Source organism: Rana temporaria, chromosome 2, assembly GCF_905171775.1.
Source record: "Rana temporaria chromosome 2, aRanTem1.1, whole genome shotgun sequence".
NCBI classification, from domain to species: domain Eukaryota; kingdom Metazoa; phylum Chordata; class Amphibia; order Anura; family Ranidae; genus Rana; species Rana temporaria.
The window spans coordinates 320,542,104-320,686,282 of NC_053490.1; the positions used below are offsets into that span (position 1 = coordinate 320,542,104).

At 45.7% G+C, this 144,179-nt stretch overlaps 1 protein-coding gene and 1 long non-coding RNA gene across 3 annotated transcripts; both read left to right on the plus strand.

Moving 5' to 3' along the window:
* Positions 1-11,341: 11,341 nt before the first annotated feature.
* On the plus strand, positions 11,342-19,358 carry LOC120927043. The gene is made up of 3 exons (XR_005747021.1): positions 11,342-11,480; positions 15,630-15,716; positions 18,660-19,358. It is a non-coding gene; the product is annotated as an uncharacterized LOC120927043 (long non-coding RNA).
* A 23,075-nt stretch (positions 19,359-42,433) lies between these two features.
* On the plus strand, positions 42,434-86,589 carry LOC120927044 (catalase-like). 2 transcript variants are annotated; one of them, XM_040337470.1, is made up of 3 exons: positions 42,434-42,598; positions 59,249-59,420; positions 86,121-86,589. In XM_040337470.1, exons 1-3 carry the CDS (start codon positions 42,572-42,574, stop codon positions 86,321-86,323), a joined length of 402 nt encoding a protein of 133 aa, XP_040193404.1. In that variant the 5' UTR covers positions 42,434-42,571; the 3' UTR covers positions 86,324-86,589. The 2 variants fall into 2 exon arrangements, with proteins under 2 accessions (XP_040193404.1, XP_040193406.1); XM_040337472.1 differs by lacking the exon at positions 86,121-86,589 and adding an exon at positions 85,800-86,114 and having other exon boundaries at positions 42,437-42,598.
* Positions 86,590-144,179: the final 57,590 nt, after the last annotated feature.

Sequence of the window (144,179 nt, forward strand, 5' to 3'; positions counted from 1 at the left end):
TGATTCGGGGATGGAGTCCGGAAGGAAGGACGGATGGTAGCCGTAGTTGGCACCAGCGGCGCGCGCAACAGCGCTGGCCTGCCGAGAAGCAAAGGAAAACGGGACTGCCCGGGATTGGTGCCCTGACACATTTGTCCGCTGGAAACTGTCCGATCCACCGGACAATTGTCCGGTCGGCCGTACACATGACCGAACAGGTCTGCTGAAACTGGTCCGTCGGACCAGTTTCAGCGGACATGTTCGGTCGTGTGTACAGGGCCTAGGTGAAAATGTCCAAATTGGGCCTAATTAGCCATTTTCTCTCCCCGCTGTCTCGTAACTTGTTAGTGTTACAAGGTCTCAGGTGTTCATGGGGAGCAGGTGTGTTAAATTTGGTGTTATCGCTCTCACTCTCTCATACTGGTCACTGGAACGTCAACATGGTAAAGAAGTCTGAGGATCTAAAAAAAATAATTGTTGCTCTACATAAAGATGGCCTAGGCTATAAGAAGATTGCCAAGGCACTATGTCAGCTATAGTGCGCAGGCGCCATGCACAGCTGATCATCAATTCAGATGTTTGGGGGCTTTCGGCGGCTCGGTGCTGCGCAAGCGCTGTGCATGCGCAGTACCGGGTGGGCATTATTCGACAGGGGGCATTTATTGACAAGACACTGGCACTGAGGAGCTACAGGTCATTGAGGGAACCATGAATGCCAACATGTACTGTGAAATACTGAAGCAGGGCATGATCCCCCTCCCTTTCAGAGACTGGGCCACAGGGCAGCATTCCAACATAACTACCCCAAACACACCTCCAAGGCAATCATTGATTTGTTGCAAAGTATAATTTCTTCAGTGTTGTAATATAAAAAGATATAATAAAATATTTTAAAAAATGTGAGGGGTGTACTCACTTTTGTGAGATACTGTATTTGTCCCAGGTTCATGCTGTTTGCTTTTGTGTTTGTGCTCTGTAGTGAGCCTGTTTGGGCTCAATGAGGGTTAACGAGCTCAGGAGTAAGGATGACCCGAACCCCCCTGTTCGGTTCGCATCAGAACTTGCGAACACACCAAATAATGTTCTTGTGAACTTTAGAACCCCGTTAAAGTCTATGGGACTCGAACATTTGAAATCTAAAGTGTTAATTTTAAAGGCTAATATGCAAGTTATTGTCCTAAAAAGTGTTTGGGGACCTGGGTCCTGTCCCAGGAAACATGTATCAATGCAAAAAAAGTTTTAAAAACGGTCGTATTTTCAAGAGCAGTGAATTTAATAATGCTAAAAGTGAAACAATAAAAGTGTAATATTACTTTAAATTTCGTACCTAGGGGGGGGTGTAAAGTCAGCATGTGAAAAAGCGCATGTTTCCCGTACATAGAACTGTCCCTGCACAAAGTGTAATTTCTGAAAGAAAAAAAGGCATTTAAAACCGGCTTTGCGGCTCTAATGAATTGTTGGCTCTGGCAATTACAGAGATGATTCATTCATAAAAAATAAAAATAAAAAAGCTGGGGGTCCCCCCAAATTCCATTAACAGGCCCTTCAGGTCTGATATGGATATTAAGGGGAACCCCACCGTCAATTTAAAAAAAAAATGACGTGGGGTTCCCCCCAAATATCCATACCAGACCCTTCAGGTCTGGTGTGGATTTTAAGGGGAATCCACCCCAAATTTAAAAAAAAATGGCGTGGAGTTCCCCCAAAAATCCACACCAGACCCTTATCCGAGCACGTTAACCTGGCCGGCCGCAGAAAAGAGGGGGGGACAGAGTGCGCCCCCCCTCTCCTGAACCGCACCAGGCCACATGCCCTCAACATGGGGAGGAAGTTCATGGGAGGAGCAAGGAGTTCAAAGATTCAACAGCAATCAAGACACAAAGCAGGGTTGTCCAATGGATCAGATAGGTTTGTCCAGCAGATCAGGCAGGGAGTTGTCCAGCATCCCAGATAGCTCAGTGGGAAGAGTCAACGCCAAACACTAAAGCGGTCCCAGGTTCAAGCCCAGGTCCTGACAGCTGCTGAGGTAATGAGGTATGATGTAGGAGGTATTGGGCTGTAGGGATGAGCCGAACACCCCCCCCCCCCGTTCTGATCGCACCAGAACCTGCGAACAGACCAAAAGTTTGTGTGAAATTTAGAACCCTGTTAAAGTCTATAGGGACTCGAACGTTTGAAATCTAAAGTGCTAATTTTAAACGCTAATATGCCAGTTATTGTCCTAAAAAGTGTATGGGGACCCGGGTCCTGCCCCAGGGAACATGTATCAATGCAAAAAAACTTTTAAAACGGGCCGTTTTTTTGGGAGCAGTGATTTTAATAATGCCTGAAGGGTCTGGAATGGATATTTGGGGGGAACACCACGTCATTTTTTTTTATTTGACGTGGGGTTCCCCTAAATATCCATACCAGACCTGAAGGGCCTGATAATTGAATTTGGGGGGACCCCCACGCATTTTTTTTATTTTATGAATGACTTTTCTCTGTATTGCCGGGAGCTGACAATTCATTATAGCCGCCAGTGATTTTAAATGATTTTTTTTTCCTTCAGAAATAACACTTTGTGCAGGGACAGTTCTAAGCACAGGAAACAAGCGCTACTTTACAGGCATACTATACACCCCCTCCCCCAGGTACGAAATTTAAAGGAATATTTCACTTTTATTGTTTCACTTTAAGCATTCTTAAAATCACTGCTCCCGAATTTTTTTTAGTTTTTAAAACTTTTTTTGCATTGATCCATGTCCCCTGGGGCAGGACCTAGGTCCCCATACACTTTTTATGACAATAACTTGCATATTAGCCTTTAAAATTAGCACTTTAGATTTCAAACGTTCGAGTCCCTATAGACTTTAACAGGGTTCTAAAGTTCACACAAACTTTTGGCCTGTTCTCAGGTTCTGGTGCGAACCAAATGGGGGGGGGGGGTGTTCGGCTCATCCCTAGTTGGAATGTTAATCCTAATGTGCATATTTTTTGTATATAGCCATATGGAGGAGCCTAACCCCTGTATGGAACCAAAGATTAGTGGTGAGCCTTCTGTTTAGTTTGTGATACCAGAATTTGAACTTTTTATTGAGTTTTGCTGAATTAAACTGTCTTTGTTTAACTGTGATTCAAATACTGTAACTGTTCTGCTTTCACAAAACTGGCTGGCGGTCATTCCTTAGCTACTCAAGAACAACATTGTCTCTGGACAGCCGCACTCTGAACAAATTATAGCCTTTATTAAAAGAAGGACAGCACTACAAGTCACAGCAAAATAAAACCCGACTTCTGACGTGTTTCGCACTGAAACTAGCACTAGTGTGGCTGTCCAGAGACAATTTTGTTCCTGCTTTGCTAAGTGCATTGCCTGCACCTGAGTTGTCTGCAGCGGAGGATATCTCTGGGTCATCTGGGTTCCCACCTGGAGTGGCTACTCCCTTTTCCATTCCTTAGCTACCCCAGAACACATTTGGTGGCGGATGTGGGGCAGAGTGTAGCCGCTAAGGCCTAGTAATGATGTGGAGGCATTTATGGCTACCTTTGAGAGAAATAGAGTGGTGGCCCCAAGACCTGTGGGCTGGTATTATTGCTCCTTTGCTCACTGGGGATCCCCAGAAGACCTATTTCGATCTGTAATCTGCTGATGCCAAGGTTTAAAAATGGCTGAAGGTTGAAATCCTGGCCCGGCTTGGGGTGACTCCTGCTATGCAGACCCAAAGGGTACACACTTGGTGGTACCGCCTGGACTGTCCTCCAAGGACACAAATGCATGACCTGAGTCAGCTAGTCGAGGTGTTGACGAGTCCCCAGATGGTGGAGCAGGAGGTGTTAGACCGGTACCTGAGGTGGCTGCCAAATGACCTTCAGCGCTGGGTGAGTAATGGAGACCCAAGATATCAGATGAACTAGTGGAAATGGTTGAGAGATACTCTGTGGTGGAGGATCTACTTGGACCTGTCAAACCTTGAGGACCTTTGCTAGTGAGGAGAGCCAAGTAATCCATAAACCAGGGAGTCAGCACTCAGGAGAGTCAAGAAGCAACCACCTAAGTGTCCTAGAGCTCTGCTTCCACATGAAGGAATGAGGGCGTGTGGTGCTGGCGGTGTCACTCCTGAAGCCATATTCGGACCTAATGTCCACAGCAGGAGGAATCTATGGAGTGTGGTGCTCTATGGAGGATGTCCTTTTATGGTCTGTGCTGCCCACATAGAGTTGACTGAGGGGGTGGTTTGAATGGGACCTTTGGGTCAACCAGCTTTACGCCTGAGCACTGTATGATAATACTTTGGGTATCAGGGTAGCTGGGTCCGGTAGCAAGAACCCTGAGGGTGGTGTGCATACATGGGGATACCTAGGAATACCCACTGGTATTAGTGACAATCACCATGGCCTGTGGAATAATTGTCCAGGAGGTTGGGATAATATGTGACCTCCTCTTTAATTTTATTATTTTGTATTTTTTGAGCTTTGGGAGTCAAGGACTACCGGGATAGCCAGATTGCTCTGTTCCCTTTAGGGGACTGGACGCCAACACTTCAGAGGACACAGATAGAGTTGCATCTGAGGCAGGGGGTCCATCAGCTAAGGAGGCCCCATGGGGGACACACCCTTGTGCAGACCATGGCTGGGTTGAACATAGAGGAAGCCCCCCTCTGTTATGTCTGAGGAAGTTTATGTTATGTCTGAGGAAGAAAGCTCCTCTATTCTTGCCCACCCTGATCTTGAGGTGTCACGGGGTACATTTTTTTTGCCCAAAATAGAGATCCCATATTGAAAAATGCCTGGGAACAAGTTACCATAGTTAATGGGGTGTCACAAGTACCTGAGGACAGAAAAAGGTTTCCCCACTTTGTGGTTGTTGGTGAGCTGCTATACTGGGTTACAGAGATTAGGGGAGAAGTGGTTGACCAGTTACTGGTTCCCAAGCCTTTCAGATGCATGGTGCTTGACCTAGCCCACAATGATGCATTGGGGATCACCTGGGGGGCTAAAAAGATTGAGGCACAAATAACAGACTGGTTCTACTGGACGGGAGTGACAGCAGAGGCGCGATGTTATTGCAGTTTATGTTGCACCTGCCAGCTGACCGCACCAATGCTCCACTTGAGAAGCCCATTGGTTCTGTTGCCCATTATCAAGGTACAATTTGAACGGATTAGAATGGATTCGGTTGTCCCTTTGGTGATAACAGCTTGAGGCCACCAATGCATCATCGTGGTACTCAATTATGCCACTAGGTAGCCAGAAGCAGTTCCACTAAAGCAGGCTACTTCAAAAGCAATTTCCAGGGAATTGTTTAGAATGTTTTCTGGGACAGGATTTCTTAAGGAGAGATCTTGACAGACCAGTGCACCCCATTCATGTACTGGGTGATGACAGATCTATGCAAGATGTTTCAAATCAAACAGCTCTGCACATCTGTCTATTATTCACAGACAAATGGACTGGTACAGCAGTTCAATAAAACTCTCAAATCAATGATTAAAAGGGTTGTGCAACAAGATGGCAAAAACTGGAACTGTCTACTCCCAGCACTAGTGTTTGCTATTAGGGAAGTGCCTCAGGCATCCACAGGATTTTTCCAGTTTGAATTGGTGTACGGGCAAAGACCACAGGGACTGCTTGTCTAAGTGAAGGAAACATGGGAAAGTGAGTTGTCTCCTCATAAGACAATTGTAGAACATATAACTCAGATGAGAGAGAGAATTGCTAAGGAGATGCCTCTGGTGGTCAAGGAACACATGCAAAAAGCACAGGAGACACAAAGAAGGGTGTACAACCAGCAGTGGTGGGACAAGGTATTTCAGTGCCCAGGGCGGGGATGCCAAAATGCGCCCCCCCCCCCCCCCGCAGAGCAGGGGGTGGAGCTAGAAGCAGCATAAAAAAACATATGTAATGGTTGCGGTGTGCACCATTATTTCTATTTAAATTTGTGATTGGTCATCACAATGATCACAAAGTACACCGCTTTGCTTTGATGGGGTTCGCAGCCAATAATGAGTAACTTGGCTGCCCGAGGGTGATTTCTGAAGATTATAAATGATGCGCTAGAACGAACTAAACCTGATCTTGGTCTTGCTCAAAAACCTCTTTCGATGTATGGGCAGCTCTGATCATTGTATTCTGACAGTGGAGGAGTCCTGCTGTCAGAGTACTAAAGCAAAGAAGGGGGATTCCTCCATCCATCTTGTTTGAGTGAAGGCAGGAATCTGTTCAGCCTGCTGGAAAAAAATAGCGTGTACTAGTACTTGTACTCATGTAAATGCTTCGATACCTAAAAACAATATTTTGCAGTGTGATTTGAGCTCATACATAATGAATGGGTTCATATCATACTGCAAAGAATTGCATGTGATATGAACAGGAATACGGTGCGATTCCTGTCCGAATCCCATGCCTTGTCATAGTGACTTCAGCCTGGGTTCACACAGGAGTGGTGCAGGAAATCGCACTGCATTCCTGTTCAAATCACATGCGATTCTTTGCAGTATGATATGAACCCATTAATTTTGTATAGGCTCATATCTCGCCACAAAAGGTATCAGTTACTGGTATCAGTGAGTACTTGAGCACAAGTATTGGTACTCGTAATTGCCAGTGCAAAACAGGTATTGGCGCAGCCCCAGTGTGTACCCATCTTTAGACAATGTGTCCGGGTCTTTAATGGACTCAAAGACAAAGCTCCTAGGAAAAAACAAATCTGCAAAGATGAGAATAAAGATAACAGGGAAAACATGAAAACATTTGTCATTGTTATTACTCATGCACAAGAACACTATTCTGTAGGTGAGCATACACTATACAATCTGATTGTACAATCTCTACGCAATCTCTGTTAGATTTACCAAAATATTGTAATATATGGACAAACCTAAACAATTAATTTAACTAGTATCCAATCAGTCAGGCCTTTGTACTACATAGTTGGTGGTAGATCCAAAAGATATTGTACAATAAGATTGTATAGTGTATTGTAAGCTGGAGGCTGCCCATAAATGAATCCGTATATATATATTTTTAATCAGTCTATGTCCGATCACAGAAAACTGAGCAGATCCCCCCCATCCACACAACTAAGGTGGTGCAGACATGTGTGTCCTGTGCAGAGCTCTCTTTTATCAGCAAGGGGATGTACAGACATTGTGTGCATCCCTGTGCCAGCGTATCATTCACTTCTATTGGGACCTGCACCTGTATGTCATGTTAGGATACGGTGGCTGTGTCCATGCAGCCTCATGTCCCAGTAGATAAGAATGGGGTACTGGCATGGGGATACACACAACACCTATGCAGTTAGTTTTGCACAGAGTGACCCTGATCGCCGTCAACGCCGCTCGCGGCTCCTTCTCGCATCGGAAAATCCCCTAGGAGAAGCACTCTCCCTGGGGGTTTACCAAGCGTGCGCGCTCCTGAGTCCAGCATTTGCGTGCATAAACACAGAGTGCCAGACTCGGCCCCACCCCCGGCGTCCGCATCATTGGATTTGATTGACAGCAGCAGGAGCCAATGGCTGCGCTGCTATCAATCTATCCAATGAAGAGCCGAGACCCCCGGCTAGAGAGCGTTTGCGTGTCTCCGGGACGGGAACAAACGGGCTCAGGTCAGTAAAACACGGGGCTGGGGGCTGGTCAGTGACAAAAGTTTTTTCACCTTAATGCATCCTATAAAAAACATGAAGGTTTACAGCCCCTTTAACAGTGATATGAAGCATGAAAGTATGTTAGTTACCTGTTTGCTGAATAGTGAGTGGCAGCCCAGCAGCACAGAGACATCAGTCAGCTTGGCTGATCAGCTAGAGAGGAGGGGGTCCAAGGAAAAGGACACAGGAGGAGGGGGCACTACAAAGAGGAGGAATGGGCTCCAAGAGAGAGATAACATTTAGGAGATTAGGGGGGCAGAGCTGGTGATGTCCCTCGGACATCGGGACATTGTGAAAGTGAAAGTAGGAGTGAGGCTGGGTTCACACTACGGTTTTCCCGTCCGTCAGCCGCATACGATTTCAGTATTGAAAACGTACGGGCCCGGACGGGAAAACGTAGAGATAGACAATGCATTGCAAATCGTATGCACTCGGATGCATCCGGGTGCGTACGATTTGCTGGCAAAACGTTTTTTAAACGTACGCAAAACCGTGTTCAACCACGGTTTTGCGGTCGTTTTTAAAACAGTATGGCAACCGCATACGTTTTCCTTTAACATTAATGTTAATGGAAAACGCACATATGTGCGGTGCCATACGTTCCTGTCCGTTTCAGCCGCATACGTTTTTTCATATAAATCGTATGCGGCTGACGGACGGGAAAACCGTAGTGTGAACCCAGCCTTATAGAGATGAGTGGAGAGGGGGGAGAGAAGACGCTGTTTAGGAGAGGGAAAGCACTGATAGCCGATGCTCCACTCTATCACTCACATGTACTGGTATAGTGCACAGTGCAGACAGGAGGCGGGCGCTACGATCGAGCTTACATGTAGGGACAAAGCCGCTTTCTGTCTGCTGTGTTACATTCTGCAGCCTGTTCTGTGGTGGACATGATTGTACCAGGCAAACTGCGCCCTCCTCCTGCACTAAATCATTGCGCTCAGGGCAGCTGCCCGCCCCGCCCCTGCCTAGTACCGGCCCTGCCTGCAGGCACCAGCCATGGTCGGCATTAGTCCTCCCGCAGACACTGGCCCACTAGTCCTCCAGTGGGCATGGGCCATGGGAGGGGGGGGGGGGATTGTCCTCATGCGGACATTCTGGACTCCTCCTGGCCAGAGTCTGGCCCCTCTAAAGTCCGAAGGATAATAAGCGTGCCCTTTTTAAAAAAAAAAGATTTAAGACCCCTGGCTTAGACCAAGCTGACACAAACCAGCTTTTTCTCTTACTAAACAATACGGCTGCTGTGTGTGTGCTTTAATGCACTGTAGTGGCATTAGCAACATACAGTATACAGCGCCTGCAGTACCGGCAACTTCCTGGGATGAAATGGGGCTGAATGCGTCTCTGCCATTCAGGACAAGCCTTGTAATTTAATCAGTCAAAGAAAGCCTTGTATTTATTGTAGTGGAGAGGTGGGTGGATGACATCATGGATGACCACCTCTTCTAGTCAGAGGAAGCCTTGTATGCTTTCCTATTTACAAGGATTCTTCTGATTGGCGGAGAAGCACTCAGTATGACTCTTTATTGCATCATCAGCTGAGAAGTCGCCCATTCTGCTCCTGGAACACTGTGTTGCATACTGTATGTAGATCAATTCTAATACAGGCAGTCCCAGAGTTACGAACGGGCTAGGGACTGTAGGTTTGTTCTTAAAGCAGAGTTCCACCCAAAAGTGGAACTTCCGCTTTAAGCACTCCTCGCCACATTTAGGGGGGGGGGGGGAGTATGGGCTTCGGTAGGAGTGGGACTTTCTGTCCCACTTCCTCTTTCCGCCCAGGGACCACCTCAGCGACTTCTCTTCTCGCCTTAGGCGGCCCCTCCCTTTAGGCGATCTCCAGGGACACGTGACAGGTTCCAGGAGATCGTCTGTCCATTCATAGAGCTCAGCTATGAATGGAGGCACCGGCCGGAGAGGAGCAGAGCTCTGGGTGGCCGTCTGTCTGTTTATTAAAAGTCAGCAGCACTGCTGACTTTTAATAAACACTAAGGGGTAGATCCACATACAACGGCGCATTATTGCGCCGGGCGTAGCGTATCTAAGATACACTACGCCGCTGTAACTTACTTTTTTTTTGGTTTGAATCCTCAACGAATTCGCACCGTAAGTTACGGCGGCGTAGTGTATCTGTTGCGGCGTAAGGGTGCGGAATTCAAATGGAAGTGATGGGGGCGTGTTTTATGTTAATACGTCGTGACCCGACGTAAACAACGTTTTTTTTTTAACTGCGCATGCGCCGCCCCTGGGGGTATCCCAGTGCGCATGCTCGAAATTGAACCGGAACCCGCCAATGCTTACGACGGTGACGTCATTCTACGCAAATTCCTATTCGCGAACGACTTACGCAAACGACGTAAGAAATTCAAAATTGTACGCGGGAAGGACGGCCATACTTAACATTGAGTACGCCTCAGTATAGCAGCTTTAAATATACGCCGGAAAAAGCCGAACGCAAACGACGGAAAAAAATGCGCTGGGCCGACGTACGTTCGTGGATCGCCGTAACGAGCTAATTTGCATACTCGACACGGATTTAGACGGGAACGCCACCTAGCGGCCGCCGAAAAATTGCAGATTAGATCCGACGGCGTACTAAGACGTACGCCTGTCGGATCGATCCCAGATGCCGTCGTATCTTGTTTTGAGGATTCAAAACAAAGATACGATGCAGGAAATTTTAAATTACGCCGGCGTATCCGTAGATACGCCGGCGTAATCCCTTTGTGGAACTGCCCCTAAAAGGCTGGAACTGCCCTGTAAGTCCAATTTGTTCATAAGTCGGAACAGTACCTTTTTTAAGATGTTCTGTCGAAATGTGCCCGCCGTCGAAAAGTGGCCGCGCATGTGCAGAACGACAGACGTCCCGCTGCCTCCCGTTCGTAAGTAGGAGTCGTTCGCAAGTCGGGGACTCCCTGTACACTGCATTTCGGTGTACGCAGCAGCATTGTTTTAGTAATGGAAACCGCTTCTTTGGTTGAGATATCGAAGGCCAGAGCTTCTATCCGCTCTTGATAAGAGAACTGGTGTCCTCCGTCCACTATTACACCCTCACATTCCATAGCCCCTTTAGACCCCACATTTGTTTTTTTCCCCAGTTCTTCTTCTGAACCGAGCACATCCCGCGACATTCCTTCCTGATCACAAGCCTGTGCAATGACTAGAGCCGTAAACTCAGCAGTTTGCTGACGTGCTTGTTTCTACAAAGGCCCATTTATGAAATATAAAGTATAGAGAGAGATAACAGAGGATGACCTTGTTTTTCAGCCTTTAGCAGCTCCAGGTTATTGCCCTAAGTTAGCGGAATTAATTATTATTATTTTTTTCTGCAGTCACACTCATCAGATCATGGGTTTTAGTTTGTTTTGATGGCTTTCTTACCCCCCTTTTTTTTTTTTGTCTTATTTGAAATGAACAGGCTTTAGAAAAATCTAGCATGCATGGTTTTTATATCCACACTCAGCCAGAAGACCAACAAATGTAAAAGTAGACAGAGGAGTAAAAAGAGTATTTTGTTAAAACCGGCCTGGTACACAGTGTGTAACATTAGCAGGGGCGGACTGACCATTGAGGCACTCGGGCACTGCCTCCTAGATTTTAGCTGCCCCGCCTCCTAGCTTGGTGGCTATCTTTAAGCCCGGGGGCCCCATAATCTTCTATTGCCCGGGGGCCCCATGAGTTGTCAGTCCGCCACTGAACATTAGCCTGGTCGTTGGACAAAGTTGCGGTATATCGGTCATGTGATGTGGTTTATGCGATTACTTTGCAGGTCCGGGACTTTTACACCAAAGTGCTGAGTGAAGAAGAGCGCAAGAGGCTCTGTGAGAACATCGCCGGTCACCTGAAGGATGCCCAACTCTTCATCCAGAAAAGAGCTGTGAGTATCGTCTGCAATGGACGGTGTATTAAAGAGCACCTGTCATGCATAGTTCTAATAGATATTTTGTACTTCCTACAACTTTAGCCACTTTTAAAACCGCACGCCGTCATATGACATCCAAAAAGGGTATCTGTTATCCCGGGTGGACATCATATGACGTCCTGTACTTTGTGTGGGGATATGCATCATTCAGATATCATTTTCTTCCGGCGGCGATCCTGCGTACCGTAAGAATGATCATAGCGGCGGTTCCACCGCTTGATTGTTCTTATAGGTGGCGGGAGGGGACACCCCCCCCCCCTCCATCCGGTGCTTCTCCGGGCTCTTCCGTCCCATCGGGGGCCCGGAGAGATGATCGCCGTCCGCCGGATGTGCAGCATAGAGATGACTGGTGACCAGATGGTCACCAGTCATCTCTATTACTGTCGGAGGCCCGGGCGCGATGTGACGACGTCACACTCGGGTACCCGTAAGTAAACAAACCGCAATTGCGGCTAGTAAGAATGAGATCTGTGAATGTCGCCTATGGAGATTTTTAAGTAACGAAGTTTGGCGCCATTCCATGAGTGTGCGCAATTTTAAAGCATGACATGTTAGGTATCCATTTACTCGGCGTAACATCATCTTTCATATTTTACCAAAAAATTGGGCTAACTTTACTGTTTTTTGTTATTTTTTTAATTCATGAAACCATTTTTTTTTTACAAAAAAAAGGGGTTTGAAAAATTATTGCGCAAATACCGTGCAATGACCGCCATTTTATTTCCTAGGGTGTCTGCTAAAAAAACATATATCATTTTTGGGGGTTCTGAGTAATTTTCTAGCAAAAGAATGATGATTTGTACATGTAGGAGAGGAGCGCCAGAATAGGCCCGGGAAGGAGGTGGGTTTTAAAGCCCGGTTTTGAAGTGGTTAAAGAGGAAGTAAACTCAAAAGGCATAATTTTGGACCTATAGGCAAGCCTATAATAAGGCTTACCCTATAGGTACTGTAAATATCTCCTAAACGTACAGTTAAGGAGATATTTGCATTACATGCAGCCAACGTCCTCGGCAACACATGACGTTCCTTCGGATACCTGTGAATGATGGCTCCACCGCGCCTGCACAGGAGTGACGTCATCGCAGCTCCGGCCTGTCACACAGCCGTAGTTTGCGGATCTGGAAGTTAGACTGAGTGAAGATGGACGGTCCCTGGAGGGCTTTGTTTTCAGGTAAGTTTCACATAATATGCTAGTATGTAATGCATACTAGCACATTATGACTTTTGCTTCCAGGTCCAAAAAAAAAAACCAGCGGTTTACAACTGCTTTAAAGTCTAAGTTCACCTTTAGGAGGGAAAAAAATATTAAAAGGCACAAACTTTTGCAGAAAAAACTGAGAAGTGTTTTAACACTTGAAGTGCTGTTTTTTCTGCCTAGTCTCTCCTGAAAGGAAGGATAATAACCCTAAGGTCAATTGCTGCTGTGTCCGTCCATTAACGGAACAGAAAAAATAAATTGCACTTCTTTTCCCCCTACAAGAGCTTGTAAAGCAAGTGGATCATGGGCACTATGTTGGGCTCCTGCAGACTCTCCCTCAAACGTTCTGCCAGTAACTCTGTGCAAGCTTTAAATCAGGTCATTAGTGCTTGGTGGTGCCACTCCAGGCTGGGGTATAGGGCCCCATTGGCACTCAGGACAGTAGGGATGACAGTGTTGGAAAAACAAATCCAGTGAGTAATGAACACTGAAGCATAAGACCGCCACTAGAGCCAATCCTAGTGTGGATGTGTTCATGCCCCGAGGAGCAGCATTGACTGACGCTTTCACATCTGTATGGGCTTTAAAGCAATATAAAAGATAATATATATACACTGTTATTAAAAAAAAAATTAAACATGTTATACTTGCCTGCTCTGTGCAATGGTTTTGCACAGAGAAGCCCGGATCCTCCTCTTCTCTGGTCCAACACGGCGCCCCCACAGTAAGCCGCCTCCAGGCTCAGGGGGCTCCTGTGACATGACGTGGCTCTGTCTCCTGATTGGTTCACTGGCTGTGATTGACAGTAGTGGGGTAGTGGGAGCCAGTGGCTACTGGCAAATGCCAATCGGGAGTGAGAGTCTACAGAAGAGGTGTGTGTGTGTGTGTGTTTTTTTTTTTTTCTTCATGCATAGTATAAAGGTAAAAAAACATTCAGCCTTTACAACCATATTAACCACTTAAGCCCCGGACCAAAATGCTGCCTAAAGACCCAAGGGGTTTTTACAGTTCGGGACTGCGTCGCTTTAACAGACAATTGCGCGGTTGTGCGACGTGGCTCCCAAACAAAATTGGCGTCTTTTTTTCCCCACAAATAGAGCTTTCTTTTGGTGGTATTTGATCACCTCTGCGGTTTTTATTTTTTGCGCTATAAACAAAAATAGAGCGACAATTTTGAAAAAAATGCTATATTTTTTACTTTTTGCTATAATAAATATCCCACAAAAACATATATAACATTTTTTTTCCTCAGTTTAGGCCGATACGTATTGTTCTACCTATTTTTGGTAAAAAAAATCGCAATAATCGTTTATCGGTTGGTTTGCGCAAAATTTATAGTGTTTACAAAATAGGGGATAGTTTTTTTGCATTTTTATTTATTTTATTTTTTTTACTACTAATGGCGGCGATCAGCGATTTTTTTCGTGACTGCGACATTATGGCGGACACTTCGGACAATTTTGACACATTTTTGGGACAATTGTCATTTTCACAGCAAAAAATGCATTTAAATTGCATTCTTTATTGTGAAAATGACAGTTGCAGTTTGGGAGTTAACCACAGGGGGCGCTGTAGGAGTTAGGGTTTACTTTGTGTGTGTTTACTAGTGTAGGGGGGTGTGGCTGTAGGAATGACGTCATCGATCGTGTCTTCCCTATAAAGGGAATGACGCGATCGATGCGCCGACACAGTGAAGCACGGGGAAGCCGTGTTTACACACGGCTCTCCCCGTTCTTCAGCTCCGGGGAGCGATCGCGACGGAGCGGCTATAAACGAATAGCCGCGCCGTCGTCCCGGATCGCTCCTGAAGCCACGGGGACCGCCGCATGTACGGGGGGGGGTCCCGATCGGACCCCCGACCCACGTCAAGCAGAGGACGTATATATACGTGGATGTGCCTGCCTGTGCCATTCTGCTGACGTATATGTACATGAGGCGGTCCTTAAGTGGTTAAGGTAGAAAGCTGCAGGAAGAGTGAATGGACTATGGCGATACTGATCAGACCATTGAGAACTACAAGCTATCTGCTGCGGTGGAGGATGGGACTTGTAGTTTTATTCATTTACATATCCTAAATACAGGTGTAACATGTTCCAAAGGTCAACTTAAAGGGGTTGTAAAGGTAAAATGTTATTTTTATTTTTCCCTAAATAAGCTTCCTTTACCTTAGTGCAGTCCTCCTTCACTTACCTCATCCTTCCATTTTGCTTTTAAATGTCCTTATTTCTTCTGAGAAATTCTCACTTCCTGTTCTGTCTGTAACTCCACATAGTAATGCGAGGCTTTCTCCCTGGTGTGGAGTGTTGTGCTCGCCCCCTCCCTTGGACTACAAGAGAGTCAGGACGCTCTCTACGTTGCAGATAGAGAAAGGAGCTGTGTGTTAGTGGGCATCCTGACTCTCCTGTAGTCCAAGGGAGGGGGCGAGCACGACACTCCACACCAGGGAGAAAGCCTTGCATTACTGTGTGGAGTTACAGACAGAAGAACAGGAAGTGAGGATTTCTCAGAAGAAATAAGGACATTTAAAAGCAAAATGGAAGGATGAGGTAAGTGAAGGAGGACTGCACTAAGGTAAAGGAAGCTATTTAGGGGGGGGAAAGATTATACTTTTACAACCCCTTTGACCTTTTTAAGCCCCTCTGCTTGTATAAATTAAAGCAGACCAATGCTCAAATGTTGTTTAATGAGTTATGCAGTCATGCTGCGACGGATAAATAAAAAGCAGTAGACATCCAGGCTGGTAGCAGCATATTTGGAGAATGAGATGTTCTATCTAGGTGCCAATTTAACGGGGTGATTTTTTTTTTCCCCCTCATCATGTAAGAGTTTAGTGAAGAACCATCATTGGGCTGGAACTCTCATTTTTTTCTTCATTCGGTGATCTGTTAAATTTTTTCTTCTACCAGGTGAAGAATTTCACCGACGTTCACCCCGATTACGGCAACCGTATCCAGGCTCTGCTTGACAAGTACAACGCTGAAGGACACCATAAGGTAATGTGGAGTACTGCTTTTTCCTTCCACTAGGGGGAACCCAAACATTACCAGTACTAAGACATACGAGGTGTGGCGATTTCATTTCCAGAATGGACTGTAAAAAAAGCGTGGTGATCGCACCGTGTCCCAGATTACAATGCAGCCCTAACAGTGCCCATCAGTGAGCCAGTCTGTGCCACCTATCAATGCCGCATATTGGTGCCACCCCATCAGTGCCGCCTCTTCAGTGAAGGAGAAAAGTTACTGACCAACATTTTCTGACACCATCTTTTTTTCTTTTTTCAAAAATGTTGGTCTTTTTGTTTTGTTTTTTTAGCAAAAAAAAAAAAAAAAAACACAGTGATTAAATACCACCAACAGAAAGCTCTATTTGTGGGAAGAAAATGATAAAAACCCACTTTTGAAAAAAATAAATAAAAAAAAACACCTTAACACCTGCAAGACAAAGGCATAATGAGCTAGTATGCATAGCATACTAGCTCATTATGTAATACTCAGGATTGTTGCCGCCCGCTGCGGTGCCCATACACAGCACCGGCCAGCGACATGTCGTCCCGGAGTTACTTTCGGATATCGCGGCTCCGGCACTGCGATTGGCCTGAGCGGGAGCTGCCAGTCACGGCATAACCTCCATTTTAGAAACGGCAGGATCGCCGTTTCTAAAGTGTGCCTGCACTGTTGTCTACGGCGCACGCACCATAGACATCGGCGCACGTGTCTTTAGTAACCGAGGAGGTTTAGGAGATATATTTCCAGGATCTAACAGGTAAGCCTTAATCTAGGCTTACCTGTAGGTAAAAGTGGTTGCACAGGGTATACAAACTAGAGCTGCACGATTAATCGCGGAGAGAATCGCAATCTCGATTCTCCCCGCGGGATGACCCGCGATTCTTCTGTGTCACCGCCGGTTCCACGTAACCAGCGTGGAACACAAATGGCGCCGATATCTGAACCAACGTCAGCAGCCTGCGCCGCTGGATGAATGCCTGGGCTTCTCTCACAGTTCTGTACAACTGTGTGTATCCATGCGCCACCCAATGGTTGCTGGCAGTACTGCTTCTGATGTATAAAGAGACCAGTGATATGTCTATAATGTTAAAGACCATATAACTACTATGAAAAAATCAGAATCAAAGTTTGATTCTGCTGTTTTCATAGGAGTTATATGGTCTTTAACATTATAGACCGATCACTGGTCTGTTTTTTATATATTCATATTTTCAGATAAATCACAGGTTTATTTATTTATTTATTTGGGGGGGTTTCTGGCATTCAGTTTTTGAGAATCGTGATCTTTAGTCTAAGCAAAAGAATCGTGATTCTCATTTTGACCAGAATCGTGCAGCTCTAATACAAACCACTTTTAATTTGGGCACAGTGTTGCATGACCGTGCAATTTTCATATAAATTGACAGCCCTGAAAATTGGCCTGGTCAGGAAGGGGGTGAAAGTACCCGGTATTGAAGTGGTTAAAGACCAGCTCCAAGCAATAACTTGTGTTTAGCACAGGTAATATGCCACTGTGTATGTACAAGCTTCTGTCTCTGGTTATTGCTGGGCTTGAAGGACACATTGATGCCATTCCCTTCGTTTTTCCAACACTCCAGTTACATACGGGATAAAGATCTTACCAGTTCTGCTTTTTCCCTCTACTCAATGGGTCACATGTTGTGTTTTTTTTTTTTTTTTTTCTAAGGGCAGGGAGGACAACTGGTTTGTTAGAGGTCTGAATGAACCATCTACATAATGTAATTGTTTTTTTCTGGGTTAGTAACCCACTATTGTAGCCAGGCAGCTAGCATTTTGAGCTGATCAAAAGCAGCAGCCTGCACAGTTTGGCCCCTTTCACACAGGCAACCCAATTAAGCCTGATCTGCTGAGCAGATGGGTGACTGGTATGCTGTGCAAAGTGGGTGCGGACACATCCCAATCTCTTCAATAGGGTTTGTTTACAATCCGATCCACCAGATGGATGGGGCCCCTCATCTGTTTGCGGCTGGTGTCAGCAGACATGTATCCGCTGCTCCATAGAAGAGACTGGAGGGGCCGATCGGGTCCACCTGAAAAAACTGAGATGCGGACCTGATGTAGAAAAAGGGGCCCAACTCAATGCACAAAATACATTGGCCCGGATTCAGAGAGCAATTGCGCCTGCGTAACCATAGTTACGCAGCGCAATTGCTTGCTTGCGCCGGCGTTACGAATGCTCCTGATTCAGGAACATCGTAACGCCGACTGCAGCCTAAAATCTGCGTGGCATAAGGCTCTTATGCCACGCAGATTTTAGGCTGCATTCTTGCGATGACCGCTAGGGGGCGCTCCCATTGTGCTCAGTGTATAGTATGCAAATTGCATACTAACACCGATTCACAATGTTGCCAGAGCCCTGCGTACGCAAGTTACGTCGTTTCCGTACGGCGTGTTTAGCGTAAGGCTGCCCCTTCTAATAGTAGGGGCAGCCAAGGCTAAAGTATACCCGCCGTTCCCGCGTCGCGAAATTTTAATTTCACGTCGTTTGCGTAAGTGATTCATGAATGGCGCTGGACGCCATTCACGTTCACTTTGAAGCAAATGACGTCTTTGCGACGTCATTTGCCGCAATGCACGTCGGCAAAGTTTCCCGACGTCGCATGCGCTTTACGATCGGCGCGGGAACGCGCCTAATTTAAATGATTCCCGCCCCCTGCGGGATCATTTAAATTGCGCGCGCTTACGCCGGGCAATTTTGCCGGCGCGCCCTCGCAATTTGCGGAGCTACTGCTCCGTGAATCGAGGGCAGCGGCGCAAATTTGCGGGGGCGCAGGGCAAAATTGTTGCCCTGTGCCTCTGTAATTTATGCGCAAATCTTACTGAATCTGGGCCCTTGTCCATTCATTCACATATATTCTTCAAAAAGTTTTATATTTGTAATTGCTAACGACACTTTGTTGTTTTTTACAGAGAGTGATCAAGACCTACACTCAGCATTCTGCGCATGTGACCGCAAATGACAAGGCCAACCTGTAACCGTCCTCATCCTCCGTCTTCTCCTCAATGATCCGTCCACTAATTGTTTTTTTTTTTTTTGTTTTTGTTTTTTAATTATAAAACTTTAAGACCTAAATGATTGTTGTTTTAAAAACAGAGCTACAGAATTCCAAAAATCTTTCTGGTGAAATCGCTAGACTTTTATACTTACCTGCTCTTGGCCTCAGGAACATCCTGCACTTTTATATTTCTGTCTGAACCAATAATCGCACAAAGGCACATATAAACCGAATGATACTGGAAAAAAAAAAATAACCTAATAAGCTATGTTGCATATGTATAATACTAACTTTCTGTCCAAACATTTCCAATAGCTGACAATAACCTCTTACTCTGTGCCTTCAAATGACAGATTCAGCTGATTGCAGTAAAGGTGATGCAAATAATCGCACAGCTCCTACATTACACTGTGAATGTTGTGGGAGTAGCCGACTATCCGGTGGCTAACAAATGTAGTTTATTAAGCCTACGACTAACTCTAGACTAGATTCTAGCAACAAATCTGCTGCATAGTCTACCTGGTTTCTCGTTGTTGGGAGCCAGCTGGCAGCATGCTGCAAATGTGAACTAATTAAGTAATCATTTTGTACAATAAACCTACCTGCAGCTAATCCTTTTTTGTTGAGTTTTTTGTTTTTACCCCTCTTCACACTTACAGGGACGCCAAGACCTGTACACTAGAAGCCCCGCTTCAAAATAGAACGTGGTGCGGGAAACCGGTGATCTCCGCGCGCTTCCTGCACCGCATTCAAATAGCATTGCCCTTGCCATCGGCAGCAGGTCTCGTCCACATCAGTGCCTGACCCGACAAATGCTCTTCTGGAAGAACGGTCAAACATTCCCATAGACACACTCCTAAACCTTTAGGGCCAGATCCACAAAGAACTGCCTGTCTTTAGGCAGGCGTAGCGTATCTCAGATACACTACGCCGCCGTAACTTAGAGCGGGAGGGTTCCTTATCCAGAAAGAATTTGCGCCGTAAGTTACGGCGGCGTAGTGTAAATGTGTCGGCGTAAGGGCGCGAAATTCAAATGACTAAGATGTGGGCGTGTTTTATGTTTATTCATCTTGACCTCACGTAAATGACGTTTTTTTTTGGACGATTTTTCTGTTTTGAATGCAGTCTAAGGGCCAGATCCACAAAGAACTTACGGCGGCGTATCTATTGATACGCCGCGTAAGTTCTACAATGCGCCGTCGTATCTTTATTTTGTATCCACAAAACAAGATACGCCTGAATGTGGGCTAGACTGACGTACGTGTTAGTACGCCGTCGGATCTTAGGTGCATATTTACGCTGGCCGCTAGGTGAAGCTTCCGGTGATTTCCGCGTTGAGTATGCAAATTGGCTAGATACGCCGATCCTCAAATGTACGTCCGCCCGGCGCATTTGTTTACGTAAGGCTTTTTCCGGCGTAAAGTTACCCCTGGCTCTATGAGGCGTATGCAATGTTAAGTATGGACGTCGGGACATCGTCGAATTTTCCGTTGCAAATAGGGCTTTTCGTAAATTACGTTCACGTCGAAAGCATTGACTATTTGTGATGTGATTTTCGAGCATGCGCACTGGGATACCCCCACGGACGGCGCATGCTCGAAAATCACATCACAAATAGTCAATGCTTTCGACGTGAACGTAATTTACGCAAAGCCCTATTCGCGACGGAAAATTCGACGATGTCCCGACGTCCATACTTAACATTGCGTACGCCTCATAGAGCCAGGGGTAACTTTACGCCGGAAAAAGCCTTGCGTAAACAAATGCGCCGGGCGGACGTACGTTTGAGGATCGGCGTATCTAGCTAATTTGCATACTCGACGCGGAAATCAACGGAAGCGCCACCTAGCGGCCAGCGTAAATATGCACCTAAGATCCGACGGCGTACTAACGCGTACGTCAGTCGGATCTAGCCCACATTCAGGCGTATCTTGTTTTGTGGATACAAAACAAAGATACGACGGCGCATTGTAGATACGCCGCCTTATTTTCTTTGGATCTGGCCCTTACCAGATTTCCGAAAAAATAAAAAAAACGAAAATAACATAAACAAATTTTTTGGCAGTGCACATGTCTAATTATTAGTGTAAATATTTCTACAATTAATAATATTACATTAAAATAATAAAACACATTATTACATTGTATTACTATTATATGACTATAAAATATAGTATCATATATGAATAAAAATAGGGAATTCACATAAAATAATATATAATAATAAATAAGGATGTGATGTCATAATAACAGTGTATGTGTGTGTGTATATATATATATATATATGTGTGTGTGTGTGTGTGTGTGTGTGTGTGTGTATATATATATATATGTGTGTGTGTGTGTGTGTGTGTGTGTGTGTGTGTGTGTGTGTGTGTGTGTGTGTGTGTGTGTGTGTGTGTATGTATATATATATATATATATATATATATAAATAAAACTCAACGTGTGTGTGTGTGTATGTATGTTCCAGCATCACGTCCAAACGGCTAAAGATATTAACATGAAACTTGGCACACATGTTACTTATATGTCAGCAACAAACATAGGATAGGTGGTTTAACCCTTACCCACCCCCATTTGCCATGGTCGGGGTTTTTCTTTAAAGTCCCATTCAACTCTATGGGAAATACATGTTACTTCATAACTTCCAAACGGCTGTAGATATTTCCATAACACTTGGTCACATGTTACTTATATGTCCACTTAAATTAGTTCTCCAAGCTAAAACTTTTAACCCCCGCTGTGCCCGGGCTGTAAAACTATACATAATAAACTTTCACTTACCTGCCTACGATCCCCCGTTGTTCCGATATTGCTGCCCGTGCTCCGGTCCCTGTCAGCTTCCTCTTCCTGCGGGTCGGTGACTTCACTCTGCGCTCAGCGGCCGCGGCGGGACATTGCTGCGGCCGCTGATAGGCTGAGCGCACTGTGAGTCACCGACCCGCAGGAAGTGGAAGAGACCGGGACCGGAGAACGGGACGGCGATATCGGAACAACGGGGGATCGTAGGCAGGTAAGTGAAAGTTTATTTTGTATAGTTTTACAGCCCGGGCACAGCGGGGGTTAAAAGTTTTAGCTTGGAGAACTCCTTTAAACTATAGGATAGTTAATTTATCCCTTAACTACCCCCATTTTTGAGGGTCGGGGTTTTTGTTTAAAGTCCCATGCAAATCAATAGGAAATGTATGTTCCCACATAACTTCTGTACGCCTGGAGATATTTCAATAATACCTGGTACACATATTACTTATATGCCAAATAAAAATATATGACACTTAAATTAACCCTTACCTACACCCTTATATAAAAGATGAGTATATTTATATTACTATGATTTTCCTCCCTAAAAGGTTAAGATAGGAAGACCGAGCAACGCCGGGTATTTAGCTAGTATATATATATATATATATATATATATATATATATATATATATATTTCATAGACTCAAACAGCCACTCAGAACACAGATCAGCCAATCACAATGAAGCAGCGGCAAAGGCTGGAAGTTGTTTACATTCACAGACAGGATGTTTTTTCTCAGTGCTGGTCATGTGACCTGCAGTGTAAAAATAGCTGCACACAGAGAAAACCAACATTCTGTTACCATGGTAACATGACCTGCTGTGATGTCACAAAACTCAAAAAATAACTGCCAGAAGCACACAGACCTACTGTGATGTCACACCTGCAGCAAATAAATAGCCTGCAGGGGGGAAATTTGGCACTTGACATTTGGTCTTGACAGGAGAAGCAACTATCTTGCAGAGCTCCTGAGTGATTGGATTTGTATTTCATCACATTATCTCCAGTGATTGGAATTCAGAGTCTATTGATTGATTGGCATTTATTGTCTGTCTATTACTAGTAATTGGCATTTTCTGCCAGTTATTTTCTACAAGCAACAATGAGGAACCAAATCCTTGCTATGTGTGTTACTCTGATACTCTCTTTGGGAGTACAGAGACACATCATCATACAATCCCCAGCGGTCCACATGGATCAGGAGGGGCCCTCAAATGTCATCAGAGGGCCCCCAGAGGTCCATATGGATCAGGAGGAGGGGATTGTGGAACAGCCAGCAGAGATTCCGATGATTTTTAGGATCCTGTACCCATGGGCTGTACCCAGGAATACCATCAGAGGGTCAGAGACCCCAATGGGGGAGGAGCCCAGGATTGTCAGAGGGCCCCCAGAGACCCCCATGGAGGAGAAGAACATGAAGACTGAGCAGCCAGCAGTGATTCCGATGATTTTTAGGATCCTGTACCCATGGGCTGTACCCAGAAATACCATCAAAGAGACCCCAATGGGGGAGGAACCCAGGAATGTCAGAGGGCCCCCAGAGACCCCCATGGAGGAGAAGAACATGAAGAAGACGGAGCAGCCAGCAGAGATTCCGATGATTTTTAGGATCCTGTACCCATGGGCTGTACCCAGAAATACCATCAAAGAGACCCCAATAGGGGAGGAGCCCAGGAATGTCAGAGGGCCCCCAGAGACCCCCATGGAGGAGAAAAACATGAAGAAGACGGAGCAGCCAGCAGAGATTCCGATTATTTTTACGATCCTGTACCCATGGGCTGTACCCAGAAATACCATCAAAGAGACCCCAATGGGGGAGGAGCCCAGGAATGTCAGAGGGCCCCCAGAGACCCCCATGGAGGAGAAAAACATGAAGAGGACGGAGCAGCTAGTGGAGGAAACAGTCAGTGGAACTGAACATGTCCCTCCAGAACCCATCAGCTGGTTTATATTACTGACCCGTCCTCCAGTCTGGTTTAGTTTGGCCGTCCTGATGTGTTTTCTGATTGTGAAATACATCCTGCGCCAATATCACCTGGCCAGAATATTAGGACGTTTTATGATGTTCCAGGAGCTGATCGGATTGATTTATTTACTGATCGATATCTGGAACAGACGGGGGCCAATCTTTGAGAACATAATTCTACCCATCTATATAAATGATGGAGATTGGCACCAGCGGGTGGTCACCGGGCTCTGGTCAGTCTGGTCCAAGGGGTGTGTGGCCCTAGACAACACAGTGCCACCCGTACTTATAGCAATTGTTGCTGAGCACCGGTCAGAATGTATTCTGGGCGTTATCACCATGCTGGTGGTGCTGCTCCTAATATACTTAAAGCCATTCTACCGACTGCGCCGACCAACAAGTAGCAACATCACCCCACCACCGAGCGGCGCCCTTCCACCACCGAGCGGCGCCCTTCCACCAACGAGTGACACCATTTCACCACCGAGTCACGCCCTTCCACCAACGAGTGACACCATTTCACCACCGAGTCACGCCCTTCCACCACCGAGCGGCGCCCTTCCACCAACGAGTGACACCATTTCACCACCGAGTCACGCCCTTCCACCACCGAGTGGCGCCCTTCCACCACCGAGCGGCGCCCTTCCACCACCGAGCGGCGCCCTTCCACCACCGAGTCACGCCCTTCCACCACCGAGTGGCGCCCTTCCACCAACGAGTGACACCATTTCACCACCGAGTCACGCCCTTCCACCAACGAATGACACCATTTCACCACCGAGTCACGCCCTTCCACCACCGAGCGGCGCCCTTCCACCAACGAGTGACAACATTTCACCACCGAGTCACGCCCTTCCACCACCGAGTGGCGCCCTTCCACCACCGAGCGGCGCCCTTCCACCACCAAGCGGCGCCCTTCCACCACCGAGTCACGCCCTTCCACCACCGAGTGGCACCCTTCCACCAACGAGTGACACCATTTCACCACCGAGCGGCACCCTTCCCCCACCGAGTGACACCATTTCACCACCGAGTCACGCCCTTCCACCACCGAGCGGCGCCCTTCCACCACCGAGCGGCGCCCTTCCACCACCGAGCGGCGCCCTTCCACCACCGAGCGGCGCCCTTCCACCACCGAGCGGCACCCTTCCCCCACCGAGCGGCGCCCTTCCACCAACGAGTGACACCATTTCACCACCAAGTCACGCCCTTCCACCAACGAGTGACACCATTTCACCACCGAGTCACGCCCTTCCACCACCGAGTGAAAATGCAGCAAGCGCAATGGAGGAGACAGCCTTTCCCATCCCCCGCGTAGCACCTACCAGGAATAACACTAGGCCATGGAGTGATAGGATCCTTCCAACCGAATACAGGCCCCCAGCAATAAATTCCGGCCTTGGCCCACGATCGAAAACATTAACTGAACATCCCAGCGTCGCACGTCGTAGGGAAAATGAGGCCAGAGCTATGAAAGAGACTGACGTTCCTGTTTCCAGAGTCAAACCTCCTCGAGCTTCCTTTAGTGCTAGGCTAAGCAAGCGTATAAAGAAGTTCAAATCAAAAATAGTGTCCGGGCACAGGAAGATCTTCCCACGAAAGAGTGACATCCCACCGAGTGATGTCATCATTTCACCAACAACTCCAACTCTCACCCCCCTTCTTCCTCCAACCTCCCTTCACCTGGACGTAGAGATGTGGGGGTTCCCCCGATCCCTCTGCCCCCTTTGCCTGAAAGATGAAGGGTGGGGGTACCCCCCATCCCTCATCCCCCTTCGTCGTCAACTCTATTTTCCCCCGGAAGGGCTGTGGGGGTTCCCCGAACTCTTCACCGAGTGAAAATGCAGCAAGCGCAATGGAGGAGACGGCCTTTCCCATCCCCAGGGGGTAGGGGGAGAGGTGGTTGGGGGGTGTAGGAAGAGGGGGGAGAGGGGTGTAAGAAGAGGGGGTAGTGAGAGAGGGGGTGTAGGCATTGGGGGGTAGTGAGAGAGGGGGGTGTAGGCATTGGGGGGTAGTGAGAGAGGGGGGTTTAGGAAGTGGGGGGTAGATAGAGAGGGGGGAGAGGGAGAGAGGAGAGGGGTGTAAGAAGAGGGGGTAGTGACAGAGGGAGAGAGGGGGTGTAGGCATTGGGGGTAGTGAGAGAGGGGGGTGTAGAAATAGGGGGGTAGTGAGAGAGGGGGTGTAGAAATAGGGGGGTAGTGAGAGAGGGGGAGAGGTGGTTGGGGGTGTAGGAAGAGGGGGTAGTGAGAGAGGGGGGAGAGAGAGAAGGAGAGGGGTGTAAGAAGAGGGGGTAGTGACAGAGAGAGAGGGGGTGTAGGCATTGGGGGTTGTGAGAGAGGGGGTGTAGAAATAGGGGGGTAGTGAGAGAGGGGGAGAGGTGGCTGGGGGGTGTAGGAAGAGGGGGTAGTGAGAGAGGGGGAAGAGGGAGAGAGAGAAGGAGAGGGGTGTAAGAAGAGGGGGGTAGTGAGAGAGGGGTGTAGGCATTGGGGGTAGATAGAGATGGAGGATGTAGGAAGATGGGGTAGTGAGAGAGTGGGGAGAGGTGGTGGGGGTGTAGAAAGAGGGGGGTGAGGGGTGTAGCAAGAAGGGGGGTCATGAGAGAGGGGGAGGGAGGTGTAGGAAGTGAGAGAGGGGGGTAGTGAGAGACGGGGTGTAGGCAGTGGGGCAGTGGGGGGGGGGGGGTAGTGACAGAGGGAGAGAGGGGGTGTAGAAATAGGGGGGTAGGGGGAGAGGTGGTTGGGGGGTGTAGGAAGAGGGGGGAGAGGGGTGTAAGAAGAGGGGGTAGTGAGAGAGGGGGTGTAGGCATTGGGGGGTAGTGAGAGAGGGGGGTTTAGGAAGTGGGGGGTAGATAGAGAGGGGGGAGAGGGAGAGAGAAGGAGAAGGGTGTAAGAAGAGGGGGTAGTGACAGAGGGAGAGAGGGAGTGTAGGCATTGGGGATAGTGAGAGAGGGGGTGTAGAAATAGGGGGGTAGTGAGAGAGGGGGAGAGGTGGTTGGGGGGTGTAGGAAGAGGGGGTAGTGAGAGAGGGGGAAGAGGGAGAGAGAGGAGAGGGGTGTAAGAAGAGGGGGTAGTGACAGAGGGAGAGAGGGGGTGTAGGCATTGGGGGTAGTGAGAGAGGGGGTGTAGAAATAGGGGGGTAGTGAGAGAGGGGGAGAGGTGGTTGGGGGGTGTAGGAAGAGGGGGTAGTGAGAGAGGGGGAAGAGGGAGAGAGAGAGAGAAGGAGAGGGGTGTAAGAAGAGGGGGTAGTGAGAGAGGGGGGTAGTGAGAGAGGGGGGTAGGCATTGGGGGTAGATAGAGATGGAGAGAGAAGGAGAGGGGAAGAGGGGGGTAGTGAGAGAGGAGGTGTAGGCATTGGGGGGTAGTGAGAGAAGGGGGTGTAGGAAGTGGGGGGTAGATAGAGAGGGAGAGAGAAGGAGAGGGGTGTAAGAAGAGGGGGTAGTGACAGAGGGAGAGAGGGGGTGTAGGCATTGGGGGTAGTGAGAGAGGGGGTGTAGAAATAGGGGGGTAGTGAGAGAGGGGGAGAGGGGGAGAGAGAGGAGAGGGGTGTAAGAAGAGGGGGTAGTGACAGAGAGAGAGGGGGTGTAGGCATTGGGGGTTGTGAGAGAGGGGGTGTAGAAATAGGGGGGTAGTGAGAGAGGGGGAGAGGTGGCTGGGGGGTGTAGGAAGAGGGGGTAGTGAGAGAGGGGGAAGAGGGAGAGAGAGAAGGAGAGGGGTGTAAGAAGAGGGGGGTAGTGAGAGAGGGGTGTAGGCATTGGGGGTAGATAGAGATGGAGAGAGGAAGAGGGGGGAAGAGGGGGGTAGTGAGAGAGGGGGTGTAGGCATTGGGGGGGGTAGTGAGAGGGGGTGTGGAAAGTGGGGGGGGGGTAGTGAGAGAGGGGGTGTAGAAAGTGGGGGGGGTAATGAGAGAGGGGGTGGAGGATGTAGGAAGATGGGGTAGTAAGAGAGTGGGGAGAGGTGGTGGGGGTGTAGAAAGAGGGGGGTGAGGGGTGTAGCAAGAAGGGGGGTCATGAGAGAGGGGGAGGGAGGTGTAGGAAGTGAGAGAGGGGGGTAGTGAGAGACGGGGTGTAGGCAGTGGGGCAGTGGGGGGGGGGTAGTGACAGAGGGAGAGAGGGGGTGTAGAAATAGGGGGGTAGGGGGAGAGGTGGTTGGGGGGTGTAGGAAGAGGGGGGAGAGGGGTGTAAGAAGAGGGGGTAGTGAGAGAGGGGGTGTAGGCATTGGGGGGTAGTGAGAGAGGGGGGTTTAGGAAGTGGGGGGTAGATAGAGAGGGGGGAGAGGGAGAGAGAAGGAGAAGGGTGTAAGAAGAGGGGGTAGTGACAGAGGGAGAGAGGGGGTGTAGGCATTGGGGGTAGTGAGAGAGGGGGTGTAGAAATAGGGGGGTAGTGAGAGAGGGGGAGAGGTGGTTGGGGGGTGTAGGAAGAGGGGGTAGTGAGAGAGGGGGAAGAGGGAGAGAGAGAGAAGGAGAGGGGTGTAAGAAGAGGGGGTAGATAGAGATGGAGAGAGAAGGAGAGGGGAAGAGGGGGGTAGTGAGAGAGGGGGTGTAGGCATTGGGGGTAGTGAGAGAGGGGGGTGTAGGCATTGGGGGTAGTGAGAGAGGGGGTGTAGAAATAGGGGGGTAGTGAGAGAGGGGGAGAGGTGGTTGGGGGGTGTAGGAAGAGGGGGTAGTGAGAGAGGGGGAAGAGGGAGAGAGAGAGAAGGAGAGGGGTGTAAGAAGAGGGGGTAGATAGAGATGGAGAGAGAAGGAGAGGGGAAGAGGGGGGTAGTGAGAGAGGGGGTGTAGGCATTGGGGGTAGTGAGAGAGAGGGTGTAGGTATTGGGGGTAGTGAGAGAGGGGGGTGTAGGCATTGGGGGTAGTGAGAGAGGGGGTGTAGAAATAGGGGGTAGATAGAGAGGGAGAGAGAAGGAGAGGGGTGTAAGAAGAGGGGGTAGTGACAGAGGGAGAGAGGGGGTGTCGGCATTGGGGGTAGTGAGAGAGGGGGTGTAGAAATAGGGGGTAGTGAAAGAGGGGGAGAGGTGGTTGGGGGGTGTAGGAAGAGGGGGTAGTGAGAGAGGGGGAGAGAGAGGAGAGGGGTGTAAGAAGAGGGGGTAGTGACAGAGAGAGAGGGGGTGTAGGCATTGGGGGTTGTGAGAGAGGGGGTGTAGAAATAGGGGGGTCGTGAGAGAGGGGGAGAGGTGGCTGGGGGGTGTAGGAAGAGGGGGTAGTGAGAGAGGGGGAAGAGGGAGAGAGAGAAGGAGGGGGGTGTAAGAAGAGGGGGGTAGTGAGAGAGGGGTGTAGGCATTGGGGGTAGATAGAGATGGAGAGAGGAAGAGGGGGGAAGAGGGGGGTAGTGAGAGAGGGGGTGTAGGCATTGGGGGGTAGTGAGAGAGGGGTGTAGGCATTGGGGGGGTAGTGAGAGAGGGGGTGTAGAAAGTGGGGGGGTAATGAGAGAGGGGGTGGAGGATGTAGGAAGATGGGGTAGTGAGAGAGTGGGGAGAGGTGGTGGGGGTGTAGAAAGAGGGGGGTGAGGGGTGTAGCAAGAAGGGGGGTCATGAGAGAGGGGGGAGGGAGATGGAGAGGGTGGGTTGATCAGTATATGTGCTATGTCCCACACCATTATACTGTACAGTACATCTCCAACCCACGTGTCTCCTGTCAGAGTGATCTCTCCCCTGTCTGTGTAGAAGACAGGCTGTTACACTCCGGTTCTCAGCTGCTCGTCTGTCCCTCTCCTTCGCCTCCTCGCACCGTCCGTCACATTCAGTAACACTTACCCTGCCAGTGTCCAGGAAGTGTCCTCCTCTTCCCCGGGCTCTCTCGGTCCCTCTCCTCTCAGGCTCAGGAGCCGACCGCTATTTTCGTCCAAAATAGAATTAAGATTAAGAAGTTTAATAAGGGGGGGGGGGCGGCCGCTAGCTTCACTGAACATTAGGCAGCTAGCTTTGCTGTGAAAACTGCTCTGCTGCTGAGGGGAATGTATAATGCTGCAGACTTACCTTTCCTTCATGCTCGGCTCACGGAGGTGCGTCCCTCTGGTCTGCAGAGTGCCGACGTCACTTCCTGACGTCGGCACAGGCACAGAAATATACTGGGTGCCGTGCACGCGCACGGCCTCAAGTCCAAGTCAATCGCGCCGGAAGCTGTGGCGCGATGCGGTCCGCCACAAAGGCATTTTTGTTCTGCCAATGTAGCGCCACATCTGCAATCTCGTGATTGCACAGACGTGGCGCTACTCAATCTGCACTTGCCCGGCGCTCGGACACAGTGCACATAAGGACGTTTTTTCGATTTTTTTTTTTTTTTTTAAAGGGACATGTTTAAATAAAAAATGTTTTTTTTTTAAATTTTTTTTTTTACTGACTTGGGGGAGGGGGAGGCGCCCAGGCGCCCCCTATGGACGGGCCGCCACTGCTTCCAACCGAATACAGGCCCCCAGCAATAAATTCCGGCCTTGGCCCACGATGGAAAACATTAACTGAACATCCCAGCGTCGCACGTCGTAGGGAAAATGAGGCCAGAGCTATGAAAGAGACTGGCGTTCCTGTTTCCAGAGTCAAACCTCCTCGAGCTTCCTTTAGTGCTAGGCTAAGCCAGCGTACAAAGAAGCTCAAATCAAAAATGGTGTCCGGGCAAAGGAAGATCTTCCCACGAAAGAGTGACATCCCACCGAGTGATGTCATCATTTCACCAACAACTCCAACTCTCACCCCCCTTCTTCCTCCAACCTCCCTTCACCTCTTCACCTGGAAGTAGAGGTGTGGGGGTTCCCCCAATACCCCTCCCCCTTCCCCTGAAAGAAGAAGGGTGGGGTTCCCCCCATCCATCATCCCCCTTCGTCGTCCACTCTTCTTTCCCCCGGAAGGGCTGTGGGGGTTCCCCGAACTCTCATCCCCCTTCTTCCTCCAGCCTCCCTTCACCTGGAAGTAGAGGTGTGGGGGTTCCCCCAACCCCTCTCCCCCTGAAAGTAGAAGGGTGGGGTTCCCCCCATCCATCATCCCCCTTCGTCGTCCACTCTACTTTCCCCCGGAAGGGCTGTGGGGGTTCCCCGAACTCTCACCCCCCTTCTTCCTCCAGCCTCCCTTCACCTGGAAGTAGAGGTGTGGGGGTTCCCCCAACCCCTCTCCCCCTGAAAGAAGAAGGGTGGGGTTCCCCCCATCCATCATCCCCCTTCGTCGTCCACTCTTCTTTCCCCCGGAAGGGCTGTGGGGGTTCCCCGAACTCTCACCCCCCTTCTTCCTCCAACCTTCCTGAGTCATAGAATAAACCAACACTTGGTTGGCAATCTCCTGCAATATGAACCTTCCTCCCCCCCCTGTGTCCGGGCACAGGAAGATCTTCCCACGAAAGAGTGACATCCCACCGAGTGATGTCGTCATTCCAACAAGCAAAAGTGCAGAGAGCGCCATGGAGGAGATTGAATTTCCCACTCCCAGCGTCACGCCTCCTAGGGATCCCAGCGATGACATCTCAGAGAATGGCGGTGTCTTCTCAATTCCGAGTTCCCTTATATAATATATTAATTCCCTGACACATCCTCTATTAACTCCCGAACCTCTCCCTTTCCCCTCACTTCTGTTTGATAAAAAACATAACAAAATCGAAAAAAATAAATAAAACATTTTGTAAACATAGATAAAATGTAGCTACCCAAACACAAAATATAAACAGCAAAGCACATTTTCTCTGTATGTTTCTACCTCCTTCTGTCATGCTTAAGATAGATGAACACAGACAGACAACCCAATTAGGAGAGAGTAGATCGCATACACAGATTATAGGATGAGGCCTACTACAAACTAGGGTTGTCCCGATACCGATACCAGTATCGGTATCGGGACCGATACAGAGTATTTGCGGGAGTACTTGTACTCCCGCAAATACCCCCGATGCCTAAATAGAATACTTGGCCGTCGCCGTATATCGCAAATCCGCCGCTGCCGCGTTAATCACCGTGCGGCGAACATTACAGGCACCTTTAGTTTGAATAGCTGTGTAGCTGTCCAATCCCGAGCAAGGGGGCGTGTCCTTTACACGGCGTTGCGGGGAAAACAGCTATTCAAACGAAAGCTGCCTGTAATGTTCGCCGCACGGTGATTAACGCGGCGGCGGCATCATCATTAGGTATGGGGGACATGGCTGCATATGTTTGGGGACATGGCTGGATATATGTTTGGGGACATGGCTGCATATATGGGGGACATGGCTGCATATATGTTGGGGGACATGACTGCATATATGTGGGGGGACATGGCTGCATATATGTGGGGGGACATGGCTGCATATATGTGGGGGGACATGGCTGCATATATGTGGGGGGACATGGCTGCATTTATGTGGGGGGACATGGCTGCATATATGGGGGACATGGCTGCATTTATGTGGGGGGACATGGCTGCATATATGGGGGACATGGCTGCATATATGTGGGGGACATGGCTGCATATATGTGGGGGGACATGGCTGCATATATGTGGGGGGACATGGCTGCATATATGTGGGGGGACATGGCTGCATATATGTGGGGGGACATGGCTGCATATATGTGGGGGGACATGGCTGCATATATGTGGGGGGACATGGCTGCATATATGGGGGGGGACATGGCTGCATTTATGTGGGGGGACATGGCTGCATATATGGGGGACATATCTGCATATATGTGGGGGATATGGCTGCATATATGTGGGGGGACATGGCTGCATATATGTTGGGGGACATGGCTGCATATATGTGGGGGGACATGGCTGCATATATGTGGGGGGACATGGCTGCATATATGTGGGGGGACATGGCTGCATATATGTGGGGGGACATGGCTGCATATATGTGGGGGGACATGGCTGCATATATGTGGGGGGACATGGCTGCATATATGGGGGACATGGCTGCATATATGTGGGGGACATGGCTGCATATGTTTGGGGACATAGCTGCATATGGGGGGGACATGGCTGCATTTGTGGGAGGGACATGGCTGCATTTGTGGGGGGACATGGCTGCATTTGGGGACACATTTAAAAAAAGTATCGGTATTCGGTATCGGCGAGTACATAAAAAAAGTATCGGTACTTGTACTCGGTCCTAAAAAAGTGGTATCGGGACAACCCTAGTACAAACATACACACAACATTAGAAAAAGGATGACTAGCATCCAGTAGGGTAGATTAGTGTAGTTAGTGTAGGTCCTGCCCTAGAAGAGTCTACCTTGCCGTGGTGGGCAGGCTTGGAATCTCTTGGTCAAAAGTGTGTCAGTGATTGGGCGAGAGGATCACTAGATCTTCACTTCTGGCCAATTGATTTTACCAAAGGACTCTTGGTTTATTCAGAGTATTTATAGTTGGAAAAGGAAAAAATGTGTATAGATCCATAATTATACTTTCATAAAACACACAATAAAAATGGTATATTTACATTTGAATTGCTTCCTCTTTTATTTAATCCTTTCATGACCGGGGCTCATTACCACTTGGATGCACAGGACACATTTGCAAGGCTGGAAGGGGCTCTATGGCTACTTCTTCCTCTTGTGGTGTTGGTAGGGATGTGTAATAGGTGTTTATGTATTAACATGTGTCCTAACCATGTATATATGTATGTACTGACAAGCCCCTTATGTGACAGTAGTGACAACAAGGTCCTCTCAATGGAGACATCAGGGATCTTCTAGCTTCACCCCAAAAACAGGATCTACAATTAAATCCTGTACAGAAACATTCCCCTTAACTAGGAAAAGATATCGAGTTCTCAGGGAATTTTTTTTTATACATTTTTATTAAATGTTCTATTCCTACACATTCTCCTCACAAAATATATAGGGAATTCTTTCCTGTTATCCAGGGCTAGAGGATCTGCTTTATTCAGAAGAAGTGTTTTCCTTCCCTCACAATCTATACTTTAGTATTAAGCCTTTCTCTCGTCTCCAATATAATTGTAAAATTCTCAATTTTAAAATCTCTTGCTTCTTACAGTGACTGTAAAGCTTTACAATTTTTCATTAAAACAATAAATGTGTTATACTTATCTGCTCTGCGTAATGATTTTCACAGAGCAGCCCTGATCCTCCTCTTCTCAGGTCCCCCGTCGTCGCTCCTGGCTCCTCCCCTTGCCTGCTATGGGGCACTTGTGCGTGCTCGATCCGGAGCCTCACTGACTTTGGCGATTGTGTAAAAAAACGACTGCACTTGGTGACTATTACGTTTTTACGTTGACAGAATGGCACGGCTGCGCAAATGGGCGTATATACACATGTCCCCTTTAATTTGCCGCCGTGTGGTCACAAGCTCCATGACCGTGTCCGCGGGACCCGTGGACTCGATGTCCGCTGGTGTCCCGCGATCGGGTAAACACAACATCTCCCCGTTCTTCCTAGTGACATGTCACTAATCGTCTGTTCCCTGAGTGAGTGAGTGAAAAACTTGTAAAGCGCAACACATGCGAACTGAATCGCCTCTGGGCGCTGTATCCATTTCATGGGTAAGGAACCCCTTGACCTCAGAAGAGATGGGTTTTAATCTTTCTCCTGAAGGCCAAGTGGTCCGACTCCAGTCAGATGGTGGTTGGTAGGGATGAGCCGAACACCCCCCTGTTCGCATCAGAACTTGCGAACACACCAAATGTTCCTGTGAACTTTATAACCCTGTTAAAGTCTATGGAACTCGAACATATGAAATCTAAAGTGTTAATTTTAAAGGCCAATATGCAAGTTATTGTCCTTAAAAGTGTTTGGGGACCTGGGTCCTGTCCCAGGAAACATGTATCAATGCAAAAAAAAGTTTTAAAAACGGCCGTTTTTTCAGGAGCAGTGCATTTAATAATGCTAAAAGTGAAACAATAAAAGTGTAATATTACTTTAAATTTCGTACCTGGGGGAGTGTAAAGTCAGCATGTGAAAAAGCGCATGTTTCCCGTACATAGAACTGTCCCTGCACAAAGTGTCATTTCTGAAAGAAAAAAAGGCATTTAAAACCGGCTTTGCGGCTCTAATGAATTGTCGGCTCTGGCAATTCAGAGATGATTCATTCATAAAAAAAAAAAAAAAAAAAAAAAAAAAGCCTGGGGGTCCCCCCAAATTCCATAAACAGGCCCTTCAGGTCTGATATGGATATTAAGGGGAACCCCGCCGTCAATTTAAAAAAAAAATGACGTGGGGTTCCCCCCAAATATCCATACCAGACCCTTCAGGTCTGGTGTGGATTTTAAGGGGAACTCCACCCCAAATTTAAAAAAAAAATGGCGTGGAGTTCCCCCAAAAATCCACACCAGACCCTTATCCTAGCACGTTAACCTGGCCGGCCGCAGAAAAGAGGGGGGACAGAGTGCGGCTCCCCCTCTCCTGAACCGCACCAGGCCACATGCCCTCAACATGGGGAGGATGTCCCCATGTTGATGGGGACAAGGGCCTCATCCATACAACCCTTGCCCGGTGGTTGTGGGGGTCTTATCAGAATCTGGAAGACCCCTTTAACAAAGGGGACCCCCAGATCCTGCCCCCCCCTATGTGAATGGGGTACAATGTACCTCTACCATTTCAAGAAGGAAGTGTAAATAGTTAAAAAAAAAAATCCTTTATTAATAAAAAAAAATCCAGCGGTGGTAATCCACTGTCAATGTGGCTCCCTGCTCCAACGTTGTCTTCTATCCAGCGACGGATGATCTCTCCAGCGACGGGTGATCAGCGGTCCGGTCCAGCGATGAGAAGATCCATCCGTCCAGAGCGCAGCAGGCGAGCTCCACTCTCCGCTGGACACAGCCCAGCGGAATGACGCGCTGGAGCTTTGACATTACTTATATAGGGGAAGCGGCCACCCGTCACGTGAACCCGCCCCCTCTGACGCACCCTCGTGCGTCACTGGGAAAGACCGGCACAGTGGCTGCGTTTGGCATGGCACAGTGGCTGCGTTTGATGGCATGGCACAGTGGCTGCATTTGATGGGCACAGTGAGGCTGCAATTGTTTTTGTTTTTTCGTTTGCGCCCCCCCAAAAATTTTGAGCAACAGCCGCCACTGATGGAAACTCAGATAATGCGTTCCAGTGCCACTGCTGGTGTATGCAGTACCGCATGAGGCCAGAGGTGCAGGGCACGGGAGACACTCGGAAACACTAGGAGATGATTGGAGACTGCTCGGAGAACCTCAGTGGCCCGTCCTCCGTGCTGTCCCCTCAGTCCTCCGAGCTGTCCCCCTCCGTCCTCCGTGCTGTCCCCCTCCGTCCTCCGTGCTGTCCCCCTCCGTCCTCCGTGCTGTCCCCCTCCGTCCTCCGTGCTGTCCCCCTCCGTCCTCCGTGCTGTCCCCCTCCGTCCTCCGTGCTGTCCCCCTCCGTCCTCCGTGCTGTCCCCCTCCGTCCTCCGTGCTGTCCCCCTCCGTCCTCCGTGCTGTCCCCCTCCGTCCTCCGTGCTGTCCCCCTCCGTCCTCCGTGCTGTCCCCCTCCATACTCTGTGCTGTCCCCCTCCATACTCTGTGCTGTCCCCCTCCATACTCTGTGCTGTCCCCCTCCGTCCTCCGTGCAGTCCCCCTCCGTCCTCCGTGCTGTCCCCCTCCGTCCTCCGTGCTGTCCCCCTCTGTCCTCCGTGCTGTCCCCCTCCGTCCTCCGTGCTGTCCCCCTCCGTTCTCCTTGCTGTCCCTCTCCGTCCTCCGTGCTGTCCCCCTCCGTCCTCCTTGCTGTCCCCCTCCGTGCTATCCCCCTCCGTCCTCCGTGCTGTCCCCCTCCGTGCTGCTCTCCCCCTCAATCTGTCAGGATAGAGAGCAGAGCCGATATACCCGGCTCCTACCTTTTCAGAATGAACAGAGTCAGTGATCACTGACTCTTTCCATTTACATAAATGAGCATCGTAACCTGTGCTATGAATAATTTTTAAAAATAATAAAAATGTATATAAAAAAACACACTGACAATCCACTCCCCCCCCCTCCTTCCTCCTTGCTGCCCCCCTCCGTGCTCCGTGCTGTCCCCTCTGTGCTGTCCCCCCCTTCTCCGTGCTGTCCCCCTCCGTCCTCCGTGCTGTCCCCCTCTGTGCTGCTCTCCCCCTCAATCTGTCAGGATAGAGAGCGGAGCCGATATACCCGGCTCCTACCTTTTTAGAATGAACATCCACTCCCCCCCCCCTAAAAAAAAGAAGAAAGCACTGTAAAAAAAAGTATCGGTAATCGGTATCGGCGAGTACTTGAAAAAAGTATCGGTACTTGTACTCGGTCTCAAAAAAGTGGTATCAGGACAACCCTACTAAACTCCACAACACTGCCCACTAAACTCCTCTACACTGCCCACTAAACTCCACTACACTGCCCACTAAACTCCACAACACTGCCCACTAAACTCCACAACACTGCCCACCCCACTTACACTACACTGCCCATCCCACTACACTACAATGCCCACTACACTACACACCCCACTTACACTACCCGGCCACCACACTACACTGCCTACCCCACTACACTACCTACCCCACTTACACTAAAATGCCCACCCCACTACCACTGCCCACCCCACTACACTACACACCCCACTTACACTACGCGGCCACCCCACTACACTGCCTACCCCACTTACACTGAAATGCCCACACCACAATGCCTACCCCACTACACTGCCCACCCCACTACACTGCCTACCCCACTTACACTACACTGCCTACCCCACTTACACTACACTGCCTACCCCACTTACACTACACTGCCTACCCCACTTACACTACACTGCCTACCCTACTACACTACAATACATTACACTGCCCACTGCATAACACTGCCCACCCACTACACTGCCTATGCCACTACACTGCCCATCCCACTTACACTACACACCCCACTTACACTACAAAGCCCATTTACACTACAATGCCCACCCCACTACACTACATTACACAGGCGGCGCTTCTGCACCCACTATCTATGGACGCACAGCCACTGCTAGTGGTCTACTTTAAGAAAAGACTGCCAAACTCTAGGGGGGTCAAAAGTCATGACTTTCACATTAATTCATAATGACCGTATTCTGCAAAGAGCACTGGGGCGAGAAGGGTACAAGAATGGGGTGTTTATTGCATTGCTGAGTACTGTAGGTCGTCAATTCTTATGTTTCAGACTAGGTGGCATTAATTGTGTTTAATCATTAACCACAAAACCTTTTATTCTGCAGATTCATTGTGACTTTGTGATACTGGGAGTTCTTTGTGCACAATGACAAATATTGTGTAAATCCACCCCGGCCTGCAATGCTGCTTCCTCCTCTTCAGGAGAGATCCGGGTAAAATGAGGAAGAGGACCTCTTCTGCTTTTCACGTTTGACATCTCTAATAAACGGTTCTCATTTCATTTGCTGCATTTATTAGTAAATAGGATTGCAACCTACATCGGTGGGTTCACATTGCCTTACAAGAACATTCCGTGCACCAGATACCTGCACTGCCCATTACAGTCATGGGGCCAGATTCAGAAAGAAATGCCTAACTTTCGGCGGGCGTATCGCATCTCATATACGCTACGCCGCCGTAACTTAGAGAGGCGAGTACCGTATTCAGAAAGAACTTGCGCCCTTAGTTACGGCGGCGTATCGTAAATGGGCCGGCGTAAGCCTGCGTGATTCAAAGTAGCAAGGCAGTGGGCGTGTTGTATTGTAATGAAGCGTGACCCCATGTAGATGCATGGCCGATCGAACAGCGCATGCGCGCGCATGCTCAGAGTCACGTCGCAAATACTCCCTAAGATACGTCGGCTCAATGCTTTGTCGACGTGTACGTAACATACGCCCAGCCCTATTCACGTACGACTTACGCAAACGACGTAAAATACAACGCTGTTCCGACGTTTCCGACGTCCATACCTTAACATGACTTACCCCTGCTTTATGAGGGGTAAACTTACGCCGGACCGACGCCTTACGTAAACGGTGTAGCTAAATCCGACGGGCGCAAGTACGTTTCTGAATCAGCGTATCTAGCTCATTTGCATATTCTACACGTAAAACTACGGAAGCGCCCCTAGCGGCCAGCGTAAATATGCACCCAAGATACGACGGCGTAAGAGACTTACGTCAGTCGTATCTTGGACAAAATCTGGCGTATCTGATTCTTTGAATCAGGCGCAGAGATACGACGCCTCACATTCGAACTTACGCCGGCGTATCTGGAGATACCCATGTATACCCCAGCCAGGGGGGGCGCCAAAATGAGGTTCATCCCCGCACTTATGCGACCCGACAGTCCCACGATTTGAAGCGATGCCTGTGTAATCTTGAGGTCTATGGACCTCAAGTCACATCAAAGTCGGAACCAAAGTAGTACATGGGGCAATATTCCTCCCACTGATACCAATGATGGGGCACTATTCCTCCCACGCTGTTTCTCTCTCTCTCTCTCTCTCTCTCAGTGACCCCGGAAATCGGGAGTGATGAGTTTTTTTTGTCACTTCTGGTTCCACCTCTTTGTTTACCTGGCCGTTAGCGGCCAGGAAAGCAGCTAATCTGTGTCTGATTGGCTACATTGAAGCTTTGTATAAAACAAATAATAATAATAACAAAAATTCAAAGTATCCCCGTCCCCACGCGCAAATGCAAACGCATACGTTACTCCCGCACGCATATGTAAACAGTGATCGCACCGCACATGTGAGGTATTGTCATGAACATCAGAATGAGAGCAATAATTCTAGCACCAGGCCTCCCCTGTAACTCTAAACTGGTAACCTGTTAAGGCGTTTAACCACTTAAACCCCATATTGCTGGTCAAAGACCAGGCCACTTTTTGCGATTCGGCACTGCGTCGCTTTAACTGACAATTGCGCGGTTGTGCGTCGTGGCTCCCAAACAAAATTGGCGTCCTTTTTTCCCCACAAATAGAGCTTTCTTTTGGTGGTATTTGATCACACTGATAAAACACTGATGGGGACACTCTGGTAAGACACTGACAGGGACACACTGATAGGCACTAATAGGCAGCATTGATAAGCGGCACTGTAGAGCACTGATAGGCGTGTCTCGTCACATTCGGCTCCCTGTCACAGATTACTCTGGAAGTGACGTTCCGTCGCCGCCATCTTGCTACACCCCACACTCCTGCACAGTAATGATATGGTGAGAAGGGGGCAAGCGGACATCTTGTTACACCCACCGGAGTTTAGGATTTCACAGTTATTTTCAACACAAAACGGAGCTTATGTGCTTAAATACAGTATTTGGAAATCCGACAGACTGTTTAGATGTTAAATTTTAAAAGCAGCAGCAAACCTGCTGACCTTACATGGTTGCTAATGTGACAGAACACCTCTGATTTTTTACATTTAAAGCGGTAGTTCACCCTCACTGACATGATTTTTCCATCGAGACAGGCATTGTAGCGCGAGCTACAGTATGCCTGTCCCGATTTTTTTACCCCCGTACTCACTGTGTACTCGTACATTATAGATTTTGGCTCCCGCGGGGAATGGGCGTGCCTATGGAGAGGGAGGATGATTGACGGCCGTCCCTGGCACGTCACTCTCCCCGAAGACAGCCGGAGTAGGTCTCGGCTCTTCACGGCGCCTGCACACAGGCTATGCGCAGGCGCCGTGAAGAGCCAAGCCTATTTCAGCTATTTCCGGAGAAGCGTGACGCGCCAGAGCCGGCCGTCAATCATCCTCCGTCTCCATAGGCACGCCCATTCCCCGAGGGGAGTCGGTATCTTCGATGTACGAGTACAAGGTGAGTACGGGGATAAAAAAATCGGGACAGGCATACTGTAGCTCGCGCTACAATGCCTGATTTTATGGTAGAAGAAAAAAATATATATTTTTTTGCGTTTATAGGGTGAACCCCCGCTTTAACATGAAAACAGTCCGTCGGATTTACAAATACTGTATTTAAGCACATAAGCTCCGTTTTGTGTTGAAAATAACTGTGAAATCTAAAACTCCAGTGGGTGTAACAAGATGTCCGCTTGCCCCCTTCTCACTATCATTACTGTGCAGGAGTGTGGGGTGTAGCAAGATGGCGGCGACGGAACGTCACTTCCGGAGCAATCTGTGATGGGAAGCCGAATGTGAAGAGACAGTGGCATTGATAAGTGGTCCTGATGGGCACTAATAGGCAGCACTGATGGGCACTGATAGGCAACACTGATAAGCGGCACTGATAATCAGGGCATTAATGTATACTGATTGGTGGCACTGAAAGGCAGCACTAATAGGCACCATTGGGGCTGCACTGATCATCAGGACACTGATAATCAGTGGCCCGATTATCAGTGTAGATGTCTCCTTTCACACTTGCCGGTTACCATAGGGTGACCAGACATCCCCGGTTTCAGGGGACAGTCCCCGGATTGAGGACACTGTCCCCAGACCAAGTCTGTCCCCAGTTTTGTTACCGGATTGTATTTGAACAGGGGCTGGGGCAATTTCAAAGACAGTCAGTGCAGAATTAAAAAAAATAATTCTGAATTACACACCCACGCTCTGCCACTCCTATTAGCTTAGGGAGGTGTATTGTTTCCATTATCTGTGCCCCTTTCTGATGATCATGTGCTGGTCGGGGTGGAGGGAATATTTCTTCAGTTTCGGGTGCATGCCCATTCAGCTCCGCTCACATGTTCTTCTGCCTTGGCTCAAGTCCCGGCCTGCTGCCTGCCTGCTTATCTCCTTGTCTTCCCTGGTGGAGTGATCTTCCTCCGCTCCCCATCCAGTAGTAGCCGGGCCTGGAGAGTAAAACTTGACAGGCTGTGAGGCAGGCGGTTGCGGCGATGGGCAGAGAGTCGCTGATTGCTGCCATTACTAGTAAAAAAAAAAATATGTCCCCGGATTTCATTTTAAAAATCTGGTCACCTTAAAGGAGTTCTCTAAGCTAAAACTTTTAACCCCCGCTGTGCCCGGGCTGTAAAACTATACAAAATAAACTTTCACTTACCTGCCTACGATCCCCCGTTGTTCCGATATCGCCGTCCCGTTCTCCGGTCCCGGTCTCTTCCACTTCCTGGGGGTCGGTGACTCACAGTGCGCTCAGCCTATCAGCGGCCGCGACGGGACATTGCTGCGGCCTCTGATAGGCTGAGCGCACTGTGAGTCACCGACCCCCAGGAAGTGAAGGAGACCGGGACGGCGATATCGGAACAACGGGGGATCGTAGGCAGGTAAGTGAAGGTTTATTTTGTATAGTTTTACAGCCCGGGCACAGCGGGGGTTAAAAGTTTTAGCTCAGAGAACTCCTTTAAGTTACCAGCTCTGCCTCTCCTCACGCTGTGACAGCATGAGGAAAGTAATGCCGATAACCGGCAAGTGTATTTGCATCATGATCAGCTGTGTTTGGACACAGCTGATCACGTGGTAAAGGGCCGCTGTGATTGCCACTTTACCCCAATCTGTGATCAGCTGTGTCTGAAAGACACAGCAATGACAGAACGAGAGGAGTGGGCGTGCGCTTCTGGGAGGATGTCAATAGACGCCGTCCCTAAACTGGACGACCGCGCTGTAACCGCAATTCGACTATAGCGCGGTAGTGAAGTAGTTAAACAAACTTAACTGAGATGTCACACAGATGTCTCAAAAGGTTGAATTGCCGGTCACATTGGGTGGGGCACAAAATGCCTTTCACTGTGCTGCGCTGATAAAAAGTACTACATGCAGACCTTTTTCTCAGCGCAGCGTATTGAACTGGGCACATAGGAGACGAGGCATTTTGACTTGTCCATGCGGTAGGACTGCGCTGGAATAGCCGCCCAACTCAGTCCCACCTTATCTGGTGTGAATATACCCTTATAAATGTCCTCTAAACGCATGTAAACAATGAGCCAGTGTGAATGAGGCCTAATTCCTCTCAGAGGAGACCTCTCCTGTGTGTAAATAACTTAAACGCAGGTGCGTTCTTGTGAATGTAAACATTCATAAAATGATTTGTTTTTACACAACATTCTCCCCGCCTGGTGTACAGAGCCGACGTCTTTAGCACACAGAATATTTGGCAATGTGCGGCTGAGAGGAGGGCGTAGAGGAGGAGGAGGAGGAGGACAGGAAGGGCTGGGAGGAGATCATCATATTTTACTCCACTGTACTGAAGAGAAGTTCATACAACCTATAAGTGACAGAGACCTGACTGGATCTCCGAGCGACCGTCACCATGCAACAGCCCAGCGTGCCAGTCCAGGTACCACACACCGCCTCATATTTGCCCTTCTGGCAACCAAATAGGCCTTTGCTAATTTTTTTGTAATGTTCACTTGAAAAATGCCTTCTAGAAATGGTTACCGTAAGCATTCCTGAGGCAAAGTTTTGTTTTTATTTTATTAAATGTCAGCATAGCCATTCTAGGTGCAGTAACCCAGGGCAGCCAGATTTCATCTTAATCCATTTATAGCTCCGAGCAATGCGCGTTACAGTTGTATGGCTGAACTCGCATTGGATTTGCACAAAAAAAAGTGCAGGGACTCCCCCCCCCCCCGCACTAGAATCAGCGTGCATGGATCTTCTGACCTATGTGATCCGATTCCTGTGCGAGTTCACAGTTCGCACTGCGATCTGTGAACTAAACTGGGGGTGTCAATAACTTACATGAGTAAAATGCGCAAAAATCCAAAAACAGCAGAAAATTCTCAGTAGTATATTATACAAAAATAAAAAATATGTCATAAATAAAAATAGTGTACAGGGAAGTGTACAATCAAATGGCATAAAAGAGTCCAAGCTCAGGGGGTATATAAAAGAGAGTCCAAGGACAAATGGAGGAGAGTTGTTGCAGGGGTCACATTTACATTTTTAGGGCTGCCATCATGTGGGGAACAGAAACCATGTTCCAATACGGTGAAAAAAAAAGCAAGGGGAGAGGCGCCTCTAAGGCCACGTACACACGATCGGTCCATCCGATGAGAATGGTCTGATGGACCGTTTTCATCGGTCCAAACCGATCGTGTGTAGGCCCCGTCGGTTAGTTAACCTTCGGTCAAAAAAATAGGAACTTGCTTTAAAATTTAACCGATGGACGCCTAACCGATAGGTCAAAACCGATCGTTAGTACGCACGACCATCGGTTAAAAATCCACGCATGCTCAGAATCAAGTCAACGCATGCTTGGAAGCATTGAACTTTGTTTTTTCAGCACGTCGTTGTGTTTTACGTTACCGCGTTCTGACACGATCGGTTATTTAACCTATGGTGTGTAGGCACATCAGACCATCAGTCAGCTTCATTAGTTAACCGATGAGAACGGTCCTTCGGACCGTTCTCATCGGATGGACTGATCGTGTGTACGAGGCCTAAGTGTAGACGTTTTAAAAACAATTTAATAATCGGGTTAGTACAGGCAACTCACATTTTGCGAGGTAAAAATAGGCATTGTACAGAATCCATGAAGAAAGATCATCAGGTCAGTCTATCTGCTCCTTCTGCTGGGGCGCTGTGCTGCGTGGAAGCATCATTCACCGCTGAGAGATGGTAACAGCCGGCGGCGGTGGGGGAGCTTCAGAGCGAGGCCTGGAGTGTGGTGGATCAGAGCAGTTGAGGGGCAGTGACGTCACTGGCATGCGACGCGTTTCCGAGCGGGCGTACTGCGTGTGTTGCGGCAGTCGCGCTCCTTTGTCAAGCTGTTTAGCTAAACCTAAAACTAAACAGCTTGACAAAGGAGCGTGACTGCCGCAACACACGCAGTACTATGCTTTTTACATGACCTGTGAATCTGTGTGTTCCTAAACGCATCAAACCTGCTGTAAATTCGTATCAGTGTGAATCCAGGTTCAGGCGTTTGTCTGGCGTTTTGCTTTAGGTGACAAAACGCTCAGATGTGAACAGGTGCCATTGAAATGGATCGGATTTTTCTTGTTGGGCGTTTTTTTAGGGCATTTTACGAGTGTTTTACGAGCTAAAAACGCTCAGGTGTGAATGCAGCCTGAATAAAATGGTTAGCATACAGTCCTGTTTTTGCGTTGCTTTGCTTCAAAAATTATACCCCATGTCGCTTTAGTGGTGCTTCAGCCTAGGTTCACACTGCTGCGAATTCAAAATGCGCGATTTTACCGCGATTTCGGCCGCAATTTAATGTAAGTCGCGCCCCGAAATCGCAAAAAGTAGTACAGGAACTACTTTTTGAAATCGCAGATGCGGCGTCGCACTGATTAGGACAGTGCCATTGCCGACAATTGCCGCCGATTTGAGATGCGATTTGACATGTCAAATCGCATCTCAAATCGTTCCAAATCGTACCCAGTGTGAACCAGGGCTTAAAGCGTCTTCAAAGCCTCCATAGAAGTCTATGGCAAAGCTCGTTTGAAGCTCCAATGAAGCCCCACCAAAGTCTCATTGAAGCCCCACCGAAGTCTCATCGAAGTCTCATCGAAGCCCCACCGAAGTCTCATCGAAGCCCCACGGAAGTCTCATCGAAGCCCCACGGAAGTCTCATCGAAGCCCCACGGAAGTCTCATCGAAGCCCCACGGAAGTCTCATCGAAGCCCCACGGAAGTCTCATCGAAGCCCCACGGAAGTCTCATCGAAGCCCCACGGAAGTCTCATCGAAGCCCCACGGAAGTCTCATCGAAGCCCCACGGAAGTCTCATCGAAGCACCAGGCAGAAGCAAGGTGTAAACAGGACTGTAAGCTAACCATTTTATTTAGTGACAAGTGCGTTTGCCTGCACTGGATCGCATGGTACAAAATGGCCATGCGATCCGGGTTGCAGCGCTTTTCTGAAATTGGTGCATGCTTCTGCTGAGATAAAGACTTAGTAATTTATGACGCCACTAGCATCATACCCAAGGAAGTAGCTTTTTCAGATAACGTTTGGCAATGTCTCTTTCATCACACCTCCTCGGGCTGCAGAAAATGATGATATTACGTAAAGCAGAGCAAACAATCCTAGTGATGCACGGCATGCAATGACATTCTCTGCACAGATTGCTTTTTTGATACATGGGGAATAACGGCTTTAAAGAGACCTGATTTTTATTTATTTTTTTCAAAGTCAGCAGCTACAAATACTGCAGCTGCTGACTTTTAAAATAAGGACACTTACCTGTCCGGGGCGCCCGCGATGTCGGCACCCCGAAGCCGATCTGTCCCTCGGCTCTTGGGTGCTACCGCCGCCATCCTCGGTACCTTGCAGCTTCACTTCCTGGTTCCCTACTGCGCTCGCGCAAATCAGGATGGTCCCTGCTGTCTTCTGGGACCTGTATGTCTCCCAAATGACAGCGGGGGGATGGGGACAGAGGAGGCGCCGGACGTGGCGTAGATAGCCGTGGGTAGAGTTGCCACCTCATCCCTTTAAAACTGAACACACTTTAATTATATAGGTTCTGTGGCTGATTAAAGTGGTAATTAAACTCAGTACCTTATCTGCATTAAATTAGCCTTAAAACCTGTGTAATTCATATGTGTTCAGGTTTAAAGGGATGAGGTGGCAACCCCAGCCGCAGGTGGCTCGACTATCTAAGCCCGGAAGTGGGAGCAAATACCTGTATTACACAGGTATCTCTTCCCCCTCCCCTGAAAGGTGCCAATGTGATACCGGAGGGGGGGGGGGGGATTCCAAAAAGCGGAAGTTTCATTTTTGGGTAGAACTCCGCTTTAAGAAATTTTATGCAAATTATTTCCTTGTCTTCCCTTGTGTAGACATTCAAAAAAGCCCTGAAACTTCTGCTAGGTGACACCATCATGGATGTGATGTCAGAAGACTCAGAGCTGTCACTCAAGTGACCCTCTATAGCAGAGGTCTCCAAACTTTTCAGACAAAGGGTCAGTTGACTTTCCTTTAGACTTTAGGGGGGCTGGTTTGTGGCCAGTTGGGGTAGAAAATGCACCAGGCCCCAGCATCAGTGAGAATAAACACAGCCCCAGTGTTGGTGGTCAGGTGGAGAAGTGCCTCATCAATCGTGCCCCACTGTTGTTGTCAGTTGGAGGAATAGTGCCTCATATCATTGGGAGCAAAAGTGCCCCAGGGGCCGAATGAAGGCTAGCAAAGGGCCGCATCCGGCCCTCGGGCCACCGTTGGGGAACCCCTGCTCTATAGCAGCTGTTCACAAAATCTTAGCCTCTGAGGATCCTTAGAAATGATTGTCAGTAATAATTATAAGCTTAAAAAATAAGTAAATAATTATAGCCATTGGAGGTCAGGGGAAAAGATTCTCCCCTCACATTGGTGGCTAATCGAGAAGGGCCCCCTTACATTGGTGGTCATGGTAATGCTCTCTTACATTGGCAGCCAGTAGGATACGGGCCCCCTAATATTGATTGTCGTTGAGAGAAGGACCCTTTAAGGTTGGTGGTCATGATAGTGCTCCCTTACACTGGTAATTGGTATGAGACGGGCACCCTTGGTGGCCAGCATGAAAAGGACTACTTATCTTTGGTGGTTATGCTCCCTTACATTATTTTACAGTTGGAGACAGGACCCCATACTTTGGTGGCCAGTGAGAGAAGGACCTCTTAACCGCTTCAGCCCTGGACCATTTTGCTGGTCAAAGACCAGGCCACTTTTTGCGATTCGGCACTGCGTCGTTTTAACTGACAATTGTGCAGTCATGCGACGTGGCTCCCAAACAAAATTGACATCCTTTTTTTCCCACAAATAGAGCTTTCTTTTGGTGGTATTTGATTACCGCTGCGATTTTTATTTTTTTTGCGCTATAAACAAAAAAAAATGTCAATTTTGAAAAAAAAAAATCTATATTTTTAAATTTTTGCTATAATAAATATCCCCCAACAATATATAAAAAAAAATGTTTTTCCAAAGTTTAGGCCGATACGTATTCTTCTACATATTTTTTTGTAAAAAAAAAATGCAATAAGTGTTTATTGATTGGATTGCGCAAAAGTTATAGCGTCTACAAAATTGGGGATAGTTTTATGGCATTTTTATTAATAATTTTTCTTTACTAGTTATGGTGGCGTTCAGCGATTTTTATCGGGACTGCAAAATTATGGCGGACACATCGGACACTTTTGACACCATTGTCATTTTTACAGCGATCAGTGCTATAAAAATGCACTGATTACTGTAAAAATGACACTAACAGGGAAGGGGTTAACCACTAGGTGGCGCTGCATGGGTTAAGTGTTCCCTAGGAAGTAATTCTTACTGTTAGGGGGCGTGGCTACACGTGACACGTCACTGATGACCGTTCCCGATCACGGGGAACAGTCATCAGTGACAGTTTCACTAGGCAGAATAGGGGAATGCCTTGTTTACAAGCAATTGCTGGGCACAGTGTCGCAATTAATGGGCACACTGGCAGCAATTGATGGGCATACTGGCAGCAATTAATGGGCACACTGGCGGCAATTGATGGGCACACTGGCAGCAATTGATGGGCACAGTAGCAGCAATTGATGGGCACAGTGGCAGCAATTGATGGGCTAAGTGGCAGCAATTGATGGGCACACTGGCAGCAATTGATGGGCACACTGGCAGCAATTGATGGGCACACTGGCAGCAATTGATGGGCACAGTGACAGCAATTGATGGGCACGCTGGCAGCAATTGATGGGCACACTGGCAGCAATTGATGGGCACACTGGCAGCAATTGATGGGTACAATGGCTGCATTTGATGGCACAGTAGCGGCAATTGATGGCACAGTGGCTGCATTTGATGGGCTCAGTGGCTGCGCTTGATGGGCACACTGGCAGCAATTGATGGGCACACTGACAGCAATTGATGGGCACAGTAGCAGCAATTTATGGGCACAGTGTCAGCAATTGATGGGCCCACTGGCAGCAATTGATGGGCACAGTAGTGGCAATTGATGGGCACACTGGCAGCAATTGATGGGCACAGTGGCGGCAATTGATGGGCACACTGGCAGAAATGGATGGGCACACTGGCAGAAATGGATGGGCACACTGGCAGAAATGGATGGGCACAGTGGCAGCAATTGATGGGCACACTGGCAGCAATTGATGGGCACACTGGCAGCAATTGATGGGTACAGTGGCTGCATTTGATGGCACAGTGGCGGCAATTGATGGCACAGTGGCTGCATTTGATGGGTACAGTGGCTGTGTTTAATGGGTACAGTGGCTGCGCTTGATGGGCACACTGGCAGCAATTGATGGGCACACTGGCAGCAATTGATGGGCACACTGGCAGCAATTGATGGGCACACTGGCAGCAATTGATGGGCACACTGGCTGCGTTTGATGGCACAGTGGCTGCGTTTGATGGGCTTAGTGGCTGTGTTTGATGGGCACAGTGGTTGTGTTTGATGGGCACAGTGGTTGTGTTTGATGGGTACAGTGGCTGCGCTTGATGGGCACAGTGGCTGCAATTGATGCAAGTTTGTTTTCGCCCCCCCAAAAATTTTGAGCACCAGCCGCCACTGCTCTGGAGGAACCCGAGGGCTCCACAGAACCCTGCTTGAGAAAGGCAACTCTATAGCATTGTAAATAACAAACAATATTCAGGGCAGATATACAATATAAAGAAGAATAATAATATAGTATTTGGGAGCTACAACAGGTTATGTGGCGAGCTGAATGGAGAGGCAGGGCAGCTGGGCCAGCACAGACAGTAATTAGATAGTCCCAGAAAAGCATAAAACTATGACATGGCAGGAGGGAAGGGGCTTTGCTAGGGAATGGACTCTCTCTCGAATTTTCTAACAAGTTCAGGGGTACATTGCCAGCGTATAAAAACTTTTATGGAAGATAAAATCCCTGCAAGTACGCATATAAAATATTTGATATTTCTGTGATTTTTCCGGCAAGTTTTTAAGCTTGTGACAGGGTCTCTTCAAAGTGCGCCTATTGATTTGCTGTTCATTGTTGTAGGTTCACATTCCTATCATAACTCACACAGGCGGGAACATGTGTTGATACTGTATAGACCTGGATGTGAGTCACAAGTGGTGAAGCTCTGCTGCGCCTGCAGCCTTTCTGTCTAATATCACTGATGGGTTTGATGTGGACGATGCAGACACTTTATCAGCTGTCACTTGGGCTTCTGATGGAGACTGCAAGTGGACATTTCAACACACAGTGACGGCATGGATGGGCCGCTGTTGTCACCATCAGGAAACAGACCTTGAGAAACACCATGCTGTTATCTTTGAAGTACAAGTAGACAGGACATGGCTGCAAAGAAGCTGCAGTAGAGCAGCAGCACTAATATGCAACAAAGGCTGAAAAAATAAACCAATCACTGTATATACTCGAGTATAAGCCGACCCGAATATAAGCCGAGGCACCCAATTTTACCACAAAAAAATGCGAAAACGTATTGGTTTGGATTCAGATAGAGATACGACGGCGTATCTCCTGATACGCCGTCGTATCTCTGAGTTCCGTCCGTCGTATCTATGCGGCCGATTCATAGAATCAGGTTCTGCATAGATCTCCCTAAGATCCGACGGGTGTAAGTGACTTCGTCGGATCTTAGGCTGCAATTCCAGGCCGGCCGCTAGGTGGCGTTTCGTTTTTTGGAATATGCAAATGAGCAGTTCCGCCGATTCAGAAATGAACGCCCGCCCGTCGCTTTTTTTTTTTACGTCGTTTGCGTTCGGCTTTTTCCGGCGGATAGTTACCCCTGCTATATGCGGCGTATCCTATGTTAAGTATGGCCGTCGTTCCCGCGCCGAGTTTTGAAATTTTTACGCCGTTTGCGTAAGTCGTTCGCGAATACGGATGGACGTAATTTACGTACACGTTGAAACCAATGATGTCCTAGCGACGTCATTTGGAACAATGCACGCTGGAAAATTTAGCCGGCGGCGCATGCGCCGTACGATCGGCGCAGGGACGCGCCTGATTTAAATAGTAAACTCCCCTTAGCCGCGGAATTTGAATTCCGCCGGGGGATTTACGATCCGCCGGCGCAACTTTAGAGGCAAGTGCTTTCTGAATACAGCACTTGTTTCCTTGTTTTCCTAAATACAATTTAATGAATAATAAAAAATAAAAAAAAAACATAATATATACCCCATTTACAATGTAAGTTCTGTGTGCATCTGCAAGAGTCATATCATTGGTGGCTGACCAATAGCTGATGAGGAGTGTTGCAGGACCAGTAGGAAACAGGAGCAGATGATGGGGGCATTGGACAGAACCACAACTGGAGTCTGTACCTGTAAGCTCTGGAGAATAGCACACCGGAGCCCCCCACCCCAATGACGAAAAAAGTATAACAAATACTGACCCATGAGGGATATCAAATGCATTAGGTTTGTATGTTCTTGCTGACTGAACATGTGTGTTATGGGTACTGTTTCCTCCAAGGGAATGGACGTACGCTCAAGTAGGTAGATTCACAAAGAGTTAGGCCGGCTTATCAGTAGATAAGCCGACCTAACTCTGAATCTACGCCGGCGTTTGTTTAAGTGTATTCTCAAACAGAGATACACTTAAACAAAGCTAAGATAGGCCGGCTTGCGCCGTTCTATCTTAGCTTGCAATGTTTCTGTTGGCTGCTAGATGGCGCTTCCATTGCGGCCGGCGTAGATTATGTAAATTAGGGGATACGCCGATTCACGAACGTATGCCAGGCCTACACCGTCGCATTACGTAGTTTCCGTAAGGGATAGGCCGCCGAAATGAGGTGGAATAACAATGTGAAGTATGGCCGCCGTTCCCGCTGCGAGGTTCGAATTTTTTACGCCGTTTGCGCAAGTCGTCCGCGAATCGGGATTTACGTCGTTTACGTACACATCGAAATCAATAGGCCCGTACGGCGTACTTAGCCGCAATGCGCACTGGGAAATGTAGTCGCCCGGCACATGCGCAGTGTCCAAAAACGTCAAAAAACATGAGGTCAAGCCTCATTTCAATACAACACGCCCCCCTCCTAGTCATTTGAATTAGGCGCCCTTACGCCCGCTCGTTTGAGGCTAAGCCGCCGTAGATTTGCAGGTAAGTGGTTGGAAAATCACTACTAGCCTAACTAATTTACGGCGGTGTAGCCTAAACAGGCTAGGCTGCGCCGTCCTAAATGTAATCCTATGTACGTGAATCTACCTAAAGGTGTTGAGTATCAGGAACAGTTTGGAGGAACAAGCTGCCCATTTGAGCAATGCAAGTTCTGTGGAGCAATGTAAAGAGATCTGACGTGGTGGTCATCTAGGAGATGGTTGCACCACTTCCCGTTTTACTTTCTGGCAGTTGGGCAAGTTTCTTGATGAAACAGAGTGCGTGTGAGGCCTCGTACACACGACCGAGAATCTCGTCAGGAAAAACCCGTCGTTTTCCCTGACGAGATTCTTGGCAAGAAACTCTTGCCGCCGGAGTGTACTGACTTTCATTTCAAAAGAACCGCGGTTCTCTTGAAAAGACACGGTTACGTCATCGCGTATGACGAGCATGCGCTTGTCACATTCGATGCCCTCGCCGCCATCTTGCTTCACCCTACCTATCCTGTGGAAGCTACCGCGCATGCGCCAAAAGTAATTTCGAGCATGCGCGGGTTTCCACGGCGACAGGTAAGTATACACACTCTCGGGTTTCTCGCCTGGCCGACAAGAATCTCGAAGAGAAAAAAATAGAGCAGGATCTCTTCTTTTCTCGTCGAGATTCTGGCCAGATTTCCAGACGAGAAACCTGAATGTCTCGTACACACGAACGGGAATCTTGGCAAGAAGCAGTTTTCTTGCTGGTTTTTGCCGAGAAACCCGGTCGTGTGTACGAGGCCTAATGGTTCTCCATTTTTTCAGCATAAAATCCTCATTTAACCTCACTAGTAATTCTAATCCAGGTCACCAAGGAAAAAAATGACGGCCTGCTTGGAGCAGACATACTCAACCAGGGTTTGGTGGAATCTAATGGCGCGTACACACGATCGGTCAAACCGATGAGAACGGTCTGATGGACCGTTTTCATCGGACCAAACCGATCGTGTGTGGGCCCCATCGCTTATTTATCCATAGTTTAACCGATGGATACCTACACGTACAACGGCACTATAAAGGGGAAGTTCCATGCGGATGGCGCCACCCTTTGGGCTGCTTTAGCTGATTCCGTGTTAGTAAAAGACGGTTCGCGCTTTTCTGTCTGTTACAGCGTGATGAATGTGCTTACTCCATTACGAACAGTAGTTTTACCAGAACGAGCGCTCCCGTCTCATAACTTCTGCGCATGCGCGTTTTTTTCACGTCGTTAAAGCCCACACACGACCATTTTTTACAACCTTAGAAATGACAACGTTAAAGACGTTGTTAAAAAATAGAGCATGTTCTAAATTTTCAAAGGCCATTTTTAGATTGTGAAAAATGCTCTGAAGCCCACACACCATCGTTTTTAATGACATAAAAAAAAAACGTTATTTTTTAGAACCCGAAAAACGGTCGTGTGTACGCGGCATAAGTCTAAACAGTCTATTAAAACTGATCATTTGATCTACTCAATTGTGATTCTTTATCATACACTCTGATATTTGTTCTTGTTCAATATTTGTATCATAAAAAATGCAAGTAAAAGAGGGAAAAAGGATTGAAAGAGTAGAACTCTCTCAAAGAATGATAGGACTTTGTGGGCACAAAATGAGGCAAGGATAATTAGCAAAAACATTTTTTTTATTACAAAACGTTAAAATCTTACATGTAATCTGCCAAATGGCAACACCCTCTACTGGACAAGGTCAACAAGTACCCAAATAACGAGACATGGAGGCATGGATCCTTAAATAATTATTGGAATGTCCATAGATGTTGAATGAAAAACTGTATAGTATCAGATGGTTGGGTCCATGAGCGCCTCCATGCTAGTCTGTCAACACAATTCGCATTAAATTTCTTCCTCAGGACAAAGATGGGTAGGGTAGATGAGTAGCACCTACCAATCTTTGTCCTGAGGAAGCAATTTAATGCGAAATGCGTTGACACACTAGCATGGAGGAGCTCATGGACCTATACGGTTTTCATTATACATCTATGGACTTTCCAATAATTATTTAAAGGGGTGGTTCCCCCTAAACAAAATTCTAACAATACATTCGAAGACTGATTACACTGCGGGTAGGCTGGCTTTTTTATTTTATTTTTCGTACATACCTCGATATCGCCGTTTCATCCCTCGGCTTCCGGGTATGAGTCTTGCTGGACCTAATTGATTGACGTTCCTCCGACCGGCGCATACTGCGCGTCACGACTTTCCGACAGAAGCCGAACGTCATTGCGCAGGCGCCGTATAGGGTCGGCTTCTTTCGGAAAGTCGTGACGTCAAGTATGCGTCGGCCGGAGGAACGTCAATCAACTAGGAATGCCCAGCCCCACAAGACTCATACCCGGAAGCCGAGGGATGAAACGGCGATATCGAGGTATGTACGAAAAAAAAAAAAAAAAAAGCAGTCTTCCGAATGTATTGTTAGAATTTTTTTTAGGGGGAACCTCCACTTTAAGGATCCATGCCTCCATATTTCCTTATCTGGACACTTGTTGACCTTCTCCAGTAGAAGGTGTTGTCGTTTGTCAATTTTTTAACATTTTGTAATAATAATATTTTTTATGCTAATTATCCTTGCCTCATGTTGTGCCCACAAAGTTCTACCATTTTTGAGAGAGTTATACTCAAAAGAAGATGAGATATAAAGAAAAAAAACGTATTACGTAAACCCCAAGTACGAACCAATGAGGTGGTAACAAGAAGAGGGAGAGGAGAAAAGATAAAAGTAAAGGAGAGGACACTCTGATATTTGTTCATTCGATCAGAAGTGATTGACAACGTTTTTTTCCTGACGGAATTCCCGGCCGTGTGTACAGGGCTTAAAGCGGTGGTTCACCCTGCTGAACAACATTTCAGCATACAATTCGGCATCGTAGCGCGAGCTACAGTATGCCGGTCTTACATTTTTTATCCCCGTACTCACTGTTTAATCGTACCTAGACGATTCCGTCTGCCGCGGGGAATGGGCGTTCCTAGCAAGAGGGAGGGTGATTGACGGCCGACTCTGGCACGTCACGCTCCCCGAAGTCAGCCGGAGTAGGTCTCGGCTCTTCACAGCGCCTGCGCACAGGCTATGCGCAGGCGCCGTAAAGAGCCAAGCCTATTTGGGCTATTTCCGGAGAAGCGTGGCGTGCCAGAGCCGGCCGTCAATCACTTTCCGTCTGGATTGGAACGCCCATTCGCCGTGGGCAGTCGGAATCGTCTAGGTAGGATTAAACAGTGAGTACGGGGATAAAAAATGTAAGACCGGCATACTGTAGCTCGCGCTACGATGCCGAATTTTATGCTAGAATAAATTTTTTTTTTTTTTTTGTTTTTTTTTAATAGGGTGAACCCCCGCTTTAAGGGTAGACTAGAACACCCACGTGCGCACATATGCACCATACAAGCAAGCCTTTGGGATTATAAAGACAGATTTGTAATGAGTTGCTTTGGGTTTTGCAACCCTCCTATCCAGGTGCTATGGGTGACTAACTGCGGACACTCAGCAGTAATAAGCTTTGTGTATTTTTCTAGGAGCCCGTGACTACCAGGAGATTTCAGAAGCTGTTCATTAGCCACACAGGTGCCACGGGTGAGCAGCTACTGAACCAGGTTAGGAGCCACTAATATGAAATCACCAAGCATGGGCTTTATATCTGGACACACAAGCCATTTTCTAATCTACTGTGAATACAAAATTACATTTCCATTTCAATCTACAGCTGATTATGATTTTCTGTACCTTTCAAATGTCTCAATTCTGTAATCATGGAAGAAATACTCAGAGTTCTCACCCCCCTACTCCTGTAATGCTGGCCATACACTATACGAAAAATAGGCCGAAATTCAGTCATTTAGAAAGTTCGTTCGTTTTTTGGCCAGTTAACCGGTTAAGCCCCGGACCTTTAGGCAGCTAAATGCCCAAGCCAGGTTTTGTGATTCGGCACTGCGTCGCTTTAACAGACAATTGCGCGGTCGTGCGACGTGGCTCCCAAACAAAATTGGCGTCCTTTTTTCCCCACAAATAGAGCTTTCTTTTGGTGGTATTTGATCACCTCTGCGGTTTTTATTTTTTGCGCTATAAACTAAATATAAATAGAGCGTCAATTTTGAAAAAAATGCAATATTTTTTACTTTTTGCTGTAATAAATATCCCCCCAAAAACATATATAACATTTTTTTTCCCTCAGTTTAGGCCGATACGTATTCTTCTACATATTTTTGGTAAAAAAAATCGCAATAAGCGTTTATTGATTGGTTTGTGCAAATATTATAGCGTTTACAAAATAGGGGATATTTTTATTGCATTTTTATAAAAAAAATTTTTTTTACTACTAATGGCGGCGATCAGCGATTTTTTTTTGTGATTGCAACATTATGGCGGACACCTCTGACAATTTTGACACATTTTTGGGACCATTGTCATTTTCACAGCAAAAAATGCATTTAAATTGCATTGTTTATTGTGAAAATGACAGTTGCAGTTTGGGAGTTAACCACAGGGGGCGCTGAAGGACTTAGGGTTCACCTAGTGTGTGTTTACAACTGTAGGGGGGTGTGGCTGTAGGTCTGACATCATCGATCGATGCAGCCGCCACAGTGAAGCACGGGGAAGCCGTGTTTACATACGGCTCTCCCCGTTCTTCAGCTCCGGGGAGCGATCGCGAGGGGGCGGCTAAATAATAAAAATAAATAAACGAATAGCCGCGCCCTTGTCCCGGATCGCTCCCCGCGGGTTTCCGACCGCCGCATGTACCGGGCGGGGACGTACATGTATGCCCATATGCCTGTACATGCCATTCTGTGGACGTATATGTACATGCGGCGGTCAGCAACCGGTTAATGGGCACAAAATCGATTATCGTTTGGACGTTTTTTGAGCCGAAAAAATGAAAGACAAGTTTGGAATTTTTCTACCGAACGAACGATAATTTGAAAGATTAATATGTTTCCCGTCCGAACTGTCTGCACTAGGTATATGTAAAAAAACAAACAAAACATGTATTTTTTTATGTCCACTGAACGATTTGGCACCATCGTTTGCGCTCACGACCGTATGTTCGTTTTTCGAAAAATGAATTCGGCCGATTTTTCGTATAGCGTAGGGCCAGCATAAAAGGGTCTCACTGCTTTTTCCCAGGAAGTATGCACAAAGATTTGGGTAAAATTGGCACCCCTATTTATTACATTTTTATTGCATTATTGCAAGTATTTCTTTGGTGAAATACTTGTCTTTTTCTTTTTTTCTTCTCTGTAAGTTTGCTTTACAAACCAGAAACTGTTTCTCCCGCTAGTCGCTTGTTCTGAATATGCACATTCCTGGTGTGATCAGTTGTGGGTTGGGCTCTTCTTATACTTCCTTTGTCTTGTTTTATGCAGCTATACAAATGTGCTTATATTCCTTTGTAACACAGACTAAGAGCGTGACAGGTGAGGCCGGTGCTATAATATGGAATAATTAAAAATGTATGTCAAACCTAAAACTTTATTCAAGTATGTTTGCAATTATGTTTCACGGTTTTCTTAAAGTGGAAGTAAACCCTCCTATTGTTTTCAGCCAAGGAAGCTGCCATCTTGGCCTCTGTTTAATCTGCAACTGCCACAATGCTGCACATGTGATCAGTTATGAAACCAGCCATTGGATGGTTTGACAGTTTGATTGAGAGCACAAGCAAATGTGACATCTAGCATTTCCGGCATGCCGGGAATGTTAACTGTTTTTTTAAACTATCAAATAGATGGGTTTACTTCCGCTTTAAGAAATAGTCTTTGTAAAACTGTGTCAAAACTTCTAACCAGGAGATTCCATGTTACATCAAATTGGGCCACCCGTCAGATTTCGTAACAGAAGTGACGTTCTGTCGACACCATCTTGGTACACCCCACAATCAGCCACATTAAGCCTACAGTCTGAAGTCGCCAAGTGGACATCTTTTTACACCCACCGAAATCTTGCATTTCACACTTATTTTTACCACTAAACTGAGCTTATATCATGACATATATAGGTAGATTCAGTAAGAGTTAGGCCGGCTTATCAGTAGAGAAGCCGACCTAACTCAGAATCTACGCCGACCTATGTTTAAGCGTATGCTCAAACAGAGATACGCTTAAACATATCTAAGATAGGACGGCTTGCGCCGTCCTATCTTAGATTGCAATATTTAGGATGGCCGCTAGGTGGCGCTTCCATTGCGGTCGGCGTAGAATATGTAAATCAGTAGATACGCCGATTCACGAACGTACGCCCGGCCGCCGCAGTACTTTTACGCCGTTTCCGTAAGCCATTATCAGGCCTAAAGTTATTCCATCTATTAGATGGAATAGCAATGTTAAAGTATGGCCGCTGTTCCCACTTCGAGATTCGAAATGTTTACGTCGTTTGCATAAGTCGTCCGCGAATATCGATTTACGTAGTTTACGTCCACATCGAAATCAATAGGCCCGTGCGGCGTACTTAGCCACAATGCACACTGGAAAATGTAAAAAACGTAAGGTCAAGCACTATTAACATAAAACATGCCCCCCCTCTAACACATTTGAATTAGGCGCCCTTACGCCCGCCGCTTTAGGCTACGCCGCCGTAACTTAGCAGGCAAGTACATTGTGAATCATGTACTTGCCTCGCTAACTTACGGTGGCGTAGCCTAAATTCCTTAAGCTACACCGCCGCAAAGTTGCGGCAATGTTACTGAATCTACCTATTAGTACTTAGAAGTCCGTGACACTGTTTTGCTGTTGACTTTAAAAAGCAGCGGCAAGCCTGCTGATCTCACATGTTTGCTAATCTGACAGAAGACCGATGCTTTTACAAATAAATAACAAAACATTGTAACAGACTTCTAAATACTGTATTTCACGATATATACTCAGTTTAGTGTGAAATGCAAGATTTCAGTGGGTGCAAAAAAGTCCTCTTGGCGACTTCAGACTGTAGGCTTAGTGTGGCTATGTGCGGGTGTACTAAGATGGCCTTGGCGGAATGTCACTTCCGTTACACGATTTTCATGGGTTGCCTAATCTGACGGAACACCTGCCCTTTGCCGGTTGACAACGCTATACCACTGCCTGGCAAATTAGCAGCAGCGTTGTCAGCCTGCTCCATGAGCAGGGGCGGACTGACAACTCACGGGGCCCCCGGCAACAGAAGATTATGGGGCCCCTGGGCTTACAGATGGCCACCATGCCAGGAGGCAGTGCAGAGGCGGGTCAGCTAAAATCTCGGGATTTTCACATCAAAAGCATGTCGGTTTCGTACATATCATACTGTCCCTTGTTTTACAGAGCCTGGCAACCCTGATGGGGCCCCCTAGTGGCATGGGGCCCTCGGGCAGTGCCCGAGTGACTCAATGGTCAGTCCGCCCCTGTCCATGAGCTTATTTAGTTAGAGTGCCTATCTGATAGGAGAGTCAGGACGCCCACTAACACACAGCTCCTCTCTCTATCTGCAATGTAGAGAGCGTTCTGACTCTCCAGTAGTCCAAGGGAGGGGGCAAGCACGACACTCCACACCAGGGAGAAAGCCTTGCATTACTGTGTGGAGTTACAGACAGAAGAACAGGAAGTGAGGATTTCTCAGAAGAAATAAGGACATTTAAAAGCAAAATGGAAGGATGAGGTAAGTGAAGGAGGACTGCACTAAGGTAAAGGAAGCTATTTAGGAAAAAATTGTACCTTTACAACCCCTTTAAGGAGCTTACAATCTAAGGTCCCTAACTCACATTCATACATACACGAACCAGGGCCAATTTAGTCAGGAGCCAAAAACCCTCAAAGCATTGGGAGGAATATGGGAGGAAAACGGGGGACTTGGAGGAAACCCACACAGGCACAGGGAGAACATGCAAGGCAGGTAGTAGTACAAAATCTTTGAACATATTTTGCAGCATCTAAATTTGAACTTGAACTAATTGGAGATTTTGAAAAGCTGACCTAATGTCCCTTTTTGTTATCAATTTCTCTGTAGGAAAATACTGTCCTCACCACCGGGGCCGGAGTTCCCATTGGTGACAAACTTAACGTCCTTACGGCCGGCCCTCGGGGGCCACTGTTGATGCAGGATGTGGTGTTCATTGATGAGATGGCGCATTTTGGCCGGGAGAGGATCCCTGAGCGAGTGGTACACGCTAAAGGAGCAGGTGAGATATTGTACCACGGACCCTAAGATCAGCCTCTTTATCCCAGTTGTCTGGATTGGAGAGTGTAATGGTCACCACCGTTTACGATATTCCATTCCACCAACCCACGACAGCTTATCTGACACTCCACAATCTAGCAGACACGATCCATCCCATTCCCCAAATAACCGAGACACAAGCTCTAGTTACTGGTTTCAAAATGTATGAATGACTTTAATGGTTCCTTAGCTTTCTTATATACAGTACAGCATGTTAAAGTTAATCACAGGGACAAAGAACTCTCCACCCACACAGCACACAATGGGGGGCTTCAATACACCTTCTCTTAGACAATGACATCCAGTTGAGCTAATCATTAGTCATCCCCCAGACGTCCCTTCTCAGCAATTAGAGGAGGTAATTACTACAGCTTGATAAGTCACATTCCACATACAAAACAGTGTCATTAGCATCACACAATGAAAGGTCTTAGGAGCAGACGTACCTAGTTAGCATCTCAACAGCCTAGGTTAAGCATTTAAGTAGACACTCTTATTGACCGGTTGGGGGTCAGCATGAAATCAAACTGTAATATGTCCAGATCTCCTGCAATACATGAATTATCAGTAATGTCCCATCTCATGTAATTTATAATTAATATTTCCCAGTCACCCTATGCCCAAAAGGGGCACAGGGTGACCCTAGACCCAAGAGTCATTAGTGACGCTGGCACAGGAGTACCCCCCATCCTTCCAAAGTCTCTGGGTGTCACGGCCCATTCTGTTACAGAGAGTGTGGGCATGAAGCTGTATATACAAAGATGCTTGTGTTCTACTACAATACATATGATAGCTATGGGCACAGCTCATATCCAACCCCAAGAAGAAGAGAAGAGGGGCAAATTGGATGCTGTAATAGTAGCTAGTTATATGGGGGACACTACTCACTACCTTTGTTCCTAGGCTAGAAGAGTAGCTTCTTGGAGATACAGTATGTAGTCTGGTTACTCCCCATATAAATTTCAAAAAGTAGCGTTGTAGTAGCCCTAGTGTATTAAACCGGCACAGTTACAATTAGCAGTCTGAAAGGGTAAAGAATTTGTGGGAGGGCGGTAATTAGTGCTGCTGTAATTCTTCCTAGCCTCAATATCTGATAACACTTCCATGATTCTAATATTACTGTATATACTCGAGTATAAGCCGAGGTACCTTATTTTACCACAGAAAAATGGAAAAGCTTATTGACTCGAGTATAAGCCTAGGGTGGGATTGCAGCAGCTACTGTAAGTGGAAAAGAGGGTCAACAATGCCCATTTGCACGCCTCACTGTGCCCATTTGCACGCCTCACTGTGCCCAACCTCACTGTGCCCATTGCAGCCTCACTGTGCTCGAGTCAGTGTACCTGAAATTATTGACAGGCTGCGGGCATCCATTCATTGTTTAAAAGTCACGGTCTCCTCCTGGTCCCTTCCGTGATAGGCGTTTCTCAGCAGACACAGTTCCGCCTATCATGGACGTTCTCTCATCCTCGGACTCAGTTTCCGAGCAGACACTGGGGCAGATCCACGTACCTGCGCGTAATCTTCCGCCAGGCGCAGCGTATCTAAGATACACTACGCCGCCGCAACTTATTTATTTTATGTCGAATCCACAAAGAATTTGCGCCGTAAGTTACGGCGGCGTAGTGTATCTTTGGCGACGTAAGGGCGCGGAATTCAAATGGATATAATGGGGGCGTGTTTTATGTAAATACGTTGTGACCCGACGTAAACAACGTTTTTACTGCGCATGCGCCATCCGTGGGGGTATCCCAGTGCGCATGCTCGAAATGAACCCGGAACAAGCCAATGCTCACGACGGTGATGTCATTCTACGCAAATCCCTATTCGCGAACGACTTACGCAAAAGACGTAAATTTTTTTAAATTGTACGCGGGAACGCCGGCCATACTTGAGTACGCCTCATAACAGCAGCTTTAACTATACGCCGGAAAAAGCCGAACGCAAACGACGTAAAAAAATGCGCCGGCCGGACATACGTTCGTGGATCGCCGTAACTAGCTAATTTACATACTCGACGCGGAATTCGACGGAAACGCCACCTAGCGGCCGCCGAAAAATTGCATCTAAGATCCAACGGCGTACTAAGACCTACGCCTGTCGGATCGATCCCAGATGCCGTCGTATCTTGTTTTGTAGATACAAAACAAAGATACGACGCGGGACATTTAAAATTACGCCGGCGTATCAGTAGATACTGTATCAATCTTTGTTATGTCTCTCTTTGGGTTGGAGATCAAGTAAAGCAGAAGCCCACAGGCTGGCATTTTCAACCAAATCCTTTTCTCTTCCGTTCATGGACGCACACAGCAGCATTGACCTTAGGGTTATGTACCTTCGCTCTAGGAGAGACTAGGCAGAACAAAAAACAGCACTTTAAGTGTTAAAACACTTCTCTCAGTACAGCACCTCCCAGGGGGCGTGTCCCCCGGGTACATCCCACTCTCTGGAAGCATCCAGCCTCAGTTTTAATCTGCCTAGCTTCAGGAGAGCATGGCCTTTCTGGAGCCCATGTGCTCTGGAGATTTTTTTGCGATTTTTTTTCGCCTTTATTTGTTTTTGTTCCTGCATTTTTGGATCCTGGGATTGAAGTTTCCTCCGTTGAGGAACTCTGGTTTGTTTGGGGTGAAGCTTGGTTTTCTGTGTTTTTTCCCATCCCTCAAAATTTTTGACACTGCTTGGGGACGTCCCTAAGGTCAATGCTGCTGTGTCCGTCCATGAACGGAAGAGAAAAGAGGATTTTTGTACTCACCGTAAAATCCATTTCTCTGAGTTCATGGACGGACACAGCACCCACCCCTCTTTTGTTTGTACTGCTTGTCTACGACCTGAGGCTGGATGCTTCCAGAGAGTGGGATGTACCCGGGGACACGCCCCCTGGGAGGTGCTGTACTGAGAGAAGTGTTTTAACACTTAAAGTGCTGTTTTTTGTTCTGCCTAGTCTCTCCTAGAGCGAAGGTATATAACCCTAAGGTCAATGCTGCTGTGTCCGTCCATGAACTCAGAGAAATGGATTTTACGGTGAGTACAAAAATCCTATTTTTACAGGATTGTTTTTTTCATCCAAAAACAAAGCTCATGAGTGTCTTCTGTGGCTCATAGGCAGTCATATGTATAAATTACTTACTCAAAATTGAATGAAAATAATCAAATTCTGCAATGCATAACATGCCAACTTCCTCTACCTTAAGTGCACACCATGGCACGATGGGGTTCTTTAGAATGATAATGTTGAAAAATTTGGACATTTGCAGAAACTACATAGGGGCAGATCCACAGAGAGAGTACGCCGACGTATCTACTGATACGCCGGCGTACTTTCAAATTTCCTGCGTCGTATCTTTAGTTTGAATCCTCAAACCAAGATACAACGGCATCTGGGTTAGATCCGACAGGCGTACGGCTTCGTACGCCTTCGGATCTTAGATGCAATACTTCGGCGTCCGCTGGGTGGAGTTCACGTCGGGTATGCAAATTAGCTATTTCCGACGATCCACGAACGTACGCGCGGCCGTCGCATTCTTTTACGTCGTCTCTAGTTGGCTTTTTCCGGCGTATAGTTAAAGCTGGTGTTTTGCGGTGTATAGTTAGACTTGCCATGTTAAGTATGGCCGTCGTTCCCGCGTTTAATTTGATTTTTTTTTTTGCGCAAGTCGTCCGTGAATCGGGATGGATGTAATTCACGTCTATGTTAAAAAAAATGACGTCCTAGCGACGTCATTTAGCGCAATGCACGGCGGGAAATTTAGGGACGGCGCATGCGCAGTTCATTCGGTGCGGGGACGCGCTTCATTTAAATGAAACACACCCCCTAATCGCCGATTTGAATTCCGCCGCCGTAACTTACGGCGCAAAATCTTTAAGGATTCAAAGATAACACAAGTAAGTTATGGCGCCGTAGCGTATCTCTGATACGCTGCGCCGGGGCAGATCTTTGTGGATCTGCCCCATAGTATTTTACAGGACCCACTAATCTAGAAGGTTGGTTGCAATTCATAGTATGCATGGTTAGTCCTCGAGTAGCCACAACAGGGACATATTTTGAGGATTTCTCATTGGGAACAACAGGCCTGCTAGAAGGAATGAACTCACACGTGTAAGATAAGAGAGAATCTGCTGTATCTGAATTCACCTGTAGTGTACACAATGCCTAGTGTGATGTGTACTCAGGTGCAGAATAATACATAATACATGATTGTGCCACCTTGTGCTTGTTGAGTCCAGACTGGCACCATGCAATATCTCTGTCATTCTGTTTAACCTCTTCCTAGAGTGTGTAATATAATAGATAGCAGGGAACCCTAATCATAATAGATAGAGCAGTTAAATGCTTAGGGCCAGATTCAGGTACATTTACGTTGCTCCCCCGCGGCGTAACGTATCTGATTTACATTACACCGCCGCAGGTTTACAGCGTAAGTGCCTGATTCACAAAGCTCTTACCTCTAAACTTGCGGTGGTGTAACGTAAATCCGCTTGGCGCAAGCATGCCTAATTCAAGTGGGGCGGGCACCATTTAAATTAGGCGCGTTCCCACGCCGAACGTTCTGTGAATGCTCCGTGTTAAAATTTCCCGACGTGCTTTGCGCGAAATTACGGCGCCCCGACGTTTTTTTTGAACTGCGACGTGCGTTATGGCGTTTCGTATTCCCGGACTTCTTACGCAAAAAAAAAAGGCCTCAGAAAGCCTAGAGCCGCCTCTGGATAGTGCCCACATGTTGCCCTACTTTATTTGGCAATCCTGCCCATTTGTGCATAGTGTGCAGAGGGTTAATAAATTATCTGTGCTTTATCATGTCATGCCAAATGAGCGCTTTCACCTCTATATATGCTTAGGAGTTGTGCACAAACCTTTTTATTTCCTTGTACTACCATGGGTAACCCATACCTAAGGAATGGCAGAGAAGTTGGGCCATGAAACCCTGTCAATTTTATTTTTATTTTTTTAAACATAAGTCTATAACCTTTACCTTATGAGTAATAATGTACCCAATTGTATTCTATGTGGCTAAAAAAAAACAAAAAACGAATTTGATAGCATTATTTCCTGTTCAAATAATATGACATATTAAATTATTAAAGTAACAAGTAGCTACAGAGGGCCAGATCCACAAAAACCTGACGTAACTTAAAAAATCCAATTTAAGTTACACTGCCTTAAAGTTTCTACCTAAGTGCCTGATCCACAAAGCACTTATCTAGAAATTTCAGGCTGTGTAACTAAAATTCCGCCGGCGCAAGGCGTTCCTATTCAAATGGGGCGAGTCCCATTTAAATGAGGCGCGCTCCCGCGCCGGCCGTACTGCGCATGCGCGAAGTTACGCTACGCCGAGTTTTGAGGATCGCGACGGCTTAAAGTTGCGTCGGGGAAAAAAAAAAATGACAGCGGCATGCATTCCTGAGGGAGAACTCCATGCCAATTTTCAAAGAAAAAACCGGCATGGGTTCCCCCCCCCCCAGGAGCATACCAGGCCCTTAGGTCTGGCATGGGTTGTAAGGAGACCCCCCCACCCCGAAAAATTGACGTAGGGGGTCCCCCTACAATCCATACCAGACCCGTATCCAAAGCACGCTACCCGGCCGGCCAGGAAGGGAGTGGGGACGAGCGAGCGCCCCCCCCCTCCTGAGCCGTGCCAGGCCGCGTGCCCTCAACATGGGGGGGTTGGGTGCTCTGGGGCAGGGGGGCGCACTGCGGGCCCCCCCACCCCAGAGCACCCTGTCCCCATGTTGATGAGGACAGGACCTCTTCCCGACAACCCTTGCCATTGGTTGTCGGGGTCTGCGGGCGGAGGCTTATCGGAATCTGGGAGTCCCCTTTAATAAGGGGGCCCCCAGATACCGGCCCCCCACCCTAAGTGAATGGATATGGGGTACATCGTACCCCTATCCATTCACCTGGAGGCAAAAAGTAAAAGTTAATAAACACACAACACAAGGCTTTTTAAAATATTTTATTATTCTGCTCCGGACGCCCCCCCTGTCTTCGTTATTAGCTCTTTTACCAGGGGGGGCTTCTTCTTCCACTCTCCGGGGGTCTTCCGCTCTCCGGGGGTCTTCTCCGCTCTCCGGGGGGGTTTCTTCTTCCGCTCTCCGGGGGGGGCTTCTCCGGACTCCGGGGGGCTTCTTCCATCTTCTCCCCTCTTCCGCTGTTGACTCGGCGAACCCCGGTTCTTCTGCAGCTCTCCGGTGCCTTCTTCTTCAGCGCTGGCTGCCTGCTATGTTTGTGTGTTAGCTCGATTTCAAACAGGCAGCCAGCGCGGTCTTCTGTGGCGTCAGGGTCTTCTCTTCCTTTCTTCCGATGTTGCCTCGTCGCCTGTTGTCGCTGTAATGATGGAAGCGCGCCTTGCATCCCATTTATATAGGCATCACCGTCCCATCATGCTCCGGTAGGTACCCACGTGGTGGGTGCCTACCCACGTGCACCCACCACGTGGGTACCTGCCGGAGCATGATGGGACGGTGATGCCTATATAAATGGGATGCAAGGCGCGCTTCCATCATTACAGCGACAACAGGCGACGAGGCAACATCGGAAGAAAGGAAGAGAAGACCCTGACGCCACAGAAGACCGCGCTGGCTGCCTGTTTGAAATCGAGCCAACACACAAACATAGCAGGCAGCCAGCGCTGAAGAAGAAGGCACCGGAGAGCTGCAGAAGAACCGGGGTTCGCCGAGTCAACAGCGGAAGAGGGGAGAAGATGGAAGAAGCCCCCCGGAGTCCGGAGAAGCCCCCCCCGGAGAGCGGAAGAAGAAACCCCCCCCGGAGAGCGGAGAAGACCCCCGGAGAGCGGAAGAAGAAGCCCCCCCTGGTAAAAGAGCTAATAACGAAGACAGGGGGGGCGTCCGGAGCAGAATAATAAAATATTTTAAAAAGCCTTGTGTTGTGTGTTTATTAACTTTTACTTTTTGCCTCCAGGTGAATGGATAGGGGTACGATGTACCCCATATCCATTCACTTAGGGTGGGGGGCCGGTATCTGGGGGCCCCCTTATTAAAGGGGACTCCCAGATTCCGATAAGCCTCCGCCCGCAGACCCCGACAACCAATGGCAAGGGTTGTCGGGAAGAGGTCCTGTCCTCATCAACATGGGGACAGGGTGCTCTGGGGTGGGGGGGCCCGCAGTGCGCCCCCCTGCCCCAGAGCACCCAACCCCCCCATGTTGAGGGCACGCGGCCTGGCACGGCTCAGGAGGGGGGGGGGGGCGCTCGCTCGTCCCCACTCCCTTCCTGGCCGGCCGGGGTAGCGTGCTTTGGATACGGGTCTGGTATAGATTGTAGGGGGACCCCTACGTCGATTTTTCGGCGTAGGGGGGGTCCCCTTACAACCCATACCAGACCTAAGGGCCTGGTATGCTCCTGGGGGGGAACCCATGCCGGTTTTGTTTTTACAAATTGACGTGGAGTTCTCCCTCGGGAAAGCATACCAAATGCCGTCGCTGGAATGGGCCTTTACAAGGTGTGACTAACTTTACACTTTGTAGAACGAGCCCTAATTTTACACTTGCAAAATAACACTTACGGCACAAAAAGGAAGCTAGAAAGCTTTGTGGATCGCCTTAAGTGCTAATTTGCATACTAGCAACGGCATTTCGACTCGAAATGCCCCCAGCGGCGGATGCGGTACTGCATCCTAAGATTCGGCAGTGTAATTCAATTACACATGCCGGATCTTCTGTCTAACTTTGGAAAAAGCCTTTTGAGGATCGTTTCCAAAGTTACACACAGACTGAACAGCAGTTAAGTCGGAGTATCTCTTTTGAGGATAACCCCCAGAGTGCGGAAAAGCCCTAACTTGACTCTGGTTAACCACAACATTTGTTCCCCTGCCAATTCTTTGTCTCCCAGCGAGTAATAACCATTGACTGAAAGTTTATTTCAGAACATAGAACAAGTATGTGAACTGAAATACTGTATACTATCTATCTATCTAATATATATACACTGTGTGTCTATCTATCTATCTATCTATCTATCTATCTATCTATCTATCTATCTATCTATCTATCTATCTATCTATCTATCTATCTATCTATCTATCTATCATAGATAGATAGACACACAGGGCCATATCCTCAAAAGAGAAATGACGGCATATCTACTGATACGCCGTCGTATCCCTGTTTCTATCTTTGGAACTGATCCACAGAATCAGGCCCACAGTATATATATATATATATATATATATATATATATATATATATATATATATATATATATATATCGTGTGAGGGATTAGCTCGTGGGGATCACCTTTTCTGAAATCACAGTCTGTAAGCAGGCACTTTCTTTTAAGTCTGGCGGATGCCAGATTTTATTTATAAACGGTTTGCAGATTAAAATAAACAAAACAGTAAATTAAATCCTTGCCGTCCGGCGCTAAACTAAACAAACAGGATCTCCTCTCTATACAGTGTGGGGCTAGTCCCTGACACCCACAAAACATGCAGTAAAGCAAACCTTTTCAATCCAGCACTCAGCGCTCCCCTCACTCAGGTCCCTTCCTGAGTTTCAAGCCAGAGCCCTGTTGTGCTCTCTTCCTGGACATTTAAAGTCCAGCTGATTGTGGACTCCAGTGGACCCAAACATCCGGACCGGAATCCTAGCCAGGCCCAGAGGCTGTAAAACCCGGAATGGATTCCGGTTCAGTCTCTCATAATAGAACGTATGCGAGGTGAAATGTACCTATGATCATGTATCGCACCTCGCATACTGTCACAATATATATATATATATGAACACCTGATCATCAAAACTACTTAAATAACCAAAAGTATGTGGACACCCCTCCAAAATATTGATTTTACGTGTTTTCTGGGAAATCTTGTGGCAACGGTTTGGGGAGGTCCCTTGTCATTTCTAACATGACTGTGTCCTACGCTTCCTGCCTCGAAGCCAGGTCCATTAAGACATGGGGCCAGATCCACAAATATCGGGCGTAACTTAACTTTTCCCATTTAAGTTACACTGCCGCAAATTGGCCAAGTTAGTTCCCGATCCACAAAGCACTTACCTTGAAATTTGCGGCGGTGTAACTTAAATGTGTCCGGCGCAAGGCGTGCCGAATCTAATGGGGCGAGTCCCATTTAAATTAGGCGCGCTCCCGCGCCGGACGTACTGCGCATGCTCCGTCGGGTAACTTACCCGACGTGCATTGCGCTAACAGACGTCGCTCCGACGTCATTTTCTTAGACGGACGTCTTACGCAAACGACGTAGAGTTTGAATTTTCGACGCGGGAACGATGGCCATACTTCATAGGGCTTAGTCAAATAGGACTCAGCCCTATTTTTACACGGCGTAACTCGACGTAAACTACGTAGATTTAGAGCGACGGGCCCGTCGGAGCGTTCGTGGATCGCCGTAAGTGTTCATTTGCATATTCTACGCCGGCCGCAATGGCCTCGCCACCTAGCGGCCGGCCTAGAATTGCATCCTTAAGATCCGACAGTGTAATTCAATTACACATGTCGGATCTTCTGTCTATCTCTTGGAAACTAATTACTGTATAAATGTGACTGGCATTCAAGGGGTTAACACTAGGGGGTGAGGGAGGGGTTAATATGTATACCTGTATTGTGTTCTAACTGTGGGGGGAAGGGGGGTGACTGGGGGAGGTGACCGATCTATGTCCCTATGTACAAGGGACACAGATCGGTCTCCTCTGTCCCCTGACAGGACGTGGAGCTCTGTGTTTACACACAGAGCTCCACGTCCCTGCTCTGTCGTTACCGATCGCGGGTACCTGGCGGACATCGCGACCGCCAGGCACGCGCATCGGCATCTCGGGGACACGCCGGGCGCACTCGCGCGCCCCCCAGTGGCCGGAGGAATACAGGACGTCAATAGACGTCCTGTTGAATATTCAGAGTCACCGTGAAGCAGTCATTTGACGATGGCCCGGTGCTCAAGTGGTTAATGAGATAAGACCCTGGATGTCTCCCCTGTGCTCCACTGAATGTGATGCGTTGCATATCGCATTGCATTAAAATTTTTCCCGGCCAAGCTGTCCAGTGACACCGATAGACTGACCCAGAAGTGACCTCAAACGCATCGCTTGGTCAGCAACAAGGAGGGGAGGACAGCGCACATGTCTCCGCTTTGCTCCCACCCGTCTGTTGGTTCTGGGCAAGAGGAGCCAGGGATACTGGGGGGGGGGGGGGGGGGGGGGAGATGGAAGATGTGGAGGCAGAAGCAATCACAGACGCCTGAATGTTTCCATCTGACAGGCAGGAGTCTGCTTGTTAGATATACACCCAATCCAAGTAGCTACACATACAATGTACAGACCTGGCAGTGAAAGGGTTAAAGTCTTCGGCCTGTATTCACACTTCAGCGTTTTGATTTGGGGGGGGTGTACGAATGACAAATCGCGGGACTCGCATTTGAGATGGCATTTATTTTGAATGACGCCTCAAAACGCGGTGTGGGTCTGCCACGCGATAAATCTAGGTGCAATCGCGGGAAGCATGTTGCCTAAAAAAAGTTCAAGAGCTCCTTTTGGGCGACATGCTTCCCGGAATGCGGGTTGCCGCACTAGTCGTCCTGCAGGCAGTGGTGGGACAAGGTATTTCAGTGCCCAGGGCGGGGATGCCAAAATGCGCCCCCCCCCCCCCCCCGCAGAGCAGGGGGTGGAGCTAGAAGCAGCATAAAAAAACATATGTAATGGTTGCGGTGTGCACCATTATTTCTATTTAAATTTGTGATTGGTCATCACAATGATCACAAAGTACACCGCTTTGCTTTGATGGGGTTCGCAGCCAATAATGAGTAACTTGGCTGCCCGAGGGTGATTTCTGAAGATTATAAATGATGCGCTAGAACGAACTAAACCTGATCTTGGTCTTGCTCAAAAACCTCTTTCGATGTATGGGCAGCTCTGATCATTGTATTCTGACAGTGGAGGAGTCCTGCTGTCAGAGTACTAAAGCAAAGAAGGGGGATTCCTCCATCCATCTTGTTTGAGTGAAGGCAGGAATCTGTTCAGCCTGCTGGAAAAAAATAGCGTGTACTAGTACTTGTACTCATGTAAATGCTTCGATACCTAAAAACAATATTTTGCAGTGTGATTTGAGCTCATACATAATGAATGGGTTCATATCATACTGCAAAGAATTGCATGCGATATGAACAGGAATACGGTGCGATTCCTGTCCGAATCCCATGCCTTGTCATAGTGACTTCAGCCTGGGTTCACACAGGAGTGGTGCAGGAAATCGCACTGCATTCCTGTTCAAATCACATGCGATTCTTTGCAGTATGATATGAACCCATTAATTTTGTATAGGCTCATATCTCGCCACAAAAGGTATCAGTTACTGGTATCAGTGAGTACTTGAGCACAAGTATTGGTACTCGTAATTGCCAGTGCAAAACAGGTATTGGCGCAGCCCCAGTGTGTACCCATCTTTAGACAATGTGTCCGGGTCTTTAATGGACTCAAAGACAAAGCTCCTAGGAAAAAACAAATCTGCAAAGATGAGAATAAAGATAACAGGGAAAACATGAAAACATTTGTCATTGTTATTACTCATGCACAAGAACACTATTCTGTAGGTGAGTATACACTATACAATCTGATTGTACAATCTCTACGCAATCTCTGTTAGATTTACCAAAATATTGTAATATATGGACAAACCTAAACAATTAATTTAACTAGTATCCAATCAGTCAGGCCTTTGTACTACATAGTTGGTGGTAGATCCAAAAGATATTGTACAATAAGATTGTATAGTGTATTGTAAGCTGGAGGCTGCCCATAAATGAATCCGTATATATATATATTTTTAATCAGTCTATGTCCGATCACAGAAAACTGAGCAGATCCCCCCCATCCACACAACTAAGGTGGTGCAGACATGTGTGTCCTGTGCAGAGCTCTCTTTTATCAGCAAGGGGATGTACAGACATTGTGTGCATCCCTGTGCCAGCGTATCATTCACTTCTATTGGGACCTGCACCTGTATGTCATGTTAGGATACGGTGGCTGTGTCCATGCAGCCTCATGTCCCAGTAGATAAGAATGGGGTACTGGCATGGGGATACACACAACACCTATGCAGTTAGTTTTGCACAGAGTGACCCTGATCGCCGTCAACGCCGCTCGCGGCTCCTTCTCGCATCGGAAAATCCCCTAGGAGAAGCACTCTCCCTGGGGGTTTACCAAGCGTGCGCGCTCCTGAGTCCAGCATTTGCGTGCATAAACACAGAGTGCCAGACTCGGCCCCACCCCCGGCGTCCGCATCATTGGATTTGATTGACAGCAGCAGGAGCCAATGGCTGCGCTGCTATCAATCTATCCAATGAAGAGCCGAGACCCCCGGCTAGAGAGCGTTTGCGTGTCTCCGGGACGGGAACAAACGGGCTCAGGTCAGTAAAACACGGGGCTGGGGGCTGGTCAGTGACAAAAGTTTTTTCACCTTAATGCATCCTATAAAAAACATGAAGGTTTACAGCCCCTTTAACAGTGATATGAAGCATGAAAGTATGTTAGTTACCTGTTTGCTGAATAGTGAGTGGCAGCCCAGCAGCACAGAGACATCAGTCAGCTTGGCTGATCAGCTAGAGAGGAGGGGGTCCAAGGAAAAGGACACAGGAGGAGGGGGCACTACAAAGAGGAGGAATGGGCTCCAAGAGAGAGATAACATTTAGGAGATTAGGGGGGCAGAGCTGGTGATGTCCCTCGGACATCGGGACATTGTGAAAGTGAAAGTAGGAGTGATAGAGATGAGTGGAGAGGGGGGAGAGAAGACGCTGTTTAGGAGAGGGAAAGCACTGATAGCCGATGCTCCACTCTATCACTCACATGTACTGGTATAGTGCACAGTGCAGACAGGGGGCGGGCGCTACGATCGAGCTTACATGCAGGGACAAAGCCGCTCTCTGTCTGCTGTGTTACATTCTGCAGCCTGTTCTGTGGTGGACATGATTGTACCAGGCAAACTGCGCCCTCCTCCTGCACTAAATCATTGCGCTCAGGGCAGCTGCCCGCCCCGCCCTTGCCTAGTACCGGCCCTGACAACCAGTCTGCCAAACTTAGACAGTTCCAGGTTGGGGATCGGGTGGCTGTGCTCATACCTACAGTATAAAGTAAGTTCTTGAGCAGAGGCCCTTTGGGGTGGTAGAAAAGGTCAGGGAGGTTAACTATAAGATACTCCAACCTGGGAAGAGAATGCCCTACCATGTAAATCTCCTGAAGTCTTGGAAGGACCATGAACAGGAAGTTGCCCTGGCTGAGGTCAGGGGAAGACTCGATCCTAGTTTCCACCTCTCTATCCAAGCTGCAAATACAGCAGGTAAATTAGTTCTTACAGAGGAATAGAGAGATCTAAGGACTGCCAGGTCTTACCAGGGTTTTTGAGCATGATATTGTCACTGAACCTAATGTTAAGGTTCAAGTGAAACCCTATGAATCCATAAGGCACATAGGAAAGCAGTGTGCGAAACCCAGAGAAAAATCTGCCTTTTCTACTCCAGATGGCCATTTCCAGTATGTAAAAGAATGCCGTACTGCTTGTATTCCGCCCCAAAGGGTGAAAACCCTGCGCCAAGTGAATAAATATATAGTAGTAAATAAAATAAGCTGCTCCCCTCAAAGAGTGAATGCTCCTAGTGATATGGGAAAAAGATAGGGGGCGCTAATAATTAATAAAAATAACAATGAAAATCATAGGACTGCACTCCTGAAGTCACTAATCCTTATCAAATAAACACATGTGCACAAAACATTATCAAACAACATATGATTAAAAAATATTGTGAAATATCAATTAGTGCAAATAATATTCAGTCCCAATCTTAAGCACAAAAAAATATTATGATAATAAATCAAAGTCCATAAAACACCAAACGTCCATTCCGTGCTTGCTGTGATATACTGATAGAGAAGTGATCCTTCCCCAAACTTGAAAAAACAACAACCCAAAGTGACTGGATAAGTAATCTGCTTACCAAAGCACATTAACTCATTTACTCAAAAAGAAAGTCAATGAGAGCTTATGCAAGATAATGCCTGCTCACATAGGCTGAAATAGAGATATTAAGCGACTTCCTCCTTAAAGGTCTCGGCCGGATATGAAATAACAATGAAAACATCCATAGCGTAATTTCGTTTATTAAAAAATGAGCAAAGATAAAACTTAGCCAAATGGCTACTCACATTTAAAAGTACCTATCCCGGCACTGGGGCTGCTGGCTCTAATTGGTAGTCTGGGGATCTGCCGTGCTCCCACCGCCTCCCACCGCACTCTGTCTGTGGCGTGTGTTCCACCTCACAGGAACCAACAAACAGCAGGGCCGGAAATTACGTACGTAGCATGACCAGGTACTGCTTCGACGTACGTTTCGTAATAACGTCCTCAGGAAGCATACCTGGTCACTCGGGGTCACGATTTAAATAGGAAATGAATGGGAAAAATTTGCATATGCAGCCGCAGTCCCGGAAATCGGCTGTATGTACTGATCACTGGAAATTAATGCATAAAGTGGCTTATGATTGCATCTTACCCTATAAACTTGCAAAATTCTTTCCCTCTACATAACCCCAATACTGGCGCAAATGTGGCTCCATTGGCTCTATGATACATATACTTTGGTACTGCAACTTGGTGCATTCCTACTGGAACCGCATATTTACTTTACTTTCAGAATTTACCTTTTCCCCAATTCCACCCACAGTGGAAATGCCTCAGCTCAAAATTCATGAACTACCTCCACAGGTCAAAACTATTGCTATTCACATATTGATAGCAGCAAAATTAAATGTATTAAAAAGGTGGCATGCTGACCTGGCACCTTACCTTAGTGAAACCATTGATGACCACAACAGATTCTGCACTGTTGACATTTTTTTGCATTAAAGAACTCTACTATGACAAAATACTCCTTGAAATGCAAACTGTGGCTTGCAAACCCTCGCTGCACAGTCTACTGTTTCCATTTCTACCCCCATAATTTGCATGGCTTTGCCATGTACTGTATATATTGTGGAGAGGCGACCCCAGGTCATGTAGTGTATTAGCACCTTCAGCCTGGTTTTTGCAAAGACAGGCATGATTGCACACCTGTAGGCTGGGTTTATATTCCCTTCAGGAAGAGAGCTCAGGGCTCGCACTTGGGAACAGCTCCACCCTGCAGGCAGGAGGCCTGGTCTAGGAGTCAGGAGGGCTTTCAGGTGGAGATGGCTCAACGAGAGAGAGACAGGCGGTCTCTAGGAGTCTAAGGCTGCAGGTGGCAGATGTGGACCACGATCAAGCATTACGAAACTGAGCAAGTAAGCTCCAGGAGGGAGTTTGACTAAGTAAGAGTGAGTGAGCCAGGAGGCTGAAATTCCTGTTATACAATAAAGGTGGAACCCCCTGTGAGGGAAGATTTTCTGTGAAGTTTGTTTTGTTTAAATAAATATGGGCTGCACGCCCTTAACAATACAGTCTGGACTGACCGGTGTTCTTGAAAACGCATACACCACTTGAGCATAATCACCCCGTATCGTCACAATATATTTGCCTGAATTACAAGGTTGCACATGATATTCCTTTTAGCAATTTACTCTCCTTTCTCTCTGATCCTAAACAACAATGATCCAAATTCCTACCCCTTCCCTTTCACTCCCCTGTTCCCTCTTTTTGCTAACCTAATGAATCTCAACAAAACTAAGTCCTTGTTACACCAGCATTGAATTGCTCTACCACCTATGGTTATTGACATGTTCTGCAAACTGTAGTGTATTTAACCACTTAAAGGGTCACTAAAGGAATTTTTTTTAGCTAAATAGCTTCCTTTACCTTACTGCAGTCCTGGTTTCATGTCCTCATTGTTCGTTTTTGCTTTGATGTTGCTGTAATTCCTCTCGGTTCTGGACACTTCCTGGTTGTCTGTTTTCTGATCACCACAGTACTGGGAGATTTCTCACTGTGGTGACTAATCAAGGAGGTGTGATTACTGTGTGTCAGCACCAATCCAGTTTCATTCACAAATCATCACTGCCCTCCATTGGCTCTTTGTCTCTGTACATCAGAGAACTAGGAAACAACTGCAAAAACGAAACTAAACTGTAGGTACATTATATGGTTGGTTTTTATCTATTTTTAATCATTTTTAAAGGGAATCAGTTAACTATTGTGTCTCTATACCCTGTAAACAGTCATTTCAGCTAAAACATTTTTTTCCTTTAGTGACCCTTTAAGCTAGGGTGACCAGACATCCCCTGTTTCCGGGGACAGTCCCCAGATTAAGGACACTGTCTCCGGACCAAGTCTGTCCCCGGTATTGTCCCGGGATTGGATTTGAACAGGGGCTGGGGCAATTTCAAAGACAGTCATTGCAGAATAAAAAAAAAAAAATTCTGAGTTACACACCCGCCTCTTCTACTAGCTTAGGGGGGTGTATTTGTTCCATTATCTGTGCCTCTTTCTGATGATCATGTGCTGGTCGGAGTGGAGGGAATATTTCTTCAGATTCGGGTGCATGCCCATTCAGCTCCGCTCACATGCTCTTCTGCCTTGGCTCAAGTCCCGGCCAGCCGCCTGCCTGCTTATCTTCTTGCCTTCCCTGGCGGAGTGATCTTCCTTCTCTCCCCACCCAGTAGTAGCCGGGACCCGTAGAGTAAGACTTGACAGGCTGTGAGGTGGGCGGCGACGAGCAGAGAGTCGCTGATTGCCACCATTACTAATAAAAAAAATGTCCTAGGATTTCATTTAAAAATTCTGGTCACCTTACTTTAAGCCCCGGACCATTTGTCAGCCTAAGGACCAGAGGTGTTTTACAATTCTGCACTGCGCTGCTTTAACTGGTAATTGCACGGTCATGCAATGTTGTACCTAAACTAAATTTGCCTCCTTTTTTAACCACAAATAGAGCTTTCTTTTGATGGTATTTGATTGCCTCTGCGATTTTTATTTTTTGCAATATAAATGGAAAAATAGACATTTTGGAAAAAAAAAGATATTTTCTGCTTTTTGTTATAAGAAAAATTTAATAAACTCAATTTTAGTCATACATTTAGGCCAAAATTTATTCAGCCACATATCTTTAGTAAAAAAAATGACAATGAGCGTATATTTATTGGTTTGCGCAAAAGTTATAGCGTCTACAAACTATGGTACATTTTCTGGAATTTACACAGCTTTTAATTTATGACTGCCTATCAAATTTCTTGAGGTGCTAAAATGGCAGGGCAGTACAAACCCCCCCCCCCCCCCAAATGACCCCATTTTGGAAAGTAGACACCCCAGGAAAATTGCTGAGAGGCATGTTGAGCCCATTGAATTTTTTTATTTTTTTGTACCAAGTGATTGAATAATGGCAAAAAAATAAATAAAAATTTTGATTTCACTCCTCACTACCTATCACAGTTTCGAAGGCCATAAAATGCCAAAATAGCACCCCCCCCCCCAAAATGACCCCATTTTGGAAAGTAGACACCCCAAGCTATTTGTTGAGAGGCATGTTGAGTCCATGGAATATTTTATATTTTGCCACAAGTTGCGGGAAAAGAACAAACTTTTTTTTTTTTTAACAAAGTTGTCACTAAATGATATATTGCTCACACATGCCATGGGCATATGTAAAATTACACCCCAAAATACATCCTGCTGCTTCTCCTGAGTACGGAGATACCACATGTGTGGGACTTTTTGGGAGCCTAGCTGCGTACGGGACCCCGAAAACCAAGCACCGCCTTCAAGATTTCTAAGGGCATACATTTTGGATTTCACTCCTCACTACCTATCACAGTTTTGAAGGCCATAAAATGCCAAGATGGCACAACCCCCCCCCCAAATGACCCCATTTTGGAAAGTAGACACCCCAAGCTATTAACTGAGAGGCATGTTGAGCCCATTGAATATTACATTTTTTTGTCCCAAGTGATTGAATAAGGACAAAAAAAATTACAAAAAGTTGTCACTAAATGGTATATTACTCACACATGCCATGGTTATATGTGGAATTGCACCCCAAAATAAATGTTGCTGCTTCTCCTGAGTACAGGGAATACCACATGTGTGGGACTTTTTGGAAGCCTAGCCGCGTACGGGTGCCCCAAAAACCAAGCACCGCCTTCAGGATTTCTAAGGGCGCACATTTTTGATTTCACTCCTCACTACCTATCACAGTTTTGAAGGCCATAAAATGCCAAGATAGCACAAAAAAAAACAAATGACCCCATTTTGGAAAGTATACATCCCACGCTATTTGCTGAGAGGCATGGTGAGTATTTTACAGCTCTCATTTGTTTTTGAAAATGAAGAAAGAAAAAAAAAAAAAGGTATTTCTTTTATTTTTTCAATTTTCAAAACTTTGTGCCAAAAAGCGAGATCTGCAAAATACTCACCATACCTCTCAGCAATTAGCTTGGGGTGTCTACTTTCCAAAATGGGGTCATTTGGGGGGGGGGGGTTGTGCCATCTGGGCATTCCATGGCCTCCGAAACTGTGATAGGTAGTGATGAGTAAAATCCCAAATTTATACCCTTAGAAAGCCTGAAGGCGGTGCTTGATTTTTGGGGTCCCGTACGTGGCTAGGCTCCCAAAAAGTCTCACACATGTGGTATCCCCGTACTCAGGAGAAGCAACAGAATGTATTTTGGGGTGTAATTCCACATATGCCCATGGCATGTTTGAGCAATATATCATTTAGTGACAACTTTGTGCAAAAAAAAAAAAAAATTCCCGCAACTTGTGTCAAAATATTAAATATTCCATGGACTCGACATGCCTCTCATAAAATATGTAAGAAGTGAAAAAATGCTCATACCAAAAAAAACCTTAAAAAAGCAGCAAACTCAAAATGTTATACAGCATAAAAGTCAGATGTTTAAAAGATGGGAGTTGCGCTAAAAAATTTATGAATGAGTGACCATATGAAATAAAGATAATTGGGAGGTTGGCGTGCTGACGTCACCGCGTACAGAGGACGTGCCTCGTTTGTTTGTTTGCCGGCCGGCTACAATTTATCCCTGCTGCTTTTAATCATTTTAACTATAAGTGCTCTACTTTTTTTACCGATTAAACCTTGATGGTATTTCACTATGAGAGTTTGCATATTTTTCATGGTTCCTGGTTACCTGACCTCTGGATCAAAATGACCTGCCTGACAAGCGTCTCCTTGCTGTAGATCGTTACACACTGACATGCAAAATTGATCCTTCGAGGGTCGCCTATCTTTGGTAAGGGTCAGTGTGTTCGTTTGGTGGTGGGACCCCAGCCTTACTGCACAGTGTCTGTCAACATTAGCCACTGGGAGTTAGTCTGTGTTTGCCTATCATTCGTTTTTGCACTATTTTGTTTTCTTTTTCCTTTTTTCACTGGGCTGAGTCTACGGAAGTAGGAACCCCTGCATCGCTCCATATAGGATCTATTTGTGGATACAGTATGGATGGCTCTTCTTGATCCTTGGGGATCTATACTTCTGGTAAGGGTCAAGCCTGAATTCTTTCACTTGGATATTGTCCCAACTTTAACCACAGAATTGGATTCACTTTTTAGTGCTTTGGACTTTTTTTGGGAATTTTTTCAAACAAGTTTCCTACTGATTTGTCTATGTACACACATTGAGACTTTATTTTTGTTTTTTTTTGTCACTTTTACGAGCTGTCTTTGGCACAGCTCTTTTTTATCTTTATTTCATATGGTCACTCATTCATAATTTTTTTAGCGCAACTCCCATCTCTCATAAAATAGCTTGGGGTGTCTACTTTCCAAAATGGGGTAATTTGGGGGGGTTTTGAACTGTCCTCGCATTTTATGCACAACATTTAGAAGCTTATATCGCACATCATCCACTCTTCTAACCACTGGAAGACAAAGCACTTTCTGACACTTTTTGTTTACATGAAAGCATATTTTTTTTGGAAGAAAATTACGATGAACCCCCAAACATTCTATATATATATTTTTTAAAGCAAAGGCCCTACAGATTAAAATCTTGGGTGTTGCATTTTTTTTTCACACAGTATTTTTTGGGGAAAAATATACATTTTAAAATTTTAATACACAATATTGGCCAAATTTTTAATAAAATAAAAAAGATGATCTTATGCCCAGTACATGGATACCAAACACGACATGCTTTAAAATTGTGCACAAACACGCAGTGGCGACAAACTACATACATTTTTAAAAGCATTTAAAAGCGTTTACAGGTTACCACATTAGATTTACAGGGGAGGTCTACTGCTAAAATGACTGCCCTCAATCTGACCTTCACGGTGATACCTCACATGTATGGTGCAATTGCTGTTTACATATGACGCCAGACCGACGCTTGCGTTCGCCTTTGCACAAGAGCAGGGGGGGACAGGGGTGCTTCTTTTTATTATTATTATTATTAATTTTGCTTTTTTTTTTAAAAAACTGTTCCTTCCATTTTTTTTTATCACTTGTATTGTTATCTCAGGGAATGTAAATATCAAATATCCCCTTTGATAGCAATAGGTAGTGACAGGTACTCTTAAAAAAATGGGGTCTATTAGATCTTAGATCTTTCCTCTGCCCTCAAAGCATCTGACCACACCAAGCTCGGTGTGATAAAATGCTTTCCCAATTTCCCAATGGTGCTGTTTATATCTTGGGGGGGGGGGGGGTATTGTAAAAGCAGTCTAGAGGCTAATTAGCCACTAGGATTGGTTTTACATGAAATCCAACCACTGGCTGAAAAGAATGATACCAAGATGATACCTAAACCCGCAGGCATCATTCCAGCAACATACCAGTACGTTGCTGGTCCTTGTTGGACATACGTATATGGTCATTTTTTTTCATGCAGCCTGTTGGCTGAACGAAAAAAGAGATTGATCGGTGGGTATGCCCACCATTAGAATACCTCCCTTCATCCACCCACTTCTAATGATGGGGCATACATGCACCATTTATATATGCCGAAGCATGGGGGCATCCTCACGCAAAAGTTATGCCGCGTACACACTGTCGACTTTTCCAAAATCGCTCCTCCGCCCCTGCTGCCCCCATGCTTCGGCATATATGCTCTTTTTTTTTAACTGTGGTTGTGAAATCACCTCCTACAGCATTGGAGTCACGGCTGTATGTATCGTGGGAGAAAACGCTGTTGCTGTCAAGATAAATAAATCTGCGCTTCAACTGAATGGCGTACCTGCTAAACAAATGATGGTTAACATTAAAAAAAGTAACATCACAGTATAACAGTAAGACCTTACCATAACCTACATGCAAATGCCCATAAAAACATAGTAAAAAATAAAACATTTTTTAACGCAACCTGTGCCTATAATATATATATGCCGACGCATGGGAGCATCTTCCCGCAAAAAAGTTATGCCGCATACACACGATCGGACTTTTCCACGGGCAAGCCTTCATCGGAATTTTGACCGTATGTACGCGGCATTAAAAAGTTATGCCACGTACACACAGTCAGACTTTTCCACGGGGAAGCCTCCCTCGGAATTTCGGCCGTATGTACGCGGCATTAGGAGCAAAATCGCTCCTCTGCCCCTGCTGCCCCCATGCTTCGGCATATATGCTCTTTTTTTTAACTGTGGTGGTGAAATCACCTCCTACAGCACTGGAGTCATGGCTTTATGTATCGTGGGAGCAAACGCTGTTGCTGTCAAGATAAATAAATCAGTTGAAGAGCAGTTTAATGGCACACCTGAAAACAAAAAAATGGTTAACAATTAAACACAGTAAACAGTAAAGTATAAAAAAATGCCTGAAAAGCAATCATGATAAAACATAATAACAATAAAACATTGCAGAATAGAATACAGTAAAAATGAGCAGAACAATAGAGAGAGAGAGAACAATAAAACGACAACTATTTTTTTTTGTGTGTGTTTTTTTTACACTTTTTTTTGTAACTGTAACGGTTCGGTTCCAGGTTTGGGTCTCTCAAAATGCGATGGCATCTTGGGAGACTCTGTGTAAGTGTGTACTAGTCTGTGAAATGCCGTACCCTACGCTAAAACTTCACTAATGTGTTGTAGCGTTCAAAACATTCACCAATGCAACAATCAGGAGAGCGAGGACAATAATAACGGGTGCCACGTCTATATCTGCGCTTGCTACAGACACGACATCTTCTTTTGGGGGCTCGTTGGGTAGGGGTACATATCTCGAGGACATACGGAAAATGCCTCTCATGCAGCCAGCTTACTGCATTTGGTTGGGAATGGTGAGGTGCAAAACCACCTGGATACAGGAGTTCTGTGACGATCTTTCCTGGAAGTCAAGGAAGGATAAAGTCTATCCTGAAGCTCTGTATAGCACATGAGCGTTCAGCAAAGCCAATTTAAATAAGTAAACAGACACTTTTTTGTACCAGCGTCTTGCCTTTACGCACAACTAGATATGGTGCCAACAACTGGGACTCATCAACGCAGACAACTTAATGGGGAGTATACAAGGCTGCAAAATGTTGCAAAAGGCTGCAAAATGTTTATTGAAGTGGTATATGAGGGGCCGAATTTTGTAGAGCCGATCAAATTCAACGTTCGTTGAAGTGGTTTATGAGGGGCCAAATTTTCTAGAGCCGATCAAATTCATGGTCTCTACGAGGACGACAAAGTTCATTGTCATTGAAGTGCATGAACTGCAATATCTGCTTGTATCATTTCCTGGACATGGAGGCACAGAACACGGGCATATGGTCAATTGGGCGTGTGGATCAATACGACCGCAACTTCGGGAATTTATGTATGCCCATGTTGAGGGAAAGGACCAGAAAGGTCTTAAATTCGGAAACCGTAATTGGTTTTCAATCTCTGGCAAGGGAAGGCAACTGGGGATTAGCGGCGATAAATTGACCAGCATATAAATTAGTTTGGTCCACAATAGATCTATAGAGATCTTCCGTGAAAAACCGCGAATAAAAATCAAGTGGTGTAAAATCAGCTGTTTCCACCTGAATACCGGGTTGGCCAATGAATGGGGGAAGAACGGGTTCTGCAGAAGTGGTGGGCACCCAATCAGGATTGGCAAATTCTGCAGGAAGGACACTATGGACATGATGGGCCTGCCTTTGTCTTCTTCTTGGTGGCAGCGGGACACTACTTGTGCTTATAAAAAATGGTACTACAGCGCTACTATGTGAAAAAATTACAAGTGGAAAAACCAAAACAGAAATAAAAAAATTATAAAAGCTGTGTATCTAAAAGGTGAACCAAACCAAGATATAAATGAAAAAATATTGATAGCGCTAATATCAACTAGTGTAGGTGCAAGTACAGCATGTGCTATTAAACAGTGATAATTCAAATAAAACACACTAATAAACTTCTATCACAAAAATGGCAGTGAATCCACAATGGGTTAATGGAAAAAAGTCCCATAAGAAGACCTGCAAGCAATCAGCCAGCTTTTCCCTTTCACTGCTTCAGATAGAAAAAAACAGACCTTCAATAGATCAAGCCAGCCAGATACTCCGGGATCGCTCCAGAAACATATGCAAGAAAAAAGAGAGGACAAACCTCCTAGTGCAATACTGTAAAACAAGGAGAGGGGACAGGGACTACACCAACGATGTATGCACTCACGAATCCCCGAATAACACAGGCTCATGTTCATGTTGCCGCTCAGTGCGATGGTCTCCTCACTCGGATCCCGTCACATACGCTCCTCCCCCCCACTACTTGTGCTTGCCACCTCGTCAGCTTGAACTGCACTTATGGGACTCACCACGTCACCAGGTGTTATTGCAGTGCTGGATGTACGTCCAGGGTGTACTAGGCCGCTGGTGCTTGCCAGTTAACCAGAAGGAATAGCGGCGCTAGTACTGGCTCTCTGCTCCATAGGAGGGACCTGCCGTTCTTGCACCTCAACAACAGCAGAATGGGGTCGGGTACGCCTGACCTTAGCAGGGACCTCACCTTCGTCGCTAGAGCTATCTGTCATGGAGCCGCTGTCGTTTACGGGATCATATTCTGAGCCTGAATCTGACAGATGTGTGACCTCCTCTTCACTATATGTCATGCTCAGAAACTCGTAGGCCTCTTTACTAGTGTACCTTCGATTTGCCATTTTGGGCTCTAAATTTTGTGGTAAACTAGTAAGGATTCACAGGTAAAAAAGCACCTGACTGATTCAAACGCTACCAAAAAAAAATGTTAGCGATTGCAGGGATCAGGCCTGACTCTGCGAACGCTGCTGTAAAGGCTTACCTTGAGTGGAGTCCATTTTGCAGGTTTGTATGCTCATATGTAACGCTCCTGGGTATGAGTTTAGTTATGATTTAATTGGATCTCAGCTGCGGAGGTTTCTCAGGGTTAAACCACTACTTCACTCTCTTGTATGGTCAAAGAGTTAGGGTTTAGTTCATCACAACCTCTTTAGAGAATCAACTTAATCATGAATGCTTATTAATTCATAAGCTATGTATAAGCAGATGTAAATACTTAGGAATAAAGTTCTTAAATGGCTGTTTAGGTAATTAGCTAGGCTGTGACTTGTAAGCAGGCCGGATTAATGCATGAGTCTATGGCAATGATATAAGTAATGAAAAACCGATAGCAATAACTTGCAGTACTCAGATAAGTAACCAGGAAAGTTCTGACAAGCAATGTAATGTTCAGCAAGCCAAGTCTTATAGGTAAGCAAAAACAGACGGATCACAGTATGACTGTATATGGTATTATGTGTAAGATACTTGCGGTTCTGAAGACCATTCCAGGTGACGGCAGGAGTACAGCAAATCCAGGGTACGTAAGCCAAAGGGTCAGAAGCCGGGGTCAGTCTTGTAGATGAAGTCAATCACAGGAACCGTTGGCACAGACAGGACAAGCAGAGTACAATGAACTGACACCTGCCTCATAGTGAGGCAGGGCTTTATACCCTGGTTGATTAGGAAACCTGCCTCAGCTGGACCAGGATAAACAGGTGCAGATTGCAGGGAGATTCAAAGACAGGCAATCAGCACATAGTTCAGAACCAGGCTTTGATGGACAGCAAGCAGAATATGAACTTGAGAAGTGGCTCAAAAGGCAAAGATCTGGAGCAGTGAAGGAGAAGTCCTGGGTTCAATCCCACCCAGAGCCACTTGGGGCGTGACCACGCCTTGCTGTCTGTTTGGCACGATAGCGATCGTGACAGCTGCAGTTACGTGTTTAGTGTTTAGTAAGTCACAGTATCACCCACCGGGCGATCAGGGGGTTAAACCTTTATTGGTTATATACAGCGGTTGCCCTAAAGCTATAAACATGCAACAAGAACAATGCTTTTTCTCTTATAGAGCAAAAAATAAAAAATCCAGCAGTGATTAAATACCACCAAAAGAAAGCTCTATTTGTGGGAAAAAAAGGGCGAAAATATTATACAGTATGGGCAAAGTGTTGCATGACTGAGTAATTGTCATTCAAATTGTGAGAGCACCGAAAGCTGAAAATTGGTCTGGTTAGGAAGGGGGTTTAAGTGCCCAGTGGCCAAGTGGTTAAAAACATTTAGAAGGAACCCATTTCATAGACTCACATTATGGTAAGCTACAGTATCTGATAAGGTGGAAATGTTATGGAAAGGTTATGATTTGTGGACATTTCTCCCATTTAATTAGACATTTCCAAAAAATGTATCCTGCTAAGACCATACACTGAATTTTCCTTGGCAAGGGGAGGGGGTTAGGTCTCAAATTCAGATCTTCTACAGACTGGAGCTTGACTTACCAGGTCTGTCACTGCATTTTTTGGCTTTGGTAAGATGATTTGTTGTAGTTATGCAGAACTGAATTGTACAATAAACCTCAAAATGTGGCCAGTCAGGGTAATTGGCCTTCTATTTATTTATTTTTGAATTTTGATTAATCTCTTACCAGCTTTAATCTATAGTCTGTAGTCTAACTAAATATACAATGTCCAAAACTAACAAATGACCAAATACACTCATCCCATTTCATAAGTAAAATAATTTGATTATTTTATCACCTTTCTGTTTGGAGAGGTTCAGTAGCTTCTGTCGTTTTTTAGATTTTAACACACCATCAAACCTCACCACGTTGATTGACCATCAGAGAGTGTCTTGCATATGACTTCTTTTGTTTGTGAGTATTCATTTGGCTATTTGGTTTCTCCAATAAACCTTGGGTAATGCACTAGGCATTTGTACCCGATGTATGTTCTTTTTCAGATTTTAGCACACCATGTCCACACAGACATCAATGAGCGAACAGGTACTATCTGATTGCCTGACTGTATGTGATGTAATAGGTTTGATGTGTATAACTATCTCCCTGATCAGATATGATAACAGAGTAGAAACTGCCTGTTTATGGTATAAAGCTATTGGTGTAACTACTATGAGTGGATATAGACACTGGGTATAGACAAAGCCAGAGGCTATAGTATGTGAGTCCTGATTTGTAATTGTGATGTTTCTTTATTAGGTTACAGTTTTGGGGAAGGGTGGAAGCTTCCATACATATATTCTCTGAGTGAATAAAAACGTATTCAAATTTAACTACAAAATCTGAAGGATCTGATGGACACCCTTGTGTCCAAAGTCACCACTCTGCTATAGCCACTTGGGGACAAAGGTACTTTCTTGAGAAGGATAATAAAGACATAAGATCATTATGAAGAATAAAATATGTTTGAGTTGACAACTATGCCCTACATCTTGACTTTTTAAAGGTTAAAATATAAACAAATAAAACTAGCTATTTTTTTTTTTAACAAGTATTGTATTCAAACTGTTTTCAAACTAGGTCATCGTCTAAAGAAGAGCTTCTTTCCTAAGGATGAGGATCCTTATTTAATCCAGGACAAAGCTGAGCAAGGCTATCAAGATACATACAGATTCTCCAGCATACTTTGGTTTTATGAAAAAAAAAAGAGGAAGATGAGCAATGTGAGCTCCAGATGGATGACAATCCACTGGGATTCATGTCAGGAATATGGAGCTCATTAATTTTAGATTTTCAATTCACAGCAGCTAATGATAAGCAGGTTTTAGCTAGCCTTTTGGGAACAGAGATAAGAGCAGTGTGGTATAAGGATATACTGCACTGACAAGCATAGGAGAATAATCCTTGATACTAGATTATATTTTACCAACCAAAAAGTACTTTGCTTCTTAAAGATTGTATTGGGAAGTAAATGACTGTGTGAAGCCTTATCCTCTTAACGATTCAAAACCTACTGGATTTAAAAAAATAAACAATTTATTTCATACAACATGGTCAGCATATAAAGCAGTGCTTGATTATTGTCATTTAGACATTGGTTGCCATTGTCAAGTGTACATTTTTAAATGTCTGTTATTTATGAAGTAATATTTATTTTACATATTTTGTCATGATTATGAAAATGTATAATATCTTCTTGATTTGGAAATATATATAGAAATATTATGAAACTGTTATATTCACTTAACCTTCTATTGCATCTCCAAGTACCAATCTATTAGCTGAAAGTTCAGGGTCAGTATTGCACAGCTGAACCCTGCAATTACAGAATATCATTATTAACAATAGGTTGCCTGCAGATGCTGTTGTGTTTATTAAAACATGGTCTGTTGTTTATGGTGGCTCAATTCTAAAAGAATTTATACGTTTATTTTTCGTCTTCAAAGTCAACCAAGTACACTATTATGTAAAATGCTATTGATGACTTTTTGAGAACGTTGGTTATGACTGCCACATTGATGCTTTGGCTTTAATGCTAGTAGCCAACCTGGAACAAAGATAGGGAATTCTGGCACGTTTTTGACACCTATTTAATGAGACCATCAAAAGTATTATACAAGTATCTCATCCCTTCCTTCCACCCTTTCACAAAGAAAAAACTTTTCAAAACCCCTATTTTAGTCCACTGACATAGACCCACCATGGCTACTCTTCTAAGTGAAGATTCATGCTCCATGGCAGCAATCCAACTGGCCTTGTTGCCGCACCTTGTTGTGTGTCATCACACCACTGGGACCTTCTGGTGCCTGCAAGGTCCTTGTCACAAGATAGGCAGTGTGTGCATTTGCTTTGTTGGAGGTTTCTCAAACCTAGCATAAAGTCTGCGATCCCAAAACGTAGCATCCCACCTGTTTAAAATCTACGATTGGTGAATCTTGATACAAAATGTTCCTATTTTCAAGAAGACTAATTGGCAAGCTATTGTCAAAAGAAGGCATGGGGAACTGGACTCTGCAATGGGTGACATGTACCAATGCGAAAAAAAAATACTGTACAATGGTATAGACTCTAGAGAGTCTATTCATGTGGCTTTGATGGCGACACTGAAAATACACAAATCCTTTATATAAAATTATTTAAAAAAGCATTTAGTGTTACCGAACAATACGATTTCACAGACAGCCTGAGTGACATTGTAAACTGGCAACACATGTTTGGCTGTAGAATAATTTTTCTTATCTTTTACAATTAGCAGGCTAGCAGGGAAATTTTAATGAGCTCCGGTACCCCCCCCCCCCTCGCCCACTCCCCTTTAAGGACAATTTCACACTGAGGCAGTGGGTGGCGGTAGCAGTAAAGGTTATAGTGCTGCTTTAACGCTGCTCAAGCAGCGTTTTGTCATTGCTAGTGGTGCGTTTTTAACCCCCCGAAGGTGTTAAAAAGGAGTTAGAAGCACCCGCAAAGCGCCGCTGCCAAATCGCTTTGAAGGCGCTTCGGCAGCACTGCCCATTAATTGGAGTGGTGTATACACTGCTCTTAAACCACCTCAAAGAACCTGCTTGCAGGACTTTTTTTAACGTCCCGCAAGCGCAATGTTCTAGTGCAGTGATGGCGAACCTTGGCACCCCAGATGTTTTGGAACTACATTTCCCATGATGCTCCACTACACTGCAGAGTGCATGAGCATCATGGGAAATGTGGTTCCAAAACATCTAGGGTGCCAAGGTTTGCCATCACTGTTCTAGTGTTCTAGTGGCTTTCACACTGGAGTCACAGGAGAGGTGCTTTACAGGTGCTATTTCTAGCACTAAAGCGCCTCCATGTGAAAGTGGCCTCATAGTGAGTGTCTGGCTCATAACAAAGCCCCCATTAGCCACCCTAAATTGAGCGACCTAATTTAAATATGATTACAATGAATTTGAATAGGCAAATCACTGCATTACTTCCGTGGGTAGACCCAAACCTCATTCATACCATTGGGAAGTGTCTACACCATGGATCCTCCCTTTCTGCAGTCAAGAAAATAGAAGACTTGTGTCTGGAGTTCAAGTAAGTAAAATAAGCTTTTTTTTTTAAATCAAACCTACCAATGTCTATGTATATGCAGTATACCCTAAATCTTAAATTATTATTCAGGATATCGGACTCCTTAAAATAAACTAATATTTTTGGCACATACATCTATTGTAGAGGTGGGCCAACACACGCTTGTAGGGATATTGGCCCAGCTGCAATCCATGAAAAAAGTATGTAAAATATGAAGCAGGTTGGTTGGTGCACTCAGCGGTACTTAAAACAGGAGGAATTTTCCAACATAACTTAATAAATGTCCATGTTTTGGTGAGACATAGCCTGCCTTCTGCAAGTCCCGCTGAGTGTACCTGCTGTATATATATATATATATATATATATATATATATATATATATATATTTTATTATTTATATATACACACATATAGCCTGCCTTTCCCAGCACAGAATACACAGGATGTGCAGTCAATCTGTCTTTTCGACAGATATATATGTAGTGCACCCCTGCAGGAGCTGCTAGTTTGGTAATCCCTCTGAAGCTTGATTTCCTTTACTGAGCATAGACACACCCTTATGACAAAATAAACCCCACCAGCTTTAATTGAGCTAGAGTGTATTATGAATTCAAATCTGGCCAATAATAATATAAATGTACAGGTTTGAAATAATGGACTTATAACACACGGTTACAATATAATTTTGTCATCTAATCCTAAAGGTGCCTGAGTACAGATTTTAACACATATACAATCTAATTTGAGCTATGAGAAGATCACCAAGTGTATAGCCAAGGCAGAAAAAATATATATAACATTTGCAAATAACATTTCAAGAGGCTAGGCTGTCCTTAGGGCTTCAATGAGGTCAAGATATGCCCAAATATGCCTGTAGAGCTTTATTGTGTGAAATAGAGCAACCCCCAACAATATGATGGGTGAGACAAATACCAGAATGATAAAGATAAGATGGAATAGTCTCAAATAAATACTTTTGCTAGCTTAGTTGGGGCCCTTTCCAATGGTTTACTGGTGGTAAAGACAGCTTCAATTTGTTAAAGCGGTTCTCCACCCTAAAGTGGAGTCCCGCTGATCGGAACCCTCCCCCCCTCCGGTGTCACATTTGACACCTTTCAGGGGGAGGGGGGTGCAGATACCTGTCTAAAGACAGGTATTTGCACCCACGTCCGGCCCGGCATTCACGGGCAAAAGACGGGCATTCCGTCACATCCCGTCGCCCCCCCGTTGTGTGCTGGGAACACTCGGCTCCCAGCACACAGCGGGAGCCAATCGGCGGGCTCGGCGCGACTCACGCATGCGCCGTAGGGAACCGGGCAGTGAAGCCGCAGCGCTTCGCTTCCTGGTTCCCTCAGCGTGGATGGCGGGGGGAGCAGCAGAGAGACGAGCGATCGCTCATCCTCTGCTGCGATCGGCGCTGGATTCCAGGACAGGTAAGTGTCCTAATATTAAAAGTCAGCAGCTGCAGTATTTGTAGCTGCTGGCTTTTAATATTATTTTCCCATGGCACATCCGCTTTAATATTTGTATTTATTTTTTATTTCAGCAGGTTGATCTAGGATAGGTAAGATAAGGATATGCTGAATTGAGACTGGAGATGTCTGATGTGACTGGCTGAATGTTTGTCTGAAGCGAACGGCTGAATGTTTGTCTGAGGGGACTGGCGGAATGTTTGTCTGAAGTGAGCGGTTGAGTGTTTGGGTAGGAAGGTGTAAACAGAAGAAAATTTGATGGCCGCACACTCTGATGTCAAAACTTTTTTGTTGCATATCAAATTTAAAAAGATAAAATCATGACAGCTCTGCGAGCATAATATAAATATTTACACCTTTCACGTGAACAACAGCGCTTACTCATAACACAAGGCAGCTGAGGCAAGCTATCCCCCTAAATAGTAACAATGAAACACAAGAGTGACCGTAGTCATTCAATAACCCTTACAAAACAATGAAAGAGTAAGTAAAATCTAACAAATGACAAAAAGTCTGACGCTTTTGACATAGAAAAATATATACAAATATAAAATAGTTATAATGATAAATATGAAAAGAGGGGGTGTAATGGCGCTTGCCAATAAAACAAATATTAAATCCTCAGTAAATACATAAATAAATGCACAATATCATTAATGACTGGCCAGTTAAAATGTGTTTCACTCCTTATTCCTTGAAACCCTCCAAACATCAACATCAATGATGAGAAGGATGAATAACGTGAAAATAATGAAAATCCAAAATGTATGATTGACTAAAAGGGATTTCGGTCATCAAATAATTTCCAGAATTATTATCCAAAATTAAAGTGAGAAAAGGTGAAAAGAATAAATCCCTCAGTGGATAAAATGTAAAATCAAATATCCAGTGCAAAAAAATTCCAATAATGAATAAATAAATAAAATGCAATATGGATATATAAATATATATCAATAAAAAATGTAAACAAAGGTCTATGTGCACAATCCCGTGCTCAAATAAAATTTGAAAAAAGAAAAAAGTGTTCAATCAAAGTATCGGTGCTTCAATAATATTTCAACAGTGTGTAGTGCTTCAAAACAATAGTCCAATAATATAGTGTTTCCAAAGTGCAAATGTGCTTGAATAATAGCTGCAATCCACCGCACGATCATTCAGTGTAGCTGTGCAGAACAAACACCAGTGTATGGTGGTAGTACAAGCCTCTCACCTTGGGAAAGGCTATAATGAGCCTATAATGATTGCTGATAATGGCAAAGCCCAGCAGATACCACTGCAGATCAGTGCTTCCAGGACAGCCTGTTCCTCCAAACTCCCAGCTGCAGGTCTCCCAGGTCCTACAATACCCTGCAATACTCTGCCCCATACTGTGAAACCCCTCTAATACTCTGCAATACCCCACAATACTCTGCAATACCCCACAATACTCTGCAATACCTTGCAATGCCCCACAATACTCTGCAATACCCCACAATACTCTGCAATACTCTGCAATACCCCGCAATACCCTGCAATACCCCACAATACTCTGCAATACCCCACAATACTCTGCAATACCCTGCAATGCCCCGCAATACTCTGCAATACTCTGCAATACCCCACAATACTCTGAAATACCCTGCAATGCCCCGCAATACCCTGCAATACTCTGCAATATCCTGCAATACTCTGCAATACCCTGCAATACCCTGAAATACTCTGCAATACCCCGCAATACTATGCAATACCCCGCAATACTCTGCAATACCCTGCAATACCCCACAATACTCTTCAATACCCCGCAATACTCTGCAATACCCTGCAATACTCCCCCCCTCCTGCTTCTACCGACTGAACGCTACGATCGAAGCCAGGATTTTTTTTTGTTTTTTCAGACTTCCCAGCCTAGAGGTAAGATATGGGGTCTTATTGACCCCATATCTCACTGTAAATAGGACCTGTCATGCCATATTCCTATTACAAGGGATGTTTACATTCCCTGTAATAGGAATAAAAGTGATGAAATTTTTTTATTTTTTGCGGAAAAACTTGTCAAACTAAAATAAAGTAAAGTGAACAATAAAATATATTTTTTTTTTAAAGCGCCCCTGTCCCTGTGTGCTCACATGCAGAAGCGAATGCACACGTAAGTCCCGCCCACATATGAAAATGGTGTTCAAGCCACACATGTGAGGTATCGCTGCATAGACGTCAATGGGGTTCTAAATGTTTGCACGAACGGTCGGTCCGTTCGAAGGTTCTGGTGCGATCCGAACGGGGGGGTGTTTGGCTCATCCCTATTCATGGCATAGATTCAGCAAGGTGTTGGAAACATTCCTCAGAGATTTTGGTCCATAGTGACATGATAGCATCACACAGTTGCTGCACATTTGTCTGCTACACATCCATGATGTGTATCTCCCATTCCACCTCATCCCAAAGGTTCTCTATTGGATTGAGATCTGGTGACTGTGGAGGCCATTGGAGTACAGTGAACTGATTGTCATGATCAAGAAATCAGTGGTGAGAAGATTTGAGCTTTGTGACATGGTACATTATCTTACTGGAAATAGAAGTCAAAAGATGGGTACATTGTAGACATAAAGGGATGGATATGGTCAGCAACAATACTCAGGTAGATCGTAGCATTTAAACAATGTTCAATTGGTACTAGGGATGAGCCGAACACCCCCCTGTTCGGTTCGCACCAGAACTTGCGAACACACCAAATGTTCGTGTGAACTTTAGAACCCTATTAAAGTCTATGGGACTCGAACGTTTGAAATCTAAAGTACTAATTTTAAAGGCTAATTTTTTTTTTTTTTTTTTTTTTTTTTTTATCCGCCTCAGAGAACTATCAGGATACTCAATCAATTTGCGTTCAGTTCGCAGTCTCCTTAGTTCGCATCATGGTTGGAAAAGATTTCTTTTTTTTTTTTTTTTTATTTATTGTTTCTTTCTTTTTTTCTTTGTTATTGCAAAAGTGCTTTTTTAAATATGTGTCAATAAATGTACGAAAGGAGAGAAAGGAAAAAAATACTTAAATACATAAATAAATACATTAGTTTCCCCAAGCCGAACAAACCCTCGCCCCTCCCTCAAGCCACCCCCAACCCTTATCCCCACCCTCCCGCCCTCCCCTATCTCCGGAATTCTGTCTCCTATTGAATCGCTCTTTGCCCGTTCACCTACCTACACTATATCATCCTATCTATATACCTTGGTCCGAGTTTAAAATTAACCCAATCCTGCCATTTCCGTTTAAATCCGCCTTCTCCCTCCTCTCCCATGTACCTGAGCTGTTCAGCATAATATATATCATTAATTCTACAAAGCCAGCTCTTCTCTGTCGGGCTCATAGGGTCCTTCCATTGTTTGGGGATCAGACTCTTTGCTGCATCTAGTACATGGGGAAGTAAGGTTCTCATGTAATGTTTAGTTGACATTTCTGTCCCATGAAACAGGCAGACCCATGGGTCAGGAGGAATTTTAATTCCGGTTATCTCCTCAATTATTAGTAATACATTATTCCAGTATATTTTAATTTTTGGGCAGGTCCACCATATATGTGACATAGTGCCCACCTCAAGACAGCCCCTCCAACAATATTTGGAGGTGTCGTCTTGATAGCGGTGTGCTATGGCCGGGGTTATATACCATCGTGCTAAACACTTAAAGTTCATTTCAATCAATGCACAATTAAGTGAAGTCGTATGCGTCTTTTTTAATATTTTCCTGACCTCTGTCTCGGTTTTACCCGTTCCCAATTCCTCTTCCCATTTATTAATATAAGGAGGGAGACCGGAGTCTTTCAATCCCATCAGTATTTTATAAATTGCGGATATCGCGCCCCTTCCCTTTGGTGCTAAACACAGACGCTCCAAAGGGAGCAAGTATCTATCTGACCTCAGGGGGGAGGGGAAGGAATCTACAAAATGCGTCAGCTGCAAGTATCGCCACCTATTCAACTCAAACAGTTCTTTTTTTTTACTTAGTTCCTGGTAGGTGAGAATTTTGCCGTCTTTTAATATGTCTTTTAATTGTACATCTGGTTTTTTAATCCAGTTACCAAACAGGTCCATTTTCCCTGGTACAAAAAAATTTGTGTCAAATAAAGGGATTAGTGGGGAGTTATAACCCCATCTATGTTTTTTATGTGCCCTATCCCATATAGACATGGATGCCAATGTGATTTTGTGCAAGTGCGGATTTATTTGTCTAAAGTGTGGCGGTATCCAAATCTCTTTTCCTAACAGTGACTTATTTGAACAACTTTCTAATCTCACCCATCTTTTCTCTTTGTTATCTCTAACCCAATCAACCACCCGTGCCATGTGAATGGCCATATAATATGTGTAAATATCAGGTACCCCCAAACCACCATGTTCCTTATCTCTAATTAACACCTCCATACTTATGCGCGTTTTTTTGTTCCGCCATATAAACCTATTTAATAACTGTTTTAGTATTTTAAAATAAGCACCCGGTAGTGCGATTGGTAACATTTGAATTATATATAATATTTTAGGGAGAGTAAACATTTTAAAACAATTTATTCTCCCTAGTAGGGATCTTTGTCTCAATGCAATTCTCTTTAAATCTTTTTTAATATCATTTAATAATGGTATGTAATTCTGTAAGTAGATTAAGTCAGGGGATGATGTAATATTAACTCCCAAATATTTTATCTCGGTATCTCTCCAAATAAATGGAAACTCTTGCTTATATCTCCGTACGTCCTGTGGATTCACGCTAATATTAAGGATTTCTGATTTTAAAGGATTGATTTTGAAATTAGCTACATCTCCGTACAATTTGAGGGTTTTTAATAGATTCGGGAGTGTTATAGTTGGATTCGTTATAAATAATAAGATGTCGTCGGCGAACGCTGCGAGTTTATGTTCCCCATCATTTGTTTGTATCCCCCTGATGTCGGGGTTATTTCTAATCCCGGCCAGCAATGGTTCCAAAGATAAAATAAATAAAAGGGGGGACAGGGGGCATCCCTGTCTAGTCCCATTGAACATTTCAAATGTCCCAGATAATGTCCCGTTCACCTTAACTCTTGCCGTTGGGTGTTTATACAGGGCGCTTATCCACCTCATCATTTTTGGACCGATCCCGATAAACTCCAATGTGTTCAGTAGAAATCCCCAGTCTACCCTGTCGAAAGCCTTTTCGGCGTCTGTAGACAGGAGTAGACCTGGGGATTTACTATCTTTTATAATCTGTGTCAACAGAAGTGTTCTAATACTATTGTCCCTGCCTTCCCTCCCGGGGACAAAGCCTACTTGATCAGTATGTACTAAATCTTTCATGATTGTTTTCATTCTCCCTGCTAAGATTTTGGCGAACAATTTTACGTCTGCATTTAATAGCGAGATGGGTCTAAAACTAGAACATAAGGAGGGATCTTTACCTATCTTAGGGATTACTGTAATTGCGGCCTCTAATGCCTCTTGACGAATATCCCAGTTTAAACCAATACCGTTTATATAAGAGCACATCCTGGGGATCAGAATGTCACTGAACTTTTGGTAATATGCAATTGTTAGCCCATCGGGGCCTGGGCTTTTCCCCTTAGGTGACTCCTTTAAATTATTACGAATTTCCATTTCCGTTATAGGTTCTTCTAAAAAACTAATTTTGTCATCTGGTATTTTATTTAAACATGTGCTACTTAAAAATTTTTTTGTATTAACACTTCTCCTTTTAATTTTTTCCGAGGTGTCCCCTTGCGATAACGAATACAACTTCCCATAGTATTCTTGAAATACTCTTGCGATCTCTGATGTTGTATATACCTTACTCCCTTTGCCTGTTTGAATGCATTCTATGAAATTACCCTTGGATTTGTTTTGAAACCCTTTTGCTAGGTATTTACCCGACAAGTCGCCCCATTGAAACTTCTCTTTCTTACGTCTATAGGATGCCGCTCTATTTTCATATTCGATAAGATCTCTTAATTCCTCTCTTTTTAAAATAACGGTACGCTCCGCTTCATGCTCTCCTGTTAGTTTATGGGTCTGTTCAAGATCCAAGATAGTTTTATATAACTCATCATATTTCTTCTTGGTTTCTTTTTTTTTCGCTGATCCAATTGCGATCAGTATGCCCCTAATGTAGGCCTTGTGAGCTTCCCAAACTAGTGATTCAGACATGTGTTCGGAGCAGTTTGTCTTGAAGTACCATTCTAATTCCTGTTTTATCCTTTCTACAACCTCTTCATCCTGTATTAAATCCTCGTTAAGTCTCCATTTGATGTTACTTTTGGGGGCTCCCTCGATTTTTAAATTAATTGAAACTGGCGCGTGATCCGACAGGGTAGTTATCCCAATTCCCGAGCTTGTCACTACGTCCAATGAGCTATGATCCACTAGGAAAAAATCGATCCTAGAGTACGTCCCGTGCACGGCGGAGTAGAATGAGTAATCACGTGTTTTCGGATGCTGTATTCTCCAAACATCTATCAATTGGAGTTGTTGTAATTTTTTTTTAAGTAATTTTCTTTGTACGTCTCCAGTCCGCTGTGCACGGGACGTACAATCGAGATCCAGATCCAGACAGAGGTTCATATCGCCCGCCACAACTACTCTACCTATCCTGAAGTCCATGAACATCTCGATAGCCCCCTTAAGAAATCTCATGGAGTTCTTATTTGGACAGTAAATATTCGCAATAGAATAATCCACTTCATTTAATTTTCCCCTAAGTAGGAGATACCGCCCCTCGGGATCTGCTTTTCTCTCTACCAGGACGAATCTAACTTCCTTAGCGAACCCTATGGCGACCCCCTTTGCCAGCTTAGTCGGTGAGTCTCCGTAGTACCATAATGGGTAATCCGGTGAGCTTATTTTAAGATTTGATTCCTGCAAGATATGTGTCTCTTGTATGAGTACTATATCTGCTTTAAGATGTTTAATTTCTCTTAAAATATTACCCCTTTTTAACGGGGAGTTTAATCCCCTTACGTTATATGAGAGTATTTTTAGGGTTCCCATAATATCAACTAGGTAGTCACTCGCCCCACGACCACTCCCATTACATTGATATTATTGTATTCGGTTGCCATAAGTTGAATCATGTCACTCGTCCTCTTACATAGGCAGGCGTTCCAATACGCATCGAGGCAAAACCATAACAGGCAGCTTACTTCTAAAACTGATAACCGGAGATACTCCCCCCCGAACCCTCTCCCACACCCCCCCACCTCCCCCCATTTACTCTGCACTATGACCCCTCCATTCGCCCTAACCCGCCCCCCCTCCCTCCCTTCCCCCACCAATAGGGGCATTACGGCCTTATATAGGCACCTGGATCCGTGGCCAACCTACTCCACCCGGCCCACGGTTCTCGCCCCAGAGGTTGAGCTCTGCGAGTGTGACTGCATCCGAACTGCCACCGCCCTCCCCCCAACCAAAGGGCTGGGGGTGGGTGAGCAGCCCCAGGACCCCAGGACACCCCGGGCCCACGCCAGCCGGTCCCCCCCCGCCCCCCACGACCCCCCTCACCCCCCAGCCCCCACTTCATCGTCCTCGTTTTTTATTATTTATCTTGTGTGGGTATTTTTCTTAATTATTTTCCTCTTTTATTTCCTGGAATAAGGTTCCATGTCTGATGGCCCGGTATAGGTGATATCTTCTCTTGTGGTTCATTCCAACCAGGTATCTCTATCAATGGGATGTCCAGTCTCGTACAGAACTTAGTCATCTCTTCAGGAAACCTTAAGGTCGCGGACCTGCCCTCCTTCTTCCCAATTAGACACGCTGGGTAACCCCAAGAATATTGGATACCATGTATTTTTAAATGTTCGAGTAGTGGTTTTAGTACTCTCCTTCTAGAGAGGGTCTCGGTGGCAAGGTCTGGAAAGATCTGTAATTGGGTCTCATTGAATGTTACCGGCCTAATGGTTTTAAGACGCTGCCAAATCTGTTCTTTATCTTGGAAATTATGAAATCTTGCGATCACATCTCTGGGTATTCCCGCTGCCAATTCCGCGGGTTTTCTAATCCGATGAATTCTTTCAAATTAGATTTTTTCCGTTTCTATTTTACCCAAAATGTGGCCGAATAATTTATCGAGTTTTACTTGGAGGTCTTCTCCTTCCAGGTCGGGCAGACCGCGTATCCTCAAATTTTTCCTCCGGTTCCGATTTTCTTGATCTTCCATTCGGTACCTCAAGTTCCTTTGTTCTATTTGTAATTCCTTCATTTGCATTTTTAACTCAGACACCTCAGCTGCTTGACTATCCAGTTTTTCTTCAGTTTCTTCCACTCTTCTCAGTAAATGACTCATGTCATCGTGTACAATCGTTATCTCATTTTTTAACGAGAGCTCCATTCGTGAGATTGATAGTTCTAGTCGCGAAAACATCTCTAGTAGCTCTGTTTTTGATGGGGGTAAATCTTTATGGGTGGTACCATGTGGATCCGCAACAACCTCCTCAGACTCTCTGATTGTCACTGTTTCAGAGTACCTTCTCTGTCCATTTTTTTGTTGGCCCATTGATAGTCTGCTTTTTGCCCCAGATGTTTCACTAGGACAGTCTTTAGAAGTGTCTTGTGTCATGTATTTTTTTATAGTACCTGGACTGGCGCTTATTTTGGGGGCGTTTGCCACAGCACCCCTTACTGGGCGACCTCTCATTTCTAATATTCAGTTGATGAACCTCTAAAGGGAGAAAAAAAAAAAAGGAAAAAGGTGTCTTCTATTTTCCTTATTATTTTCTCCTTCTTCTCCTTCTTGTCCTTTATCTCATATCTCCTGCTCAGGCGTCTCCCAGCCTTTAATATTTAATGTGTAGTGACAACTAGGGTTGTCCCGATACCACTTTTTTAGGACCGAGTACAAGTACCGATACTTTTTTTCAAGTAGTCGCCGATACCGAATACCGATACTTTTTGTCATGTGACCGTTTTCAAACCACAATACAGACCAAAGATATTTTCTTTAGAATTATGAAGAACTGGTACATCATGGTGTGGGGCTGTTTTTTAGCATACGGTACTGGAAAACTACATATCATTGAAGGAGTGATCACTGTCAGTGCAGCTCATCGGTGCCAGTGCCCAAAAGTGCAGCTAGCCAGTGACACCTATCAGTGCAGATCAGTGCCCATTAGTGCATCAGTGCAGGGAGGCAGCTTATTAGTGCATCTCATCAGTGCCACCCAATCAATGCCAGTGCCACCTATCAGTGCCATCCATTTATGAGTGCCATTCAATCAATGCCAGTGCCACCTATCAGTGCCATCCAATTTGTGTTCGATGTCACAAAAAAAAAATAAAGTATTCTATTTTGGTATCGGGAGTATTTGCGCGAGTACGAGTACTAGCGCAAATACTCGTATCGGTCCCGATACCGATACTGGTATCGGTATCTGGACAACCCTAGTGACAACCAGCGAACTGTGGGAGCAATATGAGCTGGTCAGTGAGCTTGAGCTGAAAGGTGGTAGGGGGCAGGAAAAGAAAGCCACGCTTCCCCGCGCAGTATTCTGGCGGACTATTCCCCACACACCCCACACCCCTATATAATCACTTAAGGTGACAATCCGCTATCCACTCTGCTTCAACCTCGCTCACTGTAGTGCACTGCAGTGCGCTGTACCCTGACGCGCTAATCGCGACTCAATTGCCTATAATTGTAATCATTTATAGTTGCTTATCGTTGCTTATAGTTGCATGGGTTGCAATATGATTAGCTTGCAATTAGCTGATAGTTAGTAATTTTTTTTTTTTTTTTTTTTAAAGCATTTAGTTAGTTAGTGACAGTCTCCTATCAGCAAACCCCTTCAACACTTAGCATCACTCGCATCACTCGCTGAAGTGCAATTTTATAGTATGCAATTTTATAGTTGACTGATGGTTAGTATTTGGCTAGCATTTAGATAATATTGGGTCAGATAGTATTGGGTCAGTGACAGTCTTATATCAACCAATCCTCCTCTGTCAGCAATCCGCAGCTGCAGCCACATTCACTGAGGTGCCTTTATACAGTTTGCTGATGATTATCCTTTAGGTAGCATTGTATAACATAACATAACATAACCTTTAGATAGCATTGCGTTAAGGTTGGTCAATAGTAATCACAGTCTTTTATATTGATCCACAATCTGTAGTCAGCTGCAGCTTCACTCACTGAAGTGCGCTCTCTGTTCTCAGAGCCATGCTGACACACTGACAATCAGGTAATGCTGGTAACTCACACACCGCCGAGTCAGACGCCGAGTCAGCTGAGTCAGACGAATCAGGCTGCGCTTCCTCCCGACTCCTCACAACTCCTCACAGCACGCCAAGCACACGGAACCCGAACGGAAGCCGAGCCCTTCAGCCCTTCAGCTCCTCCAGCGCCTGCCTAAGTCGGGACTCCACACTCCAAGATTCCGGGAGAACCCCACGGCCTCACTCCACAGCGCGGCGCCAAGGTAACACGGCGGAAGGAGGGGCGGGGGAAGCAGGGGGAGAGGCACAGCGGGGGGTAGGGAAGAGACACAGCCTAGCGCGCGCCGGAGGGACCCATGGAGCCCACGGAGCTGCTCAGAGCTAGCAGCCTGTTCTGACGCGCACTCTCATCAGGCCCCTCCCTCTTCTTGCAAGTTATTGTCCTAAAAAGTGTTTGGGGACCTGGGTCCTGTCCCAGGAGACATGTATCAATGCAAAAAAAAAGTTTTAAAAACAGCTGTTTTTTCGGGAGCAGTGACTTTAATAATGCTAAAAGTGAAACAATAAAAGTGAAATATTCCTTTAAATTTTGTACCTAGGGGGGTGTAAAGTTAGCATGTGAAATATCGCATGTTTCCTGTACTTAGAACTGTCTCTGCACAAAGTGTAATTTCTGAAAGAAAAAAAGACATTTAAAACTGACTTGCGGCTATAATGAATTGTCGGCTCTGGCAATTCAGAGCAAATTCATTCATAAAAAAAAAAAAAAATAGCGTGGGGGTCCCCCCAAATTCAATTACCAGGCCCTTCAGGTCTGGAATGGATATTAAGGGCAACCCCGCTGTCAATTAAAAAAAATGACGTGGGGTTCCCCCCAAATATCCATTCCAGACCCTTCAGGTCTGGTGTGGATTTAAAGGGGAACTCCACCCCAAATTAAAAAAAAATTGCCTGGAGTTCCCCCAAAAATCCACACCAGACCCCTTATCCAAGCACGTTAACCTGGCCGGCCGCAGAAAAGAGGGGGGGACAGAGTGCGGCCCCCCCTCTGCTGAACCATACCAGGCCACATGCCCTCAACATGGGGAGGATGTCCCCATGTTGATGGGGACAAGGGCCTCGTCCCCACAACCCTTGCCCGGTGGTTGTGGGGGTCTGCGGGTGGGGGGCTTATCAGAATCTGAAAGACCCCTTTAGCAAAGGGGACCCCCAGATCCTGGCCCCCCTATGTGAATTGGTAATGGGGTACATTGTACCCCTACCATTTCACGAAGGAAGTGTAAATAGTAAAAAAAAAACACACACACACCGTAGAAAAAAGTCCTTTATTAATAAAAAAATAATTAAAAAAATCCAGCGGTGGTAATCCACTTGGTCCCGGCTTCCTGCTCCAACGTTGTCTGTATCCAGCGATGGGCGATCTCCGGTCCAGCGATGAGAAGATCCATCCATCCATCCAAAGCGCAGCATCGCCGACCTCCTCTCTCCGCTGGAGACAGCCCAGCGGAATGACGCGGGTGAAGCTTTGACATTTCTTATATAGGGGAGGCGGGGCCATCTGTCATGTGACCCTCTGACGCACCCTCTGCTACGTCACTGGGGAAGCCCAGTGTTCCCCCTTGCATCAGAGGGGGCGGGGTCACGTGACGGGTGGCCCGCCTCCCCTATATAATAAATGTCACAGCTTCACCCGCGTCATTCCGCTGGGCTGTGTCCGGCGGAGAGAGGCGGCCTCCGATGCTGTGCTCTGGAGCTCTGGATGCCGGAAGATCTTCTCATCGCTGGACCGGAGAGGAGATCACCCGTCGCTGGATAGAGACAACGTTGGAGCAGGAAGCCGGACAGAGAGTGGATTACCACCGCTGGATTTATTTTTTATTTTTTTATTAATAAAGGACTTTTTTCTACGGTGTGTGTGTTTTGTTTTTTAACTATTCACACTTCCTTCGTGAAATGGTAGGGGTACAATGTACCCCATTACCAATTCACATAGGGGGGGCAGGATCTGGGGGTCCCCTTTGTTAAAGGGGTCTTCCAGATTCTGATAAGCCCCCCGCCCGCAGACCCCCACAACCACCGGGCAAGGGCTGTGGGGATGAGGCCCTTGTCCCCATCAACATGGGGACATCCTCCCCATGTTGAGGGCATGTGGCCTGGTACGGTTCATGAGAGGGGGGCCACACTCTGTCCCCCCTCTTTTCTGCGGCCGGCCAGGTTAACGTGCTCGGATAAGGGGTCTGGTGTGGATTTTTGGGGGAACTCCACGCCATTTTTTTTATTTGGGGTGGAGTTCCCCTTAAAATCCACACCAGACCTGAAGGGTCTGGAATGGATATTTGGGGGGAACCCCATGTCATTTTTTTTTAAATTGACGGCGGGGCTCCCCTTAATATCCATTCCAGACCTGAAGGGCCTGGTAATTGAATCTGGGGGGACCCCCACGCAATTTTTTTTTTTAATGAATTCGCTCTGAATTGCCAGAGCCGACAATTCATTATAGCCGCAAGTCATTTTTTAATGTCTTTTTTTTTCTTTCAGAAATGACACTTTGTGCAGGGACAGTTCTAAGTACAGGAAACATGCGATATTTCACATGCTAACTTTACACCCCCCCTAGGTACGAAATTTAAAGGAATATTTCACTTTTATTGTTTCACTTTTAGCATTATTAAAATCACTGCTCCCGAAAAAACAGACATTTTTAAAACTTTTTTTTTGCATTGATACATGTCCCCTGGGACAGGACCCAGGTCCCCAAACACTTTTTAGGACAATAACTTGCATATTAGCCTTTAAAATTAGCACTTTAGATTTCTCCCATAGACTTTAACAGTGTGTTCCGAGGCTTTTTGAATTTGCCGCGAACACCCCAAATTGTTCGTTGTTCGCCGAACAGGTGAACAGGCAATGTTCGAGTCAAACATGAGTTTGACTCGAACTCGAAGCTCATCCCTAATTGGTACTAAGGGGCCCAAAGTGTACCAAGAAAATTTCCCTCACACCATTATACCACCACCAGCCTGAATCGTTGATACAAGGCAGAATGGATCCATGCTTTCATGTTGTTTATGCCAAATTCTGACCCTACCATCTGAATGTCGCAGCTAAAATGTTTTTCCAATCCCCAATTATGGTGAGCCTGTGTGAATTAAAGCCTCAGTTTTTTGTTCTTAGCTGACAAGGGTGGCACCCAGTGTACATTGAGTTGCTGCCATGTGATTGGCTGATTACCAATTTTTATTACTAAGCAATTGAACAGGGTCGGTAAGTGTAGATATAAAAAAAAAAACACAACACACAGCTATTCGTCAGTGTGCAAGGGGAAAATCTACTGTTTTCCTATTTCCTAGATCCATGCATAGATTCCTAGATGCATAGGATGCATTAAAGTGGAGTTCCACCCATAAATATAACATTACATCAGTAGTTTTAAAAAAAATTCATTAGTCCTTTAAGAATTTTTTTTTTTTTTAGATGCCTTCAAAGTGTTGTTGCTAGATAGAATAGTTAATCTTCCCTCTTCCTGCACCTAGGTGCTTAAGCTTCACCGCACAGACTCCTGGGAATGTAGTGGGTGTAATTTTCCAGGAGTCTATGCACTCCCCAGTCTTGAAGAATCATGTAACTTGGACAGTACAGGTGCTGAAACCTGATCTGAAACTTATTACACTGCTTGTGCAGCACTGAGCATGTGCGAGATCTGCAAGGCTGAAATCCAGGAAGTCATACAGTCTGGCTTCATGATGCCCACACTTAAGATGGCCCCAGTCAATTTCTATTTTATAAAGTGTCTAAATGCTGTAACAACCTAACAAAACAGACCTTAGTTTACAGACTAACTTTACTAGAATACATTAAGCTTGTGTATTACAGGGGTATTTATATTTATAAAGTGAAATTGTGGCCGGAACTCCGCTTTAAGGTGAAAAAATGTTTACCTTTACAACCCCTTTAATACCACAGGCAGGGATCTGCAAGTATTTTCACTTGGTGTACTGTGTCCTCTGCACAGTGTGCACATAAAGCTATGTGAATACAATTGCTGTTGTGCTCATATTAATACCGCAAGAAGTGGCTGATCAGCAAGTATTTTCACTTGGTGTACTGTGTCTTCTGCACAATGTGCACCTAAAGCCACGTGAATACAATTGCTGTTGTTGTCATATTAAAGGAACACTAAAGTAAAAAAAAATTTGGGGTAAAATAACAAACATGTTATACTTACCTCCACTGTGCAGCTCGCTTTGCACAGGGTGTCCCCGAACCTGGTCTTCTGGGGTCCCTCTGTGGCTGTCTCGGCTCCTCCTCGCAAGAGCTTTCCACCTTCATGCGAGCTCCCTCGCATGGTGGAAAGCTCTTGCGAGCACACTCCCATGATACAGCGGTGGCCATAGCCACGACTGTATACCGACTGTATACCGACTGTATACCGCAGGCAGTGGCTGATCAGCAAGTATTTTTACTTGGTGTACTGTGTCCTCTGCACAGTGTGCACCTAAAGCTACGTCAATACATTTGCTAGTGTTCTCATATTAATACCACAGGCAGGGATCTGCAAGTATGTCTGGAAGGACAACAAGAAGAGGCAGAGAGTCACAAGCCGATAAAAGAGGGAAAGCAGGCTCTGCGTCTGAGGCAACAGTGCTGCTGGTCGTGGAGATGGTGCATCCTCATCAGCATGTGGCCATGGGACACGCTCGTCCTTTTTTTCGTCAGCTGGCCGTGTTGAGCCACAACATGCCGAACACTTGGTAGAGTGGATGACCAAGCTGTCCTCATTCTCCTCATCCTTTCTCACCCAGGCTCAGGGTACTTTGTCTGGCAAAGCAGCTGCCAAAGCGGCCTCTTCCCTCTGCTCAATGGCATCAGTCACTCCTTCCCTAGCCCCACCATGTCCTCCTGAGGAGTCCCCCGAACTCTTTGACCACAGTGTTGGGTACATGCTGCAGGAGGATATGCAGCATTTTGAAGGCTCCGATGATGGTAAAAAGCTAGAGAAAGGCAGTAACGTGAGCCCAGAGAGAGGGGGTGCCCTAGAAGGACAGCAATCTGGCAGTCATGTTCCCCCAGCTTCAGCATACTGCCAGGTTTTCTACAGTGATGAGGAGGAAGGGGATGATGAAGTCACTGACTCCACGTGGGTGCCTGATAGGAGAGAGGAGGAGGAGGCACATCTCCAACAAGGCAGGATGCCCTTCAGGGGCCAGCTTAAGGGCAGCACACCGACTGCATCACAACGCAGAGTTACGCATGTGCAGGGCGTTGCTGTCTCTCTGCGTTATTCCAAAAGTTCTTTGGTGTGGGCCTTTTTTGAGATGAGTACATCAGATTGCATCGCTGCTTTTTGCAACATATGTCGCAAGCGTATCTCGCGTGGCCAAAACATCACCCGCTTGGGCACCACATGCTTGACCAGACATATGTCGACCTGCCATGCAGTTCGTTGGCAAGTGTACCTCAAAGACCCACACCAAAGAACAAAGCAGACCTCTCCTTGCTACTCATCTGCTGGGATCTCAAACCCCACTATACCTTCAGTCCTCTCTGAAGCCTGCACTGATAGGACTGAAGGTGGAGAATTAGGTGTGTCACAGCCGAGTACTTGCGGGCAATCTACTATCGGTACACCGACGCCAGATTGTACCAGGCAAATTTCCATGCCCCAGCTGCTGCAGCGCCGAAAGAAGTTTTCTCCCAGCCATCCACATGCCCAGCGGTTGAATGCTAGCTTAGCTAAATTGCTAGCACTTCAACTGCTGCCTTTTCAGTTTGTAGATTCTGCCCCCTTCCATGAGTTTGTGGAATGTGCGGTACCTCAGTGGCAGGTTCCCAAACGCCACTTTTTCTCTCTACCGGCATGTGGAAGGCAATGTCCATGCAGCGCTGGACAGGGCGGTCAGTGGTAACGTGCATATTACCGCTGACTCATGGTCCATGTCCATGGACAGGGACATTACCTATCTTTCACGGCGCATTGGGTGACTCTGCTGGCAGCTGGGAAGGATGCAGGACAAGGTACAGTAGTGTTGGAGGTTGTTCCGCCACCACGCCTCCAAAATGCTACTACTGGTGATTGTGACACACCTCTCTCCTCCACCCCCTCCTCTTCTTCTTCCTCTGTGGCCTCTTCCTGTGCTGATGTGTCCTCGGAACCAGCGGTGCTCCTTAGGCATTCAAGGGGCTATGCACGGACGCAGGCAAAGAGATGCCATGCGGTGCTTGAGCTGATGTGCTTGGGGGACAGGAGCCACACTGGGGCAGAGGTTCTGTCAGCTCTGCAGAGGCAGGCTCAGAGGTGGTTGACACCATGCCAGCTTAAGCCAGGAATGGTGGTTTGCGACAATAGCACCAACCTCCTCTCCGCCCTGCAACAGGGACAACTGACCCATGTGCCCTGTTTTGCTCATGTCCTTAACTTGGTGGTGCAGCGGTTCTTGGGCAGGTACCCAGGCTTACAGGATGTCATGAAGCAGGCCAGGAAACTCTGTGTGCATTTCCGACGATCATATAATGACAGTGCTCTGCTGGCAGACCTCCAAAAGGAACACAACCTGCCCAAGAACCGCCTAATCTGTGACATGTCCACCAGGTGGAACTCTACATTGGCCATGCTGCAGCGGTTGCACACGCAGCAGAGGGCCATCAATGAGTATCTGTGCCAATATGGCACCAGAACAGGGTCAGGGGAGCTTGTTTTTTTGTTCCCCACGCCAGTGGGCCATGATCAGGGATGCATGCACTGTCCTGTCACCATTTCAGGAGGCCACGAGGATGTTGAGCAGTGACAGTGCATGCATCAGTGACACTGTCCCTCTTATCCACCTGTTGGAGCACACGCTGCGTGGAATAATGGACAGGGCTCTTGAGGCAGAACAGAGAGAGGAGGAGGATTGTGTCAGCATGGAGGTGGAGCCTAACACTCAGCATCAGCAGCAGTCTTCAAGAGATCAATTACAGTCCCAAGAAACCCATGGACCCATGGACTTGTACGTGGCTGGGACGAGGTGGCTGCAGATCTTGTCGTCCTCAGTGACCCAGAGGACTCCGCACCGAAGGCCTCAGCAAACCTACGCTGTATGGCCTCCCTGATCCTGCAAAGCCTGCGGAAGGATCCTCGTATTCGTGCTATCAATGAGAGGGATCATTACCAGCTGGCAACCCTCCTTGATCCACGTTACAAGGGTAAGGTTGCGGACCTTATGTTGCCGGCGAAGAGGGAGCAGAAGATGCAACATCTTCGGGAGGCCATGCAGAAAGGTCTGTGCAACGTGTTCCCAGAGACTGGGAGGTTACAAAATACTGGTCCTGGACAATGCTGCTGAGGCTTCGGTCAGTCACAGAAAGAGCGCTGGAGAAGGTGGCCGTCTGACCGATGCGTTCAGACAATTTTCTAGTCCGCAGCCCCAAGGTATGAACGGTACCAGCAACCATCGCCAGCGTCTGTTTTACATGGTGCGTGAATACCTAGGGGCAAGATCAGACTTGGACACCTTTCCCACCGAAAGTTCTCTGGCTTACTGGGTCTAGAGGATGGATCACTGGCCAGAACTTGCACAGTATGCAATTGAGGTACTGTCCTTACCTGCATCCAGCGTTCTTTCAGAACGCACATTCAGTGCTGCTGGAGGCTTTGTAACCGATAACAGGGTGCGCCTCTCCACAGACTCGGTCGATCGACTGACCTTCATAAAAAGGCTTGGATCACCACCAGCTACCAAGCACCTGATGCTGATGTAACTGAATAATGTTTTTTGAAATGTCAGATCCCTTCAAGACTGCCTATGCTGATGCTGAGTGACTATCCTGTTATGCTGAGTGACTATCCTTTTCCTCCTCACTGATCATGCTGATAGCTTGTAAGTAGAGTTGAGCGGACACCTGGATGTTCGGGTTCGACCTAACTTCGGTAAAAAGTCCGGGTTCGGGACCCGAACTTGACCCGAACTTGACCCCGAACCTGAACCCCATTGAAGTCAATGGGGACCCGGACTTTTGACTACTAAAATGTCTCTAAAAAACTAATGGAAAGGGCTAGAGGGCTGCAAATGGCAGAAAAATGTTGGTAAGAGCATGGCAAGTGCTCTGCAAATAAATTTGGATAGGGAAATAACTTAAAATAACATAAAAAAATCAAAATAAATCTTGACCTAGGAGGACGAGGTGTGGGTTAGGGTTAGGGTTTATCTCACACGTACAGATATGGAGGAAACACTGCAAAAACTGGAGGAAACACTGCAAAATATATATTTTTGCCCTAAATGGGTGATTTTTGAATAGAACAATAGAAGAACACTGGCTAAAGTGTTTATCTCACACGTACAGATATGGAGGAAACACTGCAAACACTGGAAGAAACACTGCAAAAATGTTTTTTTCCCTAAATGGATGTTTTTTGAATAGCACAATAGAAGAAAAGTATATAAAGGGTGTATCTCACAGTAACATATGCAGTGCTGGTGTAATATGCAGAGTATCTCACAGGAACATATGCAATGCTGCTGCAATTTGATTTGTGAAGCAGGACTGACTCCTATATATTTCTCTCCCTATAAGAACAATCTGGAACATTACCCTAAACTATCTAATGCAGAGTATCTCAGAGGAACATATGCAGTGCTGGTGCAATATGCAGAGTATCTCAGAGGATTATATGCAGTGCTGGTGTAATATGCAGAGTATCTCACAGGAACCTAGGCAGTGCTGGTGTAATATGCAGAGTATCTCACAGGAACCTATGCCGTGCTGGTGTAATATGCAGAGTATCTCACAGGAAAATATGCAATGCTTCTGCAATTTCATTTGTGAAGCAGGACTGACTCCTATATATTTCTATCTAATGCATAGTATCTCACAGGAACATATGCAGCGCTGGTGTAATATGATTTCTGAAGCAGGTGTGACTCCTATATATTTATGTCCCTCTAAGAACAATCTGGAACCTTTCCCTAAAGTATCTAATGCAGAGTATCTCACAGGAACCTATGCAGCGCTGGTGTAATATGATTTCTGTAGCAGGACAGTCTGACTCCTATCTAAATCTCTCCCTCAGATCAGATCAGCAGCAGCCTTTCCCTACCCTATCTAAAGCAGAGTGACGAGCTGTGCTATGTCCCTCTAGCTTATATAGAGGCTGGGTCACATGCTGCACTGGCCAATCACAGCCATGCCATTAGTAGGCATGGCTGTGATGGCTTCTTAGTCACAGTAGCAAAACAAATGGTGATTGGCTGCCCTGCAGCCCGCCATTACATTGCCGAACACCGGACCCGAACCTGAACTTTCAGCAAATTGTTCGGGTTCGGGTCCAAAAAAAAACCAAAGTCCGTACCGAACCCGAACTTTACAGTTCGGGTTCGCTCAACCCTACTTGTTAGAACATTTTTGGTTCTGGGCACCTCCACCAGTGGCTAAGGCCCAACTTTTATGACCCTGTAATTAAAATTTTTGATGCAATATTTTGCAGCAGGGCTTATTCCTGCGCTCCAACTAGAGTATCTGTGAGTGGTTGCAGTGTTGTGGCACCAGCACCAGTGCCTAATGCCTAATTTTTCTGCCCCTGTTTAAGTGTCCTATTTTTAAAAGTCAGCAGCTACAAATACCGCACAATTGTCGGTTAATGCGGCGCAGTGCCGAATCTCAAACGGTGGCATAGTCTTTGACCAGCAGAATGTGCCGGGACTTAAGTGGTTAAAGGAGTTGTATAGGTTGATGTTTTTTCATCTTAACCACTTAACCCCCGGACCATATTGCTGCCTAAAGACCCAAGGGGTTTTTACAGTTCGGGACTGCGTCGCTTTAACAGACAATTGCGCGGTCGTGCGACGTGGCTCCCAGACAAAATTGGCGCTCTTTTTTTCCCCACAAATAGAGCTTTCTTTTGGTGGTATTTGATCACCTCTGCGGTTTTTATTTTTTGCGCTATAAACAAAAATAGAGCGACAATTTTGAAAAAAATGCAATATTTTTAACTTTTTGCTGTAATAAATATCCCCCAAAAACATATATAAAAAAAAAAATGTTCCTCAGTTTAGGCCGATACGTATTCTTCCACATATTTTTGGTAAAAAAAATCGCAATAATCGTTTATCGGTTGGTTTGCGCAAAATTTATAGCGTTTACAAAATAGGGGATAGTTTTTTTGCATTTTTATTTTTTTTATTTTTTTTACTACTAATGGCGGCGATCAGCGATTTTTTTCGTGACTGCGACATTATGGCAGACACTTCGGACAATTTTGACACATTTTTGGGACAATTGTCATTTTCACAGCAAAAAATGCATTTAAATTGCATTGTTTATTGTGAAAATGACAGTTGCAGTTTGGGAGTTAACCACAGGGGGAGCTGTAGGAGTTAGGGTTTACTTTGTGTGTGTTTACTAGTGTAGGGGGGTGTGGCTGTAGGAATGACGTCATCGATCGTGTCTTCCCTATAAAGGGAATGACGCGATCGATGCGCCGACACAGTGAAGCACGGGGAAGCCGTGTTTACACACGGCTCTCCCCGTTCTTCAGCTCCGGGGAGCGATCGCGACGGAGCGGCTATAAACAAATAGCCGCGCCGTCGTCCCGGATCGCTCCCCGAGCGGACCCGACCTCCGCATGTACCTGGGGGGGGGGTCCCGATCGGACCCCCCACCCACGTCTAGCAGAGGACGTACAGGTACGTACATGTGCCTGTCCGTGCCATTCTGCTGACGTATATGTACATGAGGAGGTCGGGAAGTGGTTAATTCATCCTATGCAAGGTGAAAAAAAAAACATTTTACTTACCTGAGCCCTGGAAAGTGCAAACACGCTCTTCCTTTGCCTTGACTCTTCATTGGATAGATTGATGGCAGTGAAACCATTGGCTTGCGCTGCTGTCAATCAAATCCAATGACACGGGCGCCAGGGGACGGGGCCAAGACCTTACTTGGTGGCTTTGGACGGCGAATACAGGACTATGGAGCGCGTCCGCAAGGTAACCGCCTTGGGAGAGCACTTACCAGAGGGTGTTATCTGAGGTGGGGTAGGAGCCGAGAGAGCTGCCATGGGACCCCTGAAAAGGGGCGTTTGGGGCCACTCTGTGCAAAACAAGCTGCACAGTGGAGGTAAGTATGACAAAAAAAAATGGAACCTTTACAACCACTTTAAGTGGCTTCTAAAGGCAATTGGTTCCACTAGAAGATTTTAGTTAGGGGTATCAGTGTAAAGGGGGCTGTAAACGCCACACTTTTCAGATATTTATTTGTAAAAAAAAAAAAAAAAAACATTTATTATTTTCCCTCCACTTTACAATTATTTGCCACTTTGTGTTGGTCTATCACATAAAATCCCAATAAAATACATTTACGTTTTCGATTGTAGCATGACAAAATATGGAACATTTCTAGGGGTATGAAGGCACTGTATGGGCTGTTAAAGTGAATGACACCAATGTTGGGAGTTACTTTTACAGCCACTAGCAAAAATGCTGTGAAATATTTTTGTGGAAACTGGCACCAATGCTGAGGTTTAACCACTTGCCAACCGCCACCAGTAGATATACGTCAGCAGAATGGCTGGTGTGCGCAAAGCAACGGATGGATACATTGCTTTGAAATTCCTGCCTTGCCCCGCCCGCTTGCGACCATGACTGTGCCCGTGGGACCCGCAGACTCGATGTCTGCCGGTGTCCCGCGATCGTGTCACAGAGCGGCAGAAAGGGGGGATGCCGTTGTAAACAAGGCATCTCCCTGTTCTGCCTAGTGACAGGACACTGATTGTCTGCTCCCTGTAATCGGGAGCAGTGATCAGTGTTGTGTCACAGGAAGCCCAGCCCCCACACAGTTAGAATCACTCCCTAGGACACACTTAACCCCTTCCTTGCCCCTTAGTGGTTAACCCCTTTACTGCCAGTGGTATTTACACAGTAATTAGTGCATTTTTATAGAACTGATCGCTGTATAAATGACAATGGTCCCAAAATAGCATCAAAAGTGTCCAATGTGTCCGCCATAATGTCACAGTCACAATAAAAATTGCTGATCGCCGCCATAACTAGAATTTTCTTTTTATAAAAATGTAATAAAACTATCCCTATTTTGTAGACACTGTGGGCCAGATTCACGTAGGAGGGCGTATATTTGTGCGGGCGTAGCGTATCCTATTTACGCTACGCCTCCGCAACTTAGACAGGCAAGTGTAGTATTCACAAAGCACTTGCTCTGTAAGTTGCGGGGGCGTAGCGTAAATTGGCCGGCGTAAGCCCGCCTAATTCAAAGTAGGCTGGTAGGGGGCGTGTTGTATGGAAATTAATCATGACCCCACGCAAATGACGCGCTTAACGAACGGCGCATGCGCGCGCATGCTCAGTATCACGTCAAATTGTCTCCCTAAGTTACGCCGGCTCAATGCTTAGTCGACGTGAACGTAACCTACGCCCATCCTCATTCACGTATGACTTACGCAAACAACGTAAAATACAACGCTGTTCCCGACGTTTCCGACGTCCATACCTTAACATGACTTACCCCTGCTTTATGAGGGGTAAAGTTATGCCGGTCATACGCCTTACGTAAACAACGTATTTTAATACGCCGGGTGCAAGTACATTCGTGAATCGGCGTATCTAGCTCATTTGCATATTCAACGTGGAAATATACGGAAGCGCCCCTAGCGGCCAGCGTAAATATGCACCCCAAGATACGACGGCGTAAGAGACTAACGTCAGTCATAACTTGGCAACAGTGAGGCGTATCTGATTCTATGAATCAGGTGCATAGATGCGACGCCTCACATTCGGACTTACGACGGCGTATCAGGAAATACGCCATCGTAAGTCCTTTGTGAATCTAGGCCAAAAACTTTTGTGCAAACCAATCAATATACGCTTATTGCGATTTTTTTTTACCAAAAATATGTAGAAGAATACGTATCGTCCTAAACTGAGGAAAGATATTGTTTTTATATATTTTTGGGGAATATTTATTATAGCAAAAAGTAGAAAATATAGCTTTTTTCGAATTTTTCAAAATTGCCGCTCTTTTTATAGCGCAAAAAAAACACACAGGTGATAAAATACAACCAAAAGAAAGCTCTATTTGTGGGGAAAAAAAGGACCTAAATTTTGATTGGGAGCCACGTCGCACAATTGTGCAATTATCAGTTAAAGCGACGCAGTGCTGAAACGCAAAAAGTGGCCTGGCCATTGGGCAGCCAAATCTTCCAGGGCTGAAGTGGTTAATGCTTGTAAGGTACCTTCCCAATGTTGGGGGCATGTGGCCTGGTATGATTGAGAAGGTGGGGGAATGCACACTCACTCTCCCTCTTATCTGGCTGTATGCCTGGATTAAGGTATATTTATTACTTTTTAAGAGGGTCTTTTATTTAGTGGTAGTGCCACTAAGTGACAAATCCCTGGTTGCTCTTTGTAAAAATAAAAAAATAACCCTTAAGCCCCATACACACGATTGGAATTTCCAATGGAAAAATTCAGACGGACCCCATCGGAGTAATTCCATTGTAAATTCCGATGAATTCCATCGGAGTTTAGATAGAGAACATGTTCTATTTTACTCCAATGGAATCCCGTTGGAATTCCGATGTGATTTTGGTCGGACAAAGGTCCGATCGTGTGTACGGGGCTTTAAATGAGCACATTGTACTGCTCTACAACCTCACATGGATATACTTCCTATTTACTAAATTTAACTGCATAAGGATTAAAAATAGTTCATGTTGATTGTCAGAGTAAAGTTATGCTTTAAGCCCTGCTACCTATTGGCATTTTTTTTTCAGTTTTGACTCCAATGGGCTTCTATAGGGTTAAGCGAGTGTTTCTCAACTCCAGTCTTCAAGGCGCCCCAATAGGTCATGTTTTTAGGCTTTCCAATATTTTGCACAGGTGATTTGATTAGTTTCACTGCCTTAGTAATTAACACAGCCGTTTCATCTGAGGGAAATCCTGAAAACATGACCTGTTGGGGTGCCTAAAGGACTGGAGTTTAGAAACACTGGGTTAAACACTATGCTCTGGTTTAGAGGATTTTTTTTTTGGATTCGTCAAACCCCCTGTGAACCAAACTTTGCCTGGTTTAGGTATTTCCTACTAGAGGGGCACATTTGCCTAGATTATCTTGCTGTTTATAAATATCCACTTATGAGTCTTCTTTTTAGTTGTGTCTGGAATATACTGACCAGTGACCACTCAAATCTCAGTGATTTTCTGAAATTCTTGAGTGGGTATCCCATATGAAATACTTTAATCATCCTCCAAAGGTAATTCTGGTGTTAACAAGTTTGCAGATAACATCACATAATTCACACATTAAGGCATTACTTATTAAATAAAATCACACCTAAGGAAAAAGCTATGCTACATTAAAAGTTGGATCAAGTCTTAAAATATGGCAGATAAATATTTATAACTCTTTGTTAGTGCTGAACATCTTCCTGAAGGATACGTGTCTGTGCATACTAAACCCCTGGATTCATAATTCATTGCTTAACTAATATCAGCTTTTCAAACAAGAATATTGGAGAAGGCATCTTATCAAGACTATGCCATCTTTAACTCCAAAAAAATCAATTCCAACAGAAATTACAACAGCAGTTCACACTCAGGGGAAAAATATATATCTTAAAAATGAATGTACTGTAGGATGTAAAAATACCTAAGATTATGCAGACTCCAAAAAATCTGAAATATTTTTCTTCATTTTCTTGAGGGATGTATGCAGCTACGTTCCACTATTGCAATGATTTTCTAATAAGAGGCATCAAGATTTCAGAGCTAAAATGCAATATTTAAAAGCAGTGTCCTTTTCTGAGTGCCCTTGCTGTTTGCAGGATTTCACTAGCTCACAAGTTAAATTGCGATGGTACATTATCACCGATCCCCAGAGAAATATTATTGTTAAAATGCAGATTTCTAGGAAACATCCATTGCAGAGGGCTTCAATGCAAATTAGACTTTTATTGAGCTGAAAGTTCTAGTTTGGGAGCCTTACAATAAAAGCCTCATTGATAAGGAAATAAGAATGTTTAACTTAAAGCGGGAGTTCACCCATTTAAAAAAAAAAAAAAAATCTCCCCTTAGCTTCCTGCTCGTTCGGTCTAGGGGAATCGGCTATTTATATTAAAATATGTGCAGTACTTACCCGTTTTCGAGCTGCATCTTCTTCCGTCGCTTCCGGGTATGGGTCTTCGGGAGCCGGCGTTCCTTCTTGAGTGACAGCCTTCCGAGAGGCTTCCGACGGTCGCATCCATCGCGTCACTCGTAGCCGAAAGAAGCCGAACGTCGGCGCGGCTCTATACTGCGCCTGCGCACCGACGTTCGGCTTCTTTCGGAAAATCGTGACGCGATGGATGCGACCGTCGGAAGCCTCTCGGAAACCTGTCAATCAAGAAGGAACGCCCATTCCCGAAGCCCATACCCGGAAGCGACGGAGAGGATGCGTCTCGTAAACGGGTAAGTACTGCACATATTTTAAAATAAATAGCCGATTCCCCTAGTAATAACGAGCAGGAATCTAAGGGGGAAAAGTGCCCTCTAAGGGTGAACCCCCGCTTTAAATCACATGTATACAGTGTTTTATTTTACACAGTGTTTAGAGTGTAGAGAACTGTACAAGCACAATGGGCCAGATTCACATACATTTGCGGCCGTGTAACGTAACCCGTTTAGGTTACACCGCCGCAAGTTTCCAGTTTTAGTGCCCGATCCACAAAGCACTTACCTGGAAACTTGCGGCGGTGTATCGTAAATACGTCCGGCGCAAGGCGTTCCAATTCGAATGGGCGGGTACAATTTAAATTAGGCGCGCTCCCACGCCGAACCTACTGCGCATGCTCCGTTTCGTAACTCCCGCCATGCTTTGCGCGAAGTGACATCATTTTTTCGAACGGCGACGCACGTAGCGTACTTCCGTATTCCCAGACGTGTTACGCAAACGACGTTAATTTTTAAATTTCGACGTGGGAACAACGGCCATACTTTATACAGCAATACGATTGCTGTGTAAAGTTAGGGCAGGTCAAACGACGACTAAAATTGCGACGGGAAACTAGAGTAGTGGCGAAGTAGCGAACACGAAAAACCGCCGTGGATCGCCGTAACTGCTAATTTGCATACCCGCTGCTGGTTTACGACGCAAACTCCCCCCAGCGGCGGCCGCGGTATTGCATCCTAAGATCCGACAGTGTAAAACAATTACACCTGTCGGATCTTATGGATATCTATGCGTAATTGATTCTATGAATCAGTCGCATAGATACTCTGAGGCCTCGTACAGACGACCGGATCTATCCGCTGGGATTGATCCGCGGATCAGTTCCAGCAGATAGATCCGGTCGTGTGTACGTCCGAGCGGACATTTCCCGGCGGATAAAAATCCAGCCGACGGATTCCCAGCGGATAAAAATTTCTTAGCATGCTAAGAAATCTATCCGCTGGAATCCAGTCCAGCGGACTGATCCGGTCGTCTGTACAGACTCACCGGATCAGTCCATCCGCTCCCCTCCCTCGCATGCGTCGTAATGATTCGACGCACGCGTGGAAGTATTTACCTTCCAGCGTCGCGCGTCGCGACGATGACGCGACACGTCACCGCGGATGTATTCCGCGGGGATTTCGATCTGATGGTGTGTACAGCCATCAGATCCAAATCCGCTAGACGATATCCTCTCGTCTGTACGGGGCCTCAGAGATACGACGGAGTATCTGAGATACTTCGTCGTATCTCGACTGTGAATCTGGCCCAATATCCCTGTTTATAGGAGGGAGCAATGTAAAAGTGGTTTATAAGACCAAAATGGATAGCTTGGAAATCAAATATGTTTATTTATTGTTGGGGACCAGATAACATTTTGCTAATTGCCCTTTGAGCATTTATGATGGGGGTTAGTATTTTTGACTCTCTCAAGCTACTTTTATTCTGTATCATGTCTATAAAAATGGAATTTGGGTCTATTCCTTCAGTGTAGAGTGAGTTACGAGACATGGCGGGTGTAATGCAAGATGAACAGGTGGGAGCCAGATGCTTTTTGAAATCAAAGAGATTTATTGTCTCTTAAACAGAACTGTGGGAGAGAGGGTTAGGGCCAGGACACCCTTAGACAGATGTAATGTTAATTGCCAGACACCGAGAATTCTATAGGTAGACAGCTATAATGGTGAAGGCCTCCAGCTGGTCACCACTTCTGTATAGGTAGGACCGCTGTCACGTATGGCAACAATCTTGTAGCTGTTGCCAACGGTAAAGGTATTCAACTATCTGCAACACGAACAGTTCTCTTTATCCAACACTCACTCACTGTGGGTCTTAACTCAACAAGCTACCAGTCTCTGTCACTAGACTTCAGATCCACTAGCGACTAGATCCCCTGAGCTCTTTCAATGTAGCACTCAGTATCTTCCTCAAACATCACCCCACCTCACTGCTGGGGTCTGGGCTTGCCACTCACAGATACTCTTCAAGCTTCACCCCTGCTGACATGTTAGGTCCCTGGCTTGGCACTCCACAAGCGTCACCTCTGCTGTCTGGCTGGTTCCCTGACTTGGCACTGAAGCATTTCCAGTTCTTCACCGTCCCTGGCTGGCGAGAAGTCTGCTCTGGTACTAGCCTCAGCTTACTCACAATGGTCTCCGGTAGCAAGGTGGATGGTCCCTTAGTGGTGACAGCTTTCCTTCTACCTACTGACCATGACTGGTTCCCTGGCCAGCGGAACAGTTACTTCTGGTTGGACTACAAGCCCGCAGTCCCAACCCTACGCTGCTTTCCTGCTTCTGAATAGGCCCTCAGACAGCCTAGTGGCCAGATTTCCGAAGGATAGGCCTTAGGTTTCTGGCCTAGCAGCCCAGGGCAATACAACACACGTCCACCCACAAAGCTGTCCAGGTGGCATAGGACCCCGACTCCACCCAAATAAATAGGCTCTCCCAGCAGGCCAAGGCTCTGCCCAGATCTCATGATGAGTAACAGCGTAATTTATGTACAGAACAGCAGATTAAGATAAAGCATACCTGGTATGTAATAAAGGGTTGCATTTATATCTATCTACCTAGTGGGGAAAGCCCCTTAATAAATTAGCCTGGCGTAGCTGTATGCTTTGAGATTTTGAAATGTATTTTATAGTTGGAGGAGAGGGCCACATAGACCTTGAGAGCTTTTAACGGGTTAGGGATAGTGAGTTAAGGATTCGTTAGGAAGAACAATAAGTCATCTGCATATGCCAACTTTATGATTGGCACTCCCACTTGGTTCTAGTTATTTTTGCAACGATATTAAGTGTTATGTGTCTGTATTTATGTTGCATATAGGCAGGAAGATAATCATACCAACTAACCAGAAGTAGGTAAACCTAGCAGAGTAGTGTAACAATAAATTGTAGAAACTACGGTATTTAGAGCTCTGGTAAGACATCAGCATTCTTCAGAACTTTCCAAAATTGACAGAGAGACAATGGGGTTTATTTACTAAAGGCAAATCCACTCTGCACTGCAAGTGCACTTGGAAGTGCAGTCACTGTAGATCTGAGGGGAAGGTCTGAAATGAGGGAAAGCTCTGCTTATTTTATCATCCTATCATGTACAAGCAAAAATGCTGTTTTTTATTTTACTTGCATGTCCCCCTCAGATCTACAGCGACTGAACTTCCAAGTGCACTTCCAAGTGTACATACAGTGCACTTGTAGTGCAAAGTGGATTTGCCTTTAGTAAATAAACCCCATTGTCTATATACAAATAGGTAGATTCAGTAAGAGTTAGGCCGACTTATCAGTAGATAAGTCGACCTAACTCAGAATCTACGCCGACCTATGTTTAAGCGTATGCTCAAACAGAGATACGCTTAAACATATCTAAGATACGACGGCTTGCGCCGTCCTATCTTAGATTGCAATATTTTGGGTGGCCGCTAGGTGGCGCTTCCATTGCGGTCGGCGTAGAATATGTAAATGAGGAGATACGCAGATTCACGAACGTACGCCCGGCCGCCGCAGTAGTTTTATGCCGTTTCCGTAAGGCATTAGCAGGCCTAAAGTTATTCCATCTATTAGGTGGAATAACAATGTTAAAGTATGGCCGCTGTTCCCGCCGCGAGATTCGAAATGTTTACGTCGTTTGTGTAAGTCGTCCGCGAATCGGGATCTACGATAGCCGCAATGCACACTGGGAAATGTAGGCGCCCGGCGCATGCGCATTAAAAAAAACCGTAAAAAACGGGAGGTCAAGCCTCATTATCATTAAACACGCCCCCTCCAACACATTTGAATTCGGCGCCCTTACGCCCGCCCGCTTTAGGCTACGCCGTCGTATATTAGCAGGCAAGTACATTGAGAATCATGTACTTGCCTAGCTAACTTACGGCGGCGTAGCCTAAACACGCTAAGCTACGCCGCCGTAACTTTGCTCCTATCTACCTGAATCTACCTAAATGTTTAGCAGGTCAGTGGGAGATCCCTCCAGTGCGGACAACATCTGGCTGAGTGAAGCAGTGATGTTAGCATCACACATTGGCTGGAGTGGCAAGCCAACAAACCACTTCTAGCATTTCCTTCTGCCCAAAGATTACTGAATACAGTTAAAGGCTTGGAGAAAAAGTAAAGGGAGGGGGAATGATGTTAGGGGTGGGTAGAATGGGTTTGTGTTACTGCAATTTATTAAATTTGTATAGTTACCATTAATATTTTCCCATGTCTTAAAAATGATTGCCCATTTGTCGCATATTGTCATGTATTGCCTCTACTACCCTTTTGTTGATAGTGTCTTGTAATTGTTGCCTATTTATTGTAAGAGTTGCCTTTTGTTACCCATATTTTGCCACCTACTACCTTTTGTTACCTACGTATTACCACAATCGCCCATTAATTGCATGTATTGTGTAGATTGCCAGTTTGTTGTCCTTGTATTTTTACATTGTTATTGTGTTTCACACCTGTTGTCACAAATGCCAGTGTTGTCAGTTTGTTGACCACATATTTTCACTGTGTGTTGTTTGCTTACTGGTACATTTACTAATGTGTTACTAATGTGTTACATTGGTTTAGTGCATGGTTCTTCAAACTACGGCCCTCCAGTTGTTCAGGAACTACAATTCCCATCATGCCTAGTCATGTCTATGAATGTCAGTGTGTTACAATGCCTCATGGGATGTGTAGTTCTACAACAGCTGAGGGCCGTAGTTTGAGGATCCCTGGTTTAGTGTTATGACTCCAAGGGGTTGATTTACTAAAGGCAAATCCACTTCGCACTGCAAGTGCACTTGGTAGTGCAGTCGCTTTAGATCTGAGGGGAAGATCTGAAATGAGGGGAGGCCCTGCTGATTTTATTATCCAATCATGTACAAGCAAAAATGCTATTTTTTATTTTCCTTGCATGTACCCCTAAAATCTACAGCAACTGCACTTCTAAGTGCACTTGTAGTACAAAGTGGATTTTTCTTTAGTAAATAACCCCCCATATCTGTGAGTTTGGAAACACATTGTTGCAGGCAGGCCTTTTAACTTTCAAACCATATATGTAAAAGCTGCAATATTTTGGCCATGGCCCCAACTTGTAGCAGTGCACAACTATTCCACTATTCCCCCACTCTGCCTACAGACTCACAGGCTGGCAGAGTTACAAAAGTTACCAGGTATGCATAAAAAAGTGTAGCACCCTGTGCTACCGTTTGCTAAATTTCATTTTTGGCTTCCCTGTATTCAGGGAGAGCATTGTTTGATTAGTTAGGTCTGCTCTGGGCTCTGTAAGTATGGGCTCAATTACTTCACAATGTCTGCCAGAGGACCCTGGGACATAGTGGGTGGGGGAATATGACCTCAGTCTGCATGTTAATATTTCCCCAACTAATCCCTGGCCAATATGGCAGGTGACCAGCAGGGGGCTGAGGGAGGTGTAAATGGGCTAGTGCTCAGAGAATCAGTCTCTTGTTCCTGGGGGAGTAAGACTCACTCTGAGGGCTGTGGGGCATCCCTGGGAGATCTGCCTGGAACAGTCTGTACCTTTTATAGGTCCCAGCTACTGCTTGGCTGAGGGACCTCCTGGGGCACTCACAGAAAGCCTCTCAATCATCTAGGACACAGGCAGCCGAAGCCCAGAAGTTTGCCTCGCAGCCGAGGAGGGCCGCCCCGGCACATGGCTGCACTGAGACCAGGAAACAGTGAGTATCAGCCTTCTGGATCTAAAGGTTTTCCTCAGTTCTTCTGGGATATTTGCAGCTATTATTTTGCACACCCAGGACTCTATTTCTATTGAGTAATTCATGTTCACTCAAAGGAAGTGCATTCACACTAAAGTACTAAAGTCTTTACTTAGCTTTTCTGTGAAATCAGCAGTTGCTGTCTGGACAATCAGGACTGTCATCCTGTTGAGAAATCCCTGTTTTGTGCATACTTAAAAGGAGTTTGTCCAGAGTAGTGTCCACGTATTTCAAGCTTCCTTTTATTGGAGTATCCCTAGTTGCCCTATCCAAGTACTACCCAGAAGAGAAAAAAAGACATACACAGCCTGGTTACTGGAGTGTGCGTGGAAATGCTGTGTACCTGGCTGCCATGTGCCTATCAGGCAATAGAACCTAGGATCAAACCGCCAGACAAATCCAGTCTGTGCGCTACAAAAGTATACGAAAAATAAACATGGACCTCAAACTATAACAATTACATTTTGGATAGCATAGTGAAGGGTTGGAGGCTTTGGTAGGGCTTTTTTATTGGGCGACAAAGGGGTTGCATTTTCCTTCCTGCCCCAGAAACAGTTGGGACACTTACAGAAATAATAGATGGCAGTTTTAGAGGTGGGTTTACGCTCACAGATTTTCCCTGTGTACAGTGTTTACACATTCCCTGTTAGGCCTCTTCCACACGAGGCGGACTCCGTCGCTACAGAGTCCGCCAGCTCCCACAGGCTTAGCGGGAGATCTCTCCGCTGATCTTCACTGAGCCGGCGGATGACAAGTCCCTCTCTGCTCACTGAGCGGGGAGGGGCTTGTGCAGCGCCGCTGTCTCCTATGGAGAGATCTGATGAAAATGGACAGCATGTCAGTTTTCATGAGATCTCACCTGATCCGATCCACCATGAACGAATGGGGACATATCGCCATTTGTCTGATTTTGGCGGATCGGGTTGGATGTCAGCGGACATGTCACCGCCGACATCCGACGCTCCATAGGACTGCTTGGAGTGGGCGTTCAGGTCCGCCGTAAAAACTGACAGGCGGACCTGAACCGTCCCACCGTGTGAAAGGGGCCTTATACTGTATACACTGTACACTTGTGTGTATTGTTAGGGCAAGACACATGTTATGCTTTTGAACTGTATGTTATTTTAAACAGAACTGCATACTTAATACTGTTATGTTAACAATTAGGAAGCATGAATGTCACCCAATTTGTGTAATTTGTATGCCTGTTTCAGCAGATATCTGCAACAATCCTTCATGCATACTTTGAGCGTGTTTGCCTTTAAAAGCACAGTACTCCCTTAACAGCTATTCCTTTCCATCTCTTCAATAATTAATAGCTTCACACTCTAAAAATGCTTTTATTGCATCTCAAAACAAATGGGAGCCCATTTTACAACTCTATTTTTTTTAACCTTTGAGAAGCAGGCATTAACAATTATTATTTTAGCCAATGAGTCATTTTTTTTTAAACCTCAATAGTCTTTTACCAAACAGAAAACAAAGTTTAACCTCTTGACCACTGGGCACTTATGCCGCGTACACACGACCGTTTTTTGGGTTGTAAAAAATGACATTAAAAACGATCGTGTTTGGGCTCCAGAGCATTTTTCACGATGTAAAAAATGGGCATTAAAAATTTCGAACATGCTCTAATTTTTTACTATGGTTTTAACATTGTCGTTTTTAAAGTCGTAAAAAATGGTCGTGTGCAGGGCCGGATTTGCTCTCCCTGCCGCCCCAAGGCCAGGTTCCGCAATGCACCCCTCCAAGCCAAACGAACCCCCCCCCCAAATCGAAGGAGAATGGCAACCGGAGGGCAGGGGCAGTACCGTTAGTTCAAATATTTTGGTTTCTTTTTTTATTTTTATTTGTAGCTTGTTTACTTTTTTATTTTTGTATAATTTTTTTATTATTTTTAATATTATTTTTCTTATTCTTTACTTTTTAATTACTTTTTTATTTTATTAATTTAATTATTATTTTAAGGGGGGGTTTAGAGTCAGTGGCGGCTGGTGCTCAATGTTTGTGGGGGGGGGGGGGGGGGGCAAACAAAAAAAAAAACATAAATTGCAGCCTCACTGTGCCCATCAATTGCTGCCACTGTGCCCATCAAATGCAGCCACTGTGCCCATCAATTGTCACCACTGTGCCCATCAATTGTCACCACAGTGCCATACCATCAAACGCAGCCACTGTGCCCATCAATTGTCATCACTGTGCCCATCAATTGTCACCACTGTGCCCATCAATTGTCACCACTGTGCCCATCAATTGTCGCAACTGTGCCATGCCAAACGCAGCCACTGTGCCCATCAATTGTCACCACTGTGCCATCAATTGTCACCACTGTGCCCATCAATTGTCACCACTGTGCCATACCATCAAACGCAGCCACTGTGCCCATCAATTGTCATCACTGTGCCCATCAATTGTCACCACTGTGCCATGCAATCAAACGCAGCCACGGTGCCCATCAATTGTCGCCACGGTGCCCATCAATTGTCGCCACAGTGCCATGCCATCAAACACAGCCACTGTGCCCATCAATTGTCGCCACTGTGCCCATCAATTGTCGCCACTGTGCCCTACCATCAATTGTCGCCACTGTGCCCATCAATTGTCGTCACTGTGCCATGCCATCAATTGTCACCACTGTGCCATGTCATCAAACACAGCCACTGTGCCTTCAATTGTCGCCTCTGTGCCATGCCATTAATTGTCACCACTGTGCCTATCAATTGCCACCAGTTTGCCCCCTCAAAAAATATCAGGGTGTTCTGAGCTCCTCCCCCTGCCATCCATACACATGCGGTCTCACCTACACTGCAAGTGGGACTGATACACCACCATGGTTTCATCTCCAGCCTCACAATAAGTGCTCCTCCTCCATAGACATGCTGGAGATTGTAGTCCCATAGTCCCGCCCAGCCTCCGCCTCAGCCATCTACTCACCATGCATGTACTTCTTCCAGGGCTCCCGAGTCCCGCTACCTCCGCCCGCAGGTCCCCCTCCTGTTCTCTGTATCAGCAGTGGATGTGATGTGTCGGCACTCGGCAGAGAAGAAAACTCCGCCGGACACAAAACTTTAACGAAGACGAGGCTGCCGGGGACAGCGGGGAGCAATTTAGGAACCATGGTGGCACCCTGAATCTGTGTCTGACCAGCCTCCAGCGGGGAAGGAGGGGGCGGGTCTTAAAGCTTTTAGCTGCTGGATGGACACAGATAAAGGGGATGGTTCCTGTAATTGTTCCCCGCTGCCGCGATCCCCCTCACTGTTCTGTGCAGGAGGCGGTGCTGTCAGTAGTGTCCCGCCTCTCGCAGCTTACTGAGGCATCTGACCTATGGACAGCGCGGGTCCATCGGCTTCCCACATTACGCCAGTGTTCCCCTTGATCACTTAACGAGTGAGTGGATTCCCCACACAGCAACTTACCGCCCATGCCGCTGCCGCCCCCCGGCGCCCTGCCGCCCCGAGGCCTGGTCTCGCTGGCCTTGTGAGAAATCCGGGCCTGGTCGCGTGTGGGCTTTAACGACGTGAAAAAAATGTGCATGCTCAGAAGCAAGTTATGAGACGGGAGCGATCGTTCTGGTAAAACTAGCGTTTGTAATGGAGTAAGCACATTCATCACACTGTAACAGACGGAAAAGCGCGAATCGTCTTTTACTAACACAAAATCAGCAAAATCAGCCCAAAGGGTGGCGCCATCCGAACGGAACTTCCCCTTTATAGTGCCGTCGTACATGTGGGAAGTCATGTGGGAAGTCACGATCGTGTGTAGGCAAGGCCGTTTTAACGATCGGGTTGAAAAAAACTTTGTTTTTCCAGACTATTAAAAATTACATTTTTTACAACCCGAAAAACGGTTGTGTGTACGCGGCATTAAATCCCCTTCCTAACCAGACCAATTTTTAGCTTTCGGTGCTCTCACAATTTGAATGACAATTACTCAGTCATACAACACATATGACATTTTTATCCTTTTTTTCACACAAATAGAGCTTTCTTTTGGTGGTATTTAATCACTGTTGTTTTTTTTTATTTTTTGCGCTAAAAAAGAAAAAATGACTGAAAATTCTGTAAAAAAAAAAAAACATTCTCGTTTCTGTTATAAAATGTATAACATTTCTAATTTTTCATCAGAAATTTTGGCCAAAATGTATACTGCTACATATCTTTGGTAAACATAAGTACAAATTTATGTATATTATTTGGTCTTTGTGAAAGTTATAGAGTCCACAAGCTATGGTGCCAATATCTGAAAATTGATCACACCTGAAGTACTGACGGCCTATCTAGTTTCTTGAGACCCTAATGCCGCGTACACACGATCGGTTCATCTGATGAAAACTGTCTGATGGACCGTTTTTCATCAGACGAACCGATCGTGTGTGGGCCCCATCGTTTTTTTTCCCATCGGTGAAAAAACTTAGAACCTGTTTTAAAATTATCTGATGGTTAAAAAACTGATAGAAAAAAAACAATTGTCTGTGGGGAAATCCATTGGTTAAAAATCAATGCATGCTCAGAATCAAGTCGACGCATGCTCGGAAGCATTGAACTTCATTTTTCTCAGCGCGTTTTTTAACTGATGGTGTGTAGGCAAGACTGATGAATGTCAGCTTCATCGGATATCTGATGAAAAAATCCATCATACCGTTTTCATCAGATGAACCGATCGTGTGTACTGGGCATAACATGCCAGAAAAGTACAAATACCCCCCAAATGACCCCTTTTTGGAAAGAAGACATTCCAAGGTATTTAGAAAGAGGCATGGTGAGTTTTTTGAAGTTGTCATTTTTTCCCACAATTCTTTGCAAAATCAAGATTTTTTTTCCACAAAATTTTCATATTAGCAGGTTATTTCTCACACACAGCATATGCATACTACGAATTACACCCAAAACACATTCTGCTATTCCTCCTGAGTATGGCGATACCACATGTGTGAGACTTTTACACAGCGTAGCCACATACAGAGGCCCAACATGCAGGGAGCACCATCAGGCGTTCTGGAGCACCCAGGCCAATTCTGACATTTCTCTCTTACATGGAAAAATCAACAACATTTATTTGCTAGAAATTTACATAGAACCCCAAAACATTATATATGCTTTTTTAACAAAGACCCTAGAGAATACAATGGCAGCCATTACAACTTTTTATCTTGCACTGTATTTGCGCAGCAATTTTTTGAACACGTTTAAAAAAAAAAACAGTAAAGTTAGCCCAATGTTTTTGCATAATATGAAAGATGAAGTTACGCCGAGTAAATAGATACCTAACATGTCACCCTTCAAAATTGCACACGCTCGTGGAATGGCGCCAAACTTCGCTACTTAAAAATCCCCATAGGTGACGCTTTAATTTTTTTTATTGGTTACATGTTTTCAGTTAGAGGAGGTCTAGGGTCAAAATGATTGCTCTCGCTCTAACGTTCGTAGTGATACCTCACATGTGTAGCTTGAAACAACGTTTTCATATGTCGGCGGGAACTACGTATGCGTTCGCTTCTGCATGCGAGCACACGGGGACAGGGGCATTTAAAAAAAAAATAATAATAATGTATTGTTCATTTTAACTTTATTTATTTTAGTTTGACACTTTTTTCCCCAAAAATACATTTTTTGATCACTTTTATTCCTATTATAAGGAATGTAAACATCCCTTGTAATAGTAATATGGCATGACAGGTCCTCTTTACAGTGCGATATGGGGTCAATAAGACCCCACATCTCACCTCTAGGCTGGAAAGCCTGAAATAAAAAAAATAAAAAAAAAGATCCTGGCTTCGATCGTAGCGGTGAGTTGGTAAAAGCACCGAAGGGTGGCGAGACGGGGGGATGTATTGCGGAGTATTGCAGGGTATTGGAGTATTGCAGGGTATTGGAGTATTGCAGGGTATTGGAGTATTTACAGAGTATTGGAGTATTTACAGAGTATTGGAGTATTTACAGAGTATTGGAGTATTGTGGAGTATTGCAGAGTATTGGAGTATTGTGGAGTATTGCAGGGTATTGCGGAGTATTGCAGGGTATTGGAGTATTGCGGTGTATTGCAGAGCATTGAAGTATTGTGGAGTATTGCAGGGTATTGGAGTATTGTGGAGTATTGCAGGGTATTGGAGTATTGCGGAGTATTGCAGAGCATTGGAGTATTGCTGAGTATTGCAAGGTATTGGAGTATTGTAGAGTATTGCAGGGTATTGCGGACTATTGCAGGGTATTGGAATATTGCGGAGTATTGCAGGGTATTGCGGAGTATTGGAGGGTATTGGAGTATTGCGGGGTATTGCAGAGTATTGGAGTATTGCAGGGTATTGCAGCGTATTGCATGGTATTGCAGAGTATTGCATGGTATTGCAGGGTATTGCAGAGTATTGCAGGGTATTGCAGAGTATTGCAGGGTATTGCAGAGTATTGCAGGGTATTGCAGGGTATTGCAGGGTATTGCAGGGTATTGCAGAGTATTGCAGGTTATTGCACAGGGTATTGCACAGGGTATTGCAGAGTATTGCACAGGGTATTACAGGGTATTGAAGAGTATTGCACAGGGTATTGCAGAGTATTGCACAAGGTATTACAGGGTATTGCAGAGTATTGCACAGGGTATTACAGGGTATTGCACAGGGTATTGCAGAGTATTGCACAGGGTATTGCAGGGTATTGCAGAGTATTGCACAGGGTATTGCAGAGTATTGCACAGGGTATTGCAGAGTATTGCACAGGGTATTACAGGGTATTGCAGAGTATTGCACAGGGTATTGCAGAGTATTGCACAGGGTATTGCAGAGTATTGCACAGGGTATTACAGGGTATTGCACAAGGTATTACAGGGTATTGCAGAGTATTGCACAGGGTATTGCAGAGTATTGCACATGGTATTGCAGAGTATTGCACAGGGTATTGCAGGGTATTGCAGAGTATTGCACAGGGTATTGCAGAGTATTGCACAGGGTATTACAGGGTATTGCACAAGGTATTACAGGGTATTGCAGAGTATTGCACAGGGTATTGCAGAGTATTGCACATGGTATTGCAGAGTATTGCACAGGGTATTACAGGGTATTGCAGAGTATTGGGCAGGGATGGATGGCTGGATCTGTGACTGCAGTTGTCACAGATCCAGCCCACAACACTGCTGCTGCCTCCGCTCACATGACGCCGGTTTGTTCATTTGACGGAGCAATCACGTAGTAAACAGCCGCTATCAGCGGCAATTTACCGCAATCCGTGATGCACCGGGTCTTCTAGACCCGGCGGTCACGGATTATTCCGGGAGGGCGCCCCAGGGGGCGCACGGGAGCGAGATTCTGGGAGGACGTCCCAGGGACGTCTTCCCAGGATAACTCGACCGTGCTGTAGACGTCTTTTGTCTATAGCGCGGTCGGCAAGTGGTTAAAGGAAATGTACACTAAAGTGACTGACATTGTTCACATTGCTCATTGCTGTCTGCTCTGAGTTTATATCATAGATTAGAGGGCTGGAAGACTTCCAAGTCACTGCTGGGAGGGGGCACCCTCATTTCAGATCTACCCCTCAGATTTACAGCAACTGCACTTCCAAGTGCACTTTCAGTGCAATTTCAAGTGCACTTTGCACTTGTAGTGCAAAGTGGATTTGCCTCGAGTAAATAACCCCCACTGTCTGTTTTAGAACACACCTCCTCATCTTCCTTGTTGCTTCTCTATATTTATTTTATCTCCTTTCAAAAATATGTGAGTTTTGCTGCATTACTGGTCATGTATCATCTATAGAATCGTCTGCCATTTTCTCTTCCCTGCTGCTCCACTGTACTTATCCTTTTGCTTTTAACCACTTCCATACAGGGCTGTTATACACACATCCATACCAGGCCTATTCTTGCACTTCTCTCCTACATGTACAAATCATATTTTTTTTGCTAGAAAATTACGCAGAACCCCCAAACATTATATATGTTTTTTTAGCAGACACCCTAGGGAATAAAACGACGGTCATTGAAACGTTTTATCTTGCACGCTATTTGCGCAATAATTTTTCAAACACCTTTTTTTTGGAAAAAAATTGTTTCATGAATTAAAAAAATAACAAAACAGTAAAGTTAGCCCAATTTTTTTGTAAAATATGAAATATGATGTTACACCGAGTAAATAGATACCTAACATGTCACGCTTTAAAATTATGCACACTCATGGAATGGCGCCAAACTTCGGTACTTAAAAATCTCCATAGGCAACGCTTTGAAATTTTTTACAGGTTACCAGTTTAGATTTACAGAGGAGATCTAGAGCTAGAATTGTTGCTGGCACTCTAACGCACATGGCGATACCTCACATATGTGGTTTAAACGGCGTTTACATATGTCGGCGGGACTTTTGGTGCGTTCGCTTCTGCGCGCGAGCTACCGGGGACAGGGGCGTTAAAATAAATATTTTTTATTTCTTTTTTTTTTTTTACATATTTATCTCTTTTTTTTTTTTTTTTTTTTTATTATCACTTTTATTCCTATTACAAGGAATGTAAACATCCCTTGTAATAGGAATGTGTGTGACAGGTACTCTTTATGGAGAGATGCGGGGTCAATAAGACCGCACATCTCTCCTCCAGGCTGGAAAGCATGAAATCGGTGAAAAAAAATTCACCGATCTCATGCTTGCTGTTGCTTAGCAGCCGCAATTGCGGCTTTGTTTACTTACGGGGACCCGGGCGTGACGTCATCACATCGCGCCCGGGTCCTCCGACGGTCATAGAGATGACTGGTGACCATCTGGTCACCAGTCATCTCTATGCTTCCTGCCAGCGCCGGACGATTCGTTCTCCGGGCCCCCGATGGCACGGGAGAGCCCGGAGAAGCACCGGATGGCGGCGGGAGGGGGGATGTCCCCTCCCGCCGCCTGTAAGAACGATCTAGCGCCGGAATCGCCGCTATGATCGTTCTTACATCATTCAGATATCCCCCCATAAAGCCCAGGACGTCACATGACGTCCACCCGGATCGAGGAGGGGTTCCTGCCGCCGTCATTTCACAATGACGCGGTAGGGAAGTGGTTAAGCTGTATCTCTATTGCTTCCTTCTCCCCCTACTTAGCCGTACTTATTCTTTATTCTTTTTAGCTTTGAATCTACTTCTTCATCTCCATTTCCTGTAGAATGTGCTCTGTTTGCAGTGCCCCTGTCATGCAGGTCCCAACGAATCTATCATGTATCTATGTTTGCAGAATTAAACAAGACTTGTCCAACAGATCATAAAAATTTTTCTTTTTCCTCTGTTCTCAGCCTAACTCCATCCAGGTCAGGTCATGCCCCACTGATGCATTTTAACCCACCCACGGGGCTCAGTTTTGACTAAGCCCCTTGGGTGGGGCGGGATGCATCGGGGGCATGGCCTGGACAGAGTTGGGTGTTGAGTGTTTTTTTTTCCTTCATACTGCATGCATTGAGCCAAGATGGGCTCTCCACAGCCTACACCCTTAGCGTGAGTCACCCAACTGGGACACACAGGAACTTCAAGCAACACTCCTAGTCTATTCAAATTTGAAATTTGTTATTTATAGTAAAGATGTGGTAATAAATACTGAAGTTGACAAAAAAAATGAACAGCACATCCCTAGGATACTCATAAAATCACACGCTCTCCATCCAATCTGACAAAGCTTGAGCTATTTTGCAAAGAAGAATGGGCAAACATGTCACTCTGTAGATGTGCAAAGCTGGTAGAGACATCACCAAAAAGACTTGCAGCTGTAATTGCAGCGAAAGGCGGTTCTACAAAGTATTGACTCAGGGGGGCTGTATACAAATGCACGCCACATTTTTCAATTAAAAAAATAAATAAATAATTGAAAACCATTTATCATTTTCTTTACACTTCACAATTATGTGCCACTTTGTGTTGGTCTATCACATAAAATCCCAATAAAATACATTTACAGTTTTGGTTGTAACATGTCAAAATGTGGAAAATTTCAAGAGGTATGAATACTTTTTCTAGGCACTGTACCTTTAATAGATTATGAGGAAGTAGCCTTTGGGTGGTCAGTCGTGTTTTTTTTTTCTTGTTGTTTTTCAGTAGGGTTTTCAATACGGAGACACCCTCCCCTTACATGTGGTTGGCACTTCTCTTCATATTCTATCTAGGTTGGGCGCCCAGGTCCACATTTTTTTGTTTAGGGTTTTGATGGAGGAGTTGGGAGTTGGCTGGTGGAGGGTTTTCTGGGAAAAAGGGATTAGGTAGGAAGGGATTGGGGGGTGGTTTGGGGATGGATGGGGATTAAGGGAAGAGATTTTTACTTGGGGGGGTTAGAGGAGGAAATTTTGGCCGTGTATTACTATCAGGTTACTATCTGTATATTGTACTCATTGCTTGTACATTGTCACAGTTTGTTTGTCTTCATATTGTCACAATTCACAGTTTTTTGCCTGCATATTATTACAATTATTTGTTACAATCTCCAGTTTCTTGCCTACTTATACAGTATTTTATCATACTTGTGCATTTAAATACACAAAGGCCATAGACGGTAAGAATCTAGGCTGGTTCAGCAGAAACTAGCTGAGATTTGAATCTATTGGCAGGCTGAATGTACCCAATTTGATTGATCGATCAACTTGAGTGCAACCACCCTGCCTGATTTTACATGCGATTATTGCTAGCAGCTGTTATAGCCGCTAGCAATAATAACTTTGTTCTCCGAGCAGGGACAACTTCCCCTAGAACCTGCGAACAGACCAAAAGTTTGTGTGAACTTTAGAACCCCGTTAAAGTCTATGGGACTCAAACATTTGAAATCTAAAGTGCTAAAAAGTGTTTGGGGACCCGGGTCCTGCCCCAGGGGACATGTATCAATGCAAAAAAAGTTTTAAAAATGTCTGTTTTTCCGGGAGCAGTGCTTTTAATAATGCTTACAGTGAAACAATAAAAGTGAAATATTCCTTTAACCACTTACCCCCCGGAACATATTGCTGCCTAAAGACCAGAGTACTTTTTGCGATTCGGGACTGCGTCGCTTTAACAGACAATTGCGCGGTCGTGCGACGTGGCTCCCAAACAAAATTGGCGTCCTTTTTTTCCCACAAATAGAGCTTTCTTTTGGTGGTATTTGATCACCTCTGCGTTTTTTATTTTTTGCGCTATAAACAAAAATAGAGCGACAATTTTGAAAAAAATGAATATTTTTTACTTTTTGCTGTAATAAATATCCTCCAAAAATATATAAAAAAACATTTTTTTTCCTCAGTTTAGGCCGATACGTATTCTTCTACATATTTTTCGTAAAAAAAATCGCAATAAGCGTTTATTGATTGGTTTGCGCAAAAGTTATAGCGTTTACAAAATAGGGGGTATTTTTATGGCATTTTTATTAATATTTTTTTTACTAGTAATGGCGGCGATCAGCGATTTTTTTTTCGGTATTGCGACATTATGGCGGACACTTCGGACATTTTTGATACATTTTTGGGACCATTGGCATTTTTATAGCGATCAGTGCTATAAAAATGCATTAGATTACTATAAAAATGCCACTGGCAGTGAAGGGGTTAACACTAGGGGGCGGGGAAGGGGTTAAGTATGCCTGGGTGTGTTCTTACTGTGGGGGGGGGGGGTGGCCTCACTAGGGGAAACACTGATTTTCTGTTCATACATTGTATGAACAGAAAATCAGCATTTCCCCTGCTGACAGGAACGAGAGCTGTGTGTTTACACACACAGCTCCCGTTCCCCGCTCTGTACCGAGCGATCGCGTGTGCCCGGCGGCGATCGCGCCCGCCGGGCACACGCACGGGAGTCGGGGGCGAGCGGGGAGCGCGCGCGCGCGCCTCCGGCGGCGCGCACGCGCCCCCTAGTGGCGGCTATACGATAGGACGTATAGCTACGGGCTCTCGCCCAGGAGAGCCGACCTGCCGCCGTATAATGACGGTGGCTGGTCGGCTACTAGTTAAATATTCCTTTAAATTTCATACCTAGGGGTGTATAGTATGCCTGTGAAGTAGTGCTTGTTTCCCGTGCTTAGAACTGTCCCTGCACAAAGTGTAATTTCTGAAGGAAAAAAGTCATTTAAAACCACTCGTGGCTATAATGAATTGGGTGGGGTCTGCGTGCTTGGATAAAGGGTCTGGTATGGATTTTTGGGGGGTTACTCCACGCCATTTTTTTAAATTTGGGGTGGAGTTATGGATATTAAGGGGAACTCCACCCCAAATTTAAAAAGAAAATGGCGTGGAGTAACCCCCCAAAAATCCATACCAGACCCTTTATCCAAGCACGCAACCTGGCAGGCTGCAGGAAACGAGGGGGGCGAGAGAGCGCCCCCCCTCCTGAACCGTATCAGGCCACATGCCCTCAACATTGGGAGGATGCTTTGAGGGTCTGTGACTGCACAAAGTTGCATCAGAGGGGGGGGGGTCACTGGGAAAGCCTGGGTTTCCCCCTGCGTCAGAGGGGGACGGGGTCACTTGACAGGTGGCCCCGCCCTCAGCTACAAAAGACCAGTCACTGGCTCCCGTCGCATCATTCCCGGAGTGTGGAGACAGGATGCGCTGCACTGCGGACATCTCATCGCTGGATCCTGGACCTGGATGAAGAGGAGATCTTCTCATCGCTGGACCCTGGAGAGGAGATCACCCATCGCAGGATACCGACAGCGTTGGAGCGGAGACCGAGAGTGGATTACCGCCACTGGAATCTTTTTTTTTATTTAAACTTATCCCAACGGTGTCTGTGTTTTGTTTTTTTTTACAATTTGTTACACTTTCTTTGTGAAATGGTAGGGGTACAATGTACCTCATTGCCAATTCACATGGGGGGGGCAGGATCTGGGGGTCCCCTTTGTTAAAGTGGTCTTCCAGATTCCAATAAGCCCCCTGCCCGCAGAACCCCACAACCACCGGGCAAGGGTTGTGAGGATAAGGCCCTTGTCCCCATCAACATGGAGACATGGTGCTTTAAGGGGTCACAGACCCCCAAAGCATCCTCCCAATGTGTGGCCTGGTACGGTTCAGGAGGGGGGGCGCTCTCTCATCCCCCCTCTTTTCCTGTGGCCTACCAGGTTGCGTGATAAAGGGTCTAGTATGGATTTTTAGGGGGAACTCCACGCCATTTTTTTTATTTGGGGTGGAGTTCCCCTTAAAATCCATACCAGACCTGAAGGGTCTGGTATGGATATTTGGGGGGAATCCCACGTCATGTTTTTATTTTATTTTTTATCAATGACTTTTCTCTGTATTGCCGGGAGCCGACAATTCATTATAGCCGCGAGTGGTTTTAAATGACTTTTTTTTTTCTTCAGAAATGAGTTTGTACAGTTCTAAGCATGGGAAACAAGCGCTGCTTTACAGGCATACTATCCCCCTCCCAGGTACGAAATTTAAAGGAATATTTCACTTTTATTGTTTCACTTTAAGCATTATTAAAATCACTGCTCCCAAAAAAACGTCAGTTTTTAAAACTTTTTTTGCATTGATACATGTTCCCTGGGGCAGGACCCAGGTCTCCAAACACTTTTTATGACAATAACTTGCATATAAGCCTTTAAAATTAGCACTTTAGATTTCTCCCATAGACTTTTACAGGGTGTTCCGCGGCTTTTCGAATTTGCCCCGAACACCCAAAATTGTTCACTGTTCTGCGAACAGGCGAACAGGCAATGTTGGAGTCGAGGATGAGTTCAACTCGAACTCGAAGCTCATCCCTAATGTTAACACCTTGAGTTAATCAACATTCAATGAACACATACGAGTGTTTGTAGGTGGGGGATGCTTAGAGGGTTTAAAACAAGAATAGCAGCTAACAGGACTCATGTTTTCAGATTTCTTATCCCAGTTAAATACAGACGTGATAAAAAAGTTAAAGTAAGAATGCTTTCAGAAATAGAAGTGTCAATAGTTTATTTTTATAAATTTAAATTTATAAGAGAAGGAAAATCTAACTCAAATCAATTCATCTAGGTACACTGCATACAGTTTTGTAAGGAACTCGATAGGTAGGTTGTTCCAAACATCTTGTAAAATTAACCACAGATATTAATTGGATGCAGGCTGCCTCAAATACCTTCTGTCTCTTCATGTAATCCCAGACAGACTCGATGATGTTGAGTTCAGGGATCTGTGGGTGCCAAACCATCACTTTCAGGACAACTTGTTCATTGCGATGAAGCTAGATCTTAGACCCCTTCCACACTAGAGCGTATTGCAGGCGCTATAGCGTTAAAAATAGCGCCTGCAATACGCCCCTAAAAATCTGTCCCCATTTACTCCAATGTGAAAGCCGGTGGGGCTTTCACATTGGAGCAGTGCGCTAGCAGGACAGTAAAAAAAAGTCCTGCTAGCCGCATCTTTGGAGCGGAGAAGGAGCGGTGTGTTTACCGCTCCTCCTCCGCTGCTGCCCATTGAAATCAATGGGACAGCACAGCTATACCCCCCGCAATGCGCTGCTCCAGGCCACTCTGATGCCCGAAAAAGGCTGCAGACATGCCCCTTTATGCACCTGTGCAGTTCTACAGGACTCCATCTCCTATTGCAGGGATATGCAATTAGCGGACCTCCAGATGTTGCAAAACTACAAATCCCATCATGCCTCTGCCTCTGGGTGTCATGCTTGTGGCTGTCAGAGCCTTGCTATGCCTCATGGGATTTGTAGTTCTGCAACAGCTGGAGGTCCGCTAATTGCATATCACCGTCCTATTGTATTGTTTTAATTCTACACTTTTCTTCTTCTTTTTTTTTTTTTATCAAAAACATATGAGTGCCAATCATTCAAATATTTACATAACACATTTGTCCATTTTTCTGTTCTTACATAAATATGTTCATATGATTGGGACTTGACATATTCAAGATTGACATTACAAAAGTAGTATAGGTAGAACCTTTTTAATATTGTGTGTGGGTAAATCCAAGTCCACTGGTGATATGGGACCTGCTACCAGTCCATCCAGCCACCCCTATTGGGAACAAACTATGTCCAGGTGGGGGCGAATTCTATTATTTTCTATTCCATTATAGTCTATTCTATTATTTTCTATTCAATTCAATTTTTTTATATTCTATTCCTTTATTTTATATTCTATTTTATTCTCTTTGGAAATTGGAAAACTATTTGAATTAGAAAACAAATCAAAAATTGATTAGAAAACTATTCAAATAGTTTCGAACTTCAGTTTTGTCCAATTTTTTTTCGCTATTTCGGATTCATTTAAATTCGCTACTATTGTAACTTGAAAATTCAAATACATCCAAATTTCCGAAATTGGAAAATTCATCTGAATTTCAATTCTGAATGGAACGAACTGCACATGTCTACTGAGGACCACTTACGCTGGGTGCTTAAATTGGCCATAAGCATAAGTGTACAGAGAAGTATATAATGACAGACCACAGAGCTTAGGACATAAACCCTGCTATTTGTGTCTGAGTGGTTAATTGTACAGAGTGCCTTTCCATGAGCACATTAGATTGTAGGACTGACCCATCCCTAATACTTAAGCTGACTCTAAATTTTAACTTAAACCACCACGGTCTCTACAACACTTAACCTAACCCCTATAATCGTTACTTAACGTTTATACTACCACCTAACCTTAAAACAATCCCTGAAATCCAAAGGTAATCGGTGGCCATAGCATACACCTTCATTTTATAACAACAGCATTGTAATAGTAATACAAACAATAGTTATAGGCTTACTTGAAAAAAACTCCCTTCCGCCCTGGTTCACACTGGGTACAATTTGGAACGATTTGAGATGCGATTTGACATGTCAAATCGCATCTCAAATCGGCAGCAATTGTCGGCAATGGCACTGTCCTAATCAGTGCGACGCCGCATCTGCGATTTCATTAAATTGCGGCCGAAATCGCAGCCGCAAAATCGCGGTAAAATCGCGCATTTTACCGCGATTTTGAATTGTTGGAAGTGCTGTGGGTCTACTGGCCATCTATTTCAACAACTTCCTGCATTCCCCAGATACTTTGTAACTTCTCCTCTGCTGTTTACCTTCAATTTGTAAGAAGTACATCACATGCCATGGTAGATGGGACCTTGTTGTCTGCAGTCTCAGCACCTTGGTAGTTCAGAAGGCCGGTTCTGTCTACTCACAGAACCATACGTGTCACAGAATCCAATGAAGTAAATGTGTGGGGATCTTCACAAAGTTAGGTGGTTTAGATTATTAAGAGTAGGCTAGAAAAAATTGAAATACAACGTGGAAATTAATATATGGTTTTACATGTTGACCATAGATGTACTTTAAAGTAGATTTAAATCCATTAATCTCATATAAGTGTAAGGCCCCTTTCACACTGGGGCGGAAGCAGCAGTAAAGCGTGGCCATTTTTAGCAGTGCTTTACCACCAATTTTGAAGCACTATTTGGCCGCTAGCGGGCGGTATTACCCCCGCTATCGGCCGCGAAAGGGTTAACAACCACCGCAAAGCGTGTCTGCAGATTTTAATGGGCAGGAGTGGTGGAGGAGCGGTATACACACTGCTCCTTCCCTGCTCCAAAGATGCGGCTAGCAGGACTTTTTTTACCGTCCTGCTAGCGCACGGCTCCAGTGGGAAAGCTGGAGACACAGCAGTGGCTGTTTCGAGCCGGTTTGCAGGTGCTATTTTTAGCGCAGTAGTGCCTGCAAAATGACCCAGTGTAAAAGGGGTCTTAACGTGTAAATTCAAAAGTCGTTTTTAATTCCTATAAAATTGATCTTCCCTAAGAGCCCTTTCACACTGGGGCTTTTTTTAAGGCACTTTGGCGTTAAAAAAAAGCACTTGAAACCAATGTGAATGCCCGAGTGCTTTAACACTAAAGCGCCTGAAAAACGCCCCAGTGTGAAAGGGGGCTTGGCGTTAAAAAAAGCGCCTGAAAGAAGCCTCATCTGAAATCCTAATGTGAATGCCCGAGTGCTTTCACACTGAAGTGCTGCGCTGGCAGGGCATCCAAGTCCTGCAAGCAGCTTCTTTGCAGCGCTTTAGGAGCATTGAATACGCCACTCCTAAAGCGCCCCTTCCCAGTGAGGGTCTTTTTTTTAACGCCAAAGCGCCTGAAAAACGCCCCAGTGTGAAGGGGGTCTTAAAGTAACACCCTTGTTCAGACACTTTCTTACATACAGGTATATATATATATTATAAAGGTTGAAAGCACAGTGAACATGAGAAGACACCCCTCCAGCTTGAAATTCAGCAAATTACAGTTCGATACAATATATAGGGATTTACTCTTCCCAACACCACATGTAAACATTGCCTTGAGCAGATTCTAGTTCAGCAGTTCCTGGAATCCCAGCAGCCCACAATGCACAGAACAGACACTCAGGGCTAGATTCAGGTAGAATTAGGCGGGCGTAGCGTATGTCAGATACACTACACCGCCGTAAGTTTGAGCAGCAAGTCCTGTATTCACATAGAACTTGGCTGAAACTTACGGCGGCGCAGTGTAACTGGGCCGGCGTAAGCCCGCCTAATTCAAAATAGGCTGGTTGGGAGCGTGTTCTATGTAAAATACTAGTGACCCCAAGTATTTGACGCTTTTAATGAACGGCGCATGCGCCGTCCGTGGACCTATCCCAGTGCACATGCTCCAAATGACGTCGGCAAATCGTCATGCTTTCGACGTGAACGTAAATTACGGCCAGCCCCATTCACGGACGAGTTACGCAAACGACGTAAAAATTTTAAATTTCGGCGCGGGAACGACGGCCTTACTTAAAGCGGGAGTTCACCCATTTAAAAAAAAAAAAAAAATCTCCCCTTAGCTTCCTGCTCGTTCGGTCTAGGGGAATCGGCTATTTATATTAAAATAGGTGCAGTACTTACCCGTTTTCGAGCTGCATCTTCTTCCGTCGCTTCCGGGTATGGGTCTTCGGGAGCGGGCGTTCCTTCTTGAGTGACAGCCTTCCGAGAGGCTTCCGACGGTCGCATCCATCGCGTCACTCGTAGCCGAAAGAAGCCGAACGTCGGTGCGGCTCTATACTGCGCCTGCGCACCGACGTTCGGCTTCTTTCGGAAAATCGTGACGCGATGGATGCGACCGTCGGAAGCCTCTCGGAAACCTGTCAATCAAGAAGGACCGCCCATTCCCGAAGCCCATACCCGGAAGCGACGGAGAGGATGCGTCTCGTAAACGGGTAAGTACTGCACATATTTTAAAATAAATTGCCGATTCCCCTAGTAATAACGAGCAGGAAGCGAAGGGGGAAAAGTGCCCTCTAAGGGTGAACCCCCGCTTTAACATTGGCTGCGCCATGTATTTGGTGGAATAACTTTACGCCTGAAAACCCCTTTCGTAAACGGCGTATCTTTACTGCGACGGCCAGGCGTACGTTCGTGAATCGGCGTATCTAGTTGATTTAAATTTTGTAGGCGTAAATCAGCGTACACGCCACTAGCGGCCAGCATAAATATGCAGTTAAGATACGACGGCGTAGGAGACTTACGCCGGTCGTATCTTAGCAGCATTTATGCGTATCTCAGTTTGAGCATACGATTAAAGTTGCGACGGCGGGGATTCGGAATTACGGCGGCGTATTTACTGATACGCCCGTCGTAAGTCTATGTGAATCTACCCCTCAGTTAGCAATTATCCTGTGCAATCATCATCCAGATTCCAATATGGCACTTCTGATGCTCTCTGCGTATGCAGCACCATTTTATAGAAGGATGCTAAGAATGATGCAATAGGTATGTATTTCAGGGGGACAAACCCATGGAAACAGGGATGGTCCTCAGAAAACGGAGGCCAGGTGGCATACTTAATCTTAGGCCCCTAATGAGGAAAAAAAGGCAAGGAGAGAGGCGCCTCTGGGTGTGGTAACTTAAGACAGTTTAATAATTAAAACAAACACATGTGGTCATTACATTCACATTTGAGCAGAATAAGGCAGGCATGTAAAGGTTTCTTTTAATGCAAGGTGAGCTGTCATCCGAAGAGGGAAGTTCCTTTGCCAGTCAGAGGGAGCGCTGTGCGGGGAGGTCACTGCTGCATCAAACGATGGGCGTCCATAGGAATGGAGGTGGTTCTCAACCCGAGGTCTGGAGCGCACATGAAGAGCTGGCGAGGACGGATGACGTCACTACTGTGCTATGCTATATTTGACATCAGAAGTTTTTTGTGTACTTTTGCGCATTATTTACTTGTCTCCCTAATGAGGAAATCCCCTGATGAGGAAATGTGGTCACAATTTAAGGTTGGAGAAATAGAGGCTTTCTTAATAGTCAGAGAAGCAAAAATGAGGAATTAATTTCTTCAATAGGTGGTATAAGCTGGGAGCATTTTGAAATTTAAAAACCGTTTAGATATCTTCATTAATTATCCCCAACCACACCTGTTGCATGTAGTCCCTGACCATCCTCTGTAGTATGTCCAAAAGCTTTGATAACCTCCTGTGGTAGTAAAGCATCACCGAGTACATGTGCATGCAGATCTCACAGCTTTACATGCAGAAAGGATTGAATGTAGAAGAAAGAAAAAGAAGATAGAAGATTAAAAATAGCAACATGGAATACCAGAGGACTCACAAAGTGGGAAAACAGTGTATGATTTGTAACCAGATTGGACATTGACATAAATAGAACTTTCAGAAATGTATTCTAAAGAAGAAAACAAATGCATGCAAAATAATGGAAGGAAAGGTGTAGCCACATATGCAAAAAGTGCTAATTAAAATAAAAGTCACTTGAAATGATAATACAACTTTGGAACAATACGTTATTCATAACGTAGGTGTAAATACCCAATCTATCATCAAAAAAGGAAAGGTTCAAGCAACCTATTATCTTATTTGAGAAGCCATGTAGTTGTGGTTATTTCAACACTTGGATTGGTACTGTCATTGTAAACAGTATATGTGGATCCTATAAAAAGACCAAGAAAACTGGAATGGAAAAATATTGATACATTTTTACAATGCTGGTACATTTTTTATGAAAAATCAAGTTGTCTTAAAAAAAAAGACATTAAAAGAAAAATGTAATCAATCACAGAATATCGATAACTAAAAAGACACACTAGACTGGAAGTAAATAAATTAAAGGAGAGGGTATATAACCCGGATGAGGAATAGTCCCAAAGAAAGAGTTTAACTTTTAGTGTAGGGACAGTAAATCATATTTGATTGGAGTTTGAGGTAGTGTTGGGTGAATGGTTTGGGGGAAGAAAAAGTTCAGCTGAAACATCGCCTGTTCGGCAAACACCCAAATTTGGTCTTTTTATTTTTGTCGTTTTTTGCTCCCTGCCTGCCCCCTTTTTTTTAAATTGTAATTTTTCATTCAATAAAGTGCATCTAATTGAAAGGAATGTGAAATGATGGAATATTATGTCTGACATTAGCTACTCCATTTTGAGATCTAGGATTCCATTTTATATAATATAGGTCTCTGTAGAGACATTTCAATATGTACTTTTGTTTTTGCTTTTATTCTAACATTTAAGTTTTGCGGTTTTCATAAATAGAATATGTGCTAGAGGGGGATGACGTGGTGCACGTGAAGCACGCACGTTGGAGGGAGGAGCTGCCCGTGAGACGGATCCGACCTGGACACGGCTGCGGGTGATGAAGGGACCTAGACCCGGTGGAGCTCCTGGGAAGACGGACGAGATGAGGCGAGGGAGTCCGCCGTGCAGTTAGTCCGCTCACCCCGCAGCCAACATCACCCCCCGTTGACTCCTTCGTCCTCCGACCCCCCCTCGCGCCCTCGCACGCTCCCAGCGGCAGGAGAAAAGAGCGGTGGATCAGCTGGGAATCTTCCAGCTGCGGCGAGCGGGCTGGCTGCCCGCCCCCCCCCCCCCCCGCTTTTCGTGCATAGATTCCAGTCCATCACAGCACCAGGGGGAGAAGGGGGAAAAGAAAAAAAAAAAAAAAAGAAAAAAAGAGAACAGAGAAGCACATCCAGAGAAACGGCATGAGGTAATATTAACCCTTTTTCTTCATGTCAAAAACAGTATGTGGACCTTGTGAAAAACGAAGACTGGGTAAGAAAGCGGAGTTTTTTTTTTTTTTTATATACCTTATGTGCAATACTCTAAGTGTCATAAGTGGACATATGAAAGTTATATTTTTTTTTTTTTTTTTTCACTCCCTATATGCTCCCAATTTCCTCAAGCACCTATGGTCTTCTTGATTTTAGTCTCATACCTGGTGGATATATTCACTGATACTGACTGGAGGGGGAGGGGTGGAAATGCATGAGATACTCCCGCTCCACAGCACTTGCCGCTATTAATTCTTGTTTGTGTACGGGTCTCTAGGGGGCAGTGCTGGGGTTTACAGGCAAAAAATATTGGACGGCCGCTCTCTAAGGGCCTTACCTACCCCGACCGGCGATACTAGTCAAATAAGAGGTATTATTCCCGCCTCCGCAGGGCTAGGTTGAATCACAGGAAGGCCGGATCGGAGCACCAGGGGAACATTGGAGTTGCAGCCACCACCACTGGCCTAACCTAGTCTTTTTTTTTTTTTTTTTTCTTCCTTTCTTTGCTGGGTGAGCTGAGGTTGCTAGAGGGCATAGCGTGCAGCAGGCCCACTTTACCTAAAATTTTTCTGTACCCCAAAACGGTTTCTAATGGTTTTGAGGGTAAAAATTCCCTTAAATCAGTGGGTACGCAACTCTTCCCATGCACCCACCCCAACGTTCTGGGTAGGTCACGGAAACTTTCAAAAATCTCTAGAAATCCTGGGAGTTATTATTCTTGTCGTTTCTCAGAAACTACTAATATCCCCCCCTAGTACTCACAACGTCCGTCTCAGCAAGTTTGGAAAAAAGAAAAAAATAAACAGCGTCAAAGGGAGGGAAAAAAAGGAAGAAGGAAAAGAGAGAGGGGGGGGTGGAGGCCTGCCCCTCTCTGCTCAAACTGGGGAAACGTATTAGAACGACAAATACAATATGAACAAGTCAACAAGGGGGGCTGCCCCGAAAATCCCCAAAGAGACTTCCTCCGTGAGTACGATCAGACACTACATGACCTCGGACGGGAGTTCAAAGAGCCCAGGCCCGACAAAAAAAGCTGAAAAAACTGGGACTACTAAAAAGGGAGTGGGGGGATTGCCATCCCCAATTGCCGATATTTCAACAGACTCTGAACATGTATCTAACCAAATGGATGACCCCAGCCTGGGCTCCCATGCTCCCACCATAGGTGAAATGGATGTAATGTTAAAAAGGGTGGAGAATGTAATAAGAGAGGAAATTAGTACACTAAGAACTGACCTATTCCATATGTTAGAACGAATAGAGGAAGCCGAGAAAAGAATAGAAAAGCAAGACCTTGATCTTAACGAATTAAAAAACCAACACTTGACTATGAAACAAAACCAGAGATGGCTGCAATACCGATTAGAAGATCAAGAGAACCGTAATAGAAGGCAAAACTTAAGAATACGATCAATTAAGGAGGAGAAGGGTGAAGACTTGAGAAAAATCCTTAATGATCTGTTTCTCCCCCTCCTGGATAACGGCTCGGAAGGTCCCCTTAAATTCGAACGGGTCCACCGTGTGGGGAAGATCAGAGAGGGAGGAGGAAATTGGCACAGGGACATCATTGCTAGGTTCAGATATTTCGAACATAAAGAGGAGATCTGGTTAAAACTGAGAAGAAAGTCTCCCTTATCTTATGCAGGCACGGAGATTCAGATCTTCACGGATTTGGCATGGGAAACCCTGTCTAGAAGAAGACTCCAAAAACCCTTACTAGAGCAGATGCGTCTGCATAACATAAATTACAAATGGGGCTTCCCGGCTTGTCTGATAGGCCAGAAAGAAGGGGTGTCAGCAAAATTAACTTTTCCCGAGGACCTGGTAGGGTTCTGCCGCAAATTGGATATGCCTACAGTGGACTTACCCGGATGGGTTGAATAGTTAGCGGATAATTGCT

Coding starts and splice junctions, on each gene's coding strand:
- LOC120927044 (XM_040337470.1), top strand. CDS start 42,572: ATGCAACAGCCCAGCGTGCCAGTCCAG. Junction 42,599..59,248: donor AGCCCAGCGTGCCAGTCCAG/GTACCACACACC, acceptor ATTTCTCTGTAG/GAAAATACTGTCCTCACCAC. Junction 59,421..86,120: donor GGTACACGCTAAAGGAGCAG/GTGAGATATTGT, acceptor TTTTCAAACTAG/GTCATCGTCTAAAGAAGAGC.